The sequence below is a fragment of the Dicentrarchus labrax genome, unplaced genomic scaffold (assembly GCF_905237075.1).
Source record: "Dicentrarchus labrax unplaced genomic scaffold, dlabrax2021, whole genome shotgun sequence".
Taxonomy (NCBI): Eukaryota; Metazoa; Chordata; class Actinopteri; family Moronidae; genus Dicentrarchus; species Dicentrarchus labrax.
The window spans coordinates 20,800,256-20,944,434 of NW_026136702.1; the positions used below are offsets into that span (position 1 = coordinate 20,800,256).

Consider the following 144,179-nt stretch of genomic DNA (forward strand, 5'->3'; position numbering starts at 1 on the left):
TTACTTCTAATGTTTAACAGAGATCAGGACTGCAATGCCAGCATGCATAGATGGCATATAATAGATGTGTAGCACTGGTTCAACATAATGGACAATGCATGGATGAATGGCATGCAACGTGTCAGCTAATATTCATTTTCATATTGACCAAAATGAACCAGCAGCCAGGAAAAAGTGCATCAAATCTGGACACTGCCGGGATCATCGAGCTCATTTAATAAATCTCAATCTCCTCCTGATACATTTCGTCAGTACTGCATGACTTTTTCAGGAAATGAATAGCTTAAATTAACTCTCAGATGTACATTGTGGTAACAACTCTTCAGTTCAGTTATGAATCCTCCCGGAGATTCCCGACAGTGATCTCTCATTTTAGTTCTCCATTATTATCCTGTGATCTCAAGAAAGCAATAGACACTGTGCGGATTAAAAGTTGGGCAGTCAAATACTGGGCATTCCTGGACATTAAGCCCATGTTGTGTATAACAGTGTTTCAGCATATTGCTGGTGTTTCCACCCTTACATGAAATTACATTAAAATTAGCATTGTTGTTGCAGCTTTCCAGCAGCGCAGACACTTAAGCATGACGTAATTGTTTTGCAATGTGCAACTGTCAGAAAAGCATGCCGGCACTGATAAAAGGAACTGATAAGAGGCATACAATTCGAGGGGGATCAGACAATTTGGAACCAGTTCTCAGCAGGAACCAGTTTGAGATTCCCATCTCTACAAGTAAGATCAAATGCAGGTTTCAGAGGAATTGTTCACCCGCTGAAATAGATGCAAAGCAACTGTTTTAAGCCCAAAGTGCTTGTGTTGCTTAGTGATGCATGCAGTGAGTGTGGATATTTCATTGAAACTACAGGCTGTTGTTTATCTATTTGGTGCAACTCCACAGTCAAGTCTCTGAGTTTGAAACTGATATGCTGTTGAAAGAGAGCATGATGAAGCATTTGTTGACAGCTGGACTGCTTGAGCAAAATGGGTTATAATAAACAACTGAACATGGATTTGGCAGGCTTCACTTAGCCAATAGCAATCATTACAATATGCAATGATTGGTTCAGATATTGATCCTGTAGATCAGCCCATGTACACTGGAGCTCTGCAGCTCTGATGGAGCAGCTGGAGGTGAAATATCTCACTTAAGGGCAGTTTGGTTTAAAAATCACAGTCCAAAACAACTGGATTTTTGAAGACAAAAAAAAAAAAAAAACATAAGCAAGAAGAAAACAACATAATGGATTTAATGTTTTGTCTACTTTTGGCAGGACATTTGAACGTTTCTCTGCAGGAGTGTAGGAATAATCAGCTGCTGTATTAGCTGCTCTGGGGAACCAAAATCACTCCATTTATTTTAAAAACTGAAAAAAAAAAACACTTCCAGGAGACACTGTATACAAACACGATAGACCCATGTAATATTATTTCTCTCTGTGCCCAGGGTCATACTTTTCAAGAGGAATGGTCCCCTGTCTGCACATATTGATATTGAAAGCACCAGAAAAAAGCCATTGCACACAAACCTTGAGCCTCTGTAGGAAAAAAAAAAACACTCAGAACAAGATGAAACAGATAGAAATTGATTTTATGTACTATTATGACTGCTTGCCCTCTCAATGTGAAACTTCTGCTGCTGTTACAAACTCAGCTGGTGACTATGAATGTGAATGAGAACAAAGTAAATGGTCAAGTAGTTAAGTGCAATTGGTGCAGTTCTGTGGTTCAAGGAAACTATCCAGCAAGTCAGTCTTCATGCAAGTACTAATGATAGATAAAGACGAAGCAAAACCATTTCATATCCTGTGATTTGTCATATCTTTCATTCTGCTCTTAAAATAAATGAGTCGCAAGCCAGTATGATAATTACAGTCAATGTATAATGTAATTCAATGGGTTTTGGATTGTTTAGTCAAAGAAGGACGTCATCTTTGGATTTTCAATTTAAAAAATGATTAATTAAAAGTTATTGACAGATTAGTGGATAATAAGAATTATCACTGCAGCTAACGTGAGTTGGTGAAACTGTTCGATATGATCTGCATGCATACAGCTGTATGCAAACGTTTGGGAACCACCTGGCAACATATTTTGGTGATTTTTGAATTTGTATGATGTAAACAAAGCCTCTCTAGGACATGGAACACGAAACACAATATTTTTAGCAAACATTATTGCATAGTTACGTTTAATGCCATAAACTGAACCGAAATAAAAACATTGTTGTGGCGTCGTTGGTGTGAATTTTTTTCCTGGCTTAGTTGTCTACAAAGAATGGTGTCTAAAAAAAAATGGTGTTTCAAAGTTACATGGCAACCATTATGTACTGTACTCATACCCTGGCAACGGAAAATTATCCTCTCTGATTGTCTGACAGGTTTCCATTAAATTCACATATAGACACCTCAAGAAAATGGAGCTCACATGGAGTTAAATTATTATGACCTACCACATTTTCTTTTTTTGGTATTAGCACAATAATAAACTCTGAGGTGTCCTGACGTATTAAATAGAAAAAAAACATTGTTATGTACGTTTATGAAAAACATGTTGCAGCTTCTATTATGTGCCAGGTTGATTAAAACCTCTGACACATGTGTTTATTAGTTGATATAAAGAGCATGCTGCATTTTACTGTAATTGATGATTTTCACATGTATGAAGCTGTGACTTTAATCTCAATATGGTCAAATGCTTAAGGGCATGTGATATACTGATTCTGTTGTGGTACCTTCCTTGTGACTAAAGTGGGCACTGTGTGAGCTGTGCATTTAAAACATGGCTCCAGAATTATAAAAACATTTTACACACTTACAATCGCTACAAGACAATGATTAAAAATATATGAAAGTAGATGTCACATGTGTCAAGAATAAAAGACGGAAAATATTGCTCTTTTGTTTTGTCTTTGTGAAGTTCCATTGCAGAAAAGCATTTCAAATGTCCTCAGATATCAGCATCAAATTTCAGTGTGTTGCACCTCTGATTACCCATGACAAGTGCGGATGTCATTCTGGGGAACTCAGCCACTGTGATCACTCAGCAGTCATTAGCAGCTGCAGCACTTACATGTTGGGCACTCATGGAAGTGACTGCTTCTCTCTTTGTGGCTGTTCAATTAGCAGCATTTGCATTTTGCTCCTACACCTGAAACACATCAATGCAGTGCAGCACAACACAGTTCTGTGCACTGGAGAGACACATTGCATTACTTATTCATGTGTGTTAGCAAGCATTCCTGGTTCACGTATGCCAGTGCAGGAATGCCGCAACAGACTCCGGATTTAGAGAGAGATTTGCCTGCTGGTGATAGGCTTAGTTAGCATTGTGTGAACTAGTTTGGCTTGAATGTAACGGACGTTCATTTATATGTAAAAGTCCTGCACTGCAGGTTTAACAATGAGACAAAGGACTCCTTAGCAGTGGCCTGGTTCAAAAACATGTGAAAGGATGTACATTCATATCTGTGATAAAATATTCTAAACTCAAGGATTACAAGGATCCAAGAGTGAACACCAAACCATTCAACGCCTTACCTTACCCCAGACATGAAGACCAGAGTGGTGTATGAGTATGTACAGCTGTGAGGAACACTAATAGGGCTTTTCCATTAGCACTTTTGGCTCTGCCGAGTCAAACCATGTCGTGCTGATTTGCATTTCCATTACCACTTTTAACGCGCCGAGTTGTACCAAGCCGTGCCCGAGGTGGACCCTCTCCGGAGTAGGGCCAAAGCGTGCCCGACCCACCTCCAAGCCGGTTGCAGTGACGTCTCGCCATCGGCCGACCTGCGACGATCCTCCTTAGAATACATGCAAACTCCTGTCTGTACAGGACAGCAGAGAGACAGGCGTTATTAAAGCAAACAATGCACTTCATACAGTAGATATAGGATGCCATTCCATAAAATATGCTACAACGATACACATTGTTTGATACTGGTAAATAATTATTGAACACTAATAAATTCAATACTAAAAATACATTTTATGTTTATGTTTACATGATACCAGTGCACATATTCTTTTCAAGCTAATCATACATTATAATATAATTATTCACAAATCACACACAGTCAACAGGTGCCTGAACAACCAATAAAGGTGAGATTGGGGATTTAACTGACCAGCAGGCTCTGTAAGTGTTCATTCTGTCAGCAATAACAGCTCCAGTCCAGGCAAACAAGTCACAGTATAACCTCTGTAACAGCAGCAGCTACACAACCAAATACACACACCCACGGTAGGACGTTTACATATCAGCTTAGACACCAGCAAGCAAAGAGAGACAGGTAGACAGACAGGTAGACAGACAGGTAGACAGGGTGTATCTGACTCACTTTATATGACGCTGAGGCCCGTCCTCATGTACCACTGTCCAGCGCTGCTAGCTAGACATGTTTATTTTTAGCCTGTTGGCGACGCTTGATAAACTTTTTTTTTCATTTCAGCTACCTTGCTAACTGTCGGTTTTGTTTGAAATGTCTTCAGAGTTCACTTCACAGTACGAAGTCCCGACTGTCTGATAATATTTTTTTAATCAAAGAGTATCAACTCCACCTGGCTTCCTTCATCAGACTCCACAGGCCCAGCTCGAGTTTAGCGGTGCAATACCTTCTCTCACCACACAGACTGACTAACATGTAGCTGCCGTTACACTCCAGAGGGGCGCTGTTTTACAACTTGAGGACACTCAATAAAAAACTGGGGAAGGATCTATATATACTGACAATGGGAAGAATGGAAGCCAAAAATAAAATCAAGACAAAATTACGAAATACTGAGTAGACATTTTTTGATTTTTAAGTAAACAACCATGAGACAACAATTCACAATCAAATATAAATATAAATATAAAAAATGAATATATCCATGGCTTCTATCGCAGTTATGGCAGGACTTCTGCTTTGGACTACATTTTAGAGGAAAATATTGCACTTTTTACTTTATTGTACTTCACTTAAAGGCTCTGCACAACCACACTTGTGTTTACGATTACTCTGTTGGCGGATTGGTACATGGGGCGCCAGCTCTTCCAGGTGAGCTGCCAGGGACCCGCTCATCTGAATACTTCTTCTACCATTGCAGGTCTGTGTGTCAATATGTCAATATAACACCCTAGTGGCTCCAAGTGAATTGTTTATCAGCATTGATCACATGGTGGATTGCAATTATCACAGGAAGAACATGTGTTTTTGAGGTGAGACAGAGAAGTGTGAAATTAAATGTCATTAACTGCTGCTCATTTTCAACTGTGACTGCGTGTTCATTAGTGGCATTTCATAACATGTAGGGCAAATCAGTTGTTTTGCAAGTCACAAATATTGGCTTTGAAGTCCTGAATCTTAAACCTTGTGTTTCAAGTCCTAAACAAGTAATTGTTTGCTGCACACATTCATAATATCATTTTAAATCTTTCAGCTTGGAGAGTCGTTCTAAGTTTAAAGTCATGTCTCGTAGGCCAATGCAAGTCAGAGACTCCCAAATTATTATGAAGTGATTTATTTAGAAGAACTTAAATCAAATTGCAAAAAAGATAATATTTCTGATTTCACTGAGATCAGTGGTGTAAGAAGAGTCTGGTGGGGAAGAAATAATAAAAACCAAACAGAACACATGGAGGACTGAGGTAGCAGCTTTAACTGTGGCTGGAAGCATCGGGCCCAGGTGCTCCCATTTCACTGCATGACCTGCCCTGTTTATCAGTTACGTGCCAAAAAGTAAGAACAAAGACCAGGCACACCAGCGCAGGCCAAGAAGGGCAGTCATAGTGAGTGTTCGAACTGACTTTACCACTGCATGACAAAACACAACCCCTTCTTTCATGCCAGCAAAAAATGGCAGGATAAAAAAAAAAAAAAGTTGAACTAGACTAACTTTTGTCACAATGCACCATGATGTCATCCGGCAAAAAGCTGCGGTGGCCAATCAAATCAAAAAGCACATTACTCTGTAACAGTAAAGTTCTACTGTTTACATAGCAATCGTCATGGTGACAGACAAAATAACTGTCTCTGATCATTTGCCAGAGTTGTAAAGTTTCATAGTATTATAAACCGCTGTGCTGTGTTTTGGTGTCTGAAATGCGTCATGTCTCACTGATACCTGAAACAACACACCCCCACCAACGCAGCCAGGCTGTTTTCAGTCAGCTGAAGCCATCAGACACATGAGTCGAGTCTAACTGGAGTCCAAGTCATGTGAGTTAAATCCATACATCTGGCTGCCTGTGTCGGGTCCAATTATCCTGGGCTGTAAAAAAAAAAATGTATTTATTGTAGTTATTCATTTTGGCTCTGGTTCAGTGAAGTCCTCTTCTCTACAGCCTTCCTGTAAACAGCAGCTTTAAAATACACTCGCCTGTATGATGCGATTAGATGGACGTTCAGCAGGTTTATCAGTCTGCCTTTAATTTTCACCTCATCAGGGAGCTTGGACAGAAAACGCCTTTTATCACCTGTTTTAATGCAACGTGTGAGGTTACACTAACGGAGAAGCTTATCATTCAGTAACATAAAAGTGGCATGGACACACACACACACCTATACACCCATCTGAAAGCTCACACAGATACAAACTACAAATATATACACACTAGGAGAAATTGATACATGCATTCCCACATCAATTATACACACACAATCAATGAAGTACACATTCTCATACACACAAGCACACACATAGGGGAAGAACTGGGGGAGAGAACTGAACTGAAACACACACACACAGCCTGCCATTGGGGGTTTGATCGCCTCTCTATGTCAAATCAGTGCATTCCTTATTAACGGCCTTTTTCTTCTCTTCCCTTCTGTTTTCTCCATCCTCTTTTTTCTTCTCTTTTTTCCTCCCTTCTTCGCCTCCCCTTCCTCTCCTCATCCCTTTCCCTCTCTTCCCTCTCGTCTCCTCTTCTCCCTCCCTCCCACTCCTCTGTCAGAGAGCAGATCTGCCTGAATAATTTCTTCCCCCTGGACCAGCTCTGCTCTTTAATTCATGAGCCAGAGCGCGAGTGTGTGAGTGTGTGTGTGTGTGTGTGTGAGGGAGTGGAATTGTGTCAGAGAACGTGTGTGTGTTATTTGTGTGTCAGCAAGTGAGAGAACAAAAAAGAGAGCCAGTGACAGAAAGTGTGACACCGTCTGTGTGTGTGTAAGCGAGTTCAGAAAAATGTAATTGTGGTGTTTTGAGGTCCCTGCATCCCCATATGTGTGCATATCTGAATGTGTGTGTGTGTGCACGTGCATGGCGACAGTATGTGTACCAACATGCAGGCAAGCATCTATGCACGTGTGTGTGAGCGTGTGTGTGTGTGTGTGTGTGTGTGTGTGTGTGTGTGTGTGTGTGATCTTCTTCAACCTCGGAAAGTCTATTTTTAACTTCAGGATGAAACTGGCTCAGAGTAATATAGAACTGACTCCTCTGAATGAATCACTTGCTTCCATTCAACATTAAGCTCCTTCCACTTCTGCTCAGATGAATCATTTACTTCTTTGCCACTCTCAGAATTAATCTTTAAGCATTTTTCGAACATTTCCAAATTAATTATTTGGTTTATTTCAGTTGTTCTAAATTGAGCCATTTAGCTGATTGCAAATCTTAACTGAAACGCTCAGATCATTAAAGCAGAGTTCATTTCAACTCTAATCAAAATAGTTTGAGTTGAGCTGCAGTGTTCACATAGGACGTGACTGGACTTCAGAAGAGGATGATTCCCTTTATTTATTCAAAGTCTGAACTAAGTTTATGTGTGTAAATTATCTTCTATGTTGCTTTAATGAAAACAAAAGATTATTAAAATGCAGGCATGCCTGCAAGGCTCAGACAAGTTGTGAATGACAGCAGGTGAAATGTTCATCTGTGTTGTTTTATTGGCAATAACAAGAACCTCAGTCATGCATCTGAAACTGATTTACAGGTTTCATTTCAAGCCGCAATAAATTTGTCTTTACTGTCTAAAATTCATCTGTTAATATTTCAGAAACACAGTTTATTAAGTCCTTAAATCGTAACAATTTGCCCAGAAAACGTGACATGACTCTTAACTCTAATAGTACTGAGCTTTACTGCCAGCAATTATCTGCTGGTAGGCGTACAAAAAAAAAAAAAAGTATATATATTCTTCTTTTTTGCCAAGTGGTGGATGTCTAATTTTGGAATGAAAGTCTTCATTTTTTATTTAAGAGAAGAAATCTAATTATCTGTGGCAATGTGTAACCTGGGAACACTCTGCTCATAATCTGGACTAAGATTTAAATCAAACAAAAACATGAATTTCTTACAAAGAGTCGTAAAGTAATTATTCTTTGTCAACTTTTTCCATTCTTACTGCATTATTTTATGAACACTTCTTCATCCAAGTCCATCTGCAAAGGAGATGTTCAGTAGTTTTTGGTGCATGATCCTTAACTGTGTCTTTTGTATCAATAATGAAGGAGGGTGCGTTCAACAGCGAGACAACATATACATTTTTAATGTGAAGACATTTAGTTATCTGTCAGACATAATCTGATCTAGAAGAGATTCTTTGTCTAGTGGCTGATATGAGGGGATACCTCATCAATTAAATGAATCACATATTAATTGTTTACTTGTATGCCATCATTTGTTAGCATCAGTTTGGGGGTGTTTGCCCTTTGGTAATCAGTGCCTGTTTGGGCCACATGGACATGATTTCCACTCAATTTCAATTCAGCACACAAACCTACACATGCCACTTGTGCCAACTTTAATCAAGAGCTTGTGGCTAACATCATCGTAAAGAATACAGACAAAAAAAAACATGAATTTCACATGGATTGTGATGGCTGAATCCAAATAGAAACACTGTCTGTGCCAACACTTGAAAGCTGCAAAAAAGATGAAATTAAAGTTTACAACAGCATTTCAGCTACTTGCTGTTGTTTGATTATCAGCTTATCAGAGATTCAGCATCGTACCTGCTGCCTGCACCACTTTTAAGTGGGTCTCCCCTCCCTTGCTGCTACATAACAAGCGGCTCGTCAACACAGCCAAATGGAGCACAGCCATTCTCCGTCAATGAGCACAACACCAGACATATTTGAATCAAAGATGTGGACAGCGAATCCGACGTCTGGAACAAAAGCATTTTGATTTCTGATGGATTTCATAACATATAATTACCAAAACATACACCTTAGAAGGGGCCGTTATTATAAATAAACCTTGTCGTGAGATTGTTTTCCGAACAACCCTTGCTTTTACCACATTCATGAATGTTCCCATCGTTTCCAGTTATCTGCCAGTGTACCATCATCCTCTGTTTCTCCCGCGCAGTTCAATTCAATTTTTATTGTCCCAAGAGATGAATACAGTTTGCAGATGGAGTTAACAATAAAATAATGGAATAGAAATATACAATAAAAAAGCGTAGTGGGAATGCAATAAAATAAAGGAACACAAGTGAAATCACAAAGAAAGTGTTTTATGCCACACAGACAATGAGCTGCTAAAACCCTGCAGGGAGTCAATAGCTGAATATACTGCAATAAAATCACCAAAAGGAATTGGTGTAGCACTTATGACTGACAGTAATAAGGTTTACAAATATTTCTATTCAGTTGTGAGAAGGAGTAGAGACATTTTATTCTACAGTTAGTGAATAATGGGACAGCTAGTTAAAGGAAAAATCCTCCTCCAGTTTAACATTGTTTAAAATAGCAACTGGAAGATATCTCAAATTCTTGTTTGGTGCTCTGTTTTTCCATGGATATTATAAGATATTTCCGATGCAGCTACAATGGTATAAAAAAGTAAAAAGGGCCACAAATGCAGCACTAAATTTCTCTCAAACATCAACAGCAGGCTAAACATGCTGTTTTGGTGTCAGTCCCTCAGGATTATTGAGCAAAGCACTTCTTTCTAGACTCTTCATTTTGCACCGACTTTCAACCGTCACACAGAGAGAAAGAAATCCACCAAGAGAAGAGGAACACACAACAATCACTCCACCGACAGTACCCTCAAGGGACCAGTACAATACATCCAGCAGACGAGTTGTGTTATCAGTAAAAGGATACGATTCTCCCTTTTCTCGGATGAAGAAACCGCGTTCTCTTGCTGTCACCACCACTCCTGCTCCTGCTATTGCTCATTACCTTAACATAAAACACAGAGCTAAATACAACAAGTTCACACCTGCTCCCTTGGGGTTGTGGGAAATGTAGGAAACTATCATCTAAACCAAATGTAGACAAGGCAGGTTTGAGGGGAACGTGGGATTCACAAAAAAAAAGAGAAAAAAAGAGGAAATTACATCAACTTCAGCACAAAGACTGATGAGATCTCAGCAGTGTGCAGGGAAAAAAGGCGGTAAGGTGATGGGGGGTCTGGGTCTTTATGCAGCAGTACACTCCTTTTCCATCCACAGATAAGTTTTCTTTTTTTCTTTTGGAGCAGGTAGTTGCCTGGGTGGGCCTGGTTGGAGGCAATCTTTCCTGCCCTTTTCTTTGACCCTGGTGTCCTGCAGCTGCTTGATGGGGGAGCAAATGACAGCCGATGACCCCTCAGCAGTCAGCAGTACAGACAAGGTGCTGCAGTTTGTCCTTGGAAGCAGGAGGAGGGCGAGCCAGACTGAATACCAGGACGCTTTCGATTACTGCCTCAGAAAAATTGGACTGGGATAGGTTGTGTGGTGTCAAGTTTTCTCAGATGCCACAGGAAGAAGATCGACTGTTGTGCTTTGCTAATTAGGCGAGGGATGTTTTCCTTCCATCTGCAGGCGTTAGTGGATTCAAGTGCATACATGTGTGTGCTTGTGTTTGTGTGTGTACATGACATGCATGGCCTCTGCAGCAAAGATCGATGTTTGTATGAATATGAAGAAAAATGGAAATGTAGCAGATACAGTGATTTATTAGACTGCCCTCTCTCTCTCTCTCTCTCTCTCTCACACACACACACACACAAAGATCCTCACAGAAAGAGAAAAAGAGGGAGTGGGAGAAAGAGAAAGAGAGGAACACGGAGAGAAAGTTTGCTCGAGGCAATATTACCCACCTCTGTTGTCTTAAAATCTAGCCCTCAGCCATGCAGTCAGGAGTTGTGTCAATATAGGTTATTATATACGCACGCACACACACACGCATTCACCGGCTAACCGAGCTGCACGGTGGAGCAGCACCATGCATGACAAATGTGTCATAAATAAATATCTCCACATCAGATTAAATGAAATAAAGTCGCATCAGAGCATGTGAGCAGGCACACAGACAGCACAGAACATGCAAACACATGACTTGATGACATGTTTGCAGCCAAGGATGCTGTTACTAGAACAAATTCATTGTCTCACTCTGGGACTCATTAAAGCACACGAGTAGGACTGTCATTATGTGGGAACCCAAACTGGGTAAATGTTGTCCCTTAAAACTAAGGCTCATTAAAACACACAAGAGCAAATGAGAGCCCAAAAGGAGCAGGCGTGTGTGACCCATTTTGGCTCATGACTGTGTCGTAGTATGCCGTATGACACACACACACACACACACATACAAATATCCTAAACAGTGAACTGGCCGACGAACTGAGACAGGATGTGGATGAAGGCCACACACGTCAAATGTGCCAGATGAAATCACATTAGTAACTTCAGTGAAATCTAATTAAATCAAGTTGAATCAGCAGCTGAGGCGGTAAAACCACTGCTGGTTGGCTCTCCGCCCTGCAGCCATGACACAGTCTCACGCTCCTGGTTACAAAAAGGGGTTTTCTTCTTAGCAGGAGTTCAAACACAATGGACTGCAGCCCTGTTATTGCAGAGGTTGTTGCTCTTCTTCTTTTTCTCCTTTCCCCTAATTTCCCCCCCGAAGCACTTAGAGCTCAGAGACCATACAACCTATACACAGCCAAGGTTTCCAGATAGGTCTAAAATTTCCTTCAATACTCGGGCAGTAAAAGTTATACCAGGGGTGTCTTAATTGACTGGCAGTCTGTATAATCAAACTATTAAATAGAGGCAAAATGCTAATAAAACAGTCTAGCCAGATGGTGGCTCTGTAACAATCTTTTTTATACTTAGGACAATTATTTGTAAACCACCTATTGTAGAAACACCATTTTTTTTCTCATGATTTCTTGGGATGAGGTGAATCAGATGTACACAGGAACATCCGTTTCTACACCATACTGAATTTTTTAAACAGTGTATTTATGTAAACTCCCCCAAAACCATTCACCCAATCATCTACAGCTTTGCCATTTGGCTTCTCTGGTCTCAAGCCACGATGTTTGAATTTAGTTGTTATAGGTGCTAGGGTGTGGCGTGAATCAAAGACAAACAAACAAACTGGAATTTTGCATGTAGCTGATTCTGTAATAACCAGATACTCGTAACTCCATAGTGGTTTTCTTAAACTAACATAATGGAGAAAATCTCTTTAGTCATAATTCAATAAGACTTTTCCAATATACCAGTGTTCATTTTTCCATTCAGGTGCTCAAAGTCACAGTTCCTTTTTTTATGGACCTTATTTCTTATTCTTGTTCACATCCTGATATCAATGTGCTCTCTGAGGATATACTGTATGTTGGAATTTGGATTATACTTGACCACTAGTCAGTCCCTTTCTCATCTGTTACTTCTCACCTCAACCGGCAGATATTGCAACACTGCCACCTGGCGGTTAAATGCTAAAACTGCAATGGATTTATAGTGGACCCTGACTGAAACCCTTACTCCACGTGCTGTGCACTAGCCAAAACCCATTATGAATAAAAAATATATTATAATAAGGTGCATAAAATAAATAGTACATGATTCCTCTCCCGCTTCAACTTAAATCCAATATTATAAAGAACGTGACCTTCTGTGATCTGTGTGAGTATTAATTGCTCATTTATGTTGTGTGTGATGTCGGTTATGGTCTGGTCTGTGTTGAATAAGAGGCTTTAATCTAAATTACACTTTTACCTGGTTAAAGCTTATAAAATCCTATGAAACAAAATGAAATAAAGAGCAGACCAGTAAAGGGAGAAACAGAAATATTGGCTTAGTTAAAGGTCAAGTGTGTAGGATCACCTTCTGAGTCGAAGCTACGAAACACCCAAAAAGCCAGTATTTGGTTTGTCTCTTCTGGGATACTACATAAACAAGGCGGTTCATCATGGCGCCCTCCACGGAAAAGGACCCGCTCTATTAGATCATTATTAAGTAAGAAAAACACAACGATTCTTAGATTCAGGTGATTATACACTATTGAAAACAAACCATTTCCATTTCTGCCAACAGAGCCTCCTAAATGATACACACACGTACTTTCTGGATTAATCAATGTGCCTATTCCACGAAACACTTTAGGTTTTCATGTTTGTTTTAACATGTTTTAGTTATCTGGATAAACGTATATATGTTCAATTGACTACAGTACCCGTCATGCCTCTGGTTGTGCGTGATGACGCCACAGAACATCAACAACTCACATGTGGCCTAGAGCGGCGAGCGCCGTTGCTGTGTTAGCAACAACTGGGTAATGTGGAGCTGACTTCCCAGCCGAAACATCACATTAAAATACATTTTATTTGGCTATACGCGTTGATAAGCTGTACTTGAGCCAACATGCCTCCGAAGAAACCCGCCCAGCCTGCGGGAAATAAAAAAACTCAAGAGAAGAAAAAGGAAAAGATAATTGAGGTAAAAATAACACGAGTTAGCATGTGGGTATTTAGCGTTGGCGCTAGCTCGCTAGCTCGTCAGCTAACGGACCGCCGCACCGTGGCAGTCGGTCAGTGCTAACCGAAGCTAACACAAGTGCCGACAAGTAAAAGCTAAAGTTACACTGGTCTCTTGGTAGTTGTCAGCGTTACCTAATTGTTCATCAGTCGTTGTTGTTAATGTAATAGCCGTTTAATACAAATGCAAACCACTATAATTCAATCGTAAGCAACTTAGCCAACTGTCACAAATGCATGTATCTTACGGGGGTGGTCCAGCTCCTAGCAGGGCCGACCGGCCCAGTAAGTGCTCACACTTGTCCTTTTTAAGGTTGATATATGTCCCTTTAGTCAGTAGCCCAAAGTATTTGCTATAACATAACGTATTTCTACTATATTCTATGATTAGCTTGGTTGTTTTTGAATACATGAACGGGCAGCAGAGCGCGGTGCGGCGGGCCTGTTGTAGTCGGCCTTACAGGACGGACGAGGGACCACATTTGAGGCAGTTTCGATGCCGAGCTAAAACAGGAGAAAAGTTTGTCATTTTAAAACGTGATTTGCGTGTTGTCAGTGAGAGCACTGTTATTGCCGATGTTGGCTCCGCTAACCATAAGACCGTGTTATATTTCTCTGTCAATGGGACCATACCGGCTTGGTAGCGTTAGCCGCCTTTTGCTGCTGTACAGGCTCAGATTGGACTGCAACGTGTAATCGTGTGCCAGATGGTTTAATATCCTGGGAGTGTGTCAGAAAAGTTTGATCTTAGGTGATTTAATTCATGAAGACAGATGTTTTATTTGCTCTGAATGTCACGAGTTGGCAAATATCTATCATCAGTCTAATTTCACAACAGGTAGTGATACTGAGCAAGCCCACTAGATTAATAGCACTTTGCCTGTCACCTGTAATCCCATGGAAAGACCAAAACCAACAATGAATATATTTAGTTAACAAGTACTGACTGTAAATAAGGCCTAATATAACTTATTTCACTTTGCCATGGACCTCCATTGTTGTCCAGAAACTATTGAAAACTCGTGAGCCACATGGTTGCACAGGGTGACATGTTAACCTGTGGCTGAATATAGTCTCTAAACACACTGGTTACAGTGCCCAGCTATTTTGGGAAATCACTGACCCTTAACAATGAAATTATATATTTATGTCTTTGAGTGTGAACCAATGAGTGCCACAGACAAGGTAATGAAGTCAGAAACGATAGAGGGACAGGCTAATGCATTGTTACACAGCCTTGTTTCTCTGAAAATGTACGTTATTTTATCTAAATCTTATTTAAGAGTCTGTAAATATTTATGCTGAAAAAGAAACTGTTTTAGAAACAATCCGTCTTGTATAGTCACAAGAAAAGTGATTCCAGACAATCCATCAGTAAAAAGTTGTCACATCTGATTTAATAAGATTCAATTTGCTGATACAGATTGTTGTTGACCCAGTGGTTGTTGACAGATTATAGCAACGTGATATAATGAATCTTACTTTCTGTCTTTTGCCCCTTTCCTAAGTAGCCAGCTCTGTGTGGCTCAAATAAGATTCTGGTTTTCCCTGAAATCGCTTACTAATTACCATTGTGTCCACATATTGGTGTTTATATAACCAAAGCAGCTGCATTAGCCTGAATTTTACTACCTCTACACACTGTGATAACAGCAACTTTGCAGCTTCACGTCACACTTGTGTGATGCATGTCTGAATATTACTGTTGTGATACAGAATCGACACGAATGCAAAAGCAGAGATGCAGTGTCAACTCGTGTCCCTGTTTTCTGTGCCATTCTGATTATTTGAAAATGCATTAAAAGACGAGCGTTTTTTGTTTTGTTTGTGTTTTTAACTCTTCAATAATTGCATGTATACTGTTTCATATTATTATAATATTTGGCTGCAAAAAATTATATTATTATATTTACCAGTATATCCTGCAACTTTATAGTGGGTTTGTAGATGTGGGTCATCTGTAAACCAACCAGCGACAGTCACATAGTGGGATTTGACCACCAGAGCTCTACATCAGATGTTGGTGGACGTGTGTACCAGTGCAATGTAGAAGCAACTTTATTGATGCTTCTAAATGCTTCTAAAATTCTCATCTGGGGCAGGCCGAAATCACAGTGTATAGAGGCCAATAAGATCTGTGCTGCTACAAGTGGCATCTCTGGGTGTGTTGTCAATGAAAGTAACTCTTGTTTGGCTTTTTTTTTTCTAGGACAAGACATTTGGCTTGAAGAACAAGAAAGGGGCCAAGCAGCAGAAGTTCATCAAGAACGTAACCCAGCAAGTCAAGAGTGTCAGACCGGTTAGGAAGCAATTCTTGCTCTCACTATCTGTTTTTCCCCATTCTTTAATAGCACTGATTGTCTCCCTCCTCGCTTTCTAACTCTACTTTTTTTCCCTCACTATTCCAAATAATTTTAAATATCAGCTAGGAAAATGCCACATTTGTCAGAGACAACTTTTAGTTGACTAGATGGCACCACCTATCAGGAGTTTAGTCTCCTGTCTGTATGGTAGATATACAGATCTGAGTGCTCAGATATGTACAACGAATAAAACAACTACTTACAAAACAAGCTAATGTCATTGGCTCAAATCATCTTTAACTATATCTACTGTCTGTGTGTGTGTGTGTGCGTGTGGGTGTGTGTGTGTGTGTGTGTGTGTGTGTGTGTGTGTGTGTGTGTGTGCGTGCATGTCCAGGGTGATGCAGATAAGACCAATAAAAAGACAGACAAGAAGAAAGAATTGGACGAACTCAATGAGCTGTTTAAACCTGTAGTCGCCGCCCAGAAAGTCAGCAAAGGTAACCAAGTGAAAGAATCAATTTTAACTGTTAGTTTCTCATTTTAGTTGTTCATGTAAAAATATAACTATATATGTGTAAATATATTTGCCGGTTGCTTGTGTGTGTGTTTATTAAATTGACCAGTTTACTAGAAAAGATCATTAATTACTTACTCTTCTCTCTTGTCCTCAGGTGTTGACCCAAAGTCAGTGCTGTGCGCGTTCTTTAAGCAGGGCCAGTGTACTAAAGGTGACAAGTGCAAGTTCAGCCATGATTTGTCAATGGAGAGGAAATGTGAGAAGAGAAGCGTCTACGTGGATGAACGAGATGAAGAGCTGGAGAAAGGTCAGTGTATAGTGTAGGATGACAAGGATAAAACTGTATAGTGCTAAGTGATGTTAGAGTTGGGACCAATCAGATCCTGTATCGGTATAGGGAGCCAATATTAATATAATTCACATTTTACATATCAGACTTACATCATACGTCTGATGGTTTCATGAAAATGTAATGATGCAATTTCAAGCCCATAGCAAAATATTATATTACAAATTAATGAATTAGTAATTAAACAGTACTACAAAGATATCCAGTAGTCCCCATATTGTTTTGTCTCCAAGAATTCTATATGTACAGGTGGAGCTTGTGCTGTACCATGAGACAGCTGTAACAGTATAATAGCATAACTCAACATTTCCTTAGTTTGGAGATAATTTAGTCTTGAAACACAGAAGAGAAAGATATATGCACCAACACCCTCACACCCTGTTGCAAAAACGTAACTACCCCTCCCTTACTTAATGCAGATTCTCAGAAACAGTGACTGTTACATGACAAAACGGGACAGATTCTAATTAAGTGATGTTTTTTGTTTTTTGTAAGAATGTTGCATCTGCACCAAGAAGTACAGCTACAGTGTTAAACATATAAAGTCAGTAGGTGTAAACGGTATACATGTTGGTATTGTAGTGACATATAAAAATATTAGTATTCATGTTACCCGAAATGACCACGAAAAGCTCTCTGTTGTGCATTCCTAGTAAACGTTTTTGTGAAAAATGCTTGATTACTTGTTGAATTAATTAACACTGGGCCTGGTATGTTCCATTTAGACACCATGGACAACTGGGACGAAAAGAAGTTGGAGGAGGTGGTCAACAAAAAACACGGAGAGGCTGAGAAGAAGAAAGCCAAAACACAAATTGTAAGTCTGAGTTAATAATGAATGAAGACAGGGAAATGAAATGGTCCATCAAATGTCCATTTGATAATTGATAATGAACTGTGCTGAGAGAGACATGTTGAGGGGCCAACTGACTCTCAATGTCTCTCTCAGTTTAAATGAAAACAAAAGGCAGTACATTTCTGTCAGTGATGGAATAAGTCCATCAGTGATTATGAGGTCATTATGAGATGCTGTTTTGTCCCCAAACACATGGAACCACTTGACAGTCACTTGAACTTAAAATTCGGCCAGCTAAATACAGTCTGATATCCCTGTACCCTCTCTGTAACATTATCTACTCTGTTGTGTTGTTGCAGGTGTGTAAGCACTTCCTGGACGCCATAGAGAATAATAAGTACGGCTGGTTCTGGGTGTGTCCAGGAGGGGCCGATGTCTGCATGTACCGACATGCCCTTCCACCTGGCTTTGTGCTGAAAAAAGACAAGAAGAAGGAGGAGAAAGAGGATGAAATTTCGCTGGAGGAACTCATAGAAAACGAGGTATGGATGGATGGGGAGAGGCAAAGTCTCTATGATGATACTCCAATCCAGCAAATATTTTTAGAGGCTTGTGGTGAATAGGAGCAGAATAGGGGGCTTGGAAAAAATGGGCTGAAAGGAATGCTACTGGGGATGCTTCATCACTTTACTTATGTGCATCCATCTTTATTCCATAAACTGGATTTTGCACCAAATCTCAACAAACATGGTTGCTGCCATCATGGAGGTCCAGTGTAGACAGCATCTTTAAATGATAAAGAAATTTGTTTAGAAAAATAGATTGTTGTCTGGAAGTTGTTGTAGAATGATGATGATAAATGTAAGTAGCATTTCGTCAAGCCTCCTCTCCAAAACAAGAGTTTGTTCTTCAATTTGCCACCCAGCTGTAAGAAAGCTTAAACATAAATACACAACTGCTCACCACAGTTCCATCCAGTAGAAATGTTAGTGTTTGAGTCTAACGTGGTAACACGTGGTGGTTAGCTCACCATTCTGTTAGATGTTGGCTAACAAGCTGACATTAGTACTAGCAATTATTAGGTAAATAAACTTTATTACGCCTCATTACATCTTTTAAAAACAGTGCTTCACATATGCACATTAAAGTATACTACAATAAAGATGAGCTCAATGAAACAGAATTAGTTAAATTGTAAAATGCCAGTCTATACAGATAGACTGGAAACAAAAGAAAGATCATTGATCAGTAAAAAAACAACTCAGAAATAAATCTGAGAACCAAACTGGGAAATGTAACCAGTTCCCTTAAGATATTGTTGCCTAACCGTTGAGCTCCTCCATCAGGGCTACCACACAAGGTCTGATGTGAAATGCTTTCTAAATACTGCATGTGACTGTTATTACCATGGAAGCTGTCTTTACTCTCCACATCCTGATGTCCGCCTCTCTCCCTGCAGCGTGCAGCTCTCGGTGCCGATGTGACCCGGATCACCCTGGAGACCTTCCTGGCTTGGAAGAAGAGGAAAAGGCAGGAGAAGGTTGGAACACGTTTGCTTTATTAGCATCAGTTTGTCTGGGCAATTCCAAGTCCCTTACATTTCCCTGTGCAAATGAGGTCTTGTGATGATTCAGGAAATACTCGCATGTAGTTTAATTCCACAAATAAATCATAAAATGTTTTACGAATCTTATGTGCATAAACGTTTTAATTGATTAACAGGTGGACAAAGCGAGGGAGGAGATGGAGAAGAAGAAGGCCGACTTTAGGGCTGGAAAATCGCTAGTGGTAAGTTTGGCTCCAGCTGGTGTGTGAGTGTGTATTTGTCACAGAGTTGTCAGGTAGCTGTTTGATTTCTGTGGTCACAGATGCTATATATAGCAAACAGTATTTATTTCCACACTAATACTGGATTTGATTTGATCACATGATCTGTAGGTGAGCGGCCGTGAGGTGTTCGAGTTCCGTCCAGAGTTGGTCGACGACGATGATGCTGAAGCCGATGACACTCGATATGTCAGCGATGAGGAGGAAGATGATATGGAAGAGGTAAATATGAAATGATTATGAACAAATTTAGCAGTTGATACCAGAGACACAGACGGAGGAGAGAGCTGACAACTGTGAACTCTGCACAAAAGTTTCGCAACTAAATCACCTGCACGTGACATAATCTTCTTCCTGTGGCATTTAACAGCCGACTAGAGTATTTGCAGAATTTTGGTATCGACGTGGTACCTTAGCATCGGTTCAGGTGACATCCCTGTTTGTGGCACAGTCACAGAATGTGAGACTCTGCCTTCTGTGGAGATCATAACCTCCTGCAGTCAATGGTTATTTCATTTGGCTTTGTATGACTTCATATTGATTTGTGCTCGCACTTGAAGTGAGATGTCCCAGCACAATAACTGCACTCAACATTATTTGGTGTCTAATATAGTTTACATTGTTTACAGAATATCTGCAGTATGACAGTGTTGTGATGTCTGCTCTCAGTCTGTCAGCGTTTCCCAGCTTATTTTGGTTATGCTGTGAGGTTGGTGTTGTCAGGCAGTTATCTGCAGGTCACTTTTAAAGTGCTTGTTGTAGTGCTCCACGTGAGATCATGGCTGTGGCTTTTACAGTGAAAATGTCATTTATGTGTCTCTTACTGCACTAATGTCCTGTAATGGTGTTCAAAATGTATCCCAAATAAAGCCCACATTTCCAGGTTTAGCACATAAATTGAAAAGTAACAGCAGCAAACGCTGGCTGCACAAAGAGAGGTCAAACGAAAAGTGAGGCTCTGGTGATGTGGATGATGTGTAATCCCTACAGTTTCCACATCTCAAAGATGAGACGGCAACATTTTCCAGTACACTGTTTACTCTCATTCATAAGACATTATAATTGAGCTTTCTTACAGGTGATGCAGAGTGCTTTAAATGGTCTAATTCCTGCTGAATTGCAGCTGCCTGCTTTTTCACACAACAAATGATTTGCCTGTTAATTATCCACACCTGCTGTGTGCTGCTGTGTAGATCCAGGCAGTTAATTAATACGTAACATGTTTAATGCACCAACAAGACATTTTTTATTCTTAACTTAATTAAACACAATTTAGCTATTATTCCTGGTGGATTTAAAAAAAACCCTAAAATGTGTAATAATTTGTCTAACTATAAATCAGGTCCCTTATTTAAGCAAACATCACTATAAAAAAATAAATCCTTATTTATACAGCTGGACTTAAATTAACACACGAGGACTCCTTATCACCGTATATCACCAACACACTTTGGGACATGTTAACTAACATTCAGTATTTGGTATGTTAGACACAATGGATAATAAATGACAGGTTTTACCTCGAGTACACTGGTACAATAAATCAAAAGCAAACACATCTGCTTGAGTTTGTTGTTCAGTAGTAACCAACATGAAGGAAACTTTTATTTTCACTATTTATTCTCACAGACCAAACTGTACCAGATATCATCAACATATTACTTTCATGTTATTTTAGCCTCTGTCTTTGTGGCACACTCTTCTCTAAACCTTATTTATTTTCATTACAGATCAGCAGCACAGAGTTTCAGGACATAGACTTATCCCGTTTCGTTCCACAAGAGGTCGACAACACAGGCATTACCGTAGCATCTACGGACCGCTTCACCTCTAGGAAAAAGACTCAGCCAACGGAAACAGACAATGGTAAGAAAAACGTACTCATTAGTGATTTCTGCCTAGTTGGTAGGCCGAACTATCTGTTACCAGCAAATACATTTAGTTAGAATCATAACTTACAACTTACTTATTCCTCTTCTGTCTACAGAGGAACTGCTGAACGGAGCTTGCGGTGGCGCTGAGGCAAACGGTCTTTCGGGAGCAGAGGGAGGCGGGGAGGACGGAGGAGGGGAGGAGGACGAAGAAGAGGAGGAGGAGGAGGTTCCGGTGGATGAGAACCTCTTCACGGGAGAAGATCTGGAAGAGCTCGACGAGGAACTCAACACACTGGCGCTGGAGGACTGAGAGGGAAGCACGTGAGAGGGAGGGAGCGTGAGGTGGAAGTTAGGACGGACTTTGTGACAAAGGGAAGGACAGATGGATGCATGGAGCTAAACAACAAAGAGACCAGATGTTTGAATGATTTTAAATTTCAGAGACTCCAGTAATAAAGCCTGATTATATCACGACATCACTGCCTGTCTCGGCCCCCTCTGTTTTCTGTATCGCCCCTCTCACATCCCAACATGTCCTCGGTTTCTTTTGTCCATTGGGTGTCCAGATGTCCACAGCAGGGCCAATTAGGGTTAACCAGGGGCCAACTCCACATGAATGTGTCAGAACTTCCATATAAAGAGAATCGGGCTGCTGTTGTTAATGTGCACTTTTTGTTGCACAACGTTGAAACTGAAACTACTTTTGATAAATTAGGCTTCAAGTGCTTCTCTACCCGATCACAGTTAAATATTGAATATAGTGATTTGCAGAGTGAGATAATGTAAGGGCTTTAAATTGAAAGCACTATACTTTGGGGTTGTACTGTGAGAAAACACTTATAATAATAATAACATTATTAATGGATGTTTAAAAGAGTTGTTGTAAATGGAAGTTAGACAATGTGGGAAATGAACAGGAGTGATTCTGTTGTAAGAAACTGAATCTGTTCTGCTCTCATACCAAAATAAAAGCTTTACTTTAGGGTTGCACTTTCATCTTTCTGAGGAACATTTCTTCTGATCCATTTCATTTAGCTAAAGTTAAAGCCCTGTTGAAAATGTCATGCAACTTTTTGAAGGAAAAGTCCAGACAAGCTTGTAAACTGTTGGCCCTCTTTCTGAGACCAGATTATTGCTATAATTCAGCCCCAGCAGGGACACCAAATGGTCCCAGTGTCAGCCCAGTATTGTAAATAATATTCTCATGAGTTGCCTCCTGAAGAAATAAAAGATTACTGTACATCCAGCGTGTGTGTGTGTGTGTGTCTTTTAAATGATGCCAGGTCCCACATTATGATTAAAGCAGCCATAGTTTATATTTTTATGATTTATTAATGACCGTATGAAAGGGGTTGCTTGTAGCCATGTACCTACAGAGAATTAAAACCCCAATATGCAGCTCCCATCGGCTTTACAGAACTTCATGGTGAGTTTCAGCTGATTGTTTATCTGTCCAGACAGCATTCACTGTTTGGATTCATGTTCAACACTGTTTTTTTTAGAAAAAAATAAAATAAATCCACTGTACACTGCCTGCTCAGCAGCAAGTAGAGAGGTGCAGTGAGGGACTGGTAAACACAGTGGCTCATTCTGCAGCGAGAGGCAGATGATTTCTCTCAGGAGACCAAAGACAGAGCTAAAAGAGTGAACGTCTAATATGTTAATGCTGGATGTGTAAAAATGAAACTGTCTTTGTTGTGTTCACAATTTGATTCTGCAGTGGGTGATTTGATTTAAACGTACACATTTTGCAGTTGCTGGCCAGATCAACCTGTTTGGGGGCCTCCGTTGCCACAGTACAGTGCACACATCACACTATAGATATAGATAGCTTCATTTTAGTTTGCACAGAAACTAAACTAAGACCCAGGAACCAACTGATACACATATACTGGACTTCTTGCCTGGTCCCAAGTTATCTGTATGCCAGTTAGTTTGTGGTAGTTTGATGAAACACACCATAATTTAGAAAGTAAAAAGACAGGACCAGTTGATATTGCTAATTTGAAAACACATTTTGAAAGTAATCAAAATTGCCAAAAAGCAACTGACAGTGAACCACAGGGTCCCTGGAGGTCTTGGCCCTTGAGGCAGCAGCTAACCTATATCCAGTTTTGGTGCCAGTGATGCTGAAATTCAGAAATAAATTAAATGCATTTTCAAGAGCAAAATGCTTTTTTGTCAAAAGGATTTCGTGGCTGGCACATCTTAAAGGTAATTACAGTACACATACAGACACACATCATTAAAGCACCCCACATTAACATGTACCTGAAGCATTGCTTGGATCACACCAGCCCACCTCATTCACAACTGTCACATTCATACCTACCAAGGGAGGCGTGTTCAGCAGCTGTATATGATATATTCAGAGCTAGACCAACTGAACATTCAGTTTATTTCTAGAGTCTACCGTCTTGCCCCATGGAGAATTCAAACTACATTTTCTCTCAACTAAAATGTTATTTCATGTTTCCCTCTTGCATACTCAACCACATTTACCAGCTGATCTTATTTAGCCAATATTTGTACCCCACCGCTATTCTGAAGAATTAGCAAAACGAGCACATGAAATAAATCTGTCAAGAAGTCAGTGCACAATGGCAATATTCTGAGACGGACAAAAATGTATTTTAAGCCACCAGGGAGTCTGTGTTCACCAACGCATACAACTGGTTTCTGAAATGTCACATCATGAACATCTTATTAAAACAATTAAATGTACAGTTATTCATCGGGCTGCTACAAAAGAAGAGACGAGACAGGTTGGATGGTGTTTAACTGATCTTTATTTCTACTGAGACAAAAAAAAGTGCACAGTTAGTCTGATAGACATCTTTGATCTGACCTCAACATGGGATTACAAGGCATATTATAAGAGAAAAAAGTAGATCTGAAAAACAAAACACTAAACTTTACAAAGCCTGTTTAGTGAGCTTATCAACGGACTGCAGCCTCCTGCAGTTTTTAGGGATAAAATACTGCCAACCACCTGAACTACAATGTAACCCATGAGATTCTTAACTTGAAAACAAGAGTTCCTTCAACAGCCTGTGGATACACATGGTGTGCTTACTGAGTCCAGCTGACAAGAGCCAAAAGCAGTGTACTTGGAAAAAAGTATAAACTCTGACACTAAGCATGAACTACACATACTAACATCGATGCTGCTCACAGACTGTATAGGGTTAACTTTAGTAGTGGATGCTACTGTGTGTTTGTTAGATCAGTGAGTCACAGCAAGGTCACTGACCACAGGTAAGGTCAGACAGGTGTCAAAGGTCGTGTCAGAGGTCGGGAGAAGGTCTTGATGTCGGTCGGTAGGTCGGTCAGGTCAGATGTCATTGTGTCATGACAACAGTCGCCTAGGGAACAAGAAGCTGCAGTGTTATTCACAGGAAGAGAAACAACCGTCATCAGCAACTTGTAGACATCTTGTTAGACTGAGTAGTGCTTTCCTTACTAAGGGCAATAACTGTTTTACAGGAGGGCACAAATGTGTGGATGGCTGCAGGGGGGCGTGTCTAGAGAGAAGAAGCTCTTACACACAGGAATTTGCAAATAAAGCATTTTCACTGGGAGGTCAAAATATTTTAGATTGTGTATTAGAACAATGTAGTGTGATCTGTACCATAATATACGTGTGTGTGTGTGTGTGTGTGTGTGTGTGTGTGTGTGTCTCTCACAGAGGGCCTACAACCAGCTCAACCAGCAAGAAGAGGTTCTATTTAGTAATACCTGATGTTGTATATTATACACAAACTGCCGCTGACCATTGTGTTGATGCGTTACTTCCTACGAGATGTACTACATTTCAGTGTGTTTATCTAGCATAAGCATATGACATTACAACACACACTGGTGTTGCATTTAAGAAATGTGACTTAACTCTGCAGTTATTCATACTGGCGTTCCCTGCAGCAGAAAACTTGGCACTTACCGCTCATTTCTGCCACGTGACCCTAGTAGGTACGAGGACGTTTATGAGACTCCTCTCTGGGAGGATCAGCCAGCATCACCTTCATCTTTACTCCATTGACGACCCGACCGTGAAGCACTGCCATGGCCTCGTCTGCGCACTGCGAGATATTTATTTAGGGAGAAATACTTGATTTGGTATGACGCCTTTTGGAATCATATCACTTCACTTCCTTCATTATTTAACTGTTTAACCTGCATCAGTTCAGAGTGTCACCTGTTTGTCTGCATACTTCATGTATCCAACCTTCCTTCCAGGAACCAAATGGACCTCAATAAGGGAACCAAAGCGACTGTAGAGAAAAAAAACATTTAATTGTAAAGCCGGGACATTTGTTAATGCTGATTGTCTGGAGCTTCATTTTAATAGCCTTACACTGCCATTTAAGAGCATTTAGCTTGATGCTCATTATCCAAAGTCAGGGACTGAGATTAGAGTAATTGTAATCAATTAAACCTTTGCCCTTCTGGCTAATGGACCATTGTTTTATGCATTTTGTAACGTTCATGTAACATTGTACATTTGTGTTATAATCAAGTAAAACTATGAGTCAACGTATGGGACATTTACCAGAAAACGTCCTCCAGCACATCCGGGGGCAGCGGGGAGGGGCTGAACACAACAAACAAGCGCTCCTTCGTCTTGCTGTCAGGTGGAGCGAGCTTCTTCAGAGGGGGCAAGCTGACGTCTGTCTGAATCCGGGACACTGGGGAGACAGCAGGGAAGCCCTGGAGGATACCAACAAACACACCCAGGATCAGTCATTTAGCTTTAACATTCTTGTTTTTCACAGCTAACTATAAAACCAACAGGTCAAATATTGTATTATCTTAAACATCAATTCCCAGGTTAGGTATGTTACAGGTCCAGTGTGTCATCTTTAGGAGGATCTATTGGTAGAAATGGAATTTAATATTCATAGGTATGTTTTCAGTGTATAATCACCTGAAGTTGTGTTACCTTAAAATGAGCATTTTTAATCTACAGAGGGAGCGGGTTCTCTTCTATATAGTCCACGGTGTTCAATCAGCGTGATTCTACAGTAGCCCAGAATGGACAAGCTGGCTGTAGATAGGGCTTTTATGCGGCCGCTGCAGTTGCTCCTACACGGAAGTCTGAGCTATATTCAAATAGTTGCAATCTACAACTTCACCGTTAAGAATCCTACACACTGGTCTTTTAAATTTTGTGTAATTACCAACTTTTCTATTATTTAATCTGTAAAGTGCTATAGGTGTCAGAGGAGGCCTGGAGAAGCAATTAGCCAGAAGAGTAATTAACCTTGAGTTGTTATTATACACAGGGTGAGTTGTTATGATGATGATTAAGTTTCTCTCTGAAGTGAAAATGTAAAAATAGAATAACTGAACTTTCAATTATTACATTTTTGTGGCAGTTTTCCAGATGAAGATTATTTCATCATGATTCTGCTGAAATATAATCAATTTGTGTTTAACAAGATGAACAAAACACTTTGCATGAGTGCAAATCTCACGGAAGCAAAAAAAACAGTGAATCAAGCGTTGATTAAATGTACTCACAGGTTTCATCACTTGGCTGGTGGAGGGCCCGTTCCACACTGCAGACATCATCTGGGCGGCAACAAACTGCATGGCCATTCGACCTACGGGACTACACACAAACACACGCACACATCCTGATTCAAGCTCATCTTCAATGGAGACACTCTCTTACAGATAACACATTTATAGTGAGTACTAGCGGGAACATGCCCGGTTAATAAAAATACTTTGTGTCTTCCTTTTTCTGCCCAGGCTGCTTTTTCAACATTGGTCGTCGGTATCTTTGCTCTGGTTAGGTTTACATGAGGCTTTCCTCTTTGTCTTAAATGTGTGGCGCCAACAGCTTTTACTGCTTCGGACTACGCATTTTGTCGTTTACTATATGAAGACTGTTTGCTCCTTTTCTTCATCAGGGAGTTGTGGAAAACCACTGCCCGGTCACTGTGGCCCACAGGCGGTAATACTCACATTCACCCATGAATATTTAACAAATATAGACCAAGCAGACGTAAGGAGAAGGTTACTGTTAATTATTAGTGGCATTTTGGTGCCAGTTTTTAAATTAATGGATAAATTAACTTTAAAGGGCATTTCTGTCCCATGCCTCCATTAATTAGGACCCTTCCGCAGTCAAACAGTGCAAGCTGTTGTGTTTATGAACTATATACATGCGTGTGTATGTACCTGCTGCGGTCCTCTCCGTCATCAACAAAATTTACTGCCAGTCTGTTGCCAGGTGGATATTCAAAGCCATTGAGCTTTTCCTTGGCATAAACCGCTGACCCAAGGTTACTGTAGCGAATCAGAGCATGACCTGAGGGCACAGGAAACAAAAGCAGCCAAAAGGACAAGTTAATTGTCATTTAAGTTATGACATGGTAGGGATTAATCATAGAACACTCAGCAAACTGATCAAGTAGTCGACCAACAGAAAACAATCTACCTTTGGTCCTAAATGGTCTGTACATTGAACTACATATTATAGTAACACACTCATTTTCTGTAAAGTAGGAAGTTAACACTTAAACAGTACTTAAGAAAGCTCAGCAAAGACTTTTCTTCACAATCCACAGATGAGTAAAGGCCACACTTTGCCTTTAATCACTAACCTTTGCTCATTCCATAAGCGTCTCTCTGCAGCTCACAGTATTCCATGCCAGGAATGATGTCAAACAGAGCAAAAATCTGCTCCTGGGTAAGCGCGGCCCGTGTTGACATCATCAGGCACCGTGTGAAGTCACCCGAGCGGTAGTCCATGACTGGGTAGTTGCCAGGGTCAACTGTAGAGGGATGAGGGACACCAGGATCAATAACAGGACAGAGACAACTGCAGTAAAGGATCCCCAAATGTATTCTCATCCGAGACCTTCAAGGAGAGACGCTTAAGATTCAAGTTCCCATTTTAATGAGGGGTTTTTGTTGGTGTTTGTCAAGTGTCACTGTTTTGTTGACTCCCCCCTTGGGCCACCTTTGAGTGAATGAACTGAACACTGAAACCAAAAAAAATCTTCATTAAGACTATGAGCCTCTTAATTCAAATCTCACACCATTTATTAAAATCTACCTCCAACCACAGTTCTGAATGCACCACTGATTTAAATGAGGAGTTCTATTCTTTTAAATGACTGTGCTTTACTGAGTACCTCTGACTGATAACTTGAACTCATTAGCAGCTTGAATTTCTATATTTGCAGTAGCACCCTTCATTTTTATCAGGTATTCATTCTCAGGCTGACCAACAGAGTTCCTTGTGTAACATGTGTTGTTTATCTCTCTGTTTACTTGCTAGCAGTCTTCTTCCCTGCCACTGATGGTGCATTGCTTTGTTTCTTGGTGTGTTACCGCCACCTGTTGATCAGTGGAATAATGTGAAACCACTGGCAGGAAAACAGGGACCCATTCATGAAAACATTGCTCATAGTGCTAAAGATTGAAAAAAAAACTCCAGTGTACCTTTAATCAGAGGCGCTGCCTTAAATATCGATGATTAAGTTCTAATTATATTAATAAACCTAAACAATGTCTTCCCAAGTGCCATTTACAAGGTTATCAGTGCTGTGTCTTATGTCCGACTGGTCGTGGGCTTGAACAAGACATAAACCCACAAACAACAAAAAGAATATAGCGAATTCAAACAGCTGCGTACCCATAGGCATGGCATACTGGTTCATGGATTCAGAACCGCCCACGTAATCTCCCCTGGCCGCTCCCCCGCTGTACTCTTCTGTCGCTGCAGCCTTGGTGCGAGGTTCCGCCAGGATGGCCCTGTAAGCTAATAACACAACCGCCATCAACCGGACAGTTCTGAGTGACAAAAATGTCCACAGTGTTTCACACACAAACACTAACACAGGTGAGGAGCCAACATGTCTGGAAACACACTGAATATTCTGTCAACTGTATGGTATAGGTCCACAGCACTTGTGCATGCTTCTACTTAAAATGGAGACAATCTTACTTTTGTCGCAGTTCTCTATGGCGAGGGCAGCTTGGGAGGGTTTGTAGTATCTCACGTAGCCCAGTCCTTTACTCTCCCCTGTGGTTTTATTCTTGATGATCACACAATATTCAATGTCGCCATACTCCTACAGAGACACAGACAGAGGCAACAGCCAGGGATAAATGTATTCTTCCTTCTAAACTTGTTATTTGGGATCACACGATTTAATGTCTTCAATCACATATAATGAGGCAAGAGACAGCATATACAGACAATATAAAGTAGAGAGTTTCACTGCAGTCTGTTTTATTTTACATATAGCCAAAGGGTAAAGGCAGAAATAAAGAACAGAGAGGCTAGCAAAGAGATGAAAAAAAGAGAAGGGGTGTGATAAAGTGGTAATGGGTGTAGTTACTTTGAAAGTGTCTTTAAGGTCCTCCTCTGAGAAGGTTTTAGGGATCATGACAAAGATCCTCGTCAGCTCTTCATCCTCTACGTCTCGGTGTCTTGTTGAAGAGCGTGACTGGGCGATAAACACCTACACAAACGGGCAGAGAGGGGGAAGTGGTCACACGTAATTGCTTAAAGCTGCAGCCTAATGTTACATTCAGAAATATAAAACAAGATTACATATGGATTTTGAGAACTTCAACAAATATCCTTCTAACACCCTTCCTCTCCCTTTCTCCTAGTGATATCCATTTACTCATGTTGTCTGGTCTAGTTTTGATTTCGAGATGCTTACTTATGGAACTTGGGTTGTCGCCTTCATACAAAGGAGAAAACAATGTAAATGGGTGAGTAAAGTTTGTTCTGTGTGCTACTATCAGCTTTCTACAGTATCCTGGTTAATCAAGATAATCCATTGTTGTTGTTGTTGTTGTTTGCACAACCTTTCAGTAAGGTATGAGGTATGTGGATCAGCCTAAACGACTGAGTCATTGATTCTGGAAAAACGAGTTGTTGCTGTTTTCCCCATTTGTATGATTTCATTTTCTTTGGGCACCACAATCAAAATGATCTTAGCCTCAACTGTATTGGAGTAACTTAATAGTAGCAGAAATGGCTAGAAACCATCAGGAGACGATGTGGATTTTATAATTCAGGCTAACACATTAACACTGGTGTCGCTCTCCAATGTAGCTAAGGTTAACGCCCCTGGTGTAGCATGCTAGCAAGCTAACGTCACTGAGCAGACGACTGTTGGACTGAAAGCGTCAAACAATCAAAATATCAACTTAACTCAGTAAAGTGTGTTCATTTAACTCAGCGGCCCGGTGGCCGACCGTTAACGTTACCTTGATGGGTTTAGTCCCGTCCATCAGCACTTTGCCGTGCATTTCCTCCATGGCCATGCAGGCCTGCGAAGACTTGGCGAACTTCACATAACAGATTCCCTTTGACTCCTTTGTCTGCTTGTCTTTGACAACCCAAACCCCCTGGATGTCCCCAAACACAGAGAAACTGTCCCGGAGCTCATCTTCGGTTATGGACCGACTTGTAACCGCGAAAAGCCGGCTGTTGGGAGGGTCGTCGAGGTTTTCAGTGACCTGTTTCGAGGGGTACTCCTCCATCTTTGCTTTCTGCTCAACAGAATGCTGTTGGTTCGTGAGACGTTTACGTGCTCCTCGGAATTTCCTGCTTTGGACATTGCAATTGGAAAGCAACGACGAGACCAGTAGACGGGTACTCATTGTGAATCCTGTAGAAAATCAGTCATGTTATCTTTACATTTGTTTGCCACGACTTGTTTCATTAGTTACTGTTATTTTCGAAAAGAGTGGGACAATAATTGTGTAAATTCCCATAGTTATGAAGCTGTCAGTAGAGCTGGTAGGAGACCGATAATGAACGTTCACTGCCACCTCCTGTACGGGAGGTGTAAAAACACTCTCTTGCTCTCGGTTGGTGAAAGTTACAAAAGGATGCTGCAGACTGCGGAGAGCTTTTGTAACTCATCACCAGCATTCAGACTGTTTACTTCAGTAACATTACAAATATTACTCATTCATTCATGTATGAGCAGGATTTTACAGTTCATTAGCAGCCTAGTTGGTTGAGGTCAATCTCATTTGAACTATTTTGTATAGGACTTCCGCTAATGATTATCACATAATAGTATATTTACATGTACTTAATTACATTCCATCACTGTAACTTCTGATAAGATAGAAAAATATTTCAATATGTGTCAACAATAAAATATATGAATTGACTATATAAAACAACTATATTCTTGATAAAGATGTAATACCTAATGTAAACTTGTGTTGAGCTGTGTGAATTTTGCCAACGACCTACATTTGCATTAAGAGGTATAGCGTTATGAAGACAAGTTGTACCAAGTCACCAGACTGTGCCTTTCAGGTTGTGACCTCTAAACTCCCATTGAGTCTGAGGACACTCTGGTCAACTTGAACAGCTTCAAACCAAACTGTTCTTTTTTTGTCTTGTTTGTGTCTTTTATAGTAAAGAACTTTGTGAAGTCTGCTTTAGAAAGGCACTTTATGTATAAACCTTTACCTTGCTATTTATTACTGAATTATTATTTACCTTATATTGTTATTACTAAACTACCAGGATACCAGACAAGAGGCACTGAGAGACTATAGTGAAGAATATTAGTTACCACTGTGATAGAGACTAGTTGAGATGTTGCCTCCTGTAGTTACAGATAAAAGTACCACAGGTTTCTGAAGTTATATATAAACTGTGAATTAATTAACTGATTAATTAATGTCTTGACTTGTTCATAATAATGATAATTTACCCACCCGTAAAATAGACTAAATAGCATATGAAAGCACCAACATGTGTACACAAAACATTTTATACTGAACAGAGCCAAAAATAAGAGAACATGTTGAGATTGTCTCTATTCCCAGAATCTAGGAACTGGAACTGGAATAATTGACAAACAAAAGTTCTGTACGACTAAAATGAGTGAAACTTTCATGTATCTGCATTAACAGTACCGAAATGCACATTTATAACGTACTTATTCATCTCCTTATAAGGTTACTCCAGCAGGTGCTCCAGGATGGAAGCTGGGGCAGGTTCCAATACACACTACTCGCTTCCTTTCCTAGACCCTTGTCTCATCTCTTAGGGGACCAGAGAGGAATCGCCAACATTATATTCATTAGTTTTAATACCACTGTTTTATCTGAGTGTATTCGAGCACAGTATCCCAAAACCCAAACGAATTCCGAGTATATATTAAGATACGAGGTCGGGTAAGCGCACTCCTCTGAGTATAACGGAACTGGGCCGGATTTACGCGGGTTCACGTACACGCACGTCAGCATTGAGCCCGTCCTGCACGTGATTGGATGACGTCAAAAGCCGGTGCCTCTAAAGTGAAGTGACCTTCTTTACGTCCGCCAGAAACCGCTCACCGGCCGAGAGACGCTGCTTACACCTGCACCGGAGGGATCTTAAACCCGCATATTTCAATCAAAAGGTAAACGTTTAAACTTCCTGTTGAACCGTTATATGAAAGAGAGACTGAGTTTATTGCTTCATTATTCAAAACGACGCTTAAACACAATGATGATGGGCGGCTGAGCCCTTACTGTGCGTTAGTTTCTAGCTAACGTTAGCTCCCAATGTTGGTGAATAGCTCGGTTGCTCTCTTTGCGTGAACAAAAAGGGTTACTCAACCTAAGCCCGTTATTCAACAGTAATGCGCCAGTTCAATGTTGGATTGTGTAATTGTTGGAAAGCGTCATACTTGAGCTCTCCACACTCTCTTACGTGAAGGTGTCAGCTAACACTTCAGCACTGGTTGCGATACACCGACGCCGACATTGAAGCATCCTTGACCCACTGGAGCCCTGCTAACCTTTGTAGCCAGGTCAAGCTAACGTTATAGCTCACTGTTAGCTCAGTCAGCTTTGCTATGAAAGAATATGTGTGCGTAAATACCACATTAGGACGGTGTCTGTGTACGGAAGCTACTTCCAGTTTCTAGTACTTTCTACTGCTGTATGTCCTTGATGCTTCATGGGAAGGATGTGAGGCAGCCGGTAGCCCGCCATGTTAAAGGCTGTATGGGCTGTATGGGCTGTGGTATAGACTAACTTTACCTTCCCTTTGACTTTACATGGTACAGTGTACAAGGTGTTGTATTCCTCATGGTCCATAAGATTTACACTGAGCGAGCCACCGTTAGATGTTATATAACATCCATATATAAGATCCAGCTGCTGCAGTGCTGTCTGTCACGTTTTCTATTTGTTAACTTAAGTCAATTACGATACGAAGTCATTGTGTACATAGTGTATCTAATGCAGATATGACTGTTGTAATCGGGTTTAGATCTAACCTTTTCCAAGTAAGCGGTGTCACACTGGGCTGTAGTCGGCAGTCTCGGTGTCGCTGCGGCGGATGTACACTGAGGACACCTAGACCCGGTTGCGTAATCTTACCCCTTCTTATAAATTGATTCCTGGTTACATTAACTGATTTTAAACCAAGAAACAACAGAATGAACCACTTTATAGTGGAAACATCCGCCGACTGTAGTTAATTAGGAAGTTGTGCTCATTTAGCGATAGTTACCCATGCATTGTTAGGGCGCACTTGTTGGCATAGCAACGGTCAGTCCTCTGCCACAGTGGCATGTATCATTAACAGACCTTTATCTTAGCTAACGTTAAGTACATTAATGTGGCTCGTTTGAACTCGTTGGCTCCCCTCCACAAGAGCGACACATTAAAGCTGCACCCTCATAGCGGAGATACTGTTAAGACAAACCTTATTTACTCGACAAGCCTGGCAGCATATCTTATAGAGTAACCCGAGCTGAAGCTGCCAGTGCCCGAAATAATGACACTACACCGACAGTGACCTAGCGGGAGCGAACGAAAGCGAGGCTGACGTGTTTCTGAGCCGGGTGTCGTGCGGCGCCCTGTCGGATTTCCTGGACATGAGCTCGGCAGGGTGCCAGCAGACGGGGTAATGTCAGGACGTGTTTTGAGTGCAGCCTATAGAAACCAGCGCTACAGGTGCAGGAAAAGTTGTCACCTTAAACGACCTTCACAAGATGGCGCCTGTCAGACTGGAGAAGTGAATGAGCTTCCTGCCATAACCATGGTCTCAGAATAGAAAATGAGCAGTTTTATATATGGATGTAAACTCCCACAAATCCTTATTCAGACAGGGGATAGGATTCTGATTTATATTACTACAATTTATTCTCTTTAACTCTTTATTTGTTAGATTGCCACCACATACAGTGGTTCCTTCTCAGAAGGAACATAAAAATGATGATAAACAACAACTAATCTATGTCCCTCTCGCACCCTCCCAACAATGTGTAATAATTATACTTCTGACTTTATGTTTCTCCAGCTGACTATGGGAGACATTGCCAAAGGAAAGAAGGCGTTCGTCCAGAAGTGTGCTCAGTGCCACACAGTAGAGGAGGGTGGCAAGCACAAGGTGGGCCCCAACCTCTGGGGCCTGTTCGGACGCAAGACCGGGCAGGCAGAGGGCTACTCGTACACAGATGCCAACAAGAGTAAAGGTCAGTTCACCAGTGGTTAAATGAATAACCCTCTACCTTGAACATGGAACGAGTGTTGTCAATCAAGATGTTTAAAATGTTCTGTAACAATGCCAGTGGAACGGAGCTAGAACAAAGCAGAGATGATTGAATTATTAGTAACATGGTCTTAATTCTTTTATCATTTGAAATAGTTTAATGAGCTACTGTCTGGTACAAAAAGGCATAAATGATGGATGTTAGCAAATACATTATGTGAATATTTCATTAATTCATTATAGCCATTATTAGCTTATCTTTTTATTACTTTTTAAAAATGTGTTTGAGGTCAAGTCTTTCAAACAAACCGCTCAAAGATCTTCAGTTTATACATAAGGCTTTAAAAGATTGTTGGTGGAAGTTTGGTGGCAGATATGTTTTATCCTTTTAGATCGGAGGTCAGATCCTGCGAGTTGCCTTGCTTAAATCACTTACCCTGATTTCATCACTGATTATCTGTCTTTTCCCAGGTATTGTGTGGGGTGAGGGCACCCTGATGGAGTACCTGGAGAACCCCAAGAAGTACATTCCTGGAACCAAAATGATCTTCGCTGGAATCAAGAAGAAGGGAGAGCGCCAGGACCTCATTGCATACCTTAAATCGGCAACATCATGAAGTAGTCATGAAAAAACGAATATTTAATGTCCATTTTATTGTATTATTTGTTTATTTTTAGGATTGCACATGGTAAATCTATGGTTTTATGTTTAGTCAATTGTACATACGGTAATTTATGTTGTCAAGGGTTTGAAAAGAAGTGTCACTTCCTCTTTAAGGTCAGGGTGTGAGAAATTGTTCAAGTGGCTAAACATAAAACCGGTCTATTTTTTTTGTCTATGTGTACTACTCTGACTCTTTGAGATGAAAGAATAATCCCATTATTTAAAATATCTAACATGATAGGTTGCCTGACCTCTCACCCATTCTGTTTTCCATGACAACACTTGTCCAGTACTTTCTCTAGTGGAGCCATTCGCCATCATCTATCATCCTCACTTATAAAACTATAACTAAAAAAGTAATCTAATATTCGGTACATCAGTGTGAGACAGGTTGGAAATCCTGGACACTGAATATTTTGTCCTCTTAAACTTCTGAACAAAACCTGTTGTTGCATTGTACGACTCCTAACGGATCTGTTGAAGCAGCTCCTCTGAGCTCCTGTTTTTAACCTGCTGCCAGTCATCAGAGTATGTACAGGTTTTTTAAACATTGTGCTAACGGTGTCTCACTGTTATCTGCCTCTTTGCAGCTATGAATTGTGGGGTATGAATATGTATTACTGCCTTCAAAACCACCACCATGCTGAGATCCCTGCTGTGTGAAATCAGCTGGCATACTATCACCATGCCTACCAATGTTGTGGAGCTACTGTATTGTGTATATTGAAATATCAAGGGCACCATCTGGAGTGACGGAGCGATATGTTATTTACCTGGTTTCACAGGCCTGAAAGAGTGTAGTTTTAATTTATTTTACTGTAATCTGACAGACTACATCTACAATGTTGTGATGGGGCTGCTCACTCTCGCTGTGCACAGCAATACTGTATGCACTTAAATTATAATATAATGTGGTAGCTATGTTGTGGACAGGATGGATGAAGGAGCAATTAAAAGAATACGTCCAGAAATGTAAACCCAACTGGTTCTCTCTTCATTTCAAGGTGTTTATTTTTTGTTTCTTAGCATCAGTGGTGATAAAATTCAGAATATGAACTCTTGACTGGAGTTGGCTCAACTTCAGTCAAGAGCAGACCATTTCTACAATTGTTTCTCTGGAGTTATGACAGGTTTAACAGTGGTTTGTATTTAAACATTAATTAAAGGAACGATGATACCAAATGCTGAATATTCTTTCAGTTTATGGAATGACACAAGCTGAAAGAGTATAAACAAAACTGGTGAAAATGTAGCATTAATTTTTTAATTCCTTACAAATCAAATATGTAGTTGCTCAATTATTATCTTCAGTCAAGACCAGACCAATTCACAATTATCTCTGCTGTATTGAATTTTAATAGATTTATTAAAGGGGAATTCTTAAATATTTTTTAAAACCATTAACTTAAGTCCACCTTAGAATTGCTTCAGTGTCTTCACTTCTATCAAACCAGTATGTGCTTCAGTCTAGACTGATTCTGGCATTTTGAATGTGGCGAATCCAGTCCACTAATTACTGTTTGAACAGGACAAACAATTTGGAGTCCTAATTGTTTCCTGTTTAAAAATCTTACAGCAGATTAGATATGGAATACAACCCCTGAAAATGAAATGTTCTGTCCCTTTGTCCTGTGTAAATATAAATCATCACTTCTGGCTTAGTTGGACTTATGTCATACTCTGAGAGCCACACCTTATTTTATACTGCATCATGTCATATAATTCTCCACTGTTCATGAAGCCTTTCTAGGAACTGAGCCAAGTGAGGGCCACTCAGGTCCTGCATCTAGTCACGTTCTCCCACCGATCAAAGCTCAGTGACGTGCAGAGATCTGGACTAGATCTGTCTGAGTCTTTCTTCAAACAATCTGCTTGCACACTGCCTAGTTACAGAAGGCTGAGTACATTGTGGTGTTTGTGCTGTTAGGCTGTAAAGTAATGAAAATATATGAGGATCTAGTTTGCACCAAACCATAATTGAGATAAAGAGCTGAGGATTACTCTCTTCCTTCGAATTACATTCTGATTTTATATAACTGTACTTGTAAACATGTTTCTTCCATTTGGGGAAAGCCATAAGTGCAGTTTATTCTATCTATAAAGTAGCTGATCACATTGGTTTCAAATGTATGTTTCTTTTAGAGGCCTCTGTTATAACTGTGTAATATGAAACACCACCCTGAAGGACAGACTCATGGGGAGTTAGTTATCACTGGTGGTCAAAGTGGGTATGACATGATAAAATGCATTTTGTAACACTGACACTTTTGTAATGAAAGACAAAAGAACACAGCTCTCATAACTTGTACAGGAAATAGGAGCCAGACACGGTTTAGGCACAGGCTCAAAGACAGAAAGAGGAAGGCAAGGATCAACAGGTGGCAACAGACAGCCAGCACAACTAAACGTAGAAATGTCAGCAAGGCAACAGAGACTACCTGGAAAGCAGGGGTGAACCAAGGACAGGTAAAGGCAGGAAAGAAAGAGAGAATAGTTTTACATGGGCAGTTAAAATGAAGGAGGTGTTATCAGACCAAAAATCTCAGTAGCTATGTCTCAGACTTGATGGTCCAAGTGGGTGTTTCACAATAAAATGCATGTTGTGACATGTTTGTGTTCAAGGACAAAAGCGCAAATGATGTGATGTTGTAAGCGACATTTACATGACTGTGTGTGTATTGACTGGAAATCAATAAGTATATCACAGGTGAAAGTGTGTTAAGTGTGTGTATCCCAGATTTGATATATTTCATACACATATCATAAATTACAATATTAGTTTGTGTTTGTAATTTGTGGCGACATTTATAGAGAGCGACATAACCAGGCACACACACAAACACACACGCGCACACACTGACAGGCAGCTGTAAACAAGGGTCTCCCTTTTGAGATATAAATACAGCTGACATATGACCCAAATGCAGGATTATGGATGAGAAACAGGTGTGTGTGGGTGTGTGTGTCTGTGTCAGGGGGAGGCCGTGGTTGTGACAGAGGCTCACGAGATGCATGACATGTTGGCAAAGACAATACAAGGACATCAGTACATATCTTCAGTCATTTGAGGCATTATGAGGTCACAACATTATTGTTAAACAACACGCGCACACACACATATTTGTCTTTCTGCATATGTGAGGACCCTAATTCCTAACCTTAAAAGCGGTATAACTGAGTTTTTAAATAAAAAACAATCTAACAGGGGTCGTTCAAAGTGATTAACCTACAGAGAATTATCAGCTCAATCTCCAGCTCCCCTCTAAAACCCCACTGTGCATGCTTAACACCATAGAGAGGCTAAGGTCAGTGTAGTCTAATTAGGCAACCTGGCCTGAGATATTGACAGTATGAGGTTTATCTGATGGTTTTTCGATACATTGTGTGTTATTATATACATTATCAAACGACTCAAAACATAAGTTTGTCAAACTTGTTTGGGGAAATATTTTTTATGGTACCACCATTCCCAGTCTTATAGCCTGTTGTACCTATGACCATGCTGTATTACCTGTCATTTTGACACATTTTATACATCATGATGAACTACCAGTACTACTGTAGTCTTTTAAATGTGCTGTAGTAATTAATCAATTCAATGTGTCTGACTGAACTGTTTCATTTGTGACTCCATGCTCAACTAGTTTTTGAGTTGCTGGTGTGGGTACTGTTGGAAAAACACCAACGTGGACTAATATTAAAAAATATTTAGTGTTTTCTTATATGTGGTCATTTTAGTGTTCCAGGTATATATTTGGCCACAAGAGGGCACCCTTGTCCTCACCTATATATATTTTGCCCATGCAGTAACATGGCTCCCACATGGGAATGAAAACAGAAAACCCTCAGTGTTATAGTTCCCAAACATTCCTGATGTATTCAGATGACCTTACTGGCAATTCTCCCATCAGCCCCTGTTCCAAGCTGGATATTAGCCATGGGAATCAGGGAAGATCTTTTTTAATAGCCCCCTTTCTAAACTATCCCATCTTGCCAACTTTCTGACTGTTTTGATGTCTGTCTGTCCATCACTGAAGTTCTCTCTTGTCCAGCTCTTGTGTTAGAAAGACATTCAATCAAGAGTGAAATTATGAGGGGCCTTCAGGTTTCAGGCAATTCTGAACTACACATATCACAGGTAATTTATATTTAATTCATAAGTATGTGAACAAATCAAAGATCTGTCTTCAAACTTCACAAATCACTTTATGGTATCTTAAATTATTGTAGCAGATTGTTAAAAATGAGTAGAGGGTTTGCAGCAGTTAGTGGTGTCCACAAATTACATAATAAATTCCTTTATATTAATATAATCAAATGATTATAGTCATTCAATTTATCCATGTCTTCTTGACCTTCACTCTCTCTCATACAAACTTGATGCAATCATTGTTTTTGGATAGCTGGCTAACTTTAGCTAACTAAAACTGAATTGAATTACAGTATGCACATTCAGGAAACTATTACTGGTCCATAGGGATGTCGCTGTGTAGTTTTTTGTCCCTGATTCTTATCCGAATGTCTGAAATCTGTGTCTCTTGATACCGCTTGATACACAGTTCAGTCGAATAATTATAAATATGTATCGGACCCCTTAAAATAACAGCTCTTTGATCCAAATACTGACAATTGATAATGGATCTATTGGCAGCAGTCATTAGGGAAATTGGACCGGGGAACTGCTCAAACAGCAGACAGAAAATGTTGACATGCCAGAAATCCAGCAATCCGATTGTCTGATCATTTAATTCTAAAATTCAGTGTTGATCAGACTTTTCCAGCGTAACCACATTACATTATTTTATTAATATTAGGGAACATAATGGCTGAATTCCATTTAGCTGCTTCAGTTTCAGCTTCCTGTTATTGTGCATATTGGCTCACTGTCACACAGCCATGGCTTACTGGGACACTTACTGTGTCCATCATACAGGAATATAATGATATATCCAGAGGCAAATATGAAAAGATTCAAATCAGTGAGATGAAAAATGAATCGTGATACACTTTTTGAACAGCAGAGGGCGTTATCTACTTCAGAGTTTGACGTGCTGTCAATCAATCAAGGTGAAAGACATCAGTTTTATCATCACCATTATATAAACAACACTGCATTTCTACTTTTATAAGTTGCCCATCAGTTACAACCTTTTAGAGAAAGAACAGACTCAAACAGGTTTTTCATAATTTTATCTGCAAAGCTTTTTAAATATACCGAATTCACATTATTGAAGTACAGTAATAAATATAAAAGTACATTACAGGAAATGTGCAAAAATTTTAAATGATCATTGATAGTAGTAATCACCTAATAAAATTTGGATTTTTTTTGTGCTCTAGTAAACATTAAGCTACAGTACAATCTGCAAACAAAATCTACAACCTTCATTTCAGATAGAGATTGTAGTCCATTGTGTTTCAGTGCAGATGGGTTTATAGCCATACTGTGAAATTATCATAATACAGTGCAGTAGAAACTCACCAGTGGTCAGCCAAAGTGACTAGGGTTTCACTAACATATATAGGGATATATGAGAAATTAAAACACAGCTTTTAAATAGTCTAGAAATTGTAAAAAATATGCTGGTGTTAAGATGCAATCGGCCTTTGTGCTTTATCTTCATGTCCACTGATGAAACGGTTGGACCAACATCTGCATCCAGATGGGCTAAAACAGACCCAGCTGCAGTGAAAACTTGCTGCGTGCTAATAACAGTAACAGTAAATTAAGTTACATCAGTTAAGTTCCCGTTATTTCACTGAAAAATGAAGAAGTCATTCCAGAAGAAATCTGTCCAACAACAGTAAATGTCAGCCAGTAAATCAGTGAGTTCAGTCCACAGGTTAAACTTGGGTTGGGTTGCTTGAGGGGTCAAAAAAGTCCCAACACCCCCATTGTTGTGACTTCCTCTGTGGTAAAAACTGTAGATTAACATCAGCCCCAATTTATCCCATTAGCTGTTTCTCTCAAAAACTCTGAGGAGAATAACATTTGTCATAAATCATCCTTTAGAGAGAACATTTGCATTAAGTTGTAGCAATTTGCAAGTCCTTCAGAATGATGGGCAACCGTATTGTCACAAAAAATCTGCTCCCATAAACAGATAAAATGTGATACATCATTACAGCTGATGATCTAGTATTAAAGTTTGTGCAAAAACATGTCCCTGACAAATCATGCAATATAATCTTTTCAAAAGGTAACAGATTCTGGTGAACCCATTTCAGGGTTTACCATCACTATCTGATCACAATCACATTAGGAGCCGTTTTTAGGGATTGTCTGTATTGTGCACTGACTCTACATATACTGTTTAATATACGCACATATACACATTTAAACTGCAATCTGAACACTCAACGTCCGATTATTGTCAGTCTGGAGTTCAGTGCAATCTTTGAGCACTCAATTTTGTGTCTGTTAAGGGAAGCAAGTCTGAATGAATTGTCTCCTAATCAAGTAGCAGAGTGGAGTTTCACTCATTTTAATGGCATTCAAGACAAAAAAGAAAATCAGAGTTAGATTCTGATTCCTCCAGCTGTCTAGAGCTATGTGCACATAGCTTTTGTGCATGTGTTCAAAGGGTCAAGTATGTTTAATTAGCATATGTGTGAAGAGTTGAATCTCCCTGCTTTCTGCTTTCTTTCTAAACAGAGAGGTCATCTGCTCTTGTTCGGCTGCTCGTTCCGCTGGTTTTGCTGAATCTTCGTTTGTCCTTCTGACAGAGCCCTTCATTCGGACTAAGCAACAGCTTGTCTGGTCCGCCATTTTGGATCTGAAGGCAGCTAATCTCCCTGCTCCCAGGGCTGTAGCAGTTAGTGTCGGTCCTCAGGTATCCACCATCTTGGATCTGATTGTTACTAGTCTCCTGCCATCCGGGCGAGTAGCAGCTCATCTGAAGGATGTTTACCTCGTCCACGGCAGTGGCCATTTTGTTCTTCTCTGTGGCCATGTTCTCAGTGTTTTGTTGGTTAGCCAGACGGTGGTTGGGGAAAGGGATGGGCAGGAAGTGTGAGGAGCCAATCACACACTGGTTGAAGTCTGGAGGTGGGGTTGATGGCGGCAGAGGAGGAGGCAGAGAGAGCTGTCGGGCCAGCGAGGCGTTAGCAGTGGTGGCGGCCTTCCTTTTGAAGAGCAACTGCCTGCAACAAACAGTTTAGACATTTAACAGATACAATCCCACCATGAAGTAGTCACCATTAGATTAGAAAACATAACATTTAAACTGTACCATGAGCTGCAGTAGAGGTTATGAAATAATGCTATGTACTCTTGTGTTGCAAGGAAGTCTGATTTAAACTTAAACTACTTAACTTACTTAAAGTTGGCTATTCATTCCCCGGAGAAGTGGGCAGTCATTTCAGTCCTACAGGGTTTTTTTCTCACATGGTTTATGTTTACTTCCAGGAAGTAAAAATTGAATCACTGAAGGCTTAAAATAGTTGCGGGACTCTCTGTGTGGGAAATGTACTTTAGATGTTGCCAGAGTTTTTCTTATTTACATCCAATCCTACAGGAGTAATACAAAGAGCCCATACACCACTGCCTATACACAAATCCCTATATTCCAATCCATATGAATACCTTTCACTGTTGACCACAACATAATCTTATCCCTGCCTTAAACTGGTCTGAAGTGACAAACAAACAAGTCAGAAGGACCTCTTTATGAAAATGTCCTCACACTAAAATCATATTAGTAGTTCGGCATCTTTTAGCCTGTTAAAGGGATATACTCCTATAAGAAATAAGAAATATAATAATATAAGAAAAGTCTTGGGGGAAGAAAGGAAAATGTAATATTGTGTGAACAGACTTCTTTTCTTGCACCAGCAATGCTGCTGGCTTACTGGTGTGCTTGATATGCGGTGATAAATTAGCATTATAAGACTCTAGATAAGACAGATCTTTCTTTTTTGGCCAAAAATGGCTCTCTTGATAGTAAAGGTTGCTGACCCCTGTGTTAGACCCTCCCTGCCTGCTAAATGCCCATGTCTTTAAACTCTGTGCCCCCAGCTATAAATTCCAATGCCCAATCCAAGACTATAATGATAACATAATCAGTTGTATTTTCTCAGACTTTATAAAGCTTCACCAGAGCCACAGACAACATTAACACAACTGTTTTCCCAGACCAAATAGTGCTCAAAGACAATAAGTGAATATGGACATTCTCAATGTCTTGCTGAAAGAGAGCCACAAATACTGAGCTTGGTATTGTAAATTTGACCAAATATCTCAGATATGTCTTAAAACTGCGAGTTGGTTTCAGGTCAAAGCACAAACAGTAACTAAAAGCCCATTGTAAAATAGGAAATCAATTTAAAACTGTAAAATCTTTTGAAGCCAGATCTCTGTCTTGGAGAACAACTGGAGAAAATCTAGTCAACAAAACCAGGAATACAAGACCTTTGGAAATCCTGAATCAACCAGTAAATTGGCAGTGAATTCAACCCAATGAACAAGCCACACACAGTTCCTACCTGCAGCAGTGTCTCCATGCCAAGTGATGCAGTTCGAGCACACTGAGAACCAGAGATACGGCCGTCACAGCCAACATGAACACTATGAAGACATTTTTCTCTGTTGGTCTGGAGACATAACAGTTTACTGGATGTGGACATGGCCAAGCCTGAGAAAGAGGGAGGGAGAGAATATGCATGTAGACCTCAGTATCATGTTTTATACTTAGGATGAGTACAAAATGGTTTAAATTTATGGGTTTACCTTGCAGACATACAGAGGATTGAGGAAGATTCCATACAGGAAGTACTGGAGACACAGAAACACCACCTGTGTGGAAGTCCAGTCACAGTCAGATGTACTCATTTACTATATACCTTACACAGTAATGGAAGAAGTATTTAAAGAGGCCATATTATTTTCCCTGCAGTGCTTGGATTACCTCAACAGCAAATATGCAAATAAAAATGAAAGAAAATAAACTGCAATAAGAAGTATTAATGTAAGTGTATTCTATAAGAAAACACAACAATGTAACCTTTGACAAGAAAATGGAAACAGAAAATATGTGTCTTCTTCTATTCAGGTGATTATACACTAATGAAAACATAGCTATGAATATTTTTTTATAAATTTTTGCCAATAGATCCTCCTAAATGTTACACAGTGGACCTTTCAAAGCCTTTAAAAGTGCTAACATCAGCAGTAACAGTAGTATGTACCTCCATGATAATGCGTATCAGAATACTAAATACGTAGGTCTGTAGCAGCGATCCCCTGAGGCGGATTCGACCTCCTGATAGACCTTCTCTTTTTTCCTTTCCTCCGTCCTTCTCGCCTTTCCTCCCTTGTTTCTCTCCCTCTCCTCCACCTTCACCTCCTCCTGGGTCGTCCTCTTTCCCTCCCTCGTCTCCTCCCTCCTCCTCTCTGCTCCTTCTCTTCTCCTCTCTGCGAACAGTGTGCATGGCGTGGCCCATGTAGATCAGACTGGGAGTGGACACAAACACGATCTGGAGCACCTGGAAGAAGATCAGTAACATTTACACTTAAAATCAGTTGAATCAAAGAAGATTAAAGGACTAAACCAACAATTTTGGAACATGTAGGCAACTAACTATAATTTTACTGCAGCAGTTTTCAGTGACCAGGCTTCATTCAGCCGGCCTCAGCTCCATCCACGCTCCACCTCTTTTTCTTTTTCTTTTTCTCTCCACCATTTTTGTATTAGCTGGGACTGGTGGAGTCAGGACTGCCAAGATGGTGACAGCCAGAGCCGAGCACACTGAGCTTCTCAACGGCTCTTCAGTAATCTAAGGCTGACATTGTGAAGACTACGTCCATTTTTTAATTATTATTAATGCTTGCAACTTCATTTAGCATTTGAAAAAAGAAAGAAAAAAGGACTTAATGTTAGATAAAAACAAACAAACAAACATATACATTTTCTGTGCCGAAATGAAAAGAGAACAATAGACATTTTAAACATCAGCCAGTTTGAAATTGTAGAATAAACCGGGTATAACCAATGATAATTTATTAAGGTTCCGTTCCATTCAGGTCAGGGTGTACTGGAAAGGCTCAGCTACACGAAATAGAATGGAGCCTTAATTAATGTTATTGATAACACTTACTATGTAATGAAAAAATTGCTGCTGTGAAATTGGTGATACCATGTGACCTGAAGTTGACAGTCATCACAACTATTACTGCCGTTTAATTCAAATGACATACCTATTATTTCCCCACACTCATCATTTTGTCTCTGTTTTAATCTTATCACATGGCATTAAGTTGTGTACATTACCCAGTATCGTATATGTGCTATAGGGAAGGCTTGGTCATAACAAACGTTCTCGCAACCCGGCTGTCCAGTGTCACAGTCGAAATCTTCCTGTTCGTCTCCCCACGATGACTCAGCGGCAGTCCCGAGCACCAGTATACGGAAGATAAACAGGATGGTCAGCCACACCTGTGGAGCAACAAACAGAAATATATATCAAACCCTCGGAAGCAATGGAAATATAGGAGATAATGTATGGAAATAAGGAGGTAATGAGGAGTTTTTGTGTAAGAAGAACTATTAAATAATAAATAAAATTGGAATATGTTATAAAAAGTGTGTAGATTTGCAGGAACACTGTCTACCTGATTGAATGACTGAATTGTCCATTACATAAAGGTTTTAATTCAGCAACGTCTTACTGATTACACATTTACAGTTATTCATCTCATGTATTTTGTTTCCGTAGTAAGGGATAATAAAGTTGAAATGAATGCTACCGCTGGGTTAAACATTAAATAATGCATGGGGAGGAATGATTTAGTGACAATTATTCAGGGACTCTTGATAATCTTATATGAGCTTAAGATAAGATGGATAGTTATTGATGTTTTTTAGAGGGAGTTATATAAACCTTATCAAAATGTTATTTTTAGTTTAAGACTTTTTGTAGCAGGGGAACAGTAGGACCCATGCAGGGGGTATTAGCCAATCAGATAAGAGCCACAAACTAATAAAAAGGCCCACGCTCAGACATGGTGCTTTGTGTTCTCCTTCATGTTGCTGAAACTGTTGTTCTGTACACTTGTGGCTTCCACTAATCCAAACCTGTGGCTTTTATCATCAGTTATGTTTCATGTTCATTTTAGCATTTTTATTGTTTGAACATGGTAAGACTATCTCTCCTCTCCTTTTCTTTTTGAGTTTTAATTAATGTACAATAAATATGACCCACACTTACTGTTGTGGCCTTGTAACAAAACATAATGTAATTACACTAAATTGACAAAAGGTGATACATCTTTTCTTCATGAGGCAATAACCAAAAACCCAAATATTCCAACAATCTGCAGCATTTTGTAATTAACAGCCTGAACCAAATATGAAAGCCATTTTCCCACATTTTATAATAAATTATTATGTGGGAGTGGCACTTTTCTTTTTGTGGGGCCCTGTCAAAAGACCACTGCAGCAGTCAACTCGTGAATTTGTTTTTCCAGGTTCCAGGTCCCTGAGTTTGGCTGTTTTAAGATGATAACAGAGCTTGTAACAGCTTTTATGTGGCTATTTAGACCAAGATCAGAGTCAACTTTAACACCAAGGGGGACACCAGAGGTTACAGGAGCCTAAGTTTAATTTAGGTTAATTGTTACATAATGCACCATGTTAGTACATTTTCATCATAAAAAGTGTTTTGTAATAACCAGGGAAATGTTGAGTTCTTGCATAATGCAGTGTTATAAGCCCCTGTGTCTCAGTTCAGCTATTAATTCCAGGTATTTACCACCCTTATGATTGCTTCAGTGGTTCTGCATTGTAAACAAACAGACCTGTTCAGACATAAACTCTATATCTGCATATTATTAGAAACCATAAGTCAGGAGACGCAGAATAAACAGGATGATTTGGAAATGTATTAATGTTCTATTCTGAGCAGGTTTATGGCTGTTTACCTTTTTCCAGCATGTGCAGAGGAAGTCAAACTGGTGCCGTGCTGGCTGGCATGCAATGTGTGCAGTGTGTACCTGTATGTGTATGTGTACAGTGTGTCATACTTTGCCAATAGAGGTAGAATGCTCCTGCACTTCCTCCAGGAAGTTTCCCAGCAAGCTCCAGTCTGCCATGACTGATTACAGCTCAGCACAGCTCTTTCAACTCGCCCACCAGTTGTCTCTCAGCTCTGCTGGTTCAGGATTCACCTGAGGAACAGAGAGCACGCACACAGGTTTCATGTCTGCAGCAGAGTCAGGGGTCATTTGTTGCAATTAGGCGTCTCCTAATTTTAGTGATGGTTTATTTTAACAAAAGTTTTATGTATGAGGTTATAATGTCCATGAAAAAGTCTTCAGCCATGTTACTCTGCCTGTATACACTCTTATACCGACAGTAGAAGGATGTTTTCACATTCATCTGCTGAAAGTGGAAAGTTTGTCTTTGCAAATTGAAAATCAGATTTTTAAGGGGTGGGGCCTACAAGCATGATTTGTGACATCACAAATAGTTTGGTCATCAGTAACAGACTATTTGTATATTTCATAATATATGTCTGGAGGGAATCATTACATTTTCTTTTGACAATTTTCTAGAAATTTGCTATAAATATGGATGGAGCAGTGTGTACTGGTTGTAACTGTAATCGGACTGCTTGGTGTGTGATTGTGGTTAGCAAGTGTGTGTATGTGTGTGTTCTGGTATTATCCTGACCCTGTGACCCTCTCTCCACTCCGGCCCTGACCCCATTAATAAAAATGTCTGTGCCCATGTCTTAGTTTAGCTTCGCCCTCAGTTCCCACACCCCCCTCTGTCTGTCTCTGGGGAAGGAAAACTAGACGTCTACTGTAAACACACAGTCTGTCTCTGTCCTTCTTTCTGTCACTGTGGATATGGATGTGTATGTTTACATATGCATACTACTGCATCTTTTTCTCTATAAAAAAACAAGTACAATGACAGTATTGACAACAAATGACAACAAGTCTTGGAACCAGACTTTTTACTATGACTTGTAAGGCATACATATGAACCTGCAGAGTTTTTAAAGTTTTCTGAGATAGATAATCCAACATAGTTTTGTTATTTGTCACTCATTGCTTCAGGGAAACTTCAATATGCAACCCGTACTATGGGGTAATGTTATAAGGAGTTCGGTCTAGACCTGCTCTATTTGAAAAGCTGTTATGAATTGGTGCTGTACAAATAAAGTGGATTGGATTGGATTGGATTGGGTGCTAAAAAACAGTCTTTTTAATGCAAGAAACTGCTAAATCTAGTCCCTTTTACAATGACATAGATTTGTTCTATAGTTGTATGTGATTTGTTTGGACTAAAAGGTTACATGCATTGCATAAGTAGATGCGATAAGGTGCAATATATATATGAAACAAATTTTTCGAATTGTAGCAACAAATTTTTAAGATAGTTTATTTTCTTTACTCTATTTAAATTTTATTCAAGCAGGAAGTCTTTTCAGATGCACGTTCTCTTTGGCACGAGATGGCAGCGTCAGGTAGAAACAGTATTAGAAACAGATTTTTGAGTGGGGGAGCACATGTTTAGTGATGTACTGCATCCTGCTATAGAGTCTGTCTTTTCTATGTTCATGTTATCTACTTTTAATCTTCTTACTGCAGCGTTCAGTTTTTACAGTGATTCTGAAGATTAATTGTGCAAACCGTCAGAATTTCATCTTTAGAGAATTTAAAATCAGATATGGGATTTTCTCTGATAGTCTCTTATTTATTAAATGCCCTTCCCTTCCTGTTTTTGTGAAGCCCAGTCTTTGAGCAAACCGTGTGTGTGTGTGTGTGTGTGTGTGTGTGTGTGTGTGTGTGTGTGTGTGTGTGTGTGTGTGTGTGTGTGTTGGTTTGTGTATTTATGCTTTTCACAAGTGCTCCCAGCATCATTAATAACAATATTACTTCCTTGTATAGACTTTCTCCTGACCTTTGCGTGCATGTGTATGTATTAGTGTGTGTATGTGTGCCCATTATCCAGCACTCAGTATTGTTCTGCATCCTGTCTTGATAACGGGCACAGAGGCACAAATGCACACACACACACACACACACACACACACACACACACACACACACACACACACACACACACACACACAAAGGACCTGTCTCTCTTTCCTCTGCTGGTTCACAATAATAGATGATAAACCGTTGACATTGCTCAGACCTGAGGATGTTTTAAGTCCGATAATAAACTTTATTTATAACTTACACTATTAATCTTCCACAATTGAATAGGTCAACAAGATAAAAATGTGACAGGAGTAAAAAAAAAAGAGGAGTTGACAATACCAACAAATAAATCAAACATTTCCATCTTTAACTTTAAATTTGAGGGTTGAGAACATTTTCTACTCACTAAAGCTCTTTCATAGACACCCAAACTAGACTGTTTTTCTTACGCTAATTCCTGAAAAGTTAACGTCTGAAAGGCTATTGAAACATGAGTTTGAAGAACTTTAGATGAAATTTTGCCTTATTAAACTTATTAGAACTTTTTGTTATCTGTCCTCCTGTCTGTCAGTCCTGATGGAAATTAAGTTGGTCTTTAGTCAAATATCAGATATTGTTTTGTTTATGATAACAGCAGCTCTTTCTTGACCACAGCGACTCTGCCTGTCAACCCCGTGATGGTTTTTCTATCTTAGAAATCCATCTTTTGTTGTAAAAACTTCATTTATAGGCCAAACACCATTTAGTTCCATTCACACCACTGGCTGTTTCAGAGCTGCTTTCGCTGACATAATTAATGACCAAACACTGAACAGGTGGAAGCTCAAATAAAAATACTTGAAACTTATTTATCAAGTTAGTGAAGACCAAGTTGTTCACTTGACACATACACGTATTTTACCTGATTTAGGATACAAAGCAGGGAATTGCAGTTAGCCTGAGAAAGTTAGTGGTTGCTTTCCTCTTCCTCAGCAGCTATTCTTGAGGTGCCTTTGAGCAAGGCTCTTCTTCCCCGCACTTCTTCCCTGTCCACTGATCCTCAACGGCCAGCAGCAGAAGATTTCCAGATGCTTTCCAGTTATTTAAGGTATTACTGTCTTCCTCTAGTAAAAAGTTTGTGTGTTGTTGTCCAACGTAAGTTGCTGAATCTGAAAATGTGCACAGCTTCAGGCTCTGAGGGGAGAGTCAGATAGCCAGAGAGACAGAGTTCATTCAGTTGAGTTGTCAGTGAGACAGTCGCAGCAGCAGACTGATGGGAGCAGTTTGTGTCCAGAGGTCTGAACTGAAATATGTGTGAGACTTAAGTTTGTACCAGCCTCCTTCTCTCTCTCTCTCTCTCTCTCTCTCTCTCTCTCTCCCCCCCCCCTCTCTCTCCATCGTCTACATCTGCAGCAGAGGAAGTGGGCCTGGTGCCTCCCTGCCTGCTATTCAACTCTTATGTATGTGCATGTGTGTGTTTGTGGCGTCTGGCATCTAAAGGAAGTCAGATATTGTATTAGGACACAATGGCTGCAGGTCCAAGTCACAGTCCATTCTTCTCTATATGTGTCTCTTTGTGTCTCTGTTAGGTCGCTTTAGTTGTGTGACTGAGCAGGGGTGTCATGCAAGCTAAAATTCTGGGGAGCACAATTAGAACAAGAGGCATGGGGTCCTTCCTCGCGTAAAAAAAACACATTTTCTCCAATTTGACATATATAAAGACTTGTAATAACTAATATTTCAAAACTTCACTAAATCTTGTAATCTCCCATTTTATATTAGGGAACATACTGTAAATGTATGTTGAGATTGTCATTTCAATCGTGATAAACACTCATCACCTAGAATTTGAAGGGGCATACATTCAAATAAAAAGACTATATCCACAATGCAAATTAATTTAGAGAACATGGATAATAAAGGAACTTGCCAACATGGTAAGCTGTATTTTCAAACACAATGCATGCAGCAAATAGTTTAATGCGGCCAAAACAGGAAAGTAAGTAAATCCGCCTGTATTCATAGCAAAATAAATATCACCTGAAAATGACAGTGGGTTCGTTCAGGGCTCATAGTAGCCTTTTACAACTTTCTTTTTTAGTAAAAGAAGCATATCATGTTTTATACTTGAAACACATTGCAGTAAATGTGTTGTGAAACATCCGTTACTAAACCCTGTGACACAGGTGAGATATAAGCTATTAAAATTATTACTAAAATAGCATCGGCCCAATGGTTATATTCATATAAATGGTTTCACTAAATCAATGTCTAAAGAAGAATATTTCGAGAGTATATAATCACTGCACTTGCTGATCTGTATTTACCTTTACTCAGCCCTTTTACACTCATTATTCAGTAGGTGCAACATATTAAATTAAGGGTACAATGCATGCTTTTGCATCCTTGTACAACCGGGTCTGAATATAAAATGATCATATCTATATATTTTTAAAAAATTATAGTAATACGATAAAAAATAAAAATGAAATCCAGATATCTAAAATCTGGTGGGGGAACCTCCCTACCTTCCTTTCACACTTTGTGCCATAAAATAGTATAGTTTCCACATAAATGTAGTTGTGTCATTGTTTCCAGTTTTATTTTGAAATACTCCCCTCTTTCTTCTTCAGTAACTTCACATCCTGTCTTTGTGTGTTTTCCCACCGTCCTGCTTAATTTCACCTGTCCCTCATGATTTTTCCCTCTAGTGTATTAAGTCTGTGTGTCCCCTTGTCTCAGTGCCAGTTTGTCTTTGTGTAATGTGTCAAATCTTTCGTAGGGTTTTTTGAACTTCTTCGTTCTTTGTTTGCTGAAACTTATCTGTTTTTTCTTTGGATTTTCTGCCTTTTTGGATTTGTTTTGACATCTGCCTGCCTCATTATCCTGTAAGCGTTTTGGACCTACCCTGCTTACACCATTGTGACATATTATTGTTTGATAATAATAGCTTCAGTGCATAATTTAAAGAGCAGCAATTAATCTGTAATTTGATATGGTGGGAAATATGCTTATTCACATTCATGTCAAGAGTTGGATGAGGGGATTGCCAGCAGTTGGTTAGCTTAGCGTAAAGACTTGAAACTGGGACTTAACATCTAGCCTGGCTCTGCCAAAAGGTGAAAAAAGGCCTACCAGCACCTCTCAAGCTCACATATAAAAATTGTAATTACGTGAGGCCGATTTAAACTCAAAAGCACAGCACAGAAACTATCAGATGCAAGAAAGTGAACTGCACATAAACTGTATAATTAAAAATGGACTCTGTTCATAGGTTTGTGAAGAGCCATTATGAAGCTCAGAGTGGTCAGATCGGGCTGTTGCTGTCTTTAATTTAATTTGAATGTGTTACAGTACAGTATGTTATGTTCAAGGAACTGCAGTTTTTGTTACTTGTGTTGTGTACTGTGTTGGCTTCATTTGCCAGCCATTGATGTTGCCTTTTGGTTAGGTTGTTGTAGTCCTTTTTTTTCTTTTTTACCATTGGACAGAGCTGGACCCGGCTAGCTGTTTCTCCTGTTTCCAGTCTTTATGCTAAGCTAGCTTGCTGTAGCTTCATATTTTGAGAGTGGTATCAATCTTCTGCACTATTCCTTTAATAGGAAAATTTATTTCATGAATCTATGTGTTAGCTTAGAAGAGTACACATTTTTGTAGGCCAGGTGTAGTTGAGGAATATACTGTATATAGTCTATATAACATACTGCTGAATATAAAAGAAGTCCTACAATGTCATCATTTACTTGAGAAATGCTTTCATCAGGGTATCATGTGGTATTTTATCAGTTTTTAAACTTTCCATCCATTTACTGAAAATTCAAAATGCACATACAGTATAAGCAGCATTGCCGCCATTCCAAGAAATACACAATTGTCGGTTATGATGTGGGAAGCCAGTGAGGGATGATAGCAGCAGAGGAGGGAAACAATTATAATGATATTTCCTTTTGTTGCTTCAATTCATTTCACTGTAATTCAAGTTTAGTTCAATTCAAAATTTTGGTCATTTTATTCATCAATTTAGGTTCAATCATTTGCCAAAGTGAAAACAGCATCTTTACACAATGGAAAATAATGCAACATGTCATCTAAGTCACAGCAGATGACACAATACATAAAATGAAGCAACACCATTTCATTCAAGATGACAAAGGGGTTAAATACTGTGACAGAATATAGCTCGAGGCTTCTTAAATCAGCATGGAAAATTTGTAGAGGCTGTGACTTTCTTCCAGAGAACTTGTGATAGTGTCACACTGGTTTCCTCCAGGCCTTCATGAGCGGTAGCAAAGAACAGTTCCCCTCCATTGATCTGAAACAGTGGTTACACCATGTGACAACATGCTGGTGAACAACAATTCATAACCAGAAGCTCTTAAGTTCCTACCACATGTAAGAAAATGTATTATTTTATGTTAAACTAAACTCAGATGAAGTTGTTTGTCCAAATATGTTGTGACCTGAGCATCTCTAACACTGAATTAACACTGCTGCGGTTGGTTTAACAATGAAGTGATGCCATTCAGCTCGACTTCAGAGGAGTTTCATGAAGTTTAGGAAGCATGTCTCAATTTGACACACTGCCACATTTAATTAAGCAGATGAACATAGTGACCCTCCTCGGGGCTTGAACAGAGGCAATAAAACACTGGAGAGCTGCAGATTCACAGAGATAAAGACCTCTTTCTTGCAACTCATGACCTTTTCATCACAGCTGAACAGTTAAACATTATTACAAAGCTTTTTTACAAAGTTAACAGCATCTACAGCTTTGATGAACAAAGCCTTATGTTGTTCCGAACAGCTTGAGGTAATTCAAGCTTGTGCCAACAGTCACAGCAAAACCTTGTGTGAAATAATTTGTCATTCTGAGGTGAATTTGGAAAACTTTGATCAGTCAAATGGCTTTATTTTTTTGTTCCCTGTCATACAGTTAGTCGGTTGACCCTGTAGATTTTACAATATTTGATCCACTACGAATTCAAACCTGTGATATTTAATGACTGATTCCAATTCTTGTCATTTAAGTGAATTCTTCTACATAAATTACATTATACATATTTTTTTAGTTTATTTATTTATTAATAAAAACATACATATAAAACATAATACAATAAAGTATTTTAAAAAGTTGTAGCTCATTAAATTAAAAAGCAAAATGGGCTTACGAAGGCACCCTACCCTAAAAAGATGGGATGTCTTATAATTTTTGATTTATTATTGTTATTTGATACTGGGGAATTTTAATTTAAACTACACAGAATATTCTTTCATTTTCATTCAGCTTAAAAAAGCCTCAACAGACATGGTAAAATTGTGTTATATATTATTATATTTCTGAATAAACTGCCATAGAGTTATGGAAAATATCTGTGATTCTATAAGATTCGTTAGGATGTTATTTCAGTTTATAGACCATTAAACGGTCACAGTTCACAAATTAACAGACAACCTTAGGGAATCATTGTAAAAATCTGATTTTACACTTTCATCTTTTAAATGGAACTTTGTATGTTGTTTGTGAAGTATATCAGGATGCTTTGTGCTGTACAGTGGTGAAACAATGATATATATCTTTTAAACATATAAGAAATGTATCAATAAAACTGTTATATATATAGATGATATAAATCTTCAGTCGAGGGCTTCATAAATTGTGTTTTTTAGCCCAAAACACATCAGCAGCACTTTGTGTCTGTGTGTGTGTGTGTGTGTGTGTGTGTGTGTGTGTGTGTGTGTGTGTGTGTGTGTGTGTGTGTGTGTGTGTGTGTGTGTGTGTTTGCTTATTATTGTGGAAGCCCTGGACTGAAAATGGACCACCTCTTGCTCTGTTCTAAAGGAACCAGAGACCTTCAACGGTTTAGAGACACGAAGAGAGTGTGAGCAGACTTTTAGTTCTTGTCATCAACTCCTCTCCTGCTCTCACACCTCACTTAAGTGTGCGTACGGGTGTGTTTGCGTGTGTGCATTTCATTGTGTCTTTGCATGTATCACACCTCCGTTATCATCTTGCATTAAGCTCACGAGAACAACGATAACATACCTTTCCTTAAAAGAGCACACACACACACACACACACACACACACACACACACACACACACACACACACACAAACGCAAATGATGTGTACACACTCTGGCTGACCTCCTGTTATATTTTTAGAACGCGCTTCATTGGTGTTACAGTACACACCAGGAGGGTGGGTTTATCTGAACCTCAGCACCTCCTCTGACACACAGCTGACAATCACATCAGAGGGAGAGAGAGAGAGAGAGAAAGAGAGAGAGAGAGAGAGAGAGAGAGAGAGAGAGAGAGAGAGAGAGACCAAATAGAAAAAAACTTTGATATTGAACTTGAAACGAATTAAAAGAAAAACATGCGCGGGACACGTTTGTGTTCCCTCAATAGAAAGAGGACAAAGAGATCCTCCCTGCAGGTCACTGAAAGAAGATGTGGAAGGATTATATCTGTAAAATATGGATTGCAATCCTGTTTATCAGCAGGACTTTGGACTTTGGAGTTATCAAGACTGGATTATGAAAGTGGGTCTAGATCTGTAGGATTCACAGGGTGTCAACTGGTTTTAGTCATTTCGTTGGTTAAAAATGTTACAAATATCGAACACCAACTAAAGCAGTCTGCATTATTACCTGATCCTGTGTCAAGTCTAGTTGTAAGATCTTATTTTTGGTTTATATTGTGGTTGTGTGGTCCATAAAGTTGTTTAATAACATACACAACAAATCAAAATACAGACAGAAAACTTGGTTCAGGGAGATTTATTTTACTTTAATGCTTAAAGAGGTACTCCACCCTAAACATGCTTGTGCTGTAAACTGAAGAATATGACTTTACTGTGATGAAACACATCAACGCTGGTGTTAAAGTTGACATAACAGAAAGAATACATTTATGAAAATCTGCATTTTCTGGGTTAAAAATAGCTTAACACGCTTTCCACTGTTTTAAATAACCCTTTACGTTTTAAGACATATGTAAGTTACACTTTAAATTGCAAGTGAGGATGCAACATGGTGACTCTGCCCTCTGCTGGTCACAGTGAGGCACTACAACAAGATGGTCAAACATGCTGTTTGGTGGTTTAACCCTTTCTAGGGAACTCATTGAAATACTTGGAAATTTAAAATTTCAACCCTGGTGTGCTATTGGTGGATATAATACGACATTTTTACTTTTTATTTTTAAAGTTTCAGTTTTAAGCTGGAAATCAAAGTCAATGATATCTACGTGGGCTGGCACAACAACAATCTGTGGCACAGCAGGCCTCCTCTTCCCATAGAAGGACTGAGCAGACAGCTGCTGCAAAAGAAATATGCCACATCAATATACTATGAAAATATGTAATAAATAAGCCATAAGCAAATCAAGATTAAAGGTATTTTGGTTTCCATCCAGTTTGTTCGCTGTGCTCTCCTCACCTGTCACTGTGAAGAGCCCCACCACCCAGTTAATGCTCCAGCTTCCCAGCAGGGCCGTGTCCATTCCAGTGGCTGCACTTTTCTTCTGTTCTCTTTTGGACTTGAAAGAAGCCCAGATGCCGGTCACAAGGACCAGCAGGTAGAAAAGGACAGCCATGATGAACTTGACTGGCCTGCACACTAGACTTGATGTCTGACTGAGTGAGTGACAGAGTGGCAATTATGCAGAAGAGGTATGACGTTCCAGGACAGGAGAAACAAGAAAAACATAAACCTCCACCTTGAAAATACACTAACGCCCTCTGCTGAAAATAGCTGGTCTCAGGTTTAGTTATTTGGCAAGAAAGCATCATGCATCTTGACAGCATATTTTAATTTGATAAAATAAATGAACAAAATCCCTGCCCCTGGTTGTGACTCATCCTTTGGAGTTCTAATACTGATGCATCAGTTTGTCTTCATTTCTTCACCACTGAACACCTCCATTGCTGCTGACATTCCCCTTATAGTGCTGCCAGAGAAATGTGTGTGCCAGTCACTGCAAGCACAAATTCATATCAGAAACAACACTTAATTTGATATTACATAGAAAATAAGCACAAGCACACAAATAAGGAAACAAAGTACGTGTTAAATGTAATACAACACACATCTTCATCCATCCATTTTTTGTGGCTTAGTTGGAGCTGGGTTGCAGAGGCAGCAGGCTAGGCAAGTTAGTCCAGAGACCCCTTTCCCCACCAAGTTGTTCCAGCTCTTCCTGGAAGATCACTCTTAGGGAGTAGAGCCGTTGCTCCTTGACTTCGAAAGGAGCCTGTTAGGAATCTGATCAGGTTGCCTCTTGGGTGCCTTTCTTTGGAGGTTTGTTGGTACAACTGGTATGGAGACCCAGAATATGTGGAGACACCTCATCTGAGCCACAGTGTTCCATTATCAGGATTTTCTTGCTAAGTGTAAACAGAGCCTTTTAAGACGATTTGACTGACTTTTTGGATGTAAAGCCAAACTGGTTTGCAATATGTGTACTTCCAAATGCACAGCACCTGCTGTTAGGATTTGTATGTGGGAAAATCATTTGAATTTTTTCAATTAAAATAATTATATTTTACGCTATGAGTCTGTTTTCATTTTTAAATTGGGCTAAGTCATGTAACAAGACTTACATCTCTTAAACAAGCCTATACCACTGCCTCTAGTGGTATGCAGAGGATACCTCTTTTTTTCAATTAAATGAATTAACCCTTCGACCCTGCTTGTTCCCTCTTCTGATTAGAGGGCGTTAGCACTCTTTTTTATATATATGTAAGAATAAAGATAGTAAACGGATGTAAAATGAATGGTTCAAAAACACTGCAATCACTGTTTATGGTTCTCTGAAAGGTGTTTGGTTGGGGGTGCTATCATGTCAAGCCAGTCTCCCAGGAAATGCAGCAGGTGATGCGGTAAACTCTGCCTAACCTCTACCTGATTATTGTTTAATCTCGTCATATTTGTTATTGCCATCAGACTTTTGTATGAGGTGTTTCCAACCACAGACATATATACATATAACGTTATATGTCTATATTTCCAGCTACTACTAGAGGGACTCGTGGAGGCGTCACACAAAGTACGCATGCGCAGTTTCAGCTTGAATCCGATTGGTCTGTTTCAAACTCGCCGCGGCTGTGTGTTGTTGTGTTTAGTTAGCACAGCGTTACTCAGCGTTAGCACTCAGCAGACTCTTCTGTCGCAGTATCTAAATGTGCCAAATATAGTTGCCAGGTGAGTGTTTTTCTTGAGTAATATTCCACTTGGGTTCTGTTCATAAAAGTTAACCGACCATTGTTACTACGGTAACTGTGTTACCGTTAAACGTGTCAGTTGACAGGTGACCTAACGTTACGTCTGCTTATCGGCTGAAAAATACCAGCTAACCGCTAGCTTATTAGCTAGGTTGAACCAGTGACGGTACACGTTTAGTTGGCGTTAGTTAACATAAGTTTAAAAGATTAAAACTTGAGGTCAGTAAAATGAACATTTGAATTGTGCTCAAACAACCACACCACATTGCAGCATTTTATCGTGAAGCGTTACATTAGACAGTTTTCAGTTAACTGTTGGATAATAAAGCTGATTTCAGGGCTGTACTTTTACGCCAAATCCACGGTTAAAAACCTGACTGCGGTATTTGTGAATGTGTCAGTGTGTCAATATCCAGTGCAATACAAAGTGTCAGCTTTTTGAAGGGCGTGACCTAAAGTTAAGTGACTAGAAAGCTAAAGCTAAAACATCATGCTAGCTGGACTGTTGGTTAATGTTTGTCCCATTGACAGTATGTACAATGTTTGTCTTATTGACAGTATGTACAATGTTTGTTTGTCTTATTGACAGTATGTACAATGTTTGTTTGTCCCATTGACAGTATGTACAATGTTTGTTTGTCTTATTGACAGTATGTACAATGTTTGTTTGTCTTATTGACAGTATGTACAATGTTTGTTTGTCTTATTGACAGTAAGTACAATGTTTGTCTTATTGACAGTATGTACAATGTTTGTCTTATTGACAGTATGTACAATGTTTGTTTGTCTTATTGACAGTATGTACAGTGTTTGTCTTATTGACAGTATGTACAATGTTTGTTTGTCTTATTGACAGTATGTACAATGTTTGTTTGTCTTATTGACAGTATGTACAATGTTTGTTTGTCTTATTGACAGTATGTACAATGTTTGTTTGTCTTATTGACAGTATGTACAATGTTTGTTTGTCTTATTGACAGTATGTACAATGTTTGTTTGTCCCATTGACAGTATGTACAATGTTTGTTTGTCTTATTGACAGTAAGTACAATGTTTGTTTGTCCTATTGACAGTATGTACAATGTTTGTTTGTCCCATTGACAGTATGTACAATGTTTGTTTGTCTTATTGACAGTATGTACAGTGTTTGTCTTATTGACAGTATGTACAATGTTTGTTTGTCTTATTGACAGTATGTACAATGTTTGTTTGTCTTATTGACAGTATGTACAATGTTTGTTTGTCTTATTGACAGTATGTACAATGTTTGTTTGTCTTATTGACAGTAAGTACAATGTTTGTTTGTCCCATTGACAGTATGTACAATGTTTGTTTGTCTTATTGACGTTGTCGTGTTTGTCTTATTGACAGTATGTACAATGTTGTTGCTATTGACCGATGACAATGTTTGTTTGTCTTATTGACAGTAAGTACAATGTTTGTTTGTCCCATTGACAGTATGTACAATGTTTGTTTGTCCCATTGACAGTATGTACAATGTTTGTTTGTCCCATTGACAGTATGTACAATGTTTGTTTGTCCCATTGACAGTATGTACAATGTTTGTTTGTCCCATTGACAGTATGTACAATGTTTGTTTGTCCCATTGACAGTATGTACAATGTTTGTTTGTCCCATTGACAGTATGTACAATGTTTGTCCTCGGTTGTTGCAGGATGATGGAGTCAAGCCTGGGCAACAAGGCTGAGAAACAGGAACAGATAGAGGTTGACAATTTGAAGAGAGATCTCTCATCAGAGTGCAGCACCTTGCCAGACCCTCAGGTAAATAATTCATGATCAATACTCTTGTCCACAATAATGATAATGGCATCACCATACTGATAGCTGTAGCCAGAGCATATAGCCTCTATTAAGTATTTTGAAGCATAAATGAAAAAGTTTTATAAAAACATGTGCACACATGATAATGTTAAGGTAAAGTCTGGTAACAACTCTTTTTAGTTCAGTTATGAATCCGACCAGGCAGTCATGATGGTGATCTTGAAGGCTGAAATCAGGTGTGATCAAATGAACCAGACTTATTTCAGAGTTCTCCGTGATTATCCCGTGTTTTCTTGTGAGAAATGATCTTGAGAAATCAACGGTTTTAATTGGGAGCACAGTTGTTCTTGGCTTCTGTAACTAACTGCTAGAGCTCACCTGATAAGGGATTTATCAGGAAGATACCAATTTTAGAGGGGGAAAATTCACACACTACTGATATGGTCAATTTTTGAGCTGGAATGAAAATTTACCTTTTCTATGTGGATATGGCACCAATATGACTATGCACCATACTGGGTACACAGAAGGATACTTTTTTTTTTTTAAACAAATAACTTTATTAAAGAGTACTTGCTGTTTTTGAATAAACTCTGATGTGTATGTGTATCTGTACAGCATTCCAGTATCGAGGAGAGAGAACACCTTCAGGTGTACCTCCGAATCCGACCCTTCACCTCAGCAGAGAGCCATCATGGAGAGTCACAGGTAAAAAATAAAGAAAAATAAAATACTTCCTGTAGGGATTTCATCTTAAATGAATACCGAGTGCTTGATAGCTGCTTGGTTTTGTGGCTGTCAAAACTCTGTTTATTGTCTTTACTTTACTTTCGAGACCCTCCTTAAAGCAGGCTTTGCTTTACAGCTTAAATCTTCTGCTGTTAAAAGTTAGACGTGACTGAATTCCCCTTACATTTTTGCTGATTCTGCTGCAGATAATTACAAAAGATGTAAACAAAAACAGAATAATTCTGATGGACGGATAAATATTTTTTTATTTTAAACAGGACTGTGTTACCTTGGAGCCCCCTGACACAGTGCTGCTGAAGCCTCCCAGTTTGTCCCTCTCAGCGAGGCTTAGCACTGACAAATCCCTTCCTCAAACTGGACAGCGCTTCCAGTTCTCTCAGGTTTGTGTTTGCTGGCAGATACGAAGCCATAAAAGTTAGCTTATTCTGCTCAGAAAGCTTTCTTATCTTCTTTTCTAGGACTTACGTTGTGATATTTGATCAGCTTTCCTCCCTTCAATAGGTGTATGGCCCCGAGACAACACAGAGAGAGCTCTTCCAAGGCACAGTAAAGGATTTGGTGAAAGATGTGCTCGAAGGGGGGAACTCTCTGGTTTTCACTTATGGAGTCACCAACGCTGGGAAGACCTTCACATTTTTAGGTCTGTGCCACTTGCATACATTTAAATAGTGCTGCGATTTAAACTAAATAGGAAATATTTTTTAGAGGCAGGAAGACTTTTTAATCAGTTCTCTGCAGCTATTTACCACTCAGTTTGTGTCTAGTAAGTGTAATAGACACATTAAGCTACATGATTAAGTTCAGCTCAGATCTGAAATTCTTGGTAATTAATGATTTAAGTAAAAAATGCATAATTCACCCTAGATAGGTGTTGTGACTTTGTTATTGTAGGTTATACTTAGTTTTGTCTGTTCGTAGCTCGGCTAGTTACCTGGCTAGCTGTCAAGAGATCTCTGTCTGATATTTTATCAATATGTAGGAGGAAGTAGGATGGTAGGAGTGGATGATTCCATAAAGTCATTGTGCTCTAGTTGAAGCATATAGTAGGGGCAGTCCATAGCTTTTCTAAAAAATGTCATAATGATGACATTTTTTGCATGGTAGATGTTACATAATCCATTTTACAAAGTAAATAAAAATAAAAAGTATTTTTTGTTTTATTAAACACAATTAATACATTTATCACACAAGACAAAGGTCACGTAACAAGATAAACTCACAAGGAAAAAAATCCGGAAAAAAGGAAAGGAGTACTCAAGTCTTGCAGGTGTTGCTTTTTTTATGTTCTCCAACTGTAGGCCCATTTTAAAAACAAGTGCATGTCTTACAGTGAGCCCCTACTAGCTGCTGTCTACCGCTGCATTATCATTGCTCTGATGAGAAATTACCTTTTTGTGTTTCTGTCTTGAGATGATTTAATGATATGGAAGCACTTAATAATAATAATCCAGCAGTGTGCTCTCACTTCAGGTCCAGATGCTGATGCTGGTATCCTGCCCAGGTCTCTTGATGTAATTTTCAGCAGTATCGATGAACAGGTTTTCACTGGAATCAGCATCAAACCTCACCGCTGCCAAGAGTTCACAAGGCTCAGCAGGGAGCAGCAGGCTGAGGAGGCGGCGTTCAAGAGAAACCTCTTCAGACAACTTAAAGAGGTAACCTGTCTGCCTCAGAGAAGGCTGCAAAATAACAGACGAAAAGGGGAGATACTGAATAGATGGTGAAGTGACATTTAGAGATTACTGTGTATTTGAAGCACTTTGTGACCTTGCTCTTAAAAAATTAACTTGTATATAATTATCCCACTGAATGGCAATTTTAACATTTTCGGCTCTTTGTCTTATAGAGTGAGAAGAGCAATGCCAGCCTGTTGAACTCGACCAATAAGACTCTGCTCGAAGGCAAGCTTTTCTTTTAATCCAGCATCTCGTAATTAGTTATTGGTTGTTTTTCTGCTATTTTTTGCTCTGCAGCTGCAAATCTGACACTGAAACCACCTGGCATGCTCTTATACTAATTCTGATTGACAGCACTGTTGGCACCTGTTCATATTTCTAAAATGTACTGTTCAACCCAGGGGAAGGAATGCATTTTTAAAATTCTCATCTTGTGTTTAAGTACAAAGTTACTACTGTATTGTGTGTGTGTGTGTAGGCTCTTCCATACTGGGGACAACTGTTGCAGTAGAGGACAAAATCAGCCTGGAGGTGGAAACGCATACTAAGTTCTCTGTTTGGGTTTCTTTCTGTGAAATCTACAATGAGAACATTCACGACCTCCTGGAGGTGGTACCCAGCGGGCCTTTGAGGAGGACTGCGCTTCGCCTGTCACAGGACGTCAAGGGCAACGCCTTTGTTAAAGGTTTGATGGAATACTGAGGTTGTTATATTAAAGCGATGCCAATGTTTGAGCTGTGGCAATATAAAATGCCAGCAGAGGTAGTTAAAATGAGTACTGCTATGTCTGCAGTATGTAAACATTGTCACATGAATTCTCTGTTCCTTTTCCAGTCACTTTATATGAATATCCTGTTTTTGTGCCTTTGTATTTAGATCTGCGTTGGGTTCAGGTAAATAGTGCAGAAGAGGCTTACAAGGTGATGAAGCTGGGCAAGAAGAACCAGAGCTTCTCCTCCACCCGGCTCAACCAGCTCTCCAGCAGGAGGTGAGGGTGATAAGCAATCAGCTTTTACAGATATTCAGCTAAAGGTTGTTTTTTCTTTCAAACAGTTATTGAAAGGACCAGTGTGTACATTTAGTGGTATCTAGCAGTGAAGTTACAGATTGCAACCAACTTCATACTGCTCACCTTCTAAGTGTGTAGGAGAAAATACGGTGGCTGCTAAACTTGTGAAAAAACACAGAAGGCCCTAACTAGAGCCAGCGTTTGGTTTGTCCATTCTGAGCTACTGTAGAAACATGGTGGTTCAACATGGCAGCCTCCATGGAAGAGGAATCGCTCCCCCTGTAGATAAAAACACCTCATTCTAAGGTAGCAAAAACAATGATTCTTATTTTCAGGTGATCATACACTAATGAAAACATACTTTTATATATTATATTATATTCCATTTCTGTCACTAGATCATCCTAAATGTTGCACACCAGACCTTTTGACTGCAAAAGTAAAATAATATTTAACTCCTTGACCAGCAACTTGCAACAACTGGTCTGTTATGTGGTGTAAAATGATTAAAGCTATTGTAACCGTGACAATATTCTTTTTTTCACTCAAACTCTTTACCAGACAAACGTTTAATTTGCCTTTTTCAACCTAAATAATCTTAAACATGATCATTAGCTTATTCAATACCCCAAAGTTTTATATTAGGTTATTCTTTTTGCTCCATTTGTGGGCAAGTTTCATTTATAGGGGATTAGAGCTGCAACAATTAATAGATTAGTTGTCAACTATTAAATTAATTGCCAGCTGTTTTGCGAATCAATTAATCATTTGATTCATCATCTCTGATTTCAGCTTTTTAAATGTGATTATCTTCTGGTTTCTTTAGTGTTCTATGAAAGTGAACTGAATATGTTTGGATTGTGGACAACAGAAGACATTTAAGGACGTTGCTTTGGGAAACTGTGATCACCATTTTTCACCGTATTCTTACATTTTATGGACCAAACAACAAATCAATTATTCGAGAAAATAATTGTTGGATTAATCAATAATGAAAATTATTGTGGCAGTCATGAAGATAAATAAGAGAATATGTATGCTACATGTCAGCTGTACATGAGACTGATTTGCAAAACAGAAAATAATTTAATATATTTTTATTTTCGGTGTGGATGTCAAAAACATTTACTTCAAATTCAAGAACATTATAATCCTTAAACGTATTTTTTCTGTTCATGATTGTGCAGTCGTGTCATTTAAGAATGATGTGGTTCTTGCACAAGACCAAATGGACCCACTCAGTCGTCTCTCTTTTAAACCCCTTCTGTCTTTTCATTACACATGTCATTGTGTCATTACACAATTTTCACTCTCACGTCTTATTCTTTTCTCTGCACTTGTGGTTGTAGTCATACTAAAATAAACAAATTGCACAAAAATGTTGAGCTGAATAAATCTGATAGATCTTTCCTCAGGTCATTTCACTCTTAAGAGTCTGTTTATTCCATGTTAATACAAAGTTGCTTTGTTTGATTTTCTTTCTCTTTCTGCAGTCACAGTATTTTTTCCATTCGCATATTGAGGATTGAGGATATCGGGATCCCAAGGGTCCACACAGTCAGCGAGTGAGTGAAACTTGACATTTAACTATGACTGCAAACTTTCTCAACGATGCCTCATTTCACAACCCTGCAGTTACATTCTAAAAGTGTAGTAAAGTGTGAAGTGTTGAGCATTAATGTACAGCATCAGCTTCTTGTGCTAGAGTTATTTTGTAATTTTATGTGGATAAATGTGTTTGTCATCAGGTTGAGTCTGTGTGACCTGGCTGGCTCAGAGCGATGCGCCAAAACCCAGAATAAAGGAGAGCGTCTGAAAGAAGCCGGAAACATAAACACGTCACTGCTCATCTTGGGGAAATGCATCAATGCACTCAGATACAATCAGCAGGCCAAGTGAGATCACTGTCCTCATTCTCTCTCTGTCTTCAATTGATTTTGAATCAAAAGAAATTTCACAGAATTAACACCCAACTCTGAAAGTCTTTTAGAGCTTTTTATTGTCCTTTTTAGCACTCTGTTTTTGTTGACTGTATAGCTTTAGTTTAGTATTATAGCTCTCCTCAAACTCCATAGGCATCTGTTTTCAACCAACACTGTAGTATACAACCTACCGAGCACCAATCAGCAGACAGAAAATTCAAAATTAAAATCTAGCAGCTAAAGAAACATATTTTTCTAAAGAGTTGGTGGAGACCAAAATAGAACTAAAATTAAGTTAATACTGGACTTGCATTCATCAGGCAGACACAAACCAAAATTCAATAAGTTCATAAAGGTGCAAAATGTCTGCTGAATGTATAAAAGGGGAAATTGCATGCAGTAACAACTTAATAAACTGGTGCTATGTGGTGGCTGTTTGTCTGTCAGCTTATTATGTTGTTTTTCTTCCCAGTGGCCAAAAAATAAGGATTAATGCAGCTTTAAATCAAATCAAACAAAAATTCTACACAGGTTTTGTGTCAATACAGCTTTGAGGGTTGAGCACCACCAAACAGAATGTCCATATATCAATGCCAACTAAGTTTGTTTGTCTGTTTCTCCCCTCAGGCTGCTTCAGCATGTTCCCTTCAGGGAAAGCAAGCTGACCCACTACCTGCAGGGCTTTTTCTGTGGTCGAGGTAAAGCCTGTATGATCGTCAACATCAACCAGTGTGCCTCCATGTACGACGAGACTCTTAACGTCCTCAAGTTCTCTGCTGTGGCACAGAAGGTGCATTCTTTCATTCGTTCATTCTTCTTTCTTAGAGTGTTTCCTCTTATTGTTTTAATTCAACTGTAGCCACACACACACACACACACACACACACACACACACACACACACACACACACACACACACACACACACACACACACACGGCTTTTTCTTTGTTCTTCATTCATTTGTCTCTTTTCTGCACTTTCTGTCTTTTTCTAGGTTGTGGTTCTCTCAACCAAGCCCCTTCCCATCATACCCCAGAGGTCTGCCAGTGACGTATCGTTCATCAACAATGCTGAGAGGAAGGCTCTTCGGGGCAGCAGGAGGAGCTCCCTGATTGGCTGGGATAGTAGCCTGGAGGATGTACAGGTGGGGTCGGGTTGGTCTGCTTATGCTTTTCTTATTACAATTAATACAGTATTTTATATTTTATCACTAGATAAATCTTTATTGTGCTGTCATTAAAATTGTTTGTCCAGGAGGATGAGGATGATGAGTATGATGAAGAAAAGAGCCTGATGGAGGTCACAATGGATCAAACTGGCAATGAAGAAGATAGTGATGAGAATGATGATAAAATTTTCATCGGTAAAAGGGTGCACCAGGTCAGTCCCTAACATTTTAATTTCATGAAGTGCTTTTAAAAAAGAAGCTGCAACTAATTGCTTAAAAGGTCCAGTGTACGAGGATTTGTTGCCTGAAATGGAATATAATATTTATAGATATGTTTTCATTAGTGTATAATCACCTGAAAATAAGAATCGTTTTTCTTTGTGCTTGGGAGGGGAGGGGGAGGCGAGGGAGCTGCAATCTGCAGCTACACTGTTAAACTACACACTGGACCTGTTTAATAAGAAGTACATGCACTGAGAATATTCCGTAGTATTACCAAAAAAAACGCAGTTTGCAGTTGAAAACTCTTGATTGTTGTGTTGTTCCTCAGAGGCAGGTGGCACTGTTGAAACAGCTACAGGTACAGCTGAAGAAGGAGCGAGCGGAGAGCCTGCTCATGGAGGCGCGAGTTAGAGATGAAATCAGCAGAGAGTTCTCAGAGCTCTTCTCTGAGATGCAAACTGACTATAAGTGAGACATTTGTGTATATATATATGTGTATATACTCAGTGTGTATGTGTTTATATATATGTGTATGTATATGCTGTGATATTTAAAGTGGGTGTGTGTATGTGCGTGTGCGTTTCAGTGAACGCCTGGCGAGGGAGAGAGAGATTTTGGAGGAGCGAGCAGAAAGGAGGCTGGAGATCTTCAAAAACCTCATTGACAAAATGGCCTCCACTGGACCCTGTCCAGATGCACAGGCCATGGTAATACAATCTCTGTGTTTCGTTTACCTGTTGGCTGGTTAAATGTTATTATTGCTAGAACTGATTTTTTTTACAACAAAGATTTAATGATTACAACATAAATGAAAGTGGGGAATATGTGGAGGCTGTACTTGTATTGCATCTTAGTGACAAGATTTGTGTGCAACACTTCACACACCAAGTTCTCAGAAACAGAGCGGCCTTAATTATTGAGTTTAACCTGTCTTTGACCTGCTTCCACCTACAGATTGCTTTTGAAATAGTAATGATTTCTTGCTGGAAGTACTTCATTTGCTTTGAGAGCAAAGGGAATTGCAAAGTTTCTATCATTTCATAAAATGACAGAAAAGTTATTTGATCTCTTTTTGACATCCTATATTAATAAGCCTTGGGAATTTGTATGTAGCCACTCAAACAGTCAGAGTTAAGTAAGGTCTTGTTCCAGGATACTCTTGACAGGTGTGGCCGAACTGCCTCAGGACACCAAACCTGGATGTTGTAATTGTGGCAATGTACTCGTTAATCTCCCTAACTAATTTTCTGATGTTTTCCTTCTCCTGCAGGACAAATCTCTGGACTCCTACTCCTCTGAATGGGCAGGCATAAAGAAGGCCGCCGAGGCTGCTCATAAATGTCTGGGTTCAGGCTGGGCAGGAGCTCAGGGAAGAGATGCTGTAGAAGAGCTGGAGAGGAAGGTGTTCGAACTGAATGAGCACCAGCGGAAAGTCCAAGAGCACAATGGTAAAAACACATATTAATCCATCAGTGTCTTAACTTGCCAGATGGCAGATGGAAGAGGAAACCACAAACTCTTAGACTTTCACAGACTGCAGCGCTCTACAAGAATGTGAAAATGTGAATGTCAGAGAACTTCATATATCTTCATTACAGTAGTTCCAAAGACAGCTGTTCAGTGTGGTCTGTGGGTTATGGAGACAGTTTCTGGAAAGACACACTGCTGTTCCACCACAAGGAAATTCTATTCCCCACACAGATCTCAAATCCCTCGTCAAATGAAACCAGCACTATTTGCATGGCAAGGTGCCAGTAATGGCATGGGGGAAATAAGTTATTTTGTCATTTGGGTGAATCAATTTAACGACATGGGTATTCCCCAAACCACGAAGGCCGAACAAAACATTTGAATGAGACAGCCGAAAGAAAGAAGACATAAGACTGTCTGCCTATCACTGACACTAACGACACATTTCATGTCATGTTTTATTACAGACATGTCAGTAATTGAATAACCTTCATACCAGTAATATAGGCTATGTCTTTGACAGTACAAAATGTATTTTAAAGCAGTAAATGGAAACATATCTTTCTGTTATTTGTTCCAGAATTGACAGTTAGACACCAGTGTGTCACTTCTGGCCTACTTTTCACTGTTTTTTTTATTTCTTTTGTGTTATTTCTTGAAGGTGAAGCCAGTGGAGTAGAGAATGAGGAGAAAATGAAGCTTCTCTTTCAGCTCCAGGAGAAGTCATCAGAAGTTGCCCTGCTCGAGCAACAAGTGGGAGACCTGCAGAGGACGGCAGAGCCGGGCTCACAAGGCCACTCCTTGCTGGTCGGGGAGGGCGGTTCATGTGAGAGAGAGCGGCTGCAGGTAAGGAGCACATAATCAGGAGGAGGTGCTGAATGCCCACAAAGAGAAGAAGCGATGTCATCGTTGTCCCGACAACTCTTGCTAGAACCATTTTTCAGTGAAGGGGAGGCTGAGCTTCATTAGCATTATCTCCTGTCTCATAATCTTAGGGCTGTGGATTGTTTTATTTGTAGAAAGATGTATTCAGTCAAAATTCCCCTCCTCTTATGCATCTATGTTAATTCATGCTGCCACAGGCTATTGATATTGACCAATGAGCATCTCCACTGAAGCACTATAATGGTTAATGCCTTTTTCCTGGGCAACAGGGGGAGAAAATATTCCCATTTCATTTTATGCACTCACATGTTTGTAGGTTCTTGGAGTTAAACCAATGACCTGTTCACAAGCATGTCTTTCTATCCCCAAGGCTGTCACTGGCCTACATTGTATTAGCCTGATTTTTGTTATAGGGCTGAACACTACACTAATATTTAACAATATTTTTTGAGAGAGAGATATTATAATGTCTACTTCTAATCTGTGGAATGATAGTGAAATAAAAAAAAAGGTTGAAAACTTTTGCTTTAGTACACCGCAAGAATTGTTCATCTGTTTTCGGTGACACTCCCGCTACCCTCATTAAGTTTATTCAGTGCTGTTCAAACAGGAATAGGAATTAATCAGTACTCCTTTCGCTCAGGAGGCGTTGGCTGACCTTGAGAAGGAGAAGAGAGGCAGAGAAGCCGCCCTTGCTGCTTTGGAATATCAGACAATGGGAAAAGAAGAGGCACTGGCATCCTTAGAGGAGGAGAGGATAGCAAGGGAGGAGGCCCTTGCCACACTAGGGGAGCTGAAGAGAAGTAAAGAGGAGGCACTAGCATCCCTCAAAGAAGAGAGACAAGGCAACAAGAAAGCCTTGGCAGCCCTAGAAGCTGAGAGGAGAGCCAAGGAGGATGCCATTGCAGCCCTTGAAAAAGAGAAGCAAAGCAGAGAAGACATGCTTGCTGATCTTGGTGAAGAGAAGCGTGGCAAAGAGGAGGCTCAGTCTGTTCTGGAGGTGGACAGGAAGGAGATCAGCAGGCTGGTCGAGGAGAGAGAAAAGAGGCAGCAGGAGGGTGATGCACTTCAACACGAAGTCAGAGATTTGACTGCCAAACTGGAAGCCACAGAGCACCAGGTGGGCCACAGTAGGATTTTAACTTTTTGGTAAAATTAAACAGTAAATCCACCGCCCCACTTATCATCTAAAGCTGCAACCATTAGTCAATTAATCAAGTAGTTTGTCAACAATTTATCAACAATGAAATTAATCACCACCTATTTTTATAACTGATTAATTGTTTTGAGTCATTTTTTAAAGAAAAGAAAATTCTCGGATATCTACTTCCACAGTCCTCTATGATAGTAATCTTTGAATTGTGGACTTTAAATTATTCATAAAACAATGATACCTATCTCAGTATTTGTGATAAATGGTGATTTTTGTTTTTTTCAGAAAATGTACTGAGAGAGGTCTGATATGAGTTCTAAGCTGTTCAGGGCCTGATATAAACTTTTGAATTTTGTCTGCCAGAAGGTTGTTTAGCATGTACTGTTATTTGTGTTTCCTAAATGGTCTTAGTGCTACAAGACTAAAATAAACGTATATTTGTGAAAATTACCACAGGTGACCACAGAGACGGAGAGAGCTGAACAAGTGTTAGTCCAGCTCCAAACTGCTCAGGCACAACTGGACGAATACTCCAAGGTGATCCAGGACAAAACTTCCCAAATCCACACCCTGACTCATGAAGTTCAAAGCCTGAAACAGGAAGTGCATACTTCAGCAGCATCATCTGATGGTGTCAATGGTCAGCTGAGAGAGGAAGTGTCAGCACTAAGGAAGAATCTGGCTGAGGAAAAAGAGAAAACTGAGAGCGTGCACAGACAAATGCTGGAGCTGGAGCAAGCGCTAGCACAGGCAAAGGAACAGTTAGCACACAAACAGCTAACTTCCGACCAGCAACTGGAACAGTTTACTGAGAAGCTGAATGAACAAAAGGCCGCTTCAAAACGGCAAGCTGAAGAGCTGACAAAGAAGCTTCAGGAGCAAGAAGAGATAACACAGCAACCACTGGATGAGCTCAGATCCAAGCTCGAATGCCAAGAACATGCTTTCAGAGAAGAATTAGAACAGCTGAGAACAAAACTTGAGGAACAAACAAAGGCCTTGGAAAAGCAGGTAGAGGAGCTCAATAAGAAGCTGCGTGAACAAGAATTGATGTCACAACAGCAGTTGGAGGAGTTAAAACACAAACTGAGTGAAGAAAAAGCAACCTCCGGCAAACTTTTAGATGATCTCAAGCAAAAGCTGAATGAACAGGAGCAATCTGCAGAGCTGCTTAAGGCCGAAATAGAAGAAGCTAGGCTAAAAGGTTCAAACAGTTCCTCTAGCTCTGCTAATGAAGAAGATCTCAAGAGGAGGAACTCCGATCTCCAGACTGAGGTTGCATCCCTGAGGGCAAAGGTTTCCAACCTGGAAGAATCAAAGGAGTCTTCCAGCAAAACTGAAGCTCAGCTAGCCTCTCCAGAGAATGAGAGAATGCTACAGCTAGAGGAGAAGCAAGCGGAGCTGGAGATGGCATCCAGAGAGAGAGAGGCAGAGCTGCTGGAAAAGGAAGCACAGGTAGCATCCCTGCAAAAGAGCCTGCAGAAGGCGCAGGAGAGGCGGGAAGAGGAAGACAGCCAAGCAGTCCAGGAGGCCCGACGCAGGGAGGTTGAAAGGCGAAGGGAGCTGCTGGCTGTGGCGCATGAAGCTATCGCCCAGAAGGACGCAGAGCTGGAGAAGAAAGCAGAGGAGATCAGCAGGTAACTAGTCATTTCCTTTATTACATCTTAAATTACGTCGTCACAAGTCCTAATTCTGTTAGGTTGGACCCTGTTTACGGTTACATGTCTTCTTAGAAAACGTACATTTTACTTTAGTAGCTCTACTTTGTAGCACATTTACTGTAGATTGACTGAATATGAATGAAAATATGATTAGTTTGTATAAAATGACGATATGGATATCTTTATTATTTATTTATATTTTTTCCTTTTTAATTTAGAACCTTTTGTGTAACAAAATATAAAATATTAATGTCTCAGTGTCTCCCATATAAGACTCACCCACCACTCACCTACCCAAGTGTTAACTGGTACGCAGAGAGAGTTGATTCAAGTTTCAAGTGTATCTGTATACTGGGACTTACTATTTATCCTGGGTTAACAAATACAAGTTTTACATGTGTTAAGTAATTTTAAATTAATAAATAATAATTCATTTAATAATTAATAATAATAATAATAATAATAATAATAATAATACATAATTTTAAGAATGTAAAATTAAAAAAAGAGGAAAAGAAGAAACTGGGCCTATATGCTTTCTTTTCACGAGACGAGGGATAAACCTTGGGTTTTTACTACACCCACACCCTGATCCACAATACTGAAGTCGTATTTCAACAGAAATAGTCAGTTCAGTTCAGTTTGCTTGCTGTTTTTCTACTTATGTTTTAGGACTTCATAAAGAGTCTGATAAGAAATGTGAAATACAGCCTGAAATACAAACAAAAGCAGTGATTACACCCCTAAATATTCCTGTACCACCTTTCCCTCTCGAAGTCCAATAATGAGACCGGTAATACTCTGAAAAATTAAAATTAGATTTTGTCTGTTTAATTCGGTATTTAATTTGGTGTAGACCAAGACTCATCAAATAAAAAAGTGTTTTAAAACAGTTAAATAGAAGTCTTCCTCTATTCAAATATATTTTGCTGCCATTTTCAAGTAGCTTTTTTATGTTAGATTTTCTTTTGTCTTTATCCCAGTCAGTCACAATGCACCTTCTTTAACAGTATTTGATACAGTCCTTCATTATTTAATAATTATAGGCTTCACAATAAATTAAGAATGTTTGACATAGGCCTGGGCAATAAAACAATAGTTATATATATCGACAATAGAAACTTCACAATAGCATTAAGAAAATTGTTCAATAAAATATTGATCGTTTCATTTAAATGCATTAAATGCCAGCCCTAGTGATTTTAAATTTGCACCTCCCATTAGCTTGTCTCAGTGTCAGCTTTTTAGGATCCTAATATGTTCAATACATGTAACACTAATGGACATCAATTTAACTGTCAGAAGCAGTCAGTCTCTAAATTAAAGTATGTTGTCATACTGGAGTTGTTCTCTAAGTTGCAGAAAAAAGGAATAAACAGTGAGAAGCAGTCTCCTTTTTATAACCTTGTCTCGTGGTTCTCTACACTATATTATTGTAAAATAAATTTTCTTTGCGTTATCTTGCCTTTCATCTCTCCACAAGTACCTTGGTGTCCAGGGAGAGTTGTATTAATCCGTCCATCCAGCCACTGTATTAAAGAGTCTCAAGAGCAATGGTGCTGTTCTAGAGCGCACTGGTACTACCCTGTCTTTTGAAAGAATAGGTAGCAGTTCATTGTTATCTTGTCTCACTCTCCCAGACTGAAGGAAAATGCAAAGCAGGACTCTGAGAAAGCCAAGAGCCTCAGCCTCGACCTTCAGAGGAAAGAGGACGACACTTCAGACCTCAGGGAGAAACTAGCAGACTACAAGAAGCAGATCCAGCAGGTCCAGAAGGAGGTACATGCATAATATCTTTAAAAACCTAAAGACAGAAGTGAGAGCAACCTTCAATAAGCAGTTGATTTTTTAAATCTGTTGCTCTCATTATACGGCAAAGGTATTTGTCTTTTGGTTTCTGAGTAGTGCCTACACTAAGGTGTTTAAAGGTAGAAGGCTGGGTTCAGCCAAAATAAGTTGGCATTTTCCAAAAGCAGTGTATTTCAAGAATGCTTAAATTCCAGACTGGATAAATTCAGAAGCACAAGCCAGTCATACAGTGATCTGTAGATCTGTTGATGACAGATTACTTTCTGAACATTGAATTTTATCCAGTGACAGCTGAAACTGAAGTAATTGATTTCTGAGCTCACTTTAAATCCCTTTTGCTGAATCCTTGGTTCAGTCATGGACTCAGACCAAACCAGCCATAACAAGACATTTACTGTATCCTTAAGAATCTTTCAGGTAGGAAACCTTAGTGTTGACTAGGGTTGGGCGATATTATGTTCTTCCAACCGGCCACTGTTAGTCCAAAAGCGGGTGATTGCAGATACATTTGCATATCCAGTATTCCTGTTGTTTTGCTGGGAGATGAGCAGCAGGTTCACTACTTGCCGCAAGTTAAACAAAATAAATAAATAAAAAATGCCAAGAAAGGAAATTGCAGCTCACTGGGATATGATTATAGATGCTTTCCTTTCTTTCTCTTTGTCTTTCTGTTGTGCTCTCCCTCTCTACTTACAAACCATTAACAAAAGGAAGAGGATAAGTAATTTGCCAGTAAAAATGGGCATTTTATTACATTTAAAAATTAATTCCATGCTTCAGAGACAGAAGATTCACTGGCAAGAAAAAGACTGTAAGACATTGGGATGGAGCTAAAACATAACACATTTGCACATGGTAGACATTTTGGATTAATTAAAGTCTGTATATTATTTAAAGCCCTTACATGATTTAAACTCTATTGCAGTCTTCAGATTCTAAAGGTCTCATACATTTAAAAATGTTTCCTGCTTGATTAAAAATATTCTATGGCAGAGAAAACGATGAGTGTTTGGTGTTAAGTTGAAAGTGTAGCTTATGTACAGGTTGAGGGAAGTTAAATTATGGTAAGCTTCCTGCATATGAAAGTGGACACTGATATAAACAGCAGACAGCCAGAATTATTTTTATCTATAATGTGCAAACTTTTGTTTATGACTCTTTCTTTCCGGAAGATCTCGTCCATGAGAGAAGAGGAAAAGGTTTTGAGGCAGAAGCTGTCTGACATGGAGAAAGCCAAGAAGCAGCTTCAGTCTGACCTTGCCAACCGAGACCGAACCATCCAGCAGCTCAAAGTGGTGAGATAATCTGTCTTTCACTTTTCCATTTAGTATACCAAGTCTCTGAAGGCTTTAGCTCTGTTTGCCTCAGAGGAGCAGCACTCCCCTCCTCTTGTGTGCCTGTAAGCAATCCAACGGATTTCCCTTTGACTGCCTATATACTGGTATATCGATGTGCCATCTTCATGCTTTCCTTATGACTTAATCTCCTCCTCCCTTCCTCTAGGAACAATCGTCTGACAAGTCTGACCAGACACTCCAGCTCTACCAGAAGTCCTGTAAAGGTAAACACTGTGTGTGCTTCACTAGAGGAAAAGCATTTTGTCTTGTCTGTGGAAAGACATGAGATCTGCCTTTGAAATCGGCATGGCCAGTCTTTCGGAGGCTGCAACTAATGATTGTTATTAGCGATCATTTGGTATTTAAATAAAAAAAAAATCTTTCCTCAATCTTCAGATTGCTAGTTTTGTCTGACCAACAGATAGAAACCAAATGATTTTAAATTTACAATCATACAAAACAGATAAGAAGCAAATCCCAGAATTTGAGAACTTAAATGAATATCTATCAACTGAAAATGAAATTTAAGACTTGGCTCCATTGGCCCTTTGCCATAGCCTTCATAGTGTTGAAGTGTCTGTCCTGTTGCCAAACTGTTTTTTCTTCTGAAAAGTTCTTGAGCAAAACCCTGAACCTGCTTTGTGGCTGACCTCTGACCTATGGAAATGTAGGAATGTAATGATACACTGAAGTTGCGTTTCAATACAGTTCACGGTACTGGGTTCTGGAGTTTCTCTTTCTTCTTTTATTTTTTTTTACAAAATGAGACTGAAGTCAAATTATGACTGAATTATGAAGATTCTTATTCTACATATTGACAAAAATCTACAAAAGATATATTTAAAATACTCCTTTTTTTATTTCTGAGTTAGGGTACAGACTGCAAAACAACGCATATATTTCCATTCTAAAAACTGAAACTATAACTACGGACAATGGCCATGTATCGCGATTTAACTGTCTCGCAGTACACCCTTACATTCCTAGGGAAGGGCAATGAAAAGTAGAATACCTCTTTCAGGGATCAGTATATTTTAGTACATTTATTGCTGTGTGGGGGCGAGGATAGCATACTCTTTTTGTGGCACTGACGGGGTGTTTTATTTTTATTTGTAGACCTTGAAGACAAGGAGCGTGTGATGGAGGACATGCGTTTGGCTCTGACGGAGCAGGAGGAGACACAAGACCAGATGGAGACGGTCTTGGAGGAAAAACTTGACCTCATCCAGGAGCTCTCCAGCGGTAAGATGCGGGAAAAGAACAAAAAGCAAACAGACATTGTGAAAAGATTGAGGATTTCATTGTTTTGAATTAAAAAGGGGTTTCGCCCATGGACAGCTTAGTCTAATCCTCTTATCCTTACGAACTGCAGAGAAACAAGAATGTTCATAAAAGACAGTAAATGAAACTGACTGGAGTAAACATGTGTTTTCTAACAGCCACAAGACATTTTAATTAAAGTCAGGTCAGTAAGGCAAACAGTGCTGAGTCACAATGAGGACAGAAAAACACATCGGATTATTGTGCACACCACAAGAAGATACATGCATGAAAGCACATCCAATAAAACACCAAAGGAAGTTGTCCTAAAAAACTAAACACATACAGAGGAGAGTTCATAGCGCAGATAACACCAGGCCAACTGCCATAGCTAATTTGGTTCTTCCCAAGGCATAGATTTATAGTATAAATTAAGATATTGTTTGTCACTTGAGCAAAGACTAAATCTATATTCGGTCTTACTTTTTACACTGAACAGGTCTATATAAACCTTGACTGGGGATTTGATTAGTGAAGAGAAAGTTATATAAGTTAGATAAAGTATTGACTTATTTTGTCTTAATACTTGAGTATCAGTATTGATTTTCTGGTTTCTAACAATTTCAGAGGTGGCGAAATTGAAAGGGATGTTGTTGCAGCAGGACCGTGGAAGCAACACACACTGTCAAATCAACAGCCAATCCGACGACCTGAAAGTGGCCAGACAGGAAGTGGCCAAGGCTCAGGAAAGCTTGAAGGTAATGATTGGAAGTAATTTTCTGATGTTATATAAGATGGATAGGACCAAAAATGTATGTTCTCAATCAGATTTTCTGAAGGAAACATAATAACAAAGATAACATTCCAATAGGAATATAGATTATTAATCCATAATTAGTTAAGATTTGATAGATCATGATAGTCATTCAAGTTGGTGTAACAGTGTGGCAACAGACATTCCTCCCTTGCATCCTCCAAAAAAAAAAAGGAACAACAAGGAACTCACCCTGATCACATAGATGTACTCAGGTTATGTAATACGAGCTAGTATGACTGATGTCTGAGTCGCTCATGTTTCTACTTGATATATGCATTTGTAGGTATCACTCTTTTCATTGGTGTTAGTATTTTATAAGGCTTTTCAGCTCAAACAAATTACACATTTTTTAACACATCTTAAAAAATAAAATATAACCATTTTGTATACAGCTGTCTACAGAGAAACACCAGGCCGAACGCAAAAAGTGGCTGGAGGAGAAGCTATCCTTGATCGGCCAAGCTAAAGAGGCAGAGGACAAGAGGAACCATGAAATGAGGAAGTTTGTTGAAGACAGAGAACGGTATACTCGTCAGCAGAGCCAGTTGGTAAGAAAAGGATGAAAACATGCGAAACACCAGCTGAAATACGTAAAAATGCTCCCAAACAACAAACAACTGCAGCTAAAAAAAAGTCCAGCTTACATCTTTGACACACAGCATGTGTGATCAGTAAGTGATGCCTTGCTGAATTGCTACAGCTTGTGCCTGTGGTGTCCACATAGAGAGCGTTTGTGCTGCTGCTGCCAGCCCTATCTGTGTTTGCCTTTGATAAATACAATAGAATGGATGGATTCTGGATGGAATATTTATATTTTTTACATGTCTGTGACATATTCTACAGGCATAGACATTGAAACTGTAACGAAAGGTGTAGCTGTTGCTGGTATAATGTCTGTGACTATGAACAAATCCTTTTCACTGTGTATTTTTGCTGGTAATCAGGCACAGCTCGTGGAAAAAATAGGCGAGACCTCGACTTGCTAGTGAAGCATTGAAACAGTCACATTGCCAAGACATTGTGCAACGCACTGCAGGCGTGGGTGGTCTAAGAAAAGCAGATTTCTAATTTGTAATCTATTCAACAAATTCGCTTTCTGGTGTTTTATTGATTAGCCTCACTGCTGCTGTGGTGATGGTATGGGTCTATTCTCTCTCTCTCTCTCTCTCTCTCACACACACACACACACACACACACACACACACACACACACACACACACACACACACACACACACACACTGCAAAACCAGTATTTTCCACCAGATATTTAGCATGTACGTTTCCCTCTTTGTCAGGAGTCCATGTCCTCCCAGCTGGCTGAGAATGAGCAGACCATGGAGAAGTGGAGGAAGGAAAGAGACACGCTGGTAGCAGCTTTGGAGGTCCAGCTACAGAAGCTTCTCTCCAGCCAAGCAGAGAAAGACAAACTCATCCAACAGCTACGCCAAAATAACACACAGCCACCACAAGAGGTCAGTATGACATAAAGATTAAGACAGCAACAATCTAGATAGAGGGACCACACACAAGATGTACTGTCGAAACATCAGAGACTGACTACAAGAAATTGGGTGAAACATGTTAAAATGTTAGATCTGCTTGAGTTAAAGGGGAGATGAAGATGAGGTGGAAGAGGAAGGTTAAAGAAGGTGGTTTAAGACACAAGTGACCATTTCAGAATGTTAATGCACAGGATAAGTGTTCATGTTTGCAGTATTAGTGTCTCTAATCTTTGAGTCAGATAACATCCCTCTTGCATTTGAACTCCTAAGGCTGTTAATGTATTATTCATCAGTCAGTAAGAAAAAAAAAAAAAAGAACTCCTTTTGTTTGAAATGTCCTAGTATGTTTAACCTCTGTAGACACTCAAATCGGTGATGTCAGAGCACTTGGTTGCCATCATCTGTCAAAGAAAAACACCTGCTGTGACGTTATTGATTGGGGTTTAGCCAAAGGTGAAACTTAACTGAAAGACTGAACCTGTAGTGTACACCGCAACAACAGTTTTCTGCCCCATTTCATTCAGTGTTGATTTACCTTTTATAGGTATTGATAGGATTTATTGGGAGAGCAGAACCCTAATATGCAGGGAAAAAGGCTGAAAAACATCTCTCAGCCAGCAACACTACTGAAACCCAACATAGGGGTAGGGAGGGAAGGGCAGCATTGGAACCCAGTTGGTGACAAAGTTCAACAGATAAAGATAAATAACAATTCCTTGTGACTATTCTTTTTTAATTGGTTTCTGTGATGTTACACAGCAGACAAGTGCAGCTTATGCAGAGATTATTTCACTTTTGTCACACTTCTGAACAGCAAGTTCCATCTTGCTCTCCTTTTGGCTGTCTGGTGAGTCAACATTGTTAACGTGGAGCCATATCTCTGTTCCACATTACATTTCAGGATTTTGCACTTTGCTATCTCACATTTTGTCCTCACAGAGCTTTTGTGTGGTTTTCAAAATAACATAATTTCTTTCATTGTGACCAGATAGCTTCCCCATGATTACTACAGAATAGACGGTGTGAAGGGCAGGCTGTAATGATTCTCCAAATCATATATATACTAGGCTCAATTTCTGATATGGCTGTATTGATTTTGAAAGTTTGCATCAGGCAACAATTGGGAGAGAATTGCAGCTAATTTTATGCAGGCGTCTCTGTATCGGAAAAGCCACAAATGATATGAAGGATACTCGATAATTATGACAGTGCAAAAACTGCAGCTGTGGGGAAATATTCACAGTGCAGTGCTAATCATACAAGGATTATTGAAAGCATGGATTCTTTTCTTTTTCTTTTTTATTATCAACAAATGAGATTTCAATAGGAGGCTGTCACGGTTTGAAGGAGATTTTGTATCAGATTCATGCACAAATATTTATTTTTGCAGAGATTTAAAGGGGCATTTTATCACGCATAATATGCATAATATTTCATAATTAATTTTTGTATTTTAGACCTTATTTGTATTTGTAAACTACTACCTAAATTCTGCACTCTACATAGGCATTATCTATGGGTACCTCCCTGCAACCATGCCTATTCCATGTTTCCCATGAGTCTTGGAAATCCATTAAAGTTTAGGAATTTGAGGAGAAAAAATAAATTGAATTGAAATATTTTGTAGGATAGAAATTTACATTCTTTTGTCTGTGAGCTTCTGTAAAGCGTGCTAGTTTTAAATATAAAAATTCTTACTGTTAAACATTAACCTTGATCCATGTCTTAAACTATGCCATGTTGGCTCCTTGAATTTGAGGGAATTTGGCCTGGAAAGTCCTTGAAAAGTCCTTAAATTTTATATTTAAGAAGATTCTAGTATCTTTGTGGGCCCTGCTCCCATGAGGCCCCAGGATACTCAGTCCCCTTGTTCCCCCCAGTCATACGCCCCTGCTATTAATTGCCAAAAATTAGCACTAAATGCAGAATGCAGTCAGATTCTCAGTCTTGTTTGTGCAGGTTAAATGAATGATTTTGTCAAGTTTGTAGTGTTGAGAAAAAAAAATATGCAAGTGAACCTGAACGTTGAACAAAAGTACTATTATAAGTTTCACAAAATGGAATTTACAGCAGGACTGCTTTACATTAGATTGGTAACTTAGTGTATTATCCTAGCATCACGGGTCAATTTTAGCATCACATTACCTTCTGGACTTGAACCCAAATGTTGTCCATCTGGGGAAGGTAAATGTTACTGTGTCAACACTTTTGAAAGTGAGGTACAGCAAGATAGGGCAATATCTAAATCGCAGATTATAATTAAGTACTTCAGTGTGGCAGAGATGCTCTGGCCTACAAATATTGCTCTCCAGATCTAAGAAAACATGTTTGTTACACCATTATGATTTTAATAGTTTTTTTCACTGAAAATTGTGACGCAAAAATGATCATTCTCACTAAGTGAATTATATTGTAATGTCTAGTGACCACAGTCACAGTGCATTGGAAGCAATTTCCTCATGTGTATCACACACAGTGCAATCTCTCTGGAGTTTTCCACTGATTGTGTTGCCTGCCATGTAGGCCTCCATGCTCGTTGAAAATATTGTGTAGCTTTGTGTCTCCCTGAATATGCGCTGTACATCTTCTATCATAAATGGGAACTTCAGCTTTATGTAGGAAACAGATATTTGATTACATGTGTTTGTATCCAGTATTTGTTAGGAACTGTTTAAGAATAACTTGTGCCTTGCCCTTAATCTTGAGATGTTTTTGGCCTAGGAAGCTGGCTAAGTAACTATTATTTGAGATTCCTCACTATTGGTTGCTTTAGTGTTTTTTTTTTTGTTTAATGGTTTGAGGCTCTGGTTATAACAGTTTTGGTGAAATAGCATCAAATCATCCTCAGTGTCCATGAACTTCCTGTTACAGAGTGGTCATGGTGGTGTCAGCGTGGCAGAGCTGCAGGCTGCTCTGTCTGAGAGAGAGGCGGAGATCCTACGTCTGAAGGAAGAGTTCAATGCTTCAACAGCCAAACAGAAGGATGCTGTCACACAGGTCAGTATATGATCTCTTAGTATCAAGTTACCACCGCTGCTTGCTTGAAAGGTGGCTGGTCATCTTTAATTTGTGTCTGCAGTAGCTACTGCAAGTTCAAAAGAGTTTGTACGCCCAAATATATCAGAATGTTACACAATTTGATTATACAACTTTCTTTCTATTTTGAGCCCATCTGAGCTTAAAATCCCCTATTTATAGGTAGAAATCTATCAAAACTAGGGATGCTTCTCACATCAGTCCTGTATCATAATGAATCCAAATGGTTACTATGTTCACTATGTGTTTGTTTTTAGTTGTTTGCTAAGTGTTTTAGCTGAAGATTCCTCTTGTTTTCATTTCTTTTTTAAGATTTTATCAGAATTATTTGTGAGATTTATTTACACTGTGAATATAATGAAAGAGTAACAACAGAAAGTTGCATGTTAGCGACACAGAATATGTCTTTGCCTGCTGGGCTCTTACCTTTTTACTTTATTTATTCATAGTTTGTCCTCGGGTGTTCACCATCTTCAGAGTGAACAGAAATGTGGACAACCGACCACAGACTGTTAGTTTGACTTGGATTTTTTGAATGTCTTATTTTGCACACCTTAACCACAAGCTAGAACAAGGATTTCACTGTGTGTTGACAATGCTTGTCTTAACCTTGTTTGACACACACTGTTGTGGAGTTAACAACATCTGTATATGAGAAACCCTCAGCTCCAGAAACAAAGATGGCACTTTAAAATGTATAGGATAATTATCTTTGTTATCTATATAGCTTTGTTCATTTGAAATCTCTGATTGAGTGGTTGCACCTGGAACATTAATGTACGAAAGGATATCAAATGTGTCAACATGTTTTAAATGTTAAAATTATGATTTACTTTATTTTATATGTTATTCTTCTTCCTATGACCGATTAAGGACAACAAGAGCCCTGCTACACTGGTTGGGAAACCCCAGAGTGAAACCATTACCAGGAAGTCAGGGGGTGGAAGGGATACCCGAGCGTCAGTGAGCAGTCAGGTAAGCTCACGAGATGACATGAATGTAACCCTCCAAAACTGATATTCCAACGTTCATTTCATGCAACGATTGGCCAGGTTTGCAGACATGGTTCCTACACAGTATGGAAAAGTATGGAATTTTGAAATAGAAAATGTGTAGGAAAGAACCTTGTGCAAAGGTGAGAAAGCCTGCGACTTTGACTACTCTGTTGAGCTCTTAACATGACAGATTAAGCCCCCACCCCCCCGTTTATGAAAAGTGTGTCATGCAGGAAATATTCATTTTTTACAAGACACACAGGTACATAAGCATTTCAGAGGTTGCCAATGATGAGTGGGCACTCAACATTTCGCAACCTGAACCTTTCCAAATGCTGTGTTGCTCACTAACAGTTACATAGGTGTGGATACTTTGGCTGTTGTGGTGACTGACCTCTTCCGAACAGAGAGACCAGCCTGTATCCTCATGCCTAGACACATTTCTCTCAAGTGACCGTGACGTGAACCGTAACCTTGAAATTGTGTGTGGTCCCACAGGGCTCAGCTGGCTATCCATCAGTGCTGGACTCCTCTGAGATTTCCACAGAGAACGGCAGGACGAGCCGCTTCCCACGGCCAGAGCTGGAGATCTCCTTCAGCCCTCTGCAGCCAAATCGTATGGCTCTGCGACGCCAGGGGGAGGAGAACGCTGTCAACATCAAAATCACTCGCTCAGCACGCAAGAGGAAGAGTGGAGAGATGGAGAAGGTAAGGACCAATCAAACAAAAGCAACTTGTCCAAAATGATCAACATTCTCATGTCTTTTGCCCTTTGTGGATACATTTCCTACCATATGTGTCCAACTACAAAAAACTGCATGTGAACATCTCTCTGTATAAATCTACATTTGGACTCCATGTCCCCCTGTAGGTTCCCTGGAAAAAAAAAAACTACCTAGATATCTTAGTGAAAAAGCCCATCTCTGGGGCTCATGTTGCTTAGGGTTTTTTTTTTTTTTTTCACACATGTTCCGTGGAGAAAATGTTAGTGTGAAACCTCTCCCTCAGCCCCTGTCAATCCAGCACCAGCCAGTAGTGCAGGATTGTCTTACCAGTTCTGAGAATGGGACAATGGCAGTTGTATTGGTAGTTCTACACCACTACATAGCAAACTCAGATAGTTGTGATCTGTTAATAGGTTTGGCATTTTCCCATGAATATATTTAATCTGGGTTTGAAATAATACTGTGGTTGTAATACTGTATACCAAGTGCAGGTAAAATAAATTATGTAATTGGGTAGTTATTGTGTGTGAACCATGTTCTAGTAAGGATCTTTTGGTTTTTATTTCTGGCAGAAGACCCTGATTTTTCTTGATTTCTCTTTCTCTGGTCCCCTTTTCGTATGTATGATATGTGATGGAAAGCAGCTACAGGCAGCATGATTCTAGTCAAAATAAGAAGTGTCAGAATTGAGATCATGATCACAAAATAATATTTATTGCACTCTGTATTGTCTTCATGCTGACAGTGATCATTAGTTCCTCGCAAAGGACAGACTGCTGTATTTAAGCAGACAGCTCATGCAACTGCATAACGCGCTACATTCAAGAACAATCGATGCCTGCATCAGTCCTGTGTGTACCTCAACGGAAACTGCGATATAAGAGCATGTAGCACAACATGAAGAACAGTTTGAAGAGCATTTGTCCAGTGGCACATTGGTCACCAGAGCTTTGTCTAATGCATTTTATGAATGTAGAGAAACACTCCAGCAGTACTTACAGTACAGTGTTTTTCCCTATTGTCTTCACCAAGAGCCTTGTGTATTTGCTGGGAGCTCAACAAATGCAGTTTGTATCCTGTGTAGGCAATGTGGAGTACAAGTAACAAGGTCAATTAGCCAATCCCATCTGTGCCATTTGGAAACAGATTAGAGTCTTCATCCTGTGAACTGGTCAAGTCTACGGCTGTTCTGTGAAAGCAATTGCAAGTCACACGTCGTCTTGAAAAGTAATCCTAGAACAAACCAAAGAGGCTCCATGGAAACGAGACCAGACTGTGAGACTTGTGTAGAAAAGTGATACTGAGGTGCAGGGTGAACAGAGTCTCACTGGAATCTGATTAAATGCGCTTATGTTAATTTGTTCCTTACGACTAATGCAAGGGAAGTAGGCTAATGGGTTGGGGGTGAGGTGGCTTTATAAGCCTTTACAAATTGATAAATACCAGATCCAGTGAGCAGCATGTCCTTTTTTCCCAAATGTAAAGAAAACCAATGAATATAATTTTCATAATCATATTTTTTCAGTTATTGTCTGCATTGTTCTGAGAAATTAACATATGGACTAATGGAATACTTTAAACACAACAAAATGTGTAAAAGAAGAACTGACACTAAGTAATTTAAAACAATAATGTGACTTCTAAATCATACAGTTTGCAAAATCTATTTTACCTCCTGAAAAAGCAGTATTAACTGAAAATAGGCTCTTTGACTAAATCAACAAGATGATTCATGGCCATATCTTTGTTTTATATGCTTTTGAGTGCATATTTTCAATATATTATTGTTCAAACTTGTATAAAAGCTTTCTTTTTAGTAGTTATTCCAGTATAAATAGTATATCCAGTAGATTAACAGTATATAGTATAGATAGGGGGGAAAAAACACTCACATGTATGTATCATCCATGTATGGGTGAGAGAAAACAATCACATTAATCATAAATATCCCTTTCAAGGAGCAACACACACACAACACAACACAACCCCCAGAGAACACATTAAACAAGCATCTCACTCAGAGGAACCAAGGTCGGGTACAGTTCACTTGTCACATCACTGTTCGACTGTCACTGTCTGCAAAGGTTAAAGCTGGTTGCAGCCTGTAGGACTTTTCTGTTTCAGAAATCATTTTATATTTTCCATTTTCTTTTTGTCTCTTTGGCAAACACAAAAAAATCTATCATGACTACATTTGTAAAAATTCTAAAAAGAAGATGTCTGCTCTTCTTATTAGCTTTATTAGTTCTGAATGTTACATTTCCAAATGTATGAAACACGAGCTATGTCTGAGCAAATAGCAGGCTTAATATATTTTGTAAATGTTGAATTGATTACACTATATATATATATATGTTTAAATTAATAATACACCTAATGACATCTTTACTTTGCATTCAAATAAAGCCCTTTCCTAGAGTGGTTGTGGTTACAGTGCCATGCCATCTTAGTGCATGTTGACAGATATAAATCAGTTTGACATCCTAGCACAGGGACTTGTTGGCAGTATTTTGACAGCAATTTTCACACCTTCACAAACCTCCCTGAATAACTTTTTGTAACCAAGGGCAAGGGTGTGAATGCTATGCACATATCAGAATGTAGGTGGGCTTTAACCATGTTTTACCGCCATTTAAAATCCACTTTTTTTTGTAAAGTAAATTTGGTATGCAGTGATTTAGCATTCAGACATCAAAAAGACTATTGGTAGAATAAAGATGCTCACATTTAGACCAAACTCTGACCAAAAGAAATGGGAACTAGGGCCCACAAGAGCTTGTTTTCGTCACTGGAATGCTCAAATTGTTATGCTAAGTGTCTGTCTGTAGGGTTTCTTTCCATAATGTTGCTAGGGACCTTTTTGTTAAAGAGTAATCCTTTTTTGATTAACCAGAAACGGCACATATATAGATTTCCTTGCCACCAGACTGCATTGTAGAAAATGGTAATTTTACCTCGCAGATCAGCATTCCATTGTATCTTCATCCAAAGTGGACAGAAACAAAATAAACTTCACCAAAACTGTATTCGTTAGTTTTTCCACTTTTTCAACAATCAACATCTCTGCTTTGGTCAAATTAAATCCTTGATTCACTGACGTAAAAGACAAAACAAACTGCTGTTTCAGTCGATCTCCTTAAAGCCAACAGTTGCACACAGAGGGACTCGCACTATGAATCAGGGACAGCAATAAACGCATACAGAGACAGTGTGACATAATTCTCTGCTCAGGCCACCATTACTCCTCTACACCTTGACATTTCAAAAAGTTGTTTATCTAATATTATTTTCTTAGATCTTCCATAACCTTTAACATTGCCCCACCTTTGTCAATCTTTCTATAGGTACAAACTAAATCTCCCTAAACAAAATCTATATTTAATTGAGGGTGAGGCCATCTAACAATTTGTCCACAAATAAAATGTTTTTGGTACTGAATGCTTTAGCACTTCAAATGTGTCAATTTCGGTGTGCATAATGCTACATTTCATTAAAATTAACAAACAACTCTGGTTTACACATGAAAGTGTACAAATAGTAAAAGATGGGCATTTTGTTTGCAGCAGTTACCTAATGTTGCCTTGGTATTTTTGTAACTGAAAGTAACCAAAATTGGTAATTTTATGCAATTGAACAATGTTTTATCTGTCAGTCAGAAGTGTTGAAACCTGCATTCTATTTAATGGCCAGCAGATGGCAGCTCCATTTGCTACAGTAACACAACGATTCAATTGAGTCTTTATGGAGAAATGTCTCACTTGAATTTATTAGCTCAATAAATGGTTTTCTAATGAGTTTATGGTCTCAATCGCTAATTTCTCTTTCATACAGCATGATGTTCAGTTTGTAAATTATGGTCCAATTTTGAGTAAAATGGACAATAAATCATGGTATGCTTTAGGGTGTGCCTACCCTGTCATTGTCAAGTCATTGTCAGTGATACCGACCAGTGAACTGCACAAAATTTTGAGCAAACCGTCAAACTCGGCAGTGCTGATCAAATATCAAGAATCAAGATTCTGTTACTGCATTACCTATTTCTTGCCTTAAATTGTTTTGGAATCATATTTTATCTGTAATATTACATCATGTAACCAGGAAAGCCGCCATTGTTTAGTGCCACGGACAAGTTGAAACTGCGCAGCGAATGAGCCCTCCGTGGACTCCGGCCAACGGTGATGGTGACAACCTTAATGCCAAGTTCGAAGCTTCAAAACAATACTCCACAAACCAATGGGTTAGGTCACAATAGGTTCACACTTGAGTGGTACTAAAGACAAATGAGGAACATTTAGAATCAGAATGAGTCTACCTTGACTAACTACCTTACTGGATTATAGGAAAATGACAGAGTACAGTAATTAAAACAATTTTGTTAGTCTGCCAAACCTGCCATTGGTTTTATTGTTTTCCAGAATTTTTACACCACCTCTAGAGACTCAGAGCAGTGCGAAGGACACCTGAGACTGTACATCCTCCCTCTTCAACATTTCAAAACTGCCAGTAGTGAGAACTGTGTGAAGATTTGTTAGCAATGTGCCTACATGCTCTGACCAAAGCTCATTAGCTGGACCCTATTAGACCACGTTCATGTAACACATGCTCCCCCAATATAACTAGGCTCTTCTGACTCTGTCTCCTTGTACCCTACCGGTATGACAACATTTTCTTTTGATACCAGCGGTGGGAGTACTTATACAGGGGTGAAAGCTTTGAGATGAAACCCCAAAGTAATTCCACTAATGACTGCCATTCTGCTGACTCTGCTGCGTTCAAGAGAGAGAACTGGAACAGAAACAGAGGGGAGGGAGGTATAATGAAAAGCCCACAAAAAGATGTAGGTGTTTGTGTTAGGGAGCGGTTCTACAGCACATCCAGAGTGATGTGTCATTACATCAGATTTGATTCTGGGTATCTGGGGCACTTCAGTCAACATTTATGAACATGAACACATCCCTTTTAAAAGGCAGTAAACAAAAAGAGAGAGAGAGAGACTGAGACAGAAAGAGGGGAGTATGTGTATGTGGGTATGAAGAACATATTTTTGTTGTTGTACATAACTGCATGGCAATTACATAAAAAAGACCAAATGTTTAAATTTTTGTTGCCCATAACAGTTGCATAAAAGACCTTTGCATATAAAAGCCTTACTCTTTCAGGAACCTTTGAACAGTGGATTTACATTTGTGCATTTGTACATTTTATTTTTTTTTTTTTGAAATCATGAAAATATCCTTTTGGCTTCATAGACATGGTCTGTCTTTTTTCTTCTTTTTGTAGACTTTGTTCTCAAACTAATATCTCTATTCATGCTGCTGCAATGACCCAGTTTCCACTTGGAAAGCAATGGAGTCTTTCTTCATCTGAACATATGAGAAAAATGATACAGGGTGTTTGTGTCAAGGGCCCAAGGGTCATGAGTGTCAATACATCAATGACTCTGTCAGCCTTCATACAGTGCCAAGCCAAAAAAGGAAGTAACGTTAACGTAATCCACGTTTTGTGCCCAACAAAAGAAAAAGGGAGAGAATAAGGTGTGCAGAAAAGAAAGGAGAAATGTGAGTTTAAAACCAAGAGAGAAATGGGCCAAAATAAATAGAGATACAAAAAGTACAGAGGGAGATGGAGGCAGCACAGAAATAATAAATTGAGAGAGATTGGTTGAGGGTTAGAGGGGGAAAATGCCAGCCAGGGAGGAAGAAAGTGAAATGAGACCAGAGTGAGAGGAAGGACAGGTGGAGAAAGATGGCAAAGAGAATACAGCAGTGGAGTAGAGTGTAGAGGAGGGTTGGAAGAAAAGAGGAGAAAACAGGGTGGAAAAAGAAGGTAAGATAAAAGTGGAAGGCAAGTTGAAGCAAAGATTGGTTCGATAAGAGCAGAGAGAATAAACCGCAATGGAGGATAAAAAGACGGTGACAGTTGATGCTGAGAGAGCTTAGATCTGAGCGGAGTCTAACTGCAGCCTATACTTAATGTACACATCTATTAACACGACATCTCCTCTATGTTTTCACTTTATCACACGCAGTAACATGAAGATTTATATATTTACTGGGCCACTGGAAACCCATCCAGTTGTCTTACTGTCAGTAGACAATATAGCCTATAATTATTAACTGTCAGACACATGGAGCAATATGTTTAAGTTACCTTGCCATAACCAAAAAAATAGGTAGGATATAAATATATATACTTGCTTAGTCACATAAAGATGCTCTAAAGACACAATGCAACTAGATATTTGACTATACAACCCTTACTAAATCTAAAGTCTGCAGATATGTCTGTTTGCTTCATTATACGTAGACACAAAACCACACAGTATAAAGTGACGCAGCCTATACTTATTGAAATTTACTTTCCCCTGTCGCACAGCATGTAATTGATCCCAACTAGCTGTCACTGTCCCTTTCCCACTCCAGTTACAAAGCCTGTAATGGAGGCTTTCTGCATCCGTTGTCATCACAGAGGCCCATTGGAGAAATAACTGTGTGGAAATAACTGCTAAATATATACTGAAACAGCCAGGCAAGACAAAGACACTATTCTCATGGGTTAAGATTTATCCAAGGAGGTTTTGTATTTGGAAATTCTATTTGCGTCACCAGTTGTAGTGGAGCATTTTGACAGATTAAGGATTTCCCTTGACCCCTCCCTAAAATTACTCTGGGTAGGTTGGTGATCGCTGTAAATGTAATGAACACTTGTCTTTTCTAGGGAAATGAACATTCATCACATTTGCATGTAGTTGTAGTAGATTTTTACTACCTGGCTAAAGACTTTCCTAGTCAAGTAGTAATCGTTAGTTACAGCCTATAGTCTAGTATAGTCGTTGCACATTTGTGATTATAAATTTAAGTTTTCATATACCTATATTTTATTAACCACCTGTTAAATGCTAACCGCAAACGTCCTTGTTGGAGTCACCTTACATCACCTGGCCTTCGTCAGTCTTGGAGGCTCTGAACCTGGAGTTTTTTTTTTTTTTTTTCTGCGACTAATGAAAAGTAAGTTGACTAAGACTCAACCAGCAACCGATTTAGTTTACTACCCTTATTTTTAGAAAAGTGAAAGTATGATTCGTACTGCAGAAACACAGGGATGGGTTTCACCAGCTGGTCTTTACTGGGTCTTTAGAATAGACTTCACATCGGTAGCACCAACCAAACTTGGTCTTGACTACGTCCGGTCTTAATGATGCGTATTCATGTGACTGTGCGACTATGGCTATTGCCTAGCAGCATATGTGGCCAGGATCCATTGTTAACGTTATGGAGGATCACAAAAAAAGATATTGTATCAGAGTCACAAGAACAATTCCCAGGACCTCATTTTTATAGAAAATAAAAATGTATTATTTTGAAACTTCTACTGTACAAATTCCCAATGTTACTTCAGGTTAAGAGACATGCAGGATGTTAGCCAGGGGGAGTTTTAGATCATGTGAAAGAGACCCATAGAGCACGTCTCTGCCACATCCTATCACTCTGTCTCTCTCTCTGGTAGTCTGTCTGCCATCAGGATCTTGGCCTATCCTTGATCCAGCTGAGAGTCAGCAGGAGCGCAGGCAGACAGCAGGTTCACCACTGATTAATGGGACAACACTTAATAGGGCCTCACAGAGGTCAGGGAGAGAGTAAGAGTCAGAGAATGGACAGACAGGCAAACAGACAGACAAACAAACAGCAAGGTCCTCAGAGCTATCAGCCAGAATTGCAGATATGCATTTTCTCAGGTCAGTCAGCTGAAAACAACAACCCATCCATCTCACTCTATTTCGCTCTTTAGCTCTTCATTAATTGGATAGAGTGAGTAAGTATGACGTGTGTGCTTCTGTTTGCCTGTGGTTGTGATGCATCAAGACAAATGTAGAAGAAAGGGGAAAGTGATTGAGGAAATATATCTTGTGTTACATGATGCTGCTGCAGCTGTGATTCTTGTTCAATTATCTGTATAGATAGGCAAGCATAGATTATTCATATAGCACCTTTCACAGACACCAGTCACAAAGTGCCTCACAGAAATAAAAAGATCAAAAATACAACCGGATGTCATCGCGTGTCTGTGTGTGGACGAGCTGTAAGCCCTGACAGAAAGCAGACAGAGAGGCTGCAGCGTTTTACAGTCTTTTGTGATGTGTTCATTGTACATGTTCAAATTGTGATGACGATTAAAATACGATAGTGTCTAACCCAAGTTCACCTACAGAGACTGCTAAATTCTGTGAGATAGGGTTAGGAATGCCCAGTAGGTGATTTGGCTTGTAGATTAGAATACGGTGGTCAACAGTATTGAATGCTGCACTGAGATTAGTGCAGTTCCAGCATTTGCTTTTTTAAATTTGGGGAAAGAAGAGTTTAGAAATAGGTCTGTAGTTCTATGACAGGGAAGGTTTCTTCAACAAAGGTTGAACAATAGCCTGCTTTAAATAACTGGGGACAGCCTGATAAAGCGCAGAGCAGTTCATTATACTGACTATTCAATATGATTCATAGTGTCAAACAGGACTTTACGATTTCTCTCAATGGAAGATATTGGATTAGAGAAGTAATTGTTCAGCCCCAACCATCTTGTTAAGGGTATCCATAAGTTCTCTGAGAGGCAGTCTGTGTACTTCCAGCTTCGTGGCTTCCCACATTTGCGCCTGCAGCTCTGGATAGGAAGGATTTTTGAAGGTGATCTTTCTGAGTTTAAGAGAAGCCACTTCATCTAGCACCAAGGAGCAGTGATTGTTAAGTGATTGGTCTAAAGCATCTGTGTTTCAATCCTTTAAAACAATATTGCTGTCAAATTCCATCAAGAAGTTGACAGCTGCAGCCTTGTTTATGACACGGGTGCATTTCATATGGCTAAAAGACTGAGACTCCAATGTAAAGCAAATGTCAAATAAAATACATAAACCACTAGACTTTTTAGAGTCTACCATGTGTAAAAACAAGGTCCAGAGAGTGCCTACCAGTGTGTGTAGAGCCAGATAACCCTAACCCGTGTTGTTGAAGAGTAAGCCTGTTAACCTCATTCGTGGTTTTAAGTTAAAGGATAAGGTAAAGTAAATAGGAAGACTGCAGATGAATGTCCTTTTTATATTTAAACAATCATTCTTGATCTTCTCATTTAGGAAATAGACCTCTTCAGTTTTAAGGAGGTTAGTGTGGAGTTGCTGAACAGGGAAAACATCCTTCAACTGAAGCACCTGGATTCAAGTGTCTCCTCTACTCTGTCCAGTTTCACCAAATCAGTAGTGGATTAAGGGTTCACAAAGATAATTAAGTCCTGTGGTTTTGGGGTCGACGGTTAAGTGTGTTGTCAGTAAAGTTGAATATACAAAGAAATTAAAAAAGATAAATATAGATTGTCATGTATCTTGGAAAATGTAAATCACACAGAGCTGCTGGAAAGTTAAAGATGAACTATGTACAGGCCTATCTGTAGGCCCAGACTTAGTTGTACATCACAAATGCGATTGGTTGATGTCACTGAGAGGCCAGTTCTAAATATTGTTGGCTCAGTTACACATCCTGGAACAAACAGTGGAAAAGTAGTCATATGCAAGATATTAAAGTGTCAGTTCAAGGGCTGGAATTAACTAATTACAATTACTAACTCACTAATTAAGAGGTGAGCAACTGACCAGGACAGTGCAGGAGTTTAGGGACTGAAGATCTGGCGAATCCGAACCCATATGGAGATCCTTGCCTGGTTATTTGTTTGCACTGTGGGGAAAATCTATACTTAATATGTGTTCTATGCAAGTTTACAAAAATAAAAAAAAGTCAGCTTTTAACAGACATAATCAACAAAACAAATTGCCTTAGTTTGATCCATTCATGCCAAGAGAAATTTGCTTTGCTGAAAGTATTTCATTTTTCACATGGATCAAAAGTATTCATCATTGCAACTGAGTGCCTGCAATGATGAATACTCAATTAGTCAATTGAGAAGAATACTTTAATTTTAGATTGTTTTTACATTACTAGTTTTACTTGTAGTTGAGTAATTTTTCATTAATGTAATGCTTCAACTTGAGTACAGATTTTGAGTACACATTCCACCACTGGTCAGTTCACACAAACGACAAACTGTTTATCCCTGTTTCTCTAACTAGAAAAGTATTGTAAATGGGAGAGCAAGCTGTCTGCATGGAGTTTTAAAATAGAAGAGTGGGGCTTTGTGTTTTTGTAGGTTTTTGAAAACAGTGGAGTTTCCCGATAAACGATAATACGTCTTTGTTACACAGACAATACTTGGACAAAGAACAAAATGGTTTTACTTTAAAGGGTAACAGTTACCCTTTTTAAAAAAAATTTTATTGTGTGGTTTTGTATTGGATTGTATCATCTTACATGGTGTTGCTTTCATTGCGTCCCCCGACAGGGACAGTATTACAATAACTTTGATACCACAAAAAGAGCCCACTACTTCTACTTTGATTATGTGTTTTCTTCCTTCAGTACGTTCCTCATGAAACTTAAATAGCTGTGTTTGTGGCTTTCTCACAGAAGGCAGCATTTGTATACAAATGCAAAGACGCATACATACACACAAAATGGCAATCAATGTCCTCCCTCTGTGACTCCAAAATGTACCCTCTGTGAGCAACACAGATGTTATACTAGTAATATACATCTCGAAACACACAGAGCTTATTGGTTTGAGCATTTAACATGAATGTAAAACAGAGTGGTGGGACACTTGGGGTCCAACAGAGCTTGATGAAGAGACTGCACCCCATGGTGGCAACAGTGGTACTTTATATCCAATCCAATCCAGGCCTGAACTATATAAACTTTTTATCAACCTTTTTTAAAATGGAATGAGACATTAAGTACATAGTACTTCCATCTCGTTATTGTTGAAATAGGTCATGACAAACTAAAAATGAAATCTGACTGATACATGAGTTGTTGTATATATTTTTGTGTACCACTTCTTTTAACGGTCCAATGTTTTCACTTTTCAGGTGTATAATCACCTGAAAATCAGAATTGTTATGTTTTTGCTACCTTAGAATGAGCCTTTTATATCTACAGATGCCGTGGGTCCCCTTCCATGGAACTAAATCAGGGATGCAAAGCATTCCACATTCAGTTTCGCAACAGCAGGTGAACCACATGTGGAGAAGGCTTGTTGTTATTAATGTTGCTAATCAAAACCAGTGTGGTACCAAATCCTTTACGGGGTCCAAAATATCCAGCGTGTCCCGATTAGGCCAGCACGATATGAGGAGAATCTGCAATGTGTGATAACACTGTTCAATACCGCAAAGACAATAGCATTTGCGATAAATAAACAAATATTAAAGAGTGCATATTAGCTGTACACTGTCTTTGTTTTGCCTGGTTGTCTAGATAAGAATTTAATATTTTAAATAAAACCAAATGTATCTAGAGCCATTATAAAAACTCTTAAGTATTCAGTATCAGTCATTCATCCTGTTCTGTCGTCCTCTGATGTGACACACTGGTAGAGAGGAGAAAGTGGACGAAGCAGATATCACTTCTCTACAGTTTTACACGTTTATGCTTGTTGAACAATGTATTGATAAACTGGCTTTTTACTAGCAACGTTGCATTTATTGTGTTTTATTGCATAAATGGACGTCGATTCCCATGTTGTTGGTCAAATCTTCGAAGCACTCGGGGTCAGCCTTAAAGACAACAATGGCAGCTTTTAAAGAAGTTGCCGTAGATGTTGCTTTATCAATTACTTCAGAACTGGCGAGTATTTCTTCATTAATATACGGCACAATTATGGCACTGAAGACATTTCTCAATGGAAAAGACATTTTTGCTCTTCTCCTGACTGGCACTGTTGATCTGATTGGTCGAAGGTCGCCCATGATAGAATGTGATACCCAAATGGTTCTTCCAATCACCTGTTAGATATTTTACAGTTTCCTACGACTTCCTAGATGGTTCTGTGTAACAAACCACGTGGCGTGTCTGGATATGTCCTTCATGCACGTCAGAAGATGTTTGCATAAAGAGCTCACCTTCCTTACATTATGCCGATTGGAGGCTTTTGAGTCTGAGTCTTAGGTGGTCTTGGGTGGTGCTGCCATCCTGTCGCCTCTCCAATCTGTGGAGATCTGTGGAGCCAAGTGAGAAACTGTTGCCATTATCTTAAGAGCCTAAGCAATATATTGACTTACCACCATTGTCACAAGACACATCAAACATGGTTACAGTCAACAACAATTTGATCATCACTCTAAATCAGTGCTCAGATGTACTAGACTGCTAGTAAACAGAACAAATAGCAATAATGCTAATGCTTTTCACTACATGAACACAGTTAACTCTATTTTAGCATATTAACACTTGCACTGCAGAGTGCTCTGATGTAGAGTAATTATTTTATTGTTCAACTGTACAATACTCTGACGTGCATTACAGGCTTTTTTTTAACCAAGTTCTTTCTTTTCTAAAGTCTCATATTTTCAGGCGGAGTAAACGACGAACAACACGAGAGGTACCTTGTTTTTCTTTTACTAAACAGCATCATGTCTTCATCGTTCCAAACTCACCAGCAGAAACATTCCTCATCACAGTGCTCATCATCATTTATCACAATAGTATAGTTTTCACTTCTGCGCCAAATAATGCATTGCTGACAAACGGCTTACTCGTCATGTACATGTTATACAGCAAGGTCCAGTATGGCGGCAGCCTAAGTGTAAACATTAACACAGGGTGGTTCTGACCAGAAAGCCGCTGGGCTGATTCCCTAATGTTCCTCACAAATCTAGGAGAGAGTAATGGGAAAATGTTTTTTCTCTCAAGGGACCCTGGGTTGTTGTCCTTAAACAGTGTTTTTCCCCGCCAGTTTCTTCATTGGCTCCTGGCTTGACAGTAGATGCAGCAATGAATAACAGTGAGGATGTGATTCAGAAAACTGCATTTGTGCATCCAGCCGTCCCTGCATCAGTCAACATTTGAAAACAGATGTTGTAACTTTCTTCTACGGTCTCTTCAGCTTTACAGTAAGGAGAGTGAGGCTACATTCACTTGTACACAATCGGATTATAGCCAATAACCGGAGTAAGGCGTCAACCCAACAAGGATGTTTACATGGGTTGCTTGTCGGTGCGTTCCATTCATTAACTCGTTTCCATGCTACGGAGCAAAGTGTAACTAATGCCTTAAGACAGCCCCTTTCATATTATATGGCAATGTCACAGATTCCCTCTAATATTCACCCTCAAAAACACATTTCTTCCATGATGTTAATGTGGTAGTCCCTTGTGGTACAGTTTTGGGCCACAGCATGAGTGGGATCATATGGGATTCAACAGAAATCTTGGGGGATGTGAGATATATTAAATCTGACTTGCATGGTCAGCAGAGAATGACATTTAATGTATGAAAGTGAGTGAGAGGAGACTGTGTTATCGTTGGGCTCAACCATGCGTGTAAAATACAAGAACATTGGTGTTCAACGGTGTCAGTGATGCATCTGGGGTGCATTTCACATTTCTCTACTTTTATGAGATTGAATAGTGAGAAAAAGAAGACAACATGGCACACTGGATGGTGACATCAAAATAAATATCAACTGCTAGAAAAATGCTTCACCTTGTGGTTTAAATCTTATATCTTACTCTGATCATGCTCATTGTAACTAAAAGGTAAATTATCATTTAATCCTAGTGTCTTGTTTTAAAGAGGCTCTATCTTGCTTTTATTTTTGCCTTGATCACTTGAAGGTCTGGGAGAGCAGAGTTGTTGGCTTCTGTAGATTTCCTCTGTAAAAAGCTTCTCTTTCTCTATTTGCACCATGTTGACTAGAGAGTATTTTGGATGGAAAAGGACCGCTTTGGTCTGTTTTGTTGCTATTGCTGCAACAGACTCTTGATGTCTTTGGGGGCAGAGGGGGAATACAATTTAGCTGTAGTCTCTTACTCCCTCCTACAGGGAGGTCAGACTTGAGGTTGAACTGCAGGGCAGCGCTCCTGGAATTTTGTTGGATTTAGTTCCCTGTTCAAGGACACTTGAGCAAATAACTCGGGGTCGAAGTGTAAAATTATTATTGCAGAGTCGCTTGTATGACCACAGGCCCGCACTGCTCCCAGCTGAGCGTGGAGTCACTACTGGAATTACTTCTCCTTTTACTGCACTTACAAAAATTGTCCTCAAGTACACCTTCATAAATTGTTATAAATATGAGGCTGCACATCCACGACGACTTAGATTTATGGTACTGTATAATAAAGTTTAGGATGTTTCCACTGGTAAATGTAATTCCCACAGCTTTCTAGATGATAATTGTACCATGCAGAATCCTTGTCCTGAATTTCATTTAAACAATAAAATAATTTGCTATTTTGCGTTTGAAAAAACAAGGTTTTTAGAAGCTGATGATCATGACCGTCTCCCCTCTATCAGAAGGTTTTCTATGAAAGCTCATGCTGAAATTATTTCAGGCAACCTTCTCGGCTTCTGCTTTGCGAGATTGTTGATTCCTGTCTTAAAATGGTGAAGTGTTAGTCTGTCCCACGCCAGTGATAGGTGTTAAGACTATTTGAGCTTAATGCACTGGCAGGCCAATACTGGTTCATCACAGATGTATCAGCATTTATCATAGCAAATGGATTTGTATTTTTATCTCTATTTCTAATATAATATAATGTATATCTTTTACTTATTATTAATTATAGTTAATTCTATTCTTGGTGCAGATTTTCAGACGCTCTTGCTTATTACATGAAAAGAAGTGTTCCTTTTCCTGAATCCTACTTAAATGCAAAGTAGATTCTTCCAATAATCTTTCCCATTGTTTTCTTCAGAGTAATTATATTGTCAAAATCAATGGAATAATTTAAATGTAATGGCTACCTCTTAAATTGAGTGCTCGTTTTTCATCCATGTGACACCCAGGCTGGGAGTTGCATGGTGAAGTGGGTTCTTATCTGATGGCTGTGACATCTGTAGGCAGTGACCCAGCAGTGATACGGCAGCCGATTTCATCAGCCATCCAGACTCCAGCACTATTCAATTTTTCTCAGAGATAATGGAGTGTTGGCAGGCTGGAACATGTAAACTGGCACAACATGGACACACACGAGCAAATAAACTGCTTCACCTTTTACTTTTTGCACACAATCGTTTTCTCTTCTGGCTTCATCCATTTTGCTCTCTAATGTTTCTATCTCTCTTCTTGTCTTTCTGTCCTTTAACCTCTTTCAGTCATTCCTCCAGCTCTCCACCCGCCTCTCTCTGCCTCTCATGATGCCTTGTCTCTCCCAGACAGCCATGTCTTTCTGCTCAGCAGATGAGATCCTAATGATTTATTGATGATAGTGTGGCTTTTCTTCAAAAGGGAGACATTGCCGCTGTCCCAGAAAATCTTTATCTGAAATTTTTAGCTTTTATGATTTTTGGTGTTAGAGTTTTGTGGCCTTGTCAACAGAAGTGCTGTGCACCGGGGAGTCAATCTGTCATCTAAACTGATGTACTGTGTAACTCTTTCTTCTCTGTTCTCTTCACTTTTTCACTTCCGTTGTGATTGCACTTACCGATTTGCGTGTCATAGACTGCATGTTACTCATAAAATTAGTATCACTCTCTTTGATTTGTTGGAACTACAGAAACACTCGATTGTACAGAGGTGTTGCACAGTAGACCTACTTCCTATTACAGACACCAACCGCAGAGAGCACTATAACCAGGCAGCAGACGAGTTTAATTTGCAGTGTTATCAAGTTACTCACAGAACATTAATTAGTAATGGCTGATATGATCTGCCGCTGGCAACGTTTGTCATTTTAACTGGTGAACGTGACGTCAATATCTGCTAGAATGAGAAGTTGTGTTGTACACTTCTCTTTGCTAATAACAGTTAGCATTGTAGCTTAGCAAAGCTGTGTATTTTGCCAACCTTGAGGTGTGCCCAAATTATTTTTCCCATTCACACACTCTAATCTTCAGTCACATATTATTAGAATGCTCCTGCTGAAGAGATATATATATAATTATAATTATAAAGCACACACCAGCAGGCTCTGTTGGACAAAACAGTCAAGGTCAAAAAATTGTAAAAGGATTGTCTTTTGATTGGCTTCATTTTAGCCAATGCCGATCCTCAGGATCAGACCAGGACACCTCTAAAAGAGACCGTATGTTCAAGGAGATTTATATAAAATCCATTGTTGTTCGTGCTAGTGCTTATATCAAAACCATATATTTTTTTAGATGCGTTGCTCGCAGATTACGAACATGTTTTTGATTTCACAGAATACAGTTATTCTTTAAAATAAGAAGCCATCTACTGGCAGCACATCTCTGCCTCTCACTATCTTCTCTGCATCTTTCTTTGTCCCCAGTCTTGATTCACATTATCTCATGTCTCATTTACTTTCTCCACACACTCCCTCTATCATCTCATCTCTTTCTTACACACACACACACACACACACACACACACACACACACACACACACACACACACACACACACACACACTCTTCATCTTGTTTACTTTCTCCACGCTCTCCAATTACGGTTTATCGCTATAACTTATCATTACCCATCTGTATCTTTCCACGTCCTTCTTGCTCTTTCTTCCTCACTCTCTCACACATACATGTGCACGCACACACTCCAGCTCTATTATGTACTTTCTTCACATTTTCCGTCTTCCAATCGCTACTTCTTTCTCTCTGTTCACTTCTTCCTTCCCCTCAGATTATTTTTAAAAACATCCACTAAGTCACTGATGACTTCACGTGTTTTGACCTTTTTTCTGCTTTTCAAAGTGGAACATGTTTATGGCGTCCACCACGCCAACCCTCTGCCTTATCCGGTCAGCCACCCCCTCAGGTCAGCCTCATCCCCAACGATTAGTTGTGAGTCAGAATCACTCATTTGCTAGAGAACCAAAATATGTCCAGGGGATTTGTTGTACTGAAAGTGATGCAGGAATATACTGACAAATCACATCTTTGAGTACGTTTGTTCAATTAAAGGTCCAGTGTTTAACATTTAGGAGGATCCATTGACAGAAATGGAATATAATATTCATAGGTACAGCGGGTAAAAGAAGTATTGAACACGTCACCATTTTTCTCAGTAAATATATTTCTAAAGGTGCTATTGTCACCAGATGTCGGTAACAACCCATGCGATCCACACATGCAAAGAAATCAAAATAAATAATTTCAGAAATTAAAGTTATGCGTAATAAAATGGAATGACACAGGGAAAAAATATGAAACACGCTTACTGAAATGTATTTAATACTTTGTCCCATTTGTCTTCAAATCTTGAAGTTTCCGTGGGCCTCGTCTATGAACTCTGATCTTTAGTTCTTTCCATAGATTTTCTATTGGATTCAAGTCAGGTGATTGGCTAGGCCATTCTAGCGGCTTTATTTTCTTTCTCTGAAACCAATTGAGAGTTTCCTTGGCTGTGTGTTTGGGATCATTGCTGAAATGTCCACCCTCGTTTCATCTTAATCTTCCTGGTAAATGGCAGCAGATTTTTATCAAGAATGTCTCGGCACATTTTTCCATTCATCCTTCCTTCAATTATATGAAGTTTGCCAGTGCCGTATGCTGAAAAACAGCCCCACACCATGATGTTCCCACCTCCAAACTTCACTGTTGGTATGGTGTTTTTGGGGTGATGTGCAGTGCCATTTGACCTCCAAACATGCTGTGTATTATGGCATCCAAAGAGTTGAATTTTGGTCTCATCTGACCAGACTGTATTCTCCCAGTATTTCACAGGCTTGTCTAAATGTTGTGCAGCAAACTTTAAACGCGCTTCAACATGCTTTTTCTTCAGCAATGGAGTCTTGCGTGGTGAGCGTGCATACAGGCCATGGCGGTTGAGTGTGTTACTTATTGTTTTCTTTGAAACAATTGTACCTGCTAATTCCAGGTCTTTCTGAAGCTCTCCACAAGTGGTCCTTGGCTCTTGGACAACTCTTCTGATTCATGGTGAAATGATGTTCTTTCCACTTCCGGATTATGGGCTCAACAGTGCTCACTGGAGCATTCAGAAGTTTAGAAATTCTTCTGTAACCAATGCCATCAGTATATTTTGCAACAATAAGGTTGCGAAGGTCTTGAGAGAGCTCTTTGGTTTTACCCATCATGATGTTTCTTGTGTGACACCTTGGTGATGAGACACCTTTTTATAGGCCATCAGTCGGGACTGAACCAGCTGATATTAATTTGCACTGACAAGTTGCAGGATTGCTTTCTAAATACTGATAAATTTCAGCTGGCGTCTTGGCTTTCCATGCCTTTTTGCACCTCCCTTTCGTCATGTGTTCAATACTTTTTCCCTGTGTCATTTCACATTATTACACATAATTTATGGACATCTAGGGTTTGATTTCTTTGCATGTGTGGATTGCATGTTACCGACATCTGGTGAAAATTTCATGACAATAGCACCTTTTAGAAATATATTTACTGAGAAAAATGGTGACGTGTTCAATACTTCTTTTACCTGCTGTATGTTTCATTTGTGTCTGATCACCTTAGAATGAGCCGTTTTATCTTCTACTAAATGTTGAACCAACATGTTTCTACAGTATGCCAGAATGGACAAACCAAACACTGGCTCTAGATAGGCCTTTTTATGGCCGCCGTAGGGTCTGAAAATAAGAATTGTCGTGTTTTTGGTACCTTGTTTAAAGTGAGCAGTTTTCATTTATAGAGTAGTTGCTGACTGGTATTTAAATGGTTGCAATCTGCAACCTCACCACTAGATTCCACTGAATCCTACACAATTATTGCATAAATATATACTGTGTGTGTGGGTGTGGGTGGGTGGGTGGGTGGGTGGGTGGGTGGGTGTGTGTGGTGTGGGTGTGGGTGTGGGTGGGTGGGTGTGTGTGGGTGCGGTGCCCCTTTTTTCTCCCAATTTGAGATTGACAGTTCTTGTCCGGTCTTGGTCACTGCTGACTCCCACTGTTAGCCTGGGTAAGATGTAGAGAGGATGCCCATTGTGGGCTCCTTGTGCAATTTGTAGGCCAATTGCTAATATAGTAATATGGACATGATCCCTCACTGGCTTCTCAACCTTGTAACAATGACAATATTGTGTTTGTTTGAATACATAAAGCTTCGAGCATCGCTGCAGAATAATTATCCCAGATCCAAAATAGTCAACCAGTTATTTGAATTTGGAGTCTAGAAATAGTCAGTTGCTTGTGAAAGTAAGTTAGTAAGGAAGTTGGAGTATAAATGTTTTCTGGGAAAGGTTCCCAGTACATCTTTGTATTCTCAGTTAGGGCTATAACCACAACATCTAGGACATTTGAAGGTTGAATTACTTAGTACTGAGTAGGGCTTGGCGATAAATCGATTTTATCGATTAATTCGAATTTGTAGTTAAACACGATTTTATTTTTAGTCAAAATCGGTTTTCTCTTGAACACTGGCACTCCCTTTGGGCTCCCGTAGGTCAGAGTGCGCTGACCCCTCCTCCGCCTCTCCACAGATAAACACAACATGGCAGCAAGCCAGGATGAGCTCGTCCCCAAAAAAGGCACAGTGTCGTCGGTTGTTTGGAACTGGTTTGGTTTTGTGGCGTCCGACAGCGAACAAACCACGACCCACTGCAAAGTTTGTTTGAAAGCTGTGGCAACCAAAGGTAGCAGTACCTCAGGCAGAAGCATGCAGCCGAGTGGGAGAAATGTTGCTCTCTGCGAGATATACAGGACCGCAGCCCACAAACACCCGCTAAAAAACAGTCAAAAAAAAATTGATTAAAATCTTAAATCAGGTTTGGTGTGAAAAAATCGGAGATTTTATTTTTAAGCCATATCGCCCAGCCCTAGTATTGAATGTTCATGCCATGGTTCATGGTCCAAATTTACAATTTTTATGCAATCATTTTCTGTTCTCATACACCATCATCATCATGTCATTCAACTCCATCCCTCTCAAACAGCAGACCAGGGAGAAACATGTCAGATGCTTCAACTGATGAAAAAATACCTGTAGGCGAGCTAGTTATCCTTGGCATGCCTAGGGGTATAAAAAGAAAACTTTTTAAACCATTAAAAAACTTTACTTTCTTTGTGAAAGGAAAAGGCTTCCTTCCAAAGTTGTATTAACCAGGAACTAAAGAAGAAATCACAGACATTAGTCTTAATGAAAGATTTTCTACACATTGTTGAAAATATTGTTGTCACTGACATCAGACTCTTGTGCAAAAGTGAAAACTTAAGAATAATTGGGTGTTTCTGAGACACCTAGACAACATATTTTGACTGGTAGCAGTTGAGCTTGCCAACTCTTTGATCCCCTCTGGCAGATAAATAACCCTAAATTGGGGCTTGTTTTCTCTCCTTGAAAATTATTCCGGTTGGTAAAACGTTAAAAGTGGAATTGACCGCTGACTGAGGCTGGTGCACAAAGTGTGTAAATGTTTTTCTCCTGATGTCTACCATGTCTTAATGACCAGCCCCATCTTGTCCGAACCGTCCTGTCATTATGAAACATTTTGTGGTTGTTTTTAGCTCCTTGTCTCATTCTAACCTCTGTTTGTTGGCCTCCTACTAATCCTCTAGTACCGATGACTCAGTACACTTGGTGTGTGTGTGTGTGTGTGTGTGTGTGTGTGTGTGTGTGTGTGTGTGTGTGTGTGTGTGTGTGTGTGTGTCTCTGTTTGTTCGTGTGTGTGTGTGTGTCTCTGTTTGTTCGTGTGTGTGTGTGTCTCTGTTTGTTCGTGTGTCTTCATTCTTTATGTGCTTGTGTGTTTCTCCCCTGTGTGTTAATAGGAAGAGGTGGAGGCAGAGAACAGAAGGAACACAAGGACCAAACTGACGCCAAAGCTGACCCCACACCAAGAGGAGGTGACAACCAGACAGAAACACACGCGCCAAACACATGCCAAACACACAAACACATGCAGAGGGGAAGACGCATGCATAACCATGAACATGTGCTCAGATACGTCATACTTGTATTTACATAAATAATTCATAGTTAACACCTTAGTAGAGTAGCAAAGCCTACGCTTGGAAAATAATAATTGATCATACAGTAGGTCACTGCAAACCTAATTCCTCATGAATTAAAATAAGAGGTGATAGCAGCATTTGCTTTGCATGAGATAATCTGTTTTTGTAGGTTTGGCTGTCATTCTGCTTCATAATATAATATTTCATTTCCTTTAATTGCTTAGATATATGGTAGCTCCAGTCAAATTTGTTATGGTGAACACAAACGAATGTCCTCTGCTTTTTTAAACTGCATGCATGCACAACTCCACTGTACTATAAGTACAGTAGTTCAAAGGTGCCGTTAGGTTGTTTTTGAAAAACTAATAGATGTTTACAAAGGACAGTTTGGGAAAGAATTGTCATTTCTTAGTTATCGCTTCATGATCAGGGGTTTAGATAATTTGGTTAAATTGGACTACCTCACCAGGGATATTTTCAGTATACTGTACTGTAAGCCACTTTTTAGAAAACTACAACGTAAATGCTGGCAAGCTAACCGGGGTTCACTGTCGTCTGTGATCAGAGATCTTCCCCAGCGGGTCACCATGACTCCCAGAGCAGCATCCGCAGCAGAAAGGAAGGAACGCTGCAGAAGATCGGAGACTTCCTGCAGAGCTCCCCCACGCTGCTTGGCACTAAAGGTTAGTGTTACAGTGTGTGACTCTACCGTGGGTGATATTTAACTTTCATCTGGTTCTCTGTCGAAGAAAATTATGAGAGTGAAGAGTAATAGGTTGCAGAATATTTACTTCAAACGCAAAGAGGAGATTAAATACGATAAAGCTACAAAGATTTTCAACTTTTTCTAACAATAATAATACAAACAAATATATTAAAACTTGATGTATGCATGCTTGCAAGTATCCAGTATTATAGAAACATAAGTATATACCTCGTAGATACACATATACTTACAAATTAATGAACAAACAATATTAAAAAAAATAGGTAAATTAGCTCCCATAACTTAAAAGGTACAAAAAAAAAGAGGAAGGGGAAAAGGGGGGACATTACCATAGACACACTTACAGTTAGGGATGTCCGATAATATCGGCCCTCCAATATTATCGGCAGATATTCACAAAAAAATGTAATATCGGGAATTATCGGTATCTGGTTTTTATAACCGATGTTTGTTCTGTAGGCTTCAGCATTTCTGAGCCTGCATGAACGCAGCATGAGAAGTTTACCGGTGCGCGCTAGATGACGTATAACAACAACTACACGCCAGACTGGTTGGTTGCTAGCGATTAGCGCGTAGCTAGAGATTAGCGTTAGCGCTCTTCTCAGTATTAATACAATGAAAGTTGAAGTTGTTCTCTTATTTTGTTTACATTTGGAAAGCCATGTTGCATTTATGTATGCATCCAGTGGGGCATCACAATAAAATTAGGCATAATGTGTTAATTCCACAATAGGAGATATGTTATGTTGTTACCGAACAGTTTTGGTGTAAAAAGCCTGCATATATCCATATCGGAAATTGAGAGTTGGACAATTTCGGAATATCGGATATCGGCAGAAAAGCCAATATCGAGCATCCCTACTTACAGTACTTACATAATTAATGATTGTTTTTTCTTAAGACCTTAAACAAAGACCTGAACAAAAAGCCAAACCAATATCTAGTCAAATAAAGCAGAAGGAATAAAAAGAAAAAGCTCTCAATTAAAAATGTTACTGGTACTAAAAAGTTACTCCACCAACAAAAAAAAAACTTGTGACTTCCTCTGTTGCAGTTGCACACTCATGTTTTCATATACGGGCCTGGCATGCAATTCTCTCTTGTGACTCATTAGTTTTCTTGGCAAATTGTTTTTGAATAACTTTTTGGTGCTATACACAGTCAGAGCACCTGTCAGTGTCACACTTAGGTCAGACAGCCCCAGGCACTGAGAGTGCTTTTGTCTGACACATTCTCTTAGGGGTTTTTAATGCAGTGAAGGTAAGAACCCAGTGTCAGCTGTTGTCTGTAGAACAACTAAAGGGTCAGTGTCTGAATTTTAAGGAGACATTTTTAAATAGAATGACTTGCTAAAGGAAAAAGCTGCCGATGTTCTATATTATTCTTCTTGTCAGCAAGTCCAAAGACCAAAACGAACAATGATCCTTCTAACAGTCCCAAATACACATAAGCTGGCTGCACCAGGTGCCTCTGTGTAACAAACTAAGTCTTTGTTGTAAACCTTTTGGAAAAGGGCATGTGTTTTTCAAAAAATACATGGTAGGTGATTGGATTAATCATCGTTCCGTCACCGTTCATCATCATGGGAAAACTTGAACCAGTCAAATCAGTGAACCATATAATGTAGTCAAACTCTTCCTGAAGCCAGTTGAGAGAAGAGCAAAAACAACTTGTAATGCATGCAACCGTATCTTGGTGAGCACAAGCTTGTGCATTTTAAACAATCTGCAGTTTATCTAAAGGCATCTAAGAAAAGACCACAAGCGTGAGCACTGCACTAATGAAGCCGGTTAATAATGAAAGACTATCAGTATCTGTCCTTTACTGATGCAATATTTCTGAGATACTAAAAATCAGTTTGGATGATATTTAAAATGAACTTTAATATTCCAATCATGATCAAAAAGAACACCAGTCTGCCCACACACTTGAATAAACACACCAAAGCTTTCATATATATATATATATATATGTATTATATATTATATTCTTCACTGTATTCTGATGCCTTTATTCACCTCCCGTCATTTCCAAGAGGCAATCACATAGTACAGATGGGTTTTTAGAAACTTTTAAATTTCACAGTTGAAAAAAGTTTGCAGAAACACAACGGACAAACTTCCGACTTCCTGCTGGAGCCATTTGGCAAAGGATAACGCAGGTTTGACAAAGTAACCGGGCAAGGGCAGAGAGTTTGGGACACTAATGATGGCTTAGAGGAGAAAGTTAAGACAGCGAACATATTGGAATCAACCGGAGTCGTCTATGTTTCATCCTTGGGGACCGGTAGTTTCACTCGGTCAATTAATTGTCGCCCCGGGGTTCCAACACACGGGTGCTGTCATCTGCCGCCATCTGATCCCCTCTCTCTCTCTCTCTCTCTCTCTCTCTGTCTGCTCCTTCCTCCTGTCCCTCGATCCCTTCATCATTCACCTTCACTCAACTTGTATCTTCGTTATTTCACCTCAGTCTTTTTTTTCTTCATTTTTTCCCTTTCTCTCCATCGCTCATCCCGTCTGTCCCTCAACTGTTCTCTCTCTGTCCTTTCCCTCCTCCCTGAATGTCATTGGTTAAAGGATCAAACCAATTCCCCTGAAAGGACCAAAACCAACAGTGAATGTATCCTGCTTACAAGTGTTGTTATGGATAAGACTCTACTCAGGGACTTGTTGACAGTAGTTATACTAAATCTATCTAAAGCTAAATCTAGTGTTAAAATGATTTATTCAGTCATGGTGAAATTTACACACAGAGCAGATTTAACATTAGATGGCTCACTGGCTCAAGTTAAGCAATCAATTAAACCATCTATCTAAAGTATCTAGTCAGCATGTTCCCTCTTGTCTAAAAACTGTCTCCGTCTCTGCAGCCAAGAAGATGATGAGTCTGGTGAGCGGTCGGGGTGATGCAGACTCAGCAGCCTCCTCTTCCTCCTCTTCATCCCTCAGTCTGAGAGCCAAGAAGAACAAAAGGAAACTCTATAGGCCTGAAATCTCCTCCCCCATGGACATGCCCTCACACCCAGTAAGTGTCGCACACACACCGTGTCATTATTCAGAAGCTCATTATACTAACACCTACAGGTATTATAGTACATGCACACATGGTGACCCTAAAGCTGGGTATCGAACTCAATACATTTTTTGTTGCAGACAACATGTCTCTAGCGGAGAATGGAAAACTGTCAACCTTGATCAGATAGTTGCTGATTTATATCAAACTTTTGTCAATATATATATTAATATTATTTAACATTAAGAAGTCACTAATTTTGCTATATGGGGCTTAAAGGGGATTGTTTATCATCCTGATGTAAGGTACTGATACCAAACACATTATTACACACTATTGTATTTACACATCCTATCAAAAACATTTTAAAAAGATGTCAAGCCCCAATCAAGAATCACTAAAAGTAAACAATTTCTCATAAAAATATCCCTTATATAGCCATATCCTCATTGCTAGTAACTGTATTTGCCATTGAGCAGTAGTAGTATCTCACTCTGGACAGTTTTAACTGATACTATTTCCTGCTGAAGGAATGGTCTAAAGGAAACCTGACAGCAAGTTGGCTTTGTTAATTAATAAATGTTTTGCTTCTATCTGTAAAACACAAAAATACACACAAAAGAGGAATCCCAGAAACTACAAAAGAGACTCACATCCACAAACCTCTTTGCCACACCTGTTAAAGACTTAACACCATGGCCCTTGACTTACTTTTTGTGTCACTATGGAGCTGCATTTGTACACATGTTTTAACAATTGCTTCTTTCTTGTGTTTCAGATTATCAACAGAGAGCCAGAGGAGAAGGACAGTGACCATCAGATCATTAAGAGGCGCCTTCGCTCCAGGATGGCTAAATAATTAGCCTTATAATGCTTCTAAGCACTAAACCTTTTTCTAGTCCCAGAACATAGAAATATGCCCTCTAAAGTAATCTTATTTCATTTGAAATCAAACTAAATATTTAGTTATTCAAATAGTTTTTTTTACAAAGTCACTTGTATACTGGTTGCGTGACAAGGTGGTAGTTAAAGGAATACTTCAAGATTTAGGACGGTGCGCTTATTTTCCTTTCTACTGAGAGTTAGCATAAAGACTGGAAGCAGAGGGAATCAGCTCGCCTGGCTCTGTCCAAAGTTCAAAACCCCCCCCCCCCCCAACACCTCTAAAGCTCACTAACATGTATTTTTGTTTCTTTCATCTACATGCTACATTAGGGAGAGGTGCATCCTGGCACTATTTCGGTTAACAGTTTATCCTTCCCTCAGAGTACCTCTATGCAGCATCTGAGCCAAGCTAGTGGTTTCCCCCTGCTTCCAGTCTTAATGCACAGCCATGAGTGGTATCACTCTTATCATCAAAGTCTCAGCAAGAGAGCAGATCAGCACGTTTTCCAAAATATTGAAATAATACATAATTTAATTAACTTTTGGCAGGTAAAAAATATTGATTTCTCTTTTCTTTTTCTTCAGTGATTTTATTTTGTCACTGCATATATATACAAATAGTAAGCACTCTAACACACTTTGTATATCTTGTTAGTACAGTTTATAGTCAACATATGCTGTTTTTTTTATGTGCAATTTTTTATTGAATTTTTTGGGCTGTGCTGGAGTTGTTTTTTTTGTTTTTTAGATAATGAGTACACTACAACAAAAGATTTAGTTTACTTACTTTTTGTTATCCTGTTTGTGAAAGTCAGATGCAACAGAAACATCTTTTCTTCTCTTCTAGTGAACCGCCAATTTACTGGTTTGTTTTCTGGAAGTGATCTCAAAGCTGCTAATCGAGCATTGAAAATGTCTCACATTGTTTTAAGCAACTCCTTTTCTGCCACTACGTGTGATACTGTTCAGATAAGTCAGATATACTCGTACTCTTACTGCACTTTATCTCTTTACTCGAACTTAAGAAAAGGAACACCACACGCCAGATAATGCAGGCTAAAATGACCTGTGTTCAGTGTTTTATCTGACGGCTGAAAGCAATGCCTTTAGGACTGGTGGATGCTGAGCTCTCTATAGGTCATTATATTATATGAAGGAGTATTTTTCTTTTGTACACTCAAATTTTGTTAAAGCTGTCTGAGTTTAAAAAAAAGTTTGTATCATTCCTGATTTTTCTTTTCTGAAATTGTATATTTACTGCATATTTTCACTCTTTTTGTAAAACCTATTACCCACTTTTCTGTCATAGCATCACGTTTATTCTCCTTTTTCATACCTGTTGGGTTGTATCAGTTACCAATTAAAAATACAAAACGTTTCCTTAAATATGGTGATCTGTTTTATTTACTGCTGGTTAAAGAAAATTAACATTTTAAAGATGTGACTTCAGGCTCCAAGAATCCGAGACCAAGTGCAATAAGCTGTTTTCACCATATCGTGCAGTCCTACATAAATCTGAAAAAAACAATGTAGATACTTAGTAGCAGTTTCATGTTATGTATGTGCATTATCAATTACCTTGCCTTTTATATTACATTGTGTTTTAGGTAGATATACTGGCTCAAGGCCCACAATCGTTGGTGGAAAGTATTTTGCTACTCTAAAGCAGGCTGCCCTCTGCAAGACTGCAACACTCTGAAAGCCTGTTGCCAACATTAATAACTCAGTGTACAGAAATTAGACAACATGTCAATCACCTGCATCACCTACACAATCACAAAGACATACGTTTGCATTCAGGTACTTGGGCTTCAAGAAGTGGCTTTGTTGTTTGCACTTACGGAGTAGAAGTGGGAAAAACAAGCTTGAAAGCTGTTGTTGACAGCGAGCGCCCCAGTTGGCTTTACTGGAGGTGGACAGTTCCTGAGTTGCTGTGCTGTGTGAGCACAAGTAAAAAAAAGTATTGAAATTTCTTCAAGGAAAGCCACTAAACCACCATCCATGTTTGACGGGGTTCATCCACCATACTAGATTAGATGGTAAAAATAATTATTCACATTCACCCCTCCTAGAGCCTGCAGGCTGCGCTGCAGCAGCTATTTACATCATAAAGTTTGTGATAGAGAGGAGGGGAAACGTGTTTAAATATGGAGATAAAGACGCACATTTTCACACAGTCTCTCCTCGAAGACATTCATGGCGTTCCCATAAAAAATGACAGAAATAGTTTTTATGGTGTCAGATCTGAGGTCATATGACTATTTACCTGGTAATTGAATTAGAGGAAAGGTTTAGAACTAAAAATATCAGGCCATCTTCTGGGGAACTGTCATTTTATAGCATTAGTTGTCTTTTTCTGTAGGGACACACTGAGAACTCTCCACAAACAGGGCAAATAAATAAATAAACTGCGATTAAAAAGAAAAACCCCACAAGGTGATGAATCAGATGGTAAGCTCCCCTTTTTATCTTTCTGTTCGGAACTCTGAAAAGCCTTGAAGGGCAGATGAAGATAATTAAGTATCTAAGAATAAAGCCTTCAGTTTGTTCCAACTTGCTCAAGCTGTTCTTTTACTCGTAGGCTTTAATGTGCTTTCGGAGCATTAGTATTTTACAGTGCGTTGGTCTTGTACAACCCTCCCTCGCTCTACAGCTGCTTTTAGTGTGGGCTGTAATTTTCAGATTTAGGTCAAAGAATCAGCACCACTTCAGAGTAAGCAAATTATCTTTATTACTGTCTGAACTGTTGCCCTCTTTACTTTCGAGGGACACTATTTGTCCAGACTGCACATATAATAACTCACCCTCCTCACAAATGATTGGTGCATTAGGAATCATACGTTTATTTGCTTTTGATAACTGTGAGCTAGATACCCAGCATGTATATGTATTCAGAGCTACATGTGGAGGGGGTGGGGGTGGGGGGTGGGGGTGGGGGGTTGCTAGCTGTGAAACGAGTGTGGAAGCAATGGGAGGTGTTGCTCATACACACACAGATAAGTTTAAATGTGTGTGTCTGGGTGTCTTTTTCCATATCTGCTGTTGCTGACGTCAGAGACGCTCAGGCCATTTGTTCCACCCAGCAGTGAGGTGGCAGGGGGGCAGATTATCGGTGGGTGTGTTTTTGTGTGTTTTGCAGGCTTTTATTTGGTAGAGCGCAGCGTTTTCCAAAAGGCGAGAGGTTCAAGCAGCAAGCTTTAATAGTCAAGTGAGGGGCCAGAATTGAGCCCAATTTCATTTTCAATCTCAGCCTTGCAATCTTCTGTCTTTGCCTTTTTTTTGAGTGCTCTGCGCCCTTTCAACCGCAACAATCAAGAGCTTGTGTTTCCAACAACAAGCATGGAGGATTGGCTTTTAAAATACTAATAATTAACTAAGATTTTGTTTTCTTTTATGGAAACAATGTGCACTGTTGTCATTTGTTGGAGCTTTATTTAAAGAGAAATCCTTTAACAAGCCCTGATCTCTCATCCTGGGTGTATGCAAACACGAGCAGAATTTACTTTTTTTTTTTTTTTTTTTTTTCAGAATCCCCCTTGGCTACAGGAAACATTGACCTGATCGCCAATGGTATGAACAAACCCAAGTGCAAATCTTCCACCAAAACAAGCCCCCCACCTCCTGGGCTTAGTGCTGTGCAAGATTGTACAAGTCAGAGCAGTTTTTCACCTCTACCAGAATGACAATGGGTGCAGTCAGACCTTTCTCAGCCAGACTCAGGGCTGTGGAGATTGGTCTGGCTATGCGATGGAGGAACACAAGCAATCAGATGATCACACAGCTTGTTGATAAAGCAGTTTCCAGCAGTGTTTCCTAAGCTTTTAGACTTTTTGAGGCACTTCGTACGAGTGCTTCTTGCATTAGAAGAGACATATTTGCATGTGGTCTGCCTGGTGGTTCAATTCAGACTAAGGTATGAATATGTGGTTATGAAATGGCTGAAGTCTGTATATTTTTTTTGCCTCCATGTCACATTGGTGCTGCCAGAAGCCCTCCGTGCAGCAGTGTGCAGACGCTATCGCTTTATGAGCGTCGGAAAGACTTTATTCAGAAGACATCATTAGGAGGAAGCCTCATCATCACCGTACAACAAAGAGAGAGAGAGAGAAAATGACAGCCACAGTGAGTAAATGGGGAGAAAAAAAGACTGGGTGAAAAAAATCTGGCAGGATGACAGAGAGCTTACACAACAAAGAATAAATGAGGCAAGAGGGTGAGCAAGGATGACAGCGAAGGTGAGAATTCAAATAAGGACACATCCATTCCCAACTCGAGCTTTTTTCCCTCCCTACATCTCCTTCACAAAACAGAGGGAAAGGAAAAGCAGTCATGTGTTCTGTGAATGATGGAGAGGCTGCCATGATGCAATTTTAGCAATCACTTCCCACACAGCTGGGCCCTTTGTGCAGTCTGAACAGCCCTGCCTTCCTGTTCGCAATCCACACACAGGAACATGAATGTGTGTGAGTGTGTGTGTGTGTGTGGAGTCCAATATACATTTATTTTTTTAACTTTTGAACAAGTTCATCACTCAGAGATTTAGCTATAGATAAAAAAGGTGAGGATAAAAACAAAACTACAAAGGCAGATGAGATATGAGCCACAGTGTGTTTGTGCTGTTCTAGTGAGGTCCTGTCTTTGTGCTTTACACTGAGGTCAGTCATCTGAGGCAAATTTAGGCATACACTTCAATTCCGTTTTAGGATAAGTTTTTTCTCTTTTTTTTTTTACCACCTTTGTTGTAAACATTAGGGAAAAGTGGATTTTGGCAAGAACAACAATGTTCAAAGAAGGAACACAAGCCTGCTACAACTTTCCAAAAAACTCAAATAGAAATCTTCTCAGAAACTCGAGAAACTCTTCTCTTAAGTTTGAATGTGAACACAGAAGATCCACTCGAAGTTTCTGTAGCTGTTCTAGCATTCTGGGTAGAGCTCTTCTTTGGTCAAAGGGTTTGGATGTGTTCCTTGAAGGCCCAATGGAATATCTCCCAAAATACCCTACTGAGCAACCCAATAAGCAGACCTCAAGTAGAGATTGTTTGGCTGTTTACAAAGACAAGAGTGAACTATCGAGCTCTACCCAAAACTGACGTCCATTTTTGTGTTTTATTTAAAGAGACCCAGTAATAAATGAACCAGAGAAATAGCAGACTTGAACAGACCCATATAGAGAGAGAACACTTGCACTGGCAGAAGCATGATACTCCATTGTAGAGCTTTAAGGATTAATCGATTACACCATTGACAACATTTTTTTATCTGAAACCATTTTGATAGTTGATTAATTGTTTCAGAATAAAAAATAAAAAAAAACCTGGCCTTTCTTTGGTTTCAGCTGCTCCAATGTGACAATTTGATGTCACATAAACTCAATATTTTGGGGTTTGGCACGGTTGGTGACCAACCTAGAACCAAGTAGTATCAAAACTTCTAAAGGGAAACAATACCTGCTTCTGATCCTCTGGATACCTACATCCAGAGGATGAAGTACACACATTCTTCACTCAAGTAGAAGTAAAGAGAAGACTATAAAAGTACTGATTCGACTTCTTTAGTCTCTTGTAAATTTCTACCTGCAGTTTCTGTGCAAAGCTAACGGAAACTTCAAATAAAAATATATTTTTTTAAATGATACCCAGCCCTACAACACATAAGACATAGTGATTAATTAAGAAAATATCCAGCAGATTAATCAATAATGAAAATAGTGTAATTGTTGCATCCTACTCCAATATTTACCAAGCAGCTGCAGTTGAAGGTAGTAGCCACACAGTGTCTGACCACTCAATGTAAAGTTGCCTCAAACGAGACATTTTCTCCTGCGATGGTTGGACGTATATTATACTGATACACAGATCCTGAGACTTGCAGCAACCCTACCCAATCCAACTAGACTGACTCATCAGTCTATGGTGGTTACTAGGATCCATGTGGCCCATGAGACCTACCTGCCAATTCCATGTGCTCACCTCGTTTGTTAACACCAGCGTGAGGCTGTGGCTCGCCTTCGATTTGTGTGCCTGCAAAAGGAGTAGTAGCAAATATGAGAAGGTGTACCCACTGCAGTGTTTTTCCCAACTGGTACTATATGATATAGGGAGATTCGAGCTATGGCTAACTACTCTTCTCTGCAGGTTACTACAGCTGCAGGGATTTCCAGACTGCTTTCTGATGATTTCTGTTTGATTTACGTGTTTTTAAGAACAGTGATGTGTTTTATGTGTTGGGTCTGTCTGTTAAGATACCATAGTTACCATGAGCAGTGAGAAACACTGTGGCTGGAAAGAGACAAAAAGAAAGAGACTCTCCCACACCAAAGCACTGAGCACAGAATATGAGTTTACAGCCGGGGCGTTTCTAGGATTTGAGGACATTTGGGGCTTCCTCCCTCGGATCTTTGTCTTATAAAGAAGCTCTATTTTGATGCATGCATAACAATTCTGCACCTTATTTACATTCAAAGTACACGTTTTAGTTATTGAAAAATTGTGGAGCTCAAAACTTTCCAGTTGAATTATGAATTGTGGTGTTAAAAATATTTTAAAAAATAGTATAGTAATTGTTATCTAATTTATTTTCTAGAGTTGGAAAAACAGCTCATGTATTGCTATGTTAAGTTGACATTAGTTTATTGGAATATTAAAGAAGATTTCTTTTTCTCACACACGCTTTTTAGATACTGTTCATGCAGGTGTGTGTGCACTGCCTCTCATCATTTGATGCTGTCTCTCTCTCTGTCTATCTATAATCTATATTCAAATGAATTAGTTGTTAACCATTTAGTTCGTTTTGGAGGCACAGAGTAATGTTATGCTACGCAAGGTTTATTATTAATTAGGGAACAATTTTTTAATGTAAATTTGAATATAAATGTATAATAAAATTATGCTGACTGCTCTTTCTACTGACCAGTGTGTCACTCAGTGCTGACTATCACCCCCCCCCCCACACACACACACACACAGGCCGTTACATTACAAAGTGTATTACACATTCACACACATGTTTTTTGTTGATCTTCACAAAGACTTGAAATAAAATTACTTTCAGGCTACACTCAAAACATTCAAGGCTTAAAAGGCCCTGACAAAGGGACTTGGTGACGCCAATGGACTGCAGGATAATTATTTGCACATTACCACTATTAGATTTTATATTATGAAAGCTTTAAATACACTCAGCATGGTGACTCATTCATGTCTTTTAGGCCCCCAGGTCCTTCCACTCTTCTTGTTCTGCCCTGTCAAAGGTGGCATTTGCAAGTGGCTCAATTTTCTGTGATTTAATAAATGCGCTATTCAAATACCTCTTTTCTAAAGGTGCCCTGTGTGCGATATTACAATATGTACAGAGGGAGGGAGGTGGCAATCCATCGCAATGTCAAAAGCTTTAGGAAAAGGGAGCAACACCATGGAGGCTTTTTAAGGCGCATTTGATACACTGAATGTCTGTGTCAGAGCAGATTTATTTATAATACAGCAAACAGGTCTGTCACAGTGTTCTTACAGACGCCAAAGACATAACTAACATTTTTAAAGAAGACATCAGAGCCATTTGTGGAAACGGAAAACTCTTTTTATTTTATTCTTCATTCCTCACAGGAAAACTGATAGTAACCTTAAATGAATGGTTCCACATTATAGGACATAGACTCTTTTTAATTCTTGCCAAGAGTTATAGAACACTGATACCATTATCAAGTCAAATATTAAGCTACAGCTAGCAGTTGGTTAACGTAGTTTAGCTTAGCACAAAGACCAAGGAACAGAGGGAAACAACTAGCCCCCCGGCTCTGTCCGAAGGTAACACAATCCACCCACCAGCACCTGTAAACTATTTCTTGGCCCAGTGCAGTGACTTCCTGGAGTCTTGTCGTGTTTAAAAACAACAGGAAAAATACAAAAACATATCTGTACAGCACATATTTGCAAATGTAAAGTTGCCTATACATGATTTGTAGTTACAGGAGGGCTATGCAATTCTGGAGAAATCCAATTACCGTGATATTGTGTGAACAACAGCACACCAGAGAGCCAGTACACCAACTCCAGACAGCGATACTCTCCTGCTACTATAGCTAACATCAACAACACATTATCTTGGCAATCTAGAAAGTAAGCAGAATGTCCGTGGGAAAGTAACCTTGCCTGCACAAAAATCATGCCCAGAATAACAATTTATTGTTGTGTGGCACGGACCATTTTATTCCCCATTCACAGAGCCAAAGTTGTGTAAAATCAGTGCGCACACAGAGTGGAAAGCTAGTGGACTGTGAGGAAACATTCGCTGAATTTGAAAAAACTGTCTATCATAAACTTTCAATCACACTGGCAGTCATTTAACACTTAAATCTTCTGGTTGAAGATGGTTTGTTGTACCTTTTACCGAAACCAACTGTGATGTCAACATGTACTGAACCCATTCTGGGTACACTTCTACACAGCAGTTTAACATACTAACACTGGGGCCTTTAAATTTAGTTACCTTTGTCCATTACACGCTGTGTGTCTAATCTGTCACATGGGGCAGTGTAGAGCTGCAGCTATCGGCCACTTTTACAAATCGATCAATCGTCTTTAATAATTTTGTCAAATACAATTAATTGTGATACAGTATAACATAATTTAATTAAGAAGGAAATATATATTTTTTTAAACTCAAAACTATATCTTGAGCATTTTTATGTGACAACATATTTTTAGTCATTCATCTAACTGCTAAAAGTTACATATTGTCTTTTCAAATGCAGCATAATTTGTTATATTCCTGTCAACCATTTTGTTGATCTATGTGTAAACCTGTGCAAGTACTGGCTTGTTTTTCACGTTCGATCTCTTAAATTGCAGACTGTTTTATCTGACATTGGTTCTGAAATTTTTAAGCATACGTTTTTGGCTTAATTTCCCTCATTCCTGGAAGCCATTGGTTTCTGTTAATCTCTGTGAAAACTAATTAGCAGAACATTTCTGCAAAAAGATAATCCATTACCAAATGATCCTATTGACATGTATATTTTCTATTTAGGCCACTGGCGTGAAGACATTAATTATTTCAATTGATAAGCTGCCTGTAGAGTCAATCTGCATATTAGAGAAAATAATATATACAACTTTAAATCCAACCTGCCTAAACTTTGTCCATCTGGCACCAACTGTGATTAAAACAAAGCATGAACAGATTTTTATAAACATCACACACACAATACACAGGTGGTTGAACACACACACACACACACAAGCATGGATGTATTAAGAGATCCAGACCAACAGCCAAATCTCCCATCTGGACCAAATTGCCCCAAAACCTCAATGTCCTGCAAATGCCTTTTATTTTCAGAGGGAGATGTTAACCCCCTGTGAGGGAAACTGGATTCATACGGTAACAGGACAGAGCCAGAAAAAATAGAATATGAATATGAAAGTAGCTTTAAGGGGGCTAGAGGGTATTCATATTCATATTGGGTTTAGGACTCACAGGCCTTTTAAACACATTTCCCATATTTAGGACAATTCAGCAGGAAAAAGATAAGTCTACTTTCCAATTACTTTCTGTCCCAAAAAATTGGGGGACTACAAGTACACTTTTTATCTGATGTGAATGTAAACATTGGTCAATTAAAGCTGAGAGTCAGAACTTTAAAGTCACAGTTTCACTTCTGGAGTACAGAAATAGCATAACAAATACATGCCTGCGTGTACTTAATGTCTAGGTGAGGCAAAACGTGACACTGACATGGTATCCTCTAGACCAGGGGTTGACAACCTGTGGCTCCGGAGTCGCATGTAGCTCTGAAGGCCCTCTCTAGTGACTCCCTATGATTTTGACAAAAAAATATTCAGAAGGTTTTGCAGCTTTTTTGGCAAAAATGGCTCTTTTGACAGTAAAGGTTGCTGACCCTGCTCTATTGGATCAGTGGGTCTATTACACGTTTTGGCGTGAGACTGAACAGAAGTGTCCCCTTATGAGGACCGCACCTACATTTTATTTCCCAGGCATCTGTATTGTTCTTTGGTGCCACAGTTCAAATTACATTGTTCTCACTTGGACAAACAAAAATCACAAGAGAAAACACGGCGGGTGTGGGCGGCCTGAGTGGGACTGAACAGCCTCCTCCAGCAGTGCCGTTTCTGCGCTCTCTAATGGGCTGCATGACTGCAGAGATGGAGAGAGAGGTGCTTGACAATCCCATTAGAATCCAATTATTTTTGACATTTTTAAAAAACAATGTCAGAGGTTTGACTCAAAGGTTTTCCTCACTGGAGAGTTACAATCTGCCATTGAAGTAGTCATCTCTCTGCACTAAAAAACAAATTGTGCTATCAATCACACAGAAGTATGTGTGTCACTACTAAAAAAAAGCTCTCTCTCAGGGGAAAGACATTTTTTCTAAAGCACCCTCCACATACACGTACCATGTGTATCTTTTTTCATGTATCAGTTTTTTTGTCAGGAAAAGTTTACTTCTTTTCAAATAGGGATATCTCCTCCATTCGAGTAGCACACTTTTACAGTTGTGCATTATTTATGTTTTCAGATGGTAAAATTTACAGCAGTGAATCCAGATGGTTGTGTCTCTTCCACCACACAGACCTGGATTTTGGCTGTGCTGAATGGCTGGCAGAGTGTGTGTGTGTGTGTGTGTGTGTGTGTGTGTGTGTGTGTGTGTGTGTGTGTGTGTGTGTGTGTGTGCGCGCACTGGTGTGTGAATTCATGTTTCAGTAAACAAATATGCACGACTGTACTAGCATATAACATAAGAAGGTTTAAAAGGTCACCTTAAAAATCCTTATAATACAAAAATAACCACTGTTCTAAAGCGGTGCACAAGGTATAGTAAATTGCAGGTAACCATAGCAATGCTACTGATGCTTGATGACTCATGACCAGACAGAAACTTTAACAGAATCGGATCAAAACCACAAGTTACTCTGACAACAAAAATTAAAAAATATAACACAGCCTACCTCACTTTTTTCTCTCTCGGTCAGTTCTCAGTTAGATTATTCACTCCGAGGTGTCCTGATGTAGAAAATAATTCAGTCAGCGTAGAAAATGGCAGATAAATTTGCAATGTGCTGTTCTCTTCTTAATCCATCATCATTGTGGCAACAACAAACTGCAGCCAGCTACCAACACATGACACTACAGCATCTGATAATAATAAACCATCTCTCTGAACCGCATAAAGCTCAAAATATTGACGAGACAGATGTGGCTGAGGAGAAATTCTAACATTATAATCAACAACTGAAACATACACAGGCTAGGGGTCATATAAGGTCAGAATGTTCCCACACCGAAGCAGCCCAAATCCAACCTGAAACCCAAATAATGAAACCCAAACATGGAGCCTAAACCTTTGTCAGGAGCTGTCGGGGTAGGGTTGCGTACCAAAACTTAACCCATTCACACTTTGACCTTGGGATCACATGTAATTTTCAGGATAAATGATAAACTTTCTGACTTTTAAGTAGATGGATGATCCTCCTGAATTTACACTTTGCAATTATCCACACAAGGATATAGAGGCCTCAGGGTAAAAATGAGCTATTGGTCTTTAAGGATTCCCTCATTTCTCCCAGTGAACCAATCTTGAAACTAGATTTTTACTCAGGGCCCATCTACAAGATGAAATTTGTGAGAGACTTCAGGCCCCTTTAAGGTCTGGCTCCATGGCGCAGTTGCCCTATTATCAGATGACCTCCCTGTTTGGTAAAATCTTGGTGATAATTTAGATTTTTTACTGTAGAGATTGAAAACATTGCAGATTTGCACAAGATTAAGAACACAGAGGTCCCCTAAAATGATCACAGGAGGGCTCTTGGTTAAGACTACTGACTGTTTTATTAGTAGATTTAAAGGTTCAGTGTGTAACATTTAGGAGGATCTGAAATGGAATTTAGTTTTCATTAGCGTATACTACCAGAAAATAAGAATCGTTGTGTTTTTTTTCCTTAAAAACAAGCACATGACTTCCACTTGTCACCACAGTATCACCGCCCTAAAGACTCTGGATTGGTTCTGCAATGGAGTTTTTTTTATTATTAATTCCACTCCGTTTTAGCACAGAAGATTTTGTCTCTGTTGAGCGACTGGGTTGTGAGTCTAGGAAGGAGAGGGTGAGGACAGCGGCATTTAGCCAATTGCAATCTGCAACCTCACCGCTAGATGCAACTAAGTCCTACACACTGGTCCTTTCAGTCTGAAATATACTCCAATGTAGAAAACATTTCATTTCTTAATTTGATTATCCTTTTTCCAACATTGAACCCCAGCTAATGGTACTGAGAAAATGTTTGTGACACCTTCAATTAGTTTCTTTTCTGACTGCTGTGAAGTTCTGTCTGTCTGTGTTAATCAGCTAATAGTGGGGTACATGGAGTCCATGTGAAGGACTGTCAGCCTGAACCTGATTTGAACTGCAGGTAGTCAAATTCAGCAGAACTGAATCGACTTTAGCACTTGAGGGCAGAAGACAAAGAGAGAGCCTCCGTCACTTTCCATTTTCCCCCTGGCTTCATCCCCCCCCCCCACCGCCTCAGAGCTCTTCCACGGAAAGCCACCCCATCACTCCATCCAATATTCACCAGAAGTGCTCCAGTTTTGGAAGGAAGGTGTGTGTGTGTGTGTGTGTGTGTGTGTGTGTGTGTGTGTGTGTGTACACTTTAAGTGTGTGTTGCGAGCTTGTTCCTGTAGCTTTTAGCTGCCTACCTGAAATCAAATGTGGTTAGTTGAGGTCAGAAAAAAGTCGGCAGATTGTCGTCACATTGTACTGTAAGTCCCTAAAGCTTTACGGATTAGTGAACAGGGTCAATCTGAAACCTTTATTAGACTGACGTTATAGTTCTGGTGGAATTATAAAATGGTCAGTACGTGTAAGCTGACTCTTTATAGGTGTAAGTGTACATGCAGATGACACAGAGCTAGATTCTACACACACAGGCAGTTTCAGTTCTTTTAAAATTAACCTTCATGGCATGAATGACTAGAAAGTATTAATATTGCAAAAACATTTCAAGGTATTTAGTCAATGCGACAGAAAATAGAAAAAGCTATTAATCTATGGAAATAGAAAAGAGTCTTTAGAAATTTTAAAAAGAAAAACTGAACAGAAGATGTAAGGCAGCACAAATTAAAGACATCAAACTGCAGAGGTCTGGGTAATGACCAGGGTACCAACTACAGGGGACATGATTTCCTCTAAAAACACGATTTGTGAAGTTTTACTCCCAAGTAATACTAATACTAAAATACTGACAATATGCTATTTTTGCCATGCATTTCTTTTCTGTATCTTTATCACCATGGATAGTTTGACTAAAACTAAAAAAAGAATTTCTTGTTACGGAGCACAAATCGACCTGCAGACACTTGAAACTTAACTAAAGTGAACATTAATTGTTGTCAAGGTTACTTCACCATTGTGTGCGCTGATAGGAAAACTCTACAGATCTTCAGGTGCAGCTAATAATGAGTCAGCCTAGAAAACATAATGTTGCAGCTGAGGCTAGAAACATGAAGTATTGAAGCTGTGAGATAAAGCCAGGCCTGTAGTCAAGGTGACCTTCAGTGTCAACTCCAAAACCAGCAACACTCTGGGCCTTTAATTCGGTGTATATCTGATCCACCAATGAGAAGCACTTGTTTCACAGGACGCACTTCTTGTGCTTCTAAAGTTATTTTTTTTTAGTAAGGAATTGTTAAGATGTCATATTTCTTAAAGGGAGTTTGGCATAATACTTTCCCCGGAGAGCACAGGGAGCTTTTCAAACTGCTATGTATATTTAATATTTTGTCACCACTACTAAGACACTAAAGTACGATAAGGTTGTCTCACGTTGATTGCTGCTGGGTTGATTAATAGTTTAATAGTGTGTGTGTGTACTAATTACTGACCATGGCTGATCAGGCTAATTATCATCTAATTGTACTAACAGGAGTAGGCCCTTAGTGAACACAATAAAAAACTAATAGAAGCAGCCATACTGGGCATGATTGAAGGCTCTATATTGGGGAAAATGGCAATTAATATTAATTGAATAATAATCTTTCAGTCATTGTTCATATAGCTCAAGCTATAAGTTCACCACATGCTTGCAAGCAAGATAATTTCTGCATCAAGGTATGTTTTTATGCACAACTACTTATATATGATTTAAGATCTTAAGATATAACTTAAGATCAAAATTGACATTAAGTCTATTTTATGAATGCAGCCCCAGTTTTAAATATTGCAGGGATAAATAGTACAAGCAGAAACAGCGACAGGCAGCTGTTAGATATCAGAGGAGCTGCAGGGGACAGGCAAACCAGCACACCTTTAACATGTCATTGACACCTTTTAATTGTTTACACTGGAAAAAACACTCATCCAAATGAATAATCTATATTGAGAAATAGCACACAGGACCCAATATACAAGCTCCCTGACTCTGTTAGAGTACTGGCAGACATTTTGAGGATGAGCTCAGGTTAGGTTCTTTCAGATTTCTTTGGCTCCCATCAGAATGATCATCTGCATCCAAAATGTCACTTGCAGATTTCTTGCTGCAAGCATTAGACATGCTTGTACCTTCACCCGCCTATGACCACAATGCTTCAGGGCAGCCATACGGTCATTTCACTCTACATGACCTCCATTCCCATCAGCTTTCATCCATAAAGAGTGTCCATCATACTCGAGGGAGCGGGAGAAGGGTATGATGGTGAGAAGAAACATTGATGGCCGCAAGGAAATGGTAGAGCAGACACACACACACACACACACACACACACACACACACACACACACACACACACACACGAAATCCTGATGCTGTCAGTAAAACTGTAAAATAAACCTCAGTTATGATTTCTTAAATGTCATTGATTTTACCTTATTTTAAGATTTAACTGTCCTATATAGATATAGATATTTGATAATAAAAAAATTATCATAGACACACACAGACTTTAAGTGGGCTGTATATATATATATATAATGAAGATCATGGCCCAATGAGAAACCTGGAACCCCCAACGAATACCGAGGCTGACTTGTAAAGTACCTTCAGAAGATCTGCTAGTGGATGTGAATGCTGCACTAAGAACAATCCCTACGGGAACCATCACTGAGACTAATAAGCTGATACACAGTACAGCAACAGTAATCCTAGAAATGCTTGGATACAGGATGGGAAACCATAACAGGCAGCATCCACTGTGGAGAATTACATTAGAGGCCAAGATAAGGGCAACACGGAGAGAAGTCAGCCAGCTAGCAGAGCTACAGAAGGGCAACATGGTGAATAAAGGGCCACCCAGGAAATACACCAAGTTCTCCATACCTGAAGCACTCAAAACTGCCAAACAGAGACTAACAGCACTGGCCACCCAGTTGAAGAGATACACCAAGGAGGCAGAGGCCAGGAGAATAAACAAGCTGTTCTCCACTGAACCAGCCAAGGTGTACTCTCAGTGGAGGAAATAACAACAGGCCAGACCCACCAAGAGCTGAGGTGGAAGAATACTGGAAGGCCAAATGGGAAAAAGAGGCATCACACAACCCAGATGCCCAATGGCTAGTGGACCTAAGAGCAGACCACAGCAACCTCCCAGAACAAGAACCAGTAACCATCTCAATGGCAGACATCCAAGAAAGAGTGTCAAAGATGAAGAGCTGGACAGCACCAGGCCCCGATATGATCCATGCCTACTGGCTGAAGAAGCTAACAGCACTCCATGAACGCCTAACAGCACAGATGAACCAGCTGCTAAGGGATGTGTCCCACCCAGAGTGGCTAACCCAGGGCAGGACGGTCCTAATCCTGAAGGACCCCAAGAAGGGACCCATCCCATCCAACTACCGGCCAATAACCTGTCTCTCCACAACATGGAAGGCCCTGTCAGGCATCATCGCGGCTAAGATGAGTTAGCACGTAGCTCAATACATGAGCGGTGCTCAGAAGGGAATTGGTAGCAACACCTAAGGAGCCAAGTACCAGCTACTGGTCGATAGAGCAGTCGCCCGAGACTGTAAGAGCAGGAAGACCAACCTGTGCACCGCCTGGATCGACTACAAGAAAGCTTACAACTCAATGCCCCACACATGGATAGTGGAATGTCTGGAACTGTATAAGATCAACAGGAACCTAAGGGCCTTCATCCAGAACTCGATGGGAATGTGGAAGACAACCCTAGAAGCCGACTCAAAGCCGTTTGCCCAAGTCAACATCAAATGCAGCATATACCAAGGAGATGTGCTATCACCACTGCTGTTCTGCATAGGCCACCCCCTCAGTCAGATCATCACAAAGAGTGGTTACGGGTACCAATTCCGAAGTGGAGCAACAATTAGCCACCTGCTCTACATGGAGGACATCAAGCTGTACGCCAGGAATGAGCGAGAAATCGACTCACTGATCCACACCACCAGGATCTACAGCAATGACATAGGGATGTCATTCGGATTGGACAAGTGCGGCCGGATGGTCTCAAAGAGAGGCAAGATGATCAGAACTGAAGGGGTTGACCTACCAGAGGGCAACATAGGTGATATCCAAGACAGCTACAAATACCTTGGTATCCCACAGGCTAATGGAAACCATGAGGAAGCCGCAAGGAAGTCAACCACAACCAAATACCTCCAGAGAGTAAGGCAGGTCCTGAAAAGTCAGCTGAATGGCAGGAACAAGATCCAAGCCATCAACATGTACGCACTACCAGTCATCAGATACCCTGCTGGGATCATAAGCTGGCCAAAGGAGGAGACAGAAGCCACAGATATCAAGACAAGAAAGCTCCTCACCATGCACGGAGGGTTTCACCCCATATCCAGCAACCTGATACTGTACACTAAGCAGAAAGAGGGAGGCCGAGTGAGCATCAAGGCCACTATCCGGGTTGAAACATCAAAAATCCAAGAGTACATCAGAAAAATGGCCACAAAGGATGAACTGCTAGGTGAATGTCTCAGGCAACAGAAACTCGATAAGAGTGCGGAGGAAGAGGAGCAGACAACCTGGAGGGACAAGCCCCTACATGGCATGTACCACCGCCAAATTGAAGAAGTGGCTGATATTGAGAAGACCTACCAATGGCTGGAAAAGGCTGGACTCAGAGACAGCACAGAGGCACTGATCATGGCAGCACAAGAACAGACCCTAGGTACAAGAGCCATAGAGGCCAAGATCTACAAGAGTAGATCTGACCCAAGGTGCAGACTATGCAAAGATGCCCCTGAGACAGTCCAGCACATCATGCATAGCATAGCAGGGTGTAAGGTGCTAGCCGGTTCAGCGTACATGGAGAGACACAACCAAGTGGCTGGAATAGTGTACAGGAACATCTGTATCCCAGTATGGAATAGAAGTACCCAAATCCCAATGGGCCGCACCACAGAAGGTGGCTGAGAACAACAGGGCCAAGGTGCTGTGGGACTTCAGCTTCCAGACTGACAAACAGGTCCTGGCCAACCAACCGGACAAATTGTTGGTAGACAAGGAGCAGAAGAAAGCGGTGGAGATAGATGTGGCCATACCAGCAGACGCCAACATCAGAAAGAAGGAACACGAAAAGGTTGAAAAGTACCAAGGGTTGAAAGAACAGCTGAAGCAGATGTGGAAGATCAAGGCGAGCGTGATTCCTGTGGTAGTAGGAGCACTCGGGGCAGTGACCTCCAAACTGGGGTAGTGGCTCCAACAGATCCCAGGAACAACATCAGAAGCCTCAGTCCAGAAGAGCGCAGTCCTAGGAACAACTAAGATACTGCGCAGAACCCTCAAACTCCCAGGCCTCTGGTAGAGGACCCGAGCTTGAGGATGACACAGATACCACCCCAAGAGGGTGAGAGGGAAGTTTTTTTATTTTTAAATTTTTTTATATATGTGTGTGTGTGTTTGTTTGTATCTGCAGTCTGCAGCATAAAAATGTTAAAACATGTATATTAAAAAACAGAAGTAGGCCAAGGACAGATCCTTAAGGGCCACCACAGCTCACCTGAGGAGAGTTACCCAGAGCGACAGAAAAAGTTCAGTTGGAAAGGCATGACCGTAGTAAGCTGAGGCCCTGTATTCCTATCCAAGTCTCTAAGCGGTGTAAGAGGATGCCATGACCAACAGTATCAAAGGTGGCACAGGTCCAGTGTGTAACATTTAGGAGCATCTATTGGCAGAAACAGAATATAATATTCATAGGTATGTTTGCATTAGTGTATAATCATCGGAATATAGCATTTAGAGACTGGCTTGTGAGTCTAGGAAGGAGAAGGTGAAGTGAGGGGTATTCAGTTGGTTGCAATCTGCAACCTCACCATTAGATGCCTCTAAATCATACATACTGGTCCCAAAAAGAACTCAAATCGAACAGTCACCCCTGTCTGCAGTCAGTAGTAAGTCATTAGTAACCCTAACTACACGCACACAACACAAGTGCTGTCTTGGTATTACGAAGTGCTCTAAAACAGTAAAAAACACTATTATTATTCATAAAGAATATCAATTGAGATGAGATTACTTTCTTCAGAAACTTAGACCAAAAAAGACCATTTTGAGATTGGTCTGTAATTGGTCTGAGCAACACACAAAAAGCTCCCCAATGACATCAGGACAAGAGAAACATCCTCCATTGCAGACTGAAAACTCAGAATGCACCTTGGCATGAAAAGAAAAAGAAACCCTCTCTCTATTGTTTCGAAACCTAGCACTTTCAGCTCAAGTTCAGCTTATATGTCGATGTACTTGACTCTTGCCACTTTGTGTGGTATGCATATGGCTGAAGACACGTATTGTAAGTTTGTTTATAATAGCTTCATATTAAAAAAAGCGTTTTTTTTTTTTTTTAAAATAGCAGTTTCATGGGATGGAGATGTGATGGTATTAATGGTCTGGATTTACATTTCCAGCTGCTGCTTCACTATAATGTAACCACTGACAATACTGACACTTCACTGAAAGTGAAATAACTGGAAATTTAATTGGACATGAAAAAAACCTGGATAGGAAAGGAGTATTGATTTTTGACTGGTGTTCATTGTGAATTGTCATTACAACAAAAACCTCACAAGACTGCAGGAAAGGCTTGAACCCAGTATTGTTGCAGGGATTTATTCTGAAGCAAGACCTTGACCCTTAAATTCTTTAGTCATGGTTGTTTTAATGTTGGTGTGGTGGCAACTGGATGATTAAAACTCACTTGTCCAGTCAGATTTCATCAGCAGAGTCAGTGAATGTAAAACATGTTTATGACTCAGTGTATGAACGCTTTCCCTCCTTTCCACTTGATGTTGTATGATCTAATGAGGCGTAAGTGTGATTTCCCTATCCACTGGGTCAAACTCTGTCCTTGTTTCTTTTTTATTACACCTTTATTTTCTCCAGGGAAGTTGACTGTTTTCATACAACATCCAGTTTCTCAATAAAAAAAACCAAAAAATCTCTCTCTCACAAACAAACACACACACACACACACACACACACACACACACACACACACACACAGCCTCTTTCCATCGTCTGTTGACCTCTAAGCAGCTCCATCAGACTAATTTGGGGTTCTGAACACAAACTCTTCCTTAGGAAAAATAAATGTTAATGTAATTCAGCGCACTCAATCACTGAAAATTCATTTGATCTCTGACCCTGATCTGTTTTCTTTCTTCCCGTCTCTGACCTTGAATAGTGTAGGCTGCTGGTGTGAATTAAAAGGTGTAAAACGCAGGTTCAAGTACATTAGTGGGTGAGAAAGTGTCTTTTTACTCTTAGGGTACATCACACTGCACATGTGCCAGATCCCTGTGGAATGAATCTATATCATTTATTGCCTAAAGCGCTAGGGCCATCTGCTCAGTGGTATAACGTACATACAAGATGCTGGTTCGCCTCAACATCATCATGATGAGTGTGGAGGCAGTAGGAAATAGAAACAGGAGTAAGCTACACAGTATAGTCATGATCAGATAAAGAAATGGACATTAAAAGGGATAAATATGAACAGATACACGTGCTTTAGACAAGTCCTTCTTGAATTATTTACCAAAAAATGGTTTCTGTCCGATGGTGGAAAAGGTGATAAATTCTTTCTGGGAGGAAGCAAAACTAAAATATAAACAAGACTACCAGTCTAGAGCCCTGCTAGTGACTCTTCACGCACTGTTTATTGCACCAAGTGTGATGATTTATCTTTTCTTGTGCCACTACAGACTGCAAAAGATTCTTCTTTCCAGATGGCCACTGTGTCAGATCAGGTGATCATGGTGCCTGGTGTAAATTATCCTGCAGAGAGCATCCTGCATCCTGACCACTATCAGCCAACAGTCTTTCATGACCTGCATAACATCCAAAGGTGACTGGCTTTCTCTTCAGTGTCTGCAATATTTTGTGCACTGAATCATGCTCATATTGGTCAGCCTCTCTGAGCACAACCCTTGATTCTTATTTATTTGAACGTGTTTGTGAACCCATACTGGTGTTAACAGCCTAAATGGATTTTAATTAATTCTCTTGAGTGGCATGAGACAGCTGCTTTAATTCGTTTATGTTTGTATTTTGATTCAGAGCGCTGCTGCTCGTGTCCTCACCAAGATCAGAAAATTAGATCATATCACTCCAGTTCTGTGCTCTTTACACTGGCTTCCAGTCAGTCAAATAATTTATTTTAAAATACTGCTGTTGAGTTATAAAGCTCTGAATGGTTCAGGGCCAAAATACATTCTGATCTGCAACGTTATGAACCATTTAGACCCTATTTGTGACAGGTCTCCTTACTAAACAGCTTTTAGTGTTTATGTACCACATATCTGAAACAAACTGCAGGTCTGCTGAAACTCTCTCTTGTTCTTAACAAACCAAGGCTGAAAACATTTCTGTTAGCTGCTCCCTTTAAATAAATCAGAGGCTTGTTGTACTAACAATTTTTCCATTTAACTCTTTTTAATTGTATTTATTTGTCTTTTTTATGTTGCCTTATGATGCTTTTACATTTTATCTTGATGCCTTTTATGTTTTAAAGCATTTTGAATTACCTTGTTAAAAGTGCAATACAAATAAACTCGCCTTGCCTTTTAAAAATGTCTTTATGCTGCTTTCTTGGTAAGGTTTTATCTGACCAAAAGTCCAAAGAAAAACTGAAAAACACAGCAAATTGTTTCATTTGAGAGGCTGGAAACAAAGCATATTTGGGATTATAACTTGTTAAAGGACAAATGATTGATGCAATAAGTTTTTATATCAATGACCTAATCTTTTCAGTAAGAATTTTATGCTTGAGTTCAGCTTAGTTAGGCTTAGTTATAATACTTGAAACTTGATAAAAAATGTATTCAAGCATTTATTATTCATTTAATTTGGGCTTAATTTATCCTGGTGAGCTCCATTGAGATTGCAAATTTCTTTTGCAATAGAGAATGGGCCAAAACAGCATCAGTAGCATATTTAATTAGAGACGGAGCAATGACAAACACGTTTCCCCTAAAGTCACAGTACAGAGTAAAGAAAGAAGGAAGGAGAGAGCTTCATGCCAACTCAAACTTTGTCCTGCAGCAGGTGTACACAGTATAAGTATATATTTGCACATTCTGTACATATGATCCATTATTACAGTCTTACTGGCATCATCATGTTATATTCAAAAGTATGTTGAAAATATAAAACCATCGACTCTGTTCACGAAATAAACAACAATAAAGAGACATAATTTGTCTGGCACTTTAAGCTTGGATGATCATTGGTTGACAGAAAAGTTCACAGCTTGTTGTGTTTACTGGATAATAATTGAGAGGTGCTAAACCATTATGTGCTAATACAAAAATGATCTCACTTATACCTGCCCAAAGGAGTGAGAATATTTTTTGATGTATCAATGTGAGTCAGACCTTGTCAGTCAGGAAAAAAACAGGAAAAAATTTGAACATTTTGGCCAGATGTTACAAGTCTGTTTAAAGGGGCTAACACTGTCCCATGACGAGAATTTATATCCCATTCTGGGGCCAAAAAGCTGCTTCCCACAAGGTTAACCATTGAATTTAGGATTCAGAGTTTGTTTTGTCTATGGCCCCAAACCCATTGGTTCCTAATACAGATGTAAGTCTCTAAAAACAGTTGACAAATAAATAATGATCACAGTGGAGGTCTGACCGGAAAGGAATAAGATATCAGGCTAACACACAATACTTATTAGTGGGATCAATTCATGGATTCTCAAATGCAGTTTCATTCTTCTAAAATGTGATAATTTGTTGCTTTTCTCTGTTTAATATGATTGTAAATTCTTTGGATATGGTTTTGGAAACTTTGGTCTGACCAAACAAGACTTTTGAAACAGTCAGTTTTAGATCTGGAAACTTGTGACAGGTATTCTTCACTATTTTATGACATTTTATAGACTCAGTGATTAATAGATTTAAAGCTCGTAAAGGCTGACAGATTAATCAGTTATGAAAACAATCTGTAGTCGTTAAAAAGTTTTATAATTGAATAAAAAGTTAATTTGTTTGTTACTTTGTGTTTTTCTGCATGAATGTGCTGTACGTGCTATGAAAAGTAATGTTTTGGGACATTATGTCAGTGCTGCAGTACTTAAGCTTGTTTGGCAAAACTTTAAACCTCTTTAGTGCCTGTGGTTCCTCCTCCCTGTTGCATAATGCACATATTTTTCATTTCCTCTCTATTCTGCTCTGCTGCTACTGATAAGACTGATATAGTCTCACCGGACCTATCTCCTCAATTCCTTTTAGCGCTGTGCCAGTGCTTGAGAAAGGTCTGGCTGAACTCATTATCTTTCCTGTATAGAGTAAAAAAAGTAACAAAAGTAAGTGACAAAAAATGCAGTTCCTCCAACGGCCCCTTGAGGCTGGGTACAGAAGTGAGTCAATCTCCATAAGGCCCCGAAATACCCGTTTTTACTGCAGATATAAACATATTTACGGCCTGATACAAAAAATGATTTTGGCTTCCCTGTTAATAAGTACATTTTTTATATAATGCCACATCATAGGCAACTGTTTTCAGTAAGCAGGCTTTAATCAGTCCACATCATCTCCATCCACGCTCAACTTCATTCCTGTCCACACTGAGCTTCACAATGGCTCTTCAAACTGTTATGGTTGATTACGTCCATTTTGAATTATACAGTCTATGGCTTTGGCTTCTTTGTATTTCTTTAAACCAATCACAATCGTCTTGGGCGGCGCTAAACCCAGGATACAGCGACAGTTCCCTTGCAAAATGGTACCACAGATATAGCGGAAGAGAAATAAGGCAGCCAATGGCAGGCTTATACCCGCACCCTGCTTCCTGTGAGTCAGACTGTGACTGATGTGACTGTTTATTCACACATGTACATTTCTACTCAATAGCTGAGTGCAGAAGTTGTCTTTTGTATATGTTTTCAAACCCCCATTTGCCCTTCTCTTATTTATCTCCTATCCCCCTTTTGATTTATCCCATCACTACCTGCTGTTGCTGCTTTAGCCGAATTTCCCCTTGGGGATGACAACTAATCTAGTCTATTGATATTTTCCAGTAGCTTCATCTTGTATAATCCTAACAAACTGCTCTGAGCTCTCTTATATGCTTTTCAGTTTGCCAATCCCCAAGGCCTCAGGATTTACAGATGGAGTGTGAGTTTTTGTGTGCATCCTTATCTGGCTGTCTTTATATAAATCATTCGTACTTGTGGTCTGTGCCCTTGAAGAAAAGGCCGTTCTCTAGATGCATTATTAAGATGAGTTCCAATCTGTCCAATACTGCTGGGAATTTCAGTTCAGTACGGATAATTTCTGGTAAACTTGTGGTAGCAATGGTCTGCTGGTTAGAAATACCTTCACAAACTCAATCACAGCTGGATTCACAGACAGATGTGTCCTTGAGCAAGACACAACCCCCCTGAAATCACATGTGAAGATTACAACTACAATGTCAACTCTGGGGACAAAAGTACATCGTAGGTCATAATGTAAGAAGGGTTCTGTGTGTGCCTGCTGCTGGATTTACAGCTTAAAACTGTTGGGAAACATAATGCGGCAGGAATATGTCATACAGCTGACAATAGGCCTTCAGTGTTTGAGTTAAAACTCCTTTTTGTCCTGTTTTCTTACATTCTGTCAGTCTTCTAAGGTCAGCCACAAATAGATGGATACAATGTGCAGCGAACAAGTAATTTAAAGCTTTCATTTAAAGGTTTCTTTCATTTTTTCATACCTGAGCCGGCAGAATTTATTTTTCGGTGCAGATGATTGGAAATTGCATTTTGCACAGAGCTTACACTTTCAGGGTTGCAAAGTTCCATCCACAGTGGATTTACACAGTGGCATGACTGCTAAAAAGGCATTCATGTTACTAGATAGAAGCACCTGGGATCAAAGTGGCCACCAAATGGCAGATTTTATGTTAATTTACATTCACCGGACAACATACCTAACCTTGAAAGAGCTTTAGAATGGTGAAAGAGAGAAGGTGGAGGGCGTGGAGTGCTGGATTTGTACAGCCTGCAGGGACAAAATTCTAATGAAATCCAGATCCCCAGACAGTACTTGACTGTCTGAAGGTGTAGGAAACATCCCCTCAGTCTCTTTTATATTTTATATTTAAACTACCACAACTTGAAAATCTGAGAAGCATACACGTTAAGAAAGTGGAAAAAAACTTAGTGTTATAATGAGTTACACCATGATAAGTTTTTGTTTTACATATATGTGCGGTTTAGTCCATGGCCGGGGTTTTTCAAAGTCTGAGACTTTGGCCTCCCCTCAAACAAAGCTGAAAAAAAGGTGCCCCCTTACCCCTCTTAGTTAACTTTTTAAACTTTTTTTCCTATCATGATTATCTTATTTGATCCCATAGACAGCCAAACAATTGAGCCAAGATAGCCTAATATTGCAGCTTGACATAACTTAATGCTACACCAAACGTATAAAAAGGGTTTTTATTTGTTTCTAACTCTGGGAAAGTGAAAAACAGTGACACTCCCAAAAACAACTGTCTCTAAACTATCTCTTTCACCACATATAGGCTATTCCATGTGACATCGCTTTGAATACTATTGACTACGTTAATATTGTTTCCCTTCCACTTACTGAACCTCTCCTGACACCAGTGGTGCCAGAATGATTTTCAAAGTTGGGGTGTCCAGCTTTGGATGATGTAATAGGCTAGTGAACTTCATGTCTTCCTTGTCATCAAGACATACTATATCCTCTGAATTCCCTCAGTCTGTAGTTTGTCTTTACAATTTCACAAGGCTCTGATTATCTCAGAAGTCACAATAGGTCATTTTATACAGTGAGTTTAAGTTTCAAAAAATTTTCTCACTACAACAAAAAATGGCTATTGGTACTGACCAGCACACACAAATTGGCTCATTGGATCCACAAAAGTCTCAGCTTTACAGTTTATGCAATTGTTTTAGAGACCCCAGTATGCAGAAAGAAACCATTTTTATTCAGATATCTTGAGGTTAGTGGTCAGACGTGTGATTTTATCATACAGTCTCCATATTAGGGTATATATGATGATGACTTGACTTGAACCACTAACAGATGCTAAAAGCTGTAAATTGACTTTTATTGGCATTAGTGTGGTCACAAATGCAAATATTTCTGGTGTCACTAACTGTCCAATAACTCTTCCAGTGTGCATACTGGCATGCAAGAACTGTATTAAGACAAAAATCAAACCTTAATTTTAATACAGAAATGGACCACCGTATTGCTGCTAGTGATATTTTATGTTAAAATATGTGTTAAATAGCTCTACATTCTGACAGCCATTATTGATACAGAGTTTTCAGTTAGTAACATGGGTCTCCAAGTCCCTCCTCTCTGCAGTAAACTGAGAATACATTTTATGGTAAACTCCACAAAGAGGCGGTCCTTTGTGCACATTCAAGGACAGGCAGCAGAAGTCTAGTGTGGTGACGTGGGTAGGAGGGAGGGGACTGGACAAACAGACCGGAGTCAAAATGACGATTTTACTTACAACACCTTTAAATCTACCCAGAAGTTCTGACTGTGGTGATGATAAAAAAGGTAGATTAGTGACTCATAACTGGGTGAATGAGGTTCAAAACTTGATTTGAGTTTTTCTATAGTTCCATTATCTATTGACTTTGTTGTATAATTATTTAAATTGTTCTGTGTTATTCATCTTAATAACAATTTTACATTGAATGAAGTGTTCTTGCATCAGACACAAGGGAGTTATTATCTACTTATTAAACCATTTATAGAATAAAACTACTCAGTTATTCAACCTAAACCTTCATAATGACCACATGCACATGTTCTGTACATGGTGATCACCACTGAGTGTCCTTGTTAAGTTTATCTGCTTTATAGCAACTCATTTAGGGCTTCCCTTCACTTAATTAATTAGATAGCATTTCCTTTACAGTAATTTATTCAAATATGTCACCTTCTTGAATGTATATGAATATGAATGTAAGTAAGATATAAGATTTCCTAAATATATATAGTGCAAATGGAAGCTTTTTTTGTGATTATTGTGACGCAACCATTGTTTTGTGATGAATGACTTGTAGCTCATTCCTCATTAAAAGACCTTAAAAAATGACCCCAACAACTGATTAGTCAGCTAACTGGCTAAGAGGGGGCAGTGCTACACCCTTTCCATCTTATTTATTAAAGCAAAAACTGCTGATTTCATCCTGAATTGCACACAATATACAATGCCTCTGGAAAGCGTATTTATTTTTAGTGCTTGCTTGGCTGCTGCTTTGTTCATCTGTTTGAAAGGGGAAACACAATCAGACTGAATGTTTCATCCAGATATTACTCTTTCAGACAAAGAGATAAAGTCATTCATCCAAAAGTTTGAGTTGGACTTAGAGAGCTGCAGGATTCATTCCATCCTCACATTGTCCAAACTTCTGGCAACTAGTCTTCTCTGGGCCTCAGGGTGTTTTCAGGGGGCAGGTGGCTTCTACAGCAGGGATGTCACAGACTTTGCTTTGTGATACTGAAGGCAGCAGGGACAACTTAACTGTTTGCCACATGCTGCATGATGGCACTCATCAAAGAGAGCTCTTGTTCCCCAGTGTCTTCTGTCCGGGTGTAAAAAAAACACTGAACGAATGAAAACTGAATGAAATGAAAAACACGATTTGTAACAGCATACAGGAGTTTGCAGGAGGGGAAAAGGGAACAAATATGGGCACGACTACATGTACTAAAAAGGGCCCCTGCTGAAAAAGCTATTATGATATTATTCAATTATTATATCATTGACAAAGAGCTATCCACTGCTACAACCACAATTACAACAACTGTGGGACACTGTGGTGTCTGTGTCTACTGAAATGACAGAACAATGTTTCTTTCCACTGCAAATGCTGTTGTGTTTACTATAGATACAGAATCATCTGTTTTTGTTTTGCTTAAAAAAAAATGGACAACCAGGGTTTAATTTGCAGCTGTAACAAAAATCTCCAAGCAACCATTATGAAAACACAAAAAGGAATTGACAGCATGCAAACATACAAAAGCGACCTTACAGCTTGAAGTTCCCATTATGTTCGGCACACTCCACAGACTATACGTGACAGCTTTGCTGTAGAGATGCAGAGAGCAGTTATGCGTGGAGTAGAAATAAGGTTTCTTCAACAATATAAACTTTAAAACTAGACTTTGACGCAGGGTCCCCCTATGTGAACCACAAGCTTAGCTAACTAACAAATTCCCCAAACACTATCAAAGTAATCAAATTACCAAAACCAACTGACATGTAGTGAACCAGAGGATCTAAGGCCCCAGGGTAGTTCCCCACTTTGCTTTGCCTGATTGATATTCCAGCCTTGGTAATACCAGAAACAATTGTGTGTGACCAGTAAACATAGAAATAAGGAAAAAGTATCATGATTCCTGTGAGACTGAACATTGTCTTGTCTTTAATTAACCTAAACAAACTATCAGCTAATAGACTGAAGGGCAACACACACCAGTGGCGGTTGACATGCACCAAACCACCCACATCTATTGTGTTATATGTAGGGCAGCATCCACTTGAAAGGGCACGCCACCATCCTATTTCCTAGCTTTGGCATGAATCAGCTCTCAAGAAATACAGCATCAACTTTTCTCCTGTACCTTATCTGCTTCCTCTGTATGTATAAGGACACACAGTGTGTATTGCAGGCATCAATAAACACTCATCAAATGACATAATGCTCTGCTGCGTGGCCACTGTGGGCGCCATCTCACATTCAGCGCACAGCAAGTATCATTGGTTTCTGACAAACGCAGTTTTAATGTTCATGCCCAGAGCCCACGTTGTTTACTGTGCCCATCTGTGTCCCCATGGGTGTGTGGCGCCAATGATCATCTGATGGTCTGATACGGGCAGCTCAGTTTCCTCAGCAGAAAACCACTCACTTCTCCAGCTAGCAGAATCTGACAGTTTAATGTCTTTTATAGGGAATGGGAGATGACACTCTGATTCATGTTACACCCAAAACACACCTATGATTAATAAAGAGACTAAATGCAACCCCTTTGCGCCTCACTTTGCACCTCACTTTGCACCCAGATTATATGCCATTTAACCAGTAAAAGTGGAGTTGGAAACACCCTAAATGCAATGTGCCATTCACTTTAGATCATAGATTGTTTAAATACGGCCCTGTGTTGTTGTTGTTGTTGTTGTTGTTGTTATTGTTAAGGGACTTCTTTTAAACATGGTTTACAGCCTCAAAGAAAAGCAGAAGCAGCAGAGGTGTCAATCATTTCTTGATACCGTCAAGTTAAAGACACAACCTGACACTACATCTACATAGTGCACTTGTTAGCAAAAAATACTTCTCCCAACACTCACTGGAAAAGTGTTTATTAAAGTGGAAGGGTTTGAGCTGCAGCCAGTTGGCCTGCACCGCCTTCTGTTCTCACCACCACAATGATGCAATCACCTTTTTACTGTAGAAAGATGGGGTTTTAAACAGACATGGCCACGAGTCAACAAAAACAGACATTTCCTCTGGCCTGTTAAAGACGTGATATTGGCTTGCTGCTATACGTGCGTTTGTGTGTGTGTGTGTGTGTGTGTGTGTGTGTATGAATACTACAGCTGCCTGGATTAATAAAGTCTATTTTGGCCAGACGGCTGAATCTAATGAAAAGGTATAAAGCTCTCTCATATATCCAGCTTAATGTTCACTATATTCCACACTTTTGACTGTAAATCCAGGCCATTGCCGCCATACAAATGGCTGTTAATGCTGGGATGATTTTTCAAACCTATGAACCTCTTCAGCTAAATCACAGTAAAATAACACTTTGGTCAAGAAGGAGGCACTTCGGAAAAGTTGTTTTTGTCCCTCTTTGATGCCCCCGAAAACCCATTTTGGTTCAAGTAGGAAAGAGAAGTCATTGAAAAGGTTCTGGGTACTTCAGCAACAAGGGGAATTATATCAAGTAAATTTTTTTTTATCATAGTGTAATTTCAAGGGCTATTAATAACATCACTACAGTAATCAGAGGACAGAAGATAATGCTACACACACACACTTCAAGAGAACATTGAACAGTATGAGCAGTGGAGGTCTAAATTAAGCCTGGTCTCCTCACAGTTCAAGGAATGAGTATCCTTAAAAAAAAGTGTGCCCCATTCAGTAAAAGTTGTATTAAAAAGTTCTTATATTTTCAGGAATTAAACTCAAGATTTCTGCGGGACAGTATAACCATAACCTTAAGGTCTGTGTTGTCTTTCTGACAAATAAAGATACATTGGTTACATGTTGTTAAAGCATACAAATAGTGGGGCTGAATGATATTTTCCTGATTTGAAAAACTATTTACACGATCATCCGAATGCTATGACTTCACTACAGTAAGTTGTAAAAACAAAGGTTTCCTAAAAGTATTTAAACAACAATTAAATTGCAACAGTCAAACCTCTCAACAAGTCTCCAAACTTCTGTCACCTTATTTGCAGCTTTACCAACCATCCCAAAATCCCAAACTCCTTCTCTATCAAGCCAGCTTAATCCCTGATTACTTTTTTATTGTTTGCTGAACTTGAACTTTTTCATAAAGCTATTTCACACATTGACGAAGCCATTAATGTTTTAAAACTTTGCACTGTTTTCCTCTGTGGGAATCCTGTCATCACTTAATGACTGCAGAATGTGACTACTTTCAATAACTGCAGTGATTGTGACTTTATAAAGTTATAAGCATGTAAGGGAAAATTACCTGTCTCCTCACTTACAGGGATGGATTACATTCATCAATGCAGCAGCATGTCTGCAACAACAAGAATTGTACCTTGTAACTACAATAGGATGAGAAAAACTGCAATAGAACAGAGAGGTAGCTTCTGACAGTGGTAAACTGCGAGCATTAGGATAAAACACATTTCACTTAATATCCTATAATTTGAAATTATTCTCTAGGTTTGTTTTCCCTGCTGAGCCTGAGTATAAGCTCCTTTTTAATTATTCTGTGCACCTTAAGTTGTGCCAAAACTCATACTCGGGTGGAACTCAAGAACAAGCAAGAATAATGAAGTTAATTGTTTTATTTTATTTTGGCAGTCCTCAATGGGAAAAATAAAGGAGGGTCTATATGAACTTATATTGGCTGTTAATTGCAGAAAGTAATACACAACGGGGCAGAGTAATGAACTCTCTGCGGACTAGTTTAAAGTACCAAAAGTTGGATTTCAGGACAATGCCATGTTGGATGGAGGCCATTTGTGCCATGGTGTAACAAGGGTTTAATGCAGCTCACACCTTATATGAAAACTTACAGTATATTGTCATGAATTAGCTACATGAAAACAAAGCCGAAATTGCCTAATATGGTTATTGAGCATTGAGATGTTGTCATTTGCAGCTTTTGCAACAATATCTTGTAGAAATCATCTGTACGGACAGAAACACCTTGAGAACATGAAAAATACACTATACAAAACTGCAGTTGAATATAAGTATCAAGTTAGTAGAGGGCAGAAGAGGGAACACTGCTCAGGTATTCCACAGGTGCTTCAATCTAAATTCCCCCTTGGCCCTACCCGTACCCCATTTTCTGCACTGCTGTGTAGGACAGATTACCTCTTTTGTTTTAGGGAATTGAGGGGTAGTGGTCTACCCTCTAAATGGCCCACCAAACCATAGACTGTATAATTAAAAATGGACATATGTTGCGTCACGTCATCCATAGGTTCCTGAAGAACTTTTGTAAAGCTCAGTGTGGTCACCTCTGGCAGTCACCATTTTGCCAGTCCTAACTCCTCCTGCTCCTGGATAATCCACAAATGAGCAAAGATGTGGAGACCAGCCTCAGGTGGCCATTTTAGGAACTGCCGTTTTTGTTTCTCCCGAGTTGGCTTTGGCAGCCACAGAGGTTTCCGCTTGCTCGAAACAGAGAGTTTTCAGGTGCAGACTCCAAACAGAGTGGTAAAAGAAATTTTAACAATGCTCTGTGAACCGTGTGGGGAACAAATCTCAAACATGTAATATATCTATACAAATAATAATAAAAAAATGATTGGAATATCTGGAATAAAAATCATCTAAAAGCAAACTTTCTGCACTTCCCTGCTCATCTGATCAGTGCAGGGAAGACATTTCTAAAGGCAGGACTACACTGAAAAAGCCAATGTGTGAACATGCTTCCTGGCTATTGCCAATAGATGAATCTGTCAGATTTGTCATTACAATAGTTGATAGCAGTAGTAAGCAACAGGCTTTAAATTAAAATGTACTAGTTATAACAGTGCTATAATGTTGCGTAATGAATGGTGTCCCATTTCCTCTGTAAAGATTTCACTCCTTATCCCTTGTAGCTCAGTTCTGAAGGGCCACTACTAGGGATAGGGCACTTGGGGGGAATTGGGACCACTTCTTGCCGCTTCTTAACTATACAGAGACACGCACAAAGGCAACTTCCCTTTGAGGATTTGAATGAGGATTGGATATCTAAGCTAATATGGATAAAGAATAAAGTAGCGCTGACAGAAAAGAGATTTCCTTGCAAGTTGTTTGAATAGGCTGGAAAGAAAAAAAAGCGTGTCAAGGCCATAATCCCCCTCTGAGCAATTACTACTTTTTCTCTTTGTAGACCGGTCTCTGATCCTGCGAAATGTAATGTGTTGTTCTCTAACCCAAGCTTTAAGGATGAGTTGGTTTCCAAAGCTCAGCAATCAGTCTGTCTTAGTGTATCTCAGCCTAAGATCTCTAAACTAACCAGCAACTCATTAATCAGCATGTGTGAATGGGACAAATATATTAGTGGCTGCAGTCTCTCCAGACGTGGTTATCAGTGGATGCACAGACATAAATACGCACACACAAATACCACGTCAATAATTAGATGCGTCCCTACAAACCAAATGCACAGTTGCACACACCCCTTCATGCTACATATGCAAACTGAAAAATGCTATAATGCATGTTTAGACAAGGGCATAAAACTAAGCAGCATCACAAGCATAAAAAGGATTTTACAAAAACTGGCATGAACGCAGACATACACACACAAAATGGAAAGAAGGTCCTTGTTAATGTAGCGGGGTAAGTGTTCAATCTGCATCCCCTCTTTGTTTACTTGATGTAGCTTCCAATTAATCATGTAACCACAAATTAATCATTTGCCTTTGTTGAAAGCTGTGAAGTAGTTTTCTGTCATAAGAATGGGTTGTAGCAAGCTTTTATGTTTAAGACAGCTGGATTGTTCTTATATAATAATGTGCCTTAATATGGCTATTCAAAAGGGGAAAAAAAGACAAGGGAAAAGGGATTTGTGGTGAGAGGTTCAGCCATTGGTGGAGAAGTATTCTGATACTTAACAAAACAGAACTACTCCATTACAAGTCTGCATTAAATTAAATACATTTAAAAGTTCATAGGAATTATGGGCAAAAAAGAATTATCAGCAAAAATAAAAAAAAAGCAATAGTAATAAAAAGGTGAGGTTGTATAATGAAGTTTAGGTTGTAGTTTCCTTTATGCTCAAAAACAGCTGCTTTTTCCTCACCCATATGATTTGTTATTAAAGAAGTCACAGCACTTAAGCAAAATTTTAATATCACAGTTGGCCCAACTATTTTATATACTTCTGGGTTTAAATGTACACTTTATACAAGGTACTTACAGTATATCCTTAAAATGTATCACATTTTAAATAAAACATTTGTACATTGTGGCTGGTGAGGGTGGAGCTAAGTTTTTTTTAATGTTGCCAACACTATATAATGTATCACAAATGTACCACATTTTAAATGCTTATATATTGCATGTCATGTTCATTTTAACAAGAGGAAAATGTTATTTATGCTTATTATAGAAGTAACTCAACATGATTTTTCTGTACTGTACTTGGGTTAATATACTTAGCTATATTCCACCACTGGGTTAAAGGAAAGCCAGACTTAAAAAAACCTTTCTATAGGGAAAAGAAGTAGTTTTTTATTATGCCATAAACGCATAATGACCATATTACATGCAGTATATGTTCAGGAGGTTAATTGGGATGCTGATCATACCAATAACTCAACCATTACTTGGCATCTGCTGAGATTTCTATCAGGTACATGAGGAGATAAATTCTATGTTGCTTCAGTTTCAATAGGTTACACAGCGATATAACTGAATCCACTTTTGATGACCATTTGACCATCAGCAATAACTTTTTTCAAACACATCTCCCATGATATGTCTTTTTAGCACTGTTACATCATTGAAACAGTTTTTAACCCTGACTGCCAGAAGGAAGCTAATGTTCACAAGGTCGAAATCTTTCATCCAACGAGCCACCAAAATGGCTCCATATTTCATGCATTCCGTTGGAAGCGATTCTTGGCTGCAGTGCTCATATATTCTCCCAAGAAATCAATAGCTGAGGCTGGCTCGGCTCGACAACTTTCTTCTCCTCTCTCGCCTGAGATATGAGGCCTAGCGGTCAAACGTCAGCTCTGCTCTCACTTGGTGGACGACTCCAAGCGTGAATTCAATAAACTTGAGTCAAGTCGGATCTCTTCAGTCTGTTCCCTTTGCCCCTCTGTCTTTGCCCTGCTTCTCTGCTCTTATCTCCCTCTGAAGGAGGCACTGAGGGAGTGAACATCCGTGGGGACTCTAACTCAAGTCAAATCAGATCCTTTTCCCCTGTGGACATTTCACAAGGGGTTTGTCTCAACATCAGGATGGAACTAAACTTTTCTCTACTAGGCCTTTCAACCCTTGTGGCTAGTACAAGTCAGACTATGCTCCTGTAATATCAATTACAACTTTCAGGACCTGGATGTAGGCATACTGTAATTTGATTGTGGGAGACGGGAGGATGAAAGTGGGATAGCCCCATTGGGATAATGCCTCAAACTCTTCATTTTTATTTGACCCCCACAGTTTATAATATTTCTTAGGGTTGCAGTGTTAAAGAGGCAATCCATCTGGCAACCACATAAACCTGCAATTCAGTTTATTTTTAAAGGTCCAATGAGATTTTAGTTTTACATACGTTAGGTCCAGATAGGAATAATTATCTTTCTAATGTTTTATTTCATCACACTAAAATGGGTATTAAATGAATGTGAGCACTAATTGATCATATTAACAAACTCTGGTTAGCACACAGTTCAAATGAGGAGATGCTGCTAATTGGAGGCTTTTCAGTTCAGATGCCTTGAGTGGCCTGAGGTTTAGTGAAGTCAGTCAATAAGATGTCTAACTGAACCATTTCCTTAAGTTAGTTTAAAATTGCCTGCAACAAAATAATAATAATAATAATAATATATGATGAGCATTGCCTTTGAGTTAACCTTTTTGATCAAATGCTTTAGGATTTAAGGACAGGTTAAGGGATTTAGGGTCTTGCAACTTCAGCCTTGGA

At 39.5% G+C, this 144,179-nt stretch overlaps 5 protein-coding genes across 9 annotated transcripts; 3 read left to right on the forward strand and 2 right to left on the reverse strand.

The window, feature by feature from the left end:
- Positions 1–13,429: 13,429 nt before the first annotated feature.
- Positions 13,430–22,595, forward strand: zc3h15 (zinc finger CCCH-type containing 15). Its single transcript, XM_051380511.1, has 11 exons — positions 13,430–13,642; positions 15,890–15,979; positions 16,381–16,483; positions 16,658–16,810; positions 17,578–17,669; positions 18,008–18,190; positions 19,108–19,188; positions 19,371–19,436; positions 19,587–19,697; positions 21,206–21,341; positions 21,463–22,595. The coding sequence occupies exons 1-11, from the start codon at positions 13,568–13,570 to the stop codon at positions 21,657–21,659; spliced, it is 1,287 nt and encodes a 428-aa protein (XP_051236471.1). The 5' UTR covers positions 13,430–13,567; the 3' UTR covers positions 21,660–22,595.
- A 1,525-nt stretch (positions 22,596–24,120) lies between these two features.
- rbm45 (RNA binding motif protein 45) lies at positions 24,121–33,829 on the reverse strand. Its single transcript, XM_051380453.1, has 12 exons — positions 33,619–33,829; positions 30,590–30,993; positions 29,707–29,829; positions 29,310–29,436; positions 28,998–29,123; positions 27,961–28,131; positions 27,536–27,665; positions 26,870–26,960; positions 25,899–26,056; positions 25,545–25,620; positions 25,290–25,428; positions 24,121–24,714 (listed from the first exon to the last, which is right to left on the reverse strand). The coding sequence occupies exons 2-11, from the start codon at positions 30,983–30,985 to the stop codon at positions 25,312–25,314; spliced, it is 1,515 nt and encodes a 504-aa protein (XP_051236413.1). The 5' UTR covers positions 30,986–30,993; positions 33,619–33,829; the 3' UTR covers positions 24,121–24,714; positions 25,290–25,311.
- Positions 32,615–36,479, forward strand: LOC127352478 (cytochrome c). 2 transcript variants are annotated; one of them, XM_051380911.1, is made up of 3 exons: positions 32,615–32,754; positions 34,647–34,821; positions 35,310–36,479. In XM_051380911.1, exons 2-3 carry the CDS (start codon positions 34,653–34,655, stop codon positions 35,453–35,455), a joined length of 315 nt encoding a protein of 104 aa, XP_051236871.1. In that variant the 5' UTR covers positions 32,615–32,754; positions 34,647–34,652; the 3' UTR covers positions 35,456–36,479. The 2 variants fall into 2 exon arrangements, with proteins under 2 accessions (XP_051236871.1, XP_051236881.1); XM_051380921.1 differs by lacking the exon at positions 32,615–32,754 and adding an exon at positions 33,994–34,250.
- A 4,196-nt stretch (positions 36,480–40,675) lies between these two features.
- Positions 40,676–50,712, reverse strand: LOC127352260 (gap junction alpha-5 protein-like). Its single transcript, XM_051380523.1, has 7 exons — positions 50,337–50,712; positions 47,522–47,665; positions 45,771–45,935; positions 44,689–44,985; positions 44,231–44,296; positions 43,987–44,135; positions 40,676–42,645 (listed from the first exon to the last, which is right to left on the reverse strand). Exons 2-7 carry the CDS (start codon positions 47,588–47,590, stop codon positions 42,150–42,152), a joined length of 1,242 nt encoding a protein of 413 aa, XP_051236483.1. The 5' UTR covers positions 47,591–47,665; positions 50,337–50,712; the 3' UTR covers positions 40,676–42,149.
- Positions 50,713–58,520: 7,808 nt separating this feature from the next.
- LOC127351988 (kinesin-like protein KIF20B) lies at positions 58,521–110,753 on the forward strand. Of its 4 annotated transcripts, none has more exons than XM_051380057.1 (35): positions 58,521–58,619; positions 60,315–60,423; positions 61,042–61,131; positions 61,431–61,553; positions 61,675–61,813; positions 62,644–62,828; positions 63,020–63,074; positions 63,328–63,534; positions 63,726–63,837; positions 65,352–65,423; positions 65,607–65,753; positions 66,408–66,570; positions 66,777–66,926; positions 67,037–67,162; positions 67,501–67,640; positions 67,759–67,879; positions 68,443–68,620; positions 69,304–69,488; positions 70,171–70,647; positions 71,137–72,317; positions 73,982–74,120; positions 75,323–75,445; positions 75,654–75,711; positions 76,604–76,729; positions 77,375–77,505; positions 77,957–78,112; positions 78,862–79,038; positions 81,940–82,065; positions 82,978–83,079; positions 83,598–83,807; positions 96,254–96,295; positions 104,561–104,635; positions 105,309–105,426; positions 108,340–108,494; positions 109,261–110,753. In XM_051380057.1, exons 2-35 carry the CDS (start codon positions 60,316–60,318, stop codon positions 109,339–109,341), a joined length of 5,778 nt encoding a protein of 1,925 aa, XP_051236017.1. In that variant the 5' UTR covers positions 58,521–58,619; position 60,315; the 3' UTR covers positions 109,342–110,753. The 4 variants fall into 4 exon arrangements, with proteins under 4 accessions (XP_051236017.1, XP_051236034.1, XP_051236042.1 ...); XM_051380074.1 differs by having other exon boundaries at positions 70,174–70,647; XM_051380065.1 differs by having other exon boundaries at positions 58,526–58,611; positions 60,308–60,423.
- Positions 110,754–144,179: the final 33,426 nt, after the last annotated feature.

What these genes read in the sequence shown, in the direction of transcription:
- zc3h15 (XM_051380511.1), top strand. Translation starts at nt 13,568, where the DNA reads ATGCCTCCGAAGAAACCCGCCCAGCCTGCGGGAAATAAAAAAACTCAA. An exon ending in AGGAACTCATAGAAAACGAG is followed by an intron (nt 18,191 to 19,107) that starts GTATGGATGGAT and finishes CTCTCCCTGCAG; the next exon opens with CGTGCAGCTCTCGGTGCCGA. An exon ending in GGGCTGGAAAATCGCTAGTG is followed by an intron (nt 19,437 to 19,586) that starts GTAAGTTTGGCT and finishes CATGATCTGTAG; the next exon opens with GTGAGCGGCCGTGAGGTGTT.
- LOC127351988 (XM_051380057.1), top strand. Translation starts at nt 60,316, where the DNA reads ATGATGGAGTCAAGCCTGGGCAACAAGGCTGAGAAACAGGAACAGATA. An exon ending in AACCAGCTCTCCAGCAGGAG is followed by an intron (nt 63,838 to 65,351) that starts GTGAGGGTGATA and finishes CTCTTTCTGCAG; the next exon opens with TCACAGTATTTTTTCCATTC. An exon ending in AGATACAATCAGCAGGCCAA is followed by an intron (nt 65,754 to 66,407) that starts GTGAGATCACTG and finishes TTCTCCCCTCAG; the next exon opens with GCTGCTTCAGCATGTTCCCT.
- rbm45 (XM_051380453.1), bottom strand. Translation starts at nt 30,985, where the DNA reads ATGAGTACCCGTCTACTGGTCTCGTCGTTGCTTTCCAATTGCAATGTC. An exon ending in CATAGAGAACTGCGACAAAA is followed by an intron (nt 29,124 to 29,309) that starts GTAAGATTGTCT and finishes TTGTGTTATTAG; the next exon opens with CTTACAGGGCCATCCTGGCG. An exon ending in TGAAGTATGCAGACAAACAG is followed by an intron (nt 25,429 to 25,544) that starts GTGACACTCTGA and finishes AATATCTCGCAG; the next exon opens with TGCGCAGACGAGGCCATGGC.
- LOC127352260 (XM_051380523.1), bottom strand. Translation starts at nt 47,590, where the DNA reads ATGGCAGACTGGAGCTTGCTGGGAAACTTCCTGGAGGAAGTGCAGGAG. An exon ending in TAGCACATATACGATACTGG is followed by an intron (nt 44,986 to 45,770) that starts GTAATGTACACA and finishes ATCTTCTTCCAG; the next exon opens with GTGCTCCAGATCGTGTTTGT. An exon ending in GCATGGAGACACTGCTGCAG is followed by an intron (nt 42,646 to 43,986) that starts GTAGGAACTGTG and finishes TGTTTGTTGCAG; the next exon opens with GCAGTTGCTCTTCAAAAGGA.
- LOC127352478 (XM_051380911.1), top strand. Translation starts at nt 34,653, where the DNA reads ATGGGAGACATTGCCAAAGGAAAGAAGGCGTTCGTCCAGAAGTGTGCT. An exon ending in AGATGCCAACAAGAGTAAAG is followed by an intron (nt 34,822 to 35,309) that starts GTCAGTTCACCA and finishes GTCTTTTCCCAG; the next exon opens with GTATTGTGTGGGGTGAGGGC.